The sequence below is a fragment of the Protomyctophum bolini genome (assembly GCF_963924005.1).
Source record: "Protomyctophum bolini genome assembly, chromosome: 2".
In the NCBI taxonomy this organism is placed as follows: domain Eukaryota; kingdom Metazoa; phylum Chordata; class Actinopteri; order Myctophiformes; family Myctophidae; genus Protomyctophum; species Protomyctophum bolini.
In genome coordinates, this window is record NC_137863.1 from 13896298 (window position 1) to 14040476 (window position 144179).

At 40.9% G+C, this 144179-nt stretch overlaps 2 protein-coding genes across 2 annotated transcripts; both read right to left on the minus strand.

Moving 5' to 3' along the window:
- Positions 1 to 50893: 50893 nt before the first annotated feature.
- Positions 50894 to 64314, minus strand: mfsd4aa (major facilitator superfamily domain containing 4Aa; the record flags this gene model as incomplete). Its single annotated transcript, XM_080777630.1, has 10 exons — positions 50894 to 51015; positions 52699 to 52819; positions 53083 to 53153; positions 53741 to 53888; positions 57269 to 57442; positions 58058 to 58173; positions 58581 to 58716; positions 60479 to 60724; positions 61092 to 61290; positions 64082 to 64314. 10 exons carry the CDS (start codon positions 64312 to 64314, stop codon positions 50975 to 50977), a joined length of 1485 nt encoding a protein of 494 aa, XP_080633756.1. The 3' UTR covers positions 50894 to 50974.
- Positions 64315 to 69486: 5172 nt separating this feature from the next.
- Positions 69487 to 111720, minus strand: cdk18 (cyclin dependent kinase 18). The gene is made up of 16 exons (XM_080786019.1): positions 111396 to 111720; positions 95712 to 95842; positions 88788 to 88921; positions 87968 to 88099; positions 87460 to 87516; positions 85454 to 85568; positions 84717 to 84811; positions 84544 to 84606; positions 82750 to 82873; positions 82082 to 82202; positions 74498 to 74595; positions 73440 to 73545; positions 72296 to 72338; positions 72123 to 72213; positions 71874 to 71951; positions 69487 to 71408 (listed from the first exon to the last, which is right to left on the minus strand). Exons 1-16 carry the CDS (start codon positions 111410 to 111412, stop codon positions 71374 to 71376), a joined length of 1440 nt encoding a protein of 479 aa, XP_080642145.1. The 5' UTR covers positions 111413 to 111720; the 3' UTR covers positions 69487 to 71373.
- Between the last annotated feature and the right edge of the window lie 32459 nt (positions 111721 to 144179).

Here is a 144179-nt window from a genome sequence, read left to right on the forward strand (position 1 = left end):
TATAACCCATCGTTTTTGTCATTTCGTCATTTTTTTCAAATCCTCAAAAATGATGAAAAACGGCGCGCTATAGTATGCCGTACGATATGGGCTATAGCCCATGGTCCAAAATGATGAGAAACGAGGATAACTTTTTCTTTCAAAATTTCAAAAAACATGGGCTATAACCCATCGTTTTTGTCATTTTGTCATTTTTTTGAAATCTTCAAAAATGATGAAAAACGGCGCGCTATAGTATGCCGTACGATATGGGCTATAGCCCACGGTCCAAAATGATGAGAAACGAGGCTAACTTTTTTTTTCAAAATTTCAAAAAACATGGGCTATAACCCATCGTTTTTGTCATTTCGTCATTTTTTTCAAATCCTCAAAAATGATGAAAAACGGCGCGCTATAGTATGCCGTACGATATGGGCTATAGCCCATGGTCCAAAATGATGAGACACGAGTATAACTTTTTTTTTCAAAATTTCAAAAAACATGGGCTATAACCCATCGTTTTTGTCATTTCGTAATTTTTTTCAAATCTTCAAAAATGATGAAAAACGGCGCGCTATAGTATGCCGTACGATATGGGCTATAGCCCACGGTCCAAAATGATGAGAAACGAGGCTAACTTTTTTTTTCAAAATTTCAAAAAACATGGGCTATAACCCATCGTTTTTGTCATTTCGTCATTTTTTTCAAATCCTCAAAAATGATGAAAAACGGCGCGCTATAGTATGCCGTACGATATGGGCTATAGCCCACGGTCCAAAATGATGAGAAACGAGGCTAACTTTTTTTTTCAAAATTTCAAAAAACATGGGCTATAACCCATCGTTTTTGTCATTTCGTCATTTTTTTCAAATCCTCAAAAATGATGAAAAACGGCGCGCTATAGTATGCCGTACGATATGGGCTATAGCCCATGGTCCAAAATGATGAGAAACGAGGATAACTTTTTTTTTCAAAATTTCAAAAAACATGGGCTATAACCCATCGTTTTTGTCATTTCGTAATTTTTTTCAAATCTTCAAAAATGATGAAAAACGGCGCGCTATAGTATGCCGTACGATATGGGCTATAGCCCACGGTCCAAAATGATGAGAAACGAGGCTAACTTTTTTTTTCAAAATTTCAAAAAACATGGGCTATAACCCATCGTTTTTGTCATTTCGTAATTTTTTTCAAATCTTCAAAAATGATGAAAAACGGCGCGCTATAGTATGCCGTACGATATGGGCTATAGCCCACGGTCCAAAATGATGAGAAACGAGGCTAACTTTTTTTTTCAAAATTTCAAAAAACATGGGCTATAACCCATCGTTTTTGTCATTTCGTCATTTTTTTCAAATCCTCAAAAATGATGAAAAACGGCGCGCTATAGTATGCCGTACGATATGGGCTATAGCCCATGGTCCAAAATGATGAGAAACGAGGATAACTTTTTCTTTCAAAATTTCAAAAAACATGGGCTATAACCCATCGTTTTTGTCATTTTGTCATTTTTTTGAAATCTTCAAAAATGATGAAAAACGGCGCGCTATAGTATGCCGTACGATATGGGCTATAGCCCACGGTCCAAAATGATGAGAAACGAGGCTAACTTTTTTTTTCAAAATTTCAAAAAACATGGGCTATAACCCATCGTTTTTGTCATTTCGTCATTTTTTTCAAATCCTCAAAAATGATGAAAAACGGCGCGCTATAGTATGCCGTACGATATGGGCTATAGCCCATGGTCCAAAATGATGAGACACGAGGATAACTTTTTTTTTCAAAATTTCAAAAAACATGGGCTATAACCCATCGTTTTTGTCATTTCGTAATTTTTTTTAAATCTTCAAAAATGATGAAAAACGGCGCGCTATAGTATGCCGTACGATATGGGCTATAGCCCACGGTCCAAAATGATGAGAAACGAGGCTAACCTTTTTTTTTCAAAATTTCAAAAAACATGGGCTATAACCCATCGTTTTTGTCATTTCGTCATTTTTTTCAAATCCTCAAAAATGATGAAAAACGGCGCGCTATAGTATGCCGTACGATATGGGCTATAGCCCATGGTCCAAAATGATGAGAAACGAGGATAACTTTTTCTTTCAAAATTTCAAAAATCTTGGGCTATAACCCATCGTTTTTGTCATTTTGTCATTTTTTTCAAATCTTCAAAAATGATGAAAAACGGCGCGCTATAGTATGCCGTACGATATGGGCTATAGCCCACGGTCCAAAATGATGAGAAACGAGGCTAACTTTTTTTCCCAAAATTTCAAAAAACATGGGATATAACCCATCGTTTTTGTCATTTCGTCATTTTTTTCAAATCCTCAAAAATGATGAAAAACGGCGCGCTATAGTATGCCGTACGATATGGGCTATAGCCCACGGTCCAAAATGATGAGAAACGAGGCTAACTTTTTTTTTCAAAATTTCAAAAAACATGGGCTATAACCCATCGTTTTTGTCATTTCGTAATTTTTTTCAAATCTTCAAAAATGATGAAAAACGGCGCGCTATAGTATGCCGTACGATATGGGCTATAGCCCACGGTCCAAAATGATAAGAAACGAGGCTAACTTTTTTTTTCAAAATTTCAAAGAACATGGGCTATAACCCATCGTTTTTGTCATTTCGTCATTTTTTTCAAATCCTCAAAAATGATGAAAAATGGCGCGCTATAGTATGCCGTACGATATGGGCTATAGCCCACGGTCCAAAATGATGAGAAACGAGGCTAACTTTTTTTTTCAAAATTTCAAAAAACATGGGCTATAACCCATCGTTTTTGTCATTTCGTCATTTTTTTCAAATCCTCAAAAATGATGAAAAACGGCGCGCTATAGTATGCCGTACGATATGGGCTATAGCCCATGGTCCAAAATGATGAGAAACGAGGATAACTTTTTCTTTCAAAATTTCAAAAAACATGGGCTATAACCCATCGTTTTTGTCATTTCGTAATTTTTTTCAAATCTTCAAAAATGATGAAAAACGGCGCGCTATAGTATGCCGTACGATATGGGCTATAGCCCACAGTCCAAAATGATGAGAAACGAGGCTAACTTCTTTTTTTCAAAATTTCAAAAAACATGGGCTATAACCCATCGTTTTTGTCATTTCGTCATTTTTTTCAAATCTTCAAAAATGATGAAAAACGGCGCGCTATAGTATGCCGTACGATATGGGCTATAGCCCATGGTCCAAAATGATGAGAAACGATGATAACTTTTTTTTTCAAAATTTCAAAAAACATGGGCTATAACCTATCGTTTTTGTCATTTCGTAATTTTTTTCAAATCCTCAAAAATGATGAAAAACGGCGCGCTATAGTATGCCGTACGATATGGGCTATAGCCCATGGTCCAAAATGATGAGAAACGAGGATAACTTTTTTTTTCAAAATTTCAAAAAACATGGGCTATAACCCATCGTTTTTGTCATTTCGTAATTTTTTTCAAATCTTCAAAAATGATGAAAAACGGCGCGCTATAGTATGCCGTACGATATGGGCTATAGCCCACGGTCCAAAATGATGAGAAACGAGGCTAACTTTTTTTTTCAAAATTTAAAAAAACATGGGCTATAACCCATCGTTTTTGTCATTTCGTCATTTTTTTCAAATCCTCAAAAATGATGAAAAACGGCGCGCTATAGTATGCCGTACGATATGGGCTATAGCCCATGGTCCAAAATGATGAGAAACGAGGATAACTTTTTTTTTCAAAATTTCAAAAAACATGGGCTATAACCCATCGTTTTTGTCATTTCGTCATTTTTTTCAAATCCTCAAAAATGATGAAAAACGGCGCGCTATAGTATGCCGTACGATATGGGCTATAGCCCATGGTCCAAAATGATGAGAAACGAGGATAACTTTTTCTTTCAAAATTTCAAAAAACATGGGCTATAACCCATCGTTTTTGTCATTTCGTAATTTTTTTCAAATCTTCAAAAATGATGAAAAACGGCGCGCTATAGTATGCCGTACGATATGGGCTATAGCCCACGGTCCAAAATGATGAGAAACGAGGCTAACTTTTTTTTTCAAAATTTCAAAAAACATGGGCTATAACCCATCGTTTTTGTCATTTCGTAATTTTTTTCAAATCTTCAAAAATGATGAAAAACGGCGCGCTATAGTATGCCGTACGATATGGGCTATAGCCCACGGTCCAAAATGATGAGAAACGAGGCTAACTTTTTTTTTCAAAATTTCAAAAAACATGGGCTATAACCCATCGTTTTTGTCATTTCGTCATTTTTTTCAAATCCTCAAAAATGATGAAAAACGGCGCGCTATAGTATGCCGTACGATATGGGCTATAGCCCATGGTCCAAAATGATGAGAAACGAGGATAACTTTTTTTTTCAAAATTTCAAAAAACATGGGCTATAACCCATCGTTTTTGTCATTTCGTCATTTTTTTCAAATCCTCAAAAATGATGAAAAACGGCGCGCTATAGTATGCCGTACGATATGGGCTATAGCCCATGGTCCAAAATGATGAGAAACGAGGATAACTTTTTCTTTCAAAATTTTAAAAAACATGGGCTATAACCCATCGTTTTTGTCATTTCGTAATTTTTTTCAAATCTTCAAAAATGATGAAAAACGGCGCGCTATAGTATGCCGTACGATATGGGCTAAAGCCCACGGTCCAAAATGATGAGAAACGAGGCTAACTTTTTTTTTCAAAATTTCAAAAAACATGGGCTATAACCCATCGTTTTTGTCATTTCGTCATTTTTTTCAAATCTTCAAAAATGATGAAAAACGGCGCGCTATAGTATGCCGTACGATATGGGCTATAGCCCATGGTCCAAAATGATGAGAAACGATGATAACTTTTTTTTTCAAAATTTCAAAAAACATGGGCTATAACCCATCGTTTTTGTCATTTCGTAATTTTTTTCAAATCCTCAAAAATGATGAAAAACGGCGCGCTATAGTATGCCGTACGATATGGGCTATAGCCCATGGTCCAAAATGATGAGAAACGAGGATAACTTTTTTTTTCAAAATTTCAAAAAACATGGGCTATAACCCATCGTTTTTGTCATTTCGTAATTTTTTTCAAATCTTCAAAAATGATGAAAAACGGCGCGCTATAGTATGCCGTACGATATGGGCTATAGCCCACGGTCCAAAATGATGAGAAACGAGGCTAACTTTTTTTTTCAAAATTTCAAAAAACATGGGCTATAACCCATCGTTTTTGTCATTTCGTCATTTTTTTCAAATCCTCAAAAATGATGAAAAACGGCGCGCTATAGTATGCCGTACGATATGGGCTATAGCCCATGGTCCAAAATGATGAGAAACGAGGATAACTTTTTTTTTCAAAATTTCAAAAAACATGGGCTATAACCCATCGTTTTTGTCATTTCGTCATTTTTTTCAAATCCTCAAAAATGATGAAAAACGGCGCGCTATAGTATGCCGTACGATATGGGCTATAGCCCATGGTCCAAAATGATGAGAAACGAGGATAACTTTTTCTTTCAAAATTTCAAAAAACATGGGCTATAACCCATCGTTTTTGTCATTTCGTAATTTTTTTCAAATCTTCAAAAATGATGAAAAACGGCGCGCTATAGTATGCCGTACGATATGGGCTATAGCCCACGGTCCAAAATGATGAGAAACGAGGCTAACTTCTTTTTTCAAAATTTCAAAAAACATGGGCTATAACCCATCGTTTTTGTCATTTCGTAATTTTTTTCAAATCTTCAAAAATGATGAAAAACGGCGCGCTATAGTATGCCGTACGATATGGGCTATAGCCCACGGTCCAAAATGATGAGAAACGAGGCTAACTTTTTTTTTCAAAATTTCAAAAAACATGGGATATAACCCATCGTTTTTGTCATTTCGTAATTTTTTTCAAATCCTCAAAAATGATGAAAAAACGGCGCGCTATAGTATGCCGTACGATATGGGCTATAGCCCATGGTCCAAAATGATGAGACACGAGGATAACTTTTTTTTTCAAAATTTCAAAAAACATGGGCTATAACCCATCGTTTTTGTCATTTCGTCATTTTTTTCAAATCCTCAAAAATGATGAAAAACGGCGCGCTATAGTATGCCGTACGATATGGGCTATAGCCCACGGTCCAAAATGATGAGAAACGAGGCTAACTTTTTTTTTCAAAATTTCAAAAAACATGGGCTATAACCCATCGTTTTTGTCATTTCGTCATTTTTTTCAAATCCTCAAAAATGATGAAAAACGGCGCGCTATAGTATGCCGTACGATATGGGCTATAGCCCATGGTCCAAAATGATGAGAAACGAGGATAACTTTTTTTTTCAAAATTTCAAAAAACATGGGCTATAACCCATCGTTTTTGTCATTTCGTCATTTTTTTCAAATCTTCAAAAATGATGAAAAACGGCGCGCTATAGTATGCCGTACGATATGGGCTATAGCCCACGGTCCAAAATGATGAGAAACGAGGCTAACTTTTTTTTCCAAAATTTCAAAAAACATGGGCTATAACCCATCGTTTTTGTCATTTCGTCATTTTTTTCAAATCCTCAAAAATGATGAAAAACGGCGCGCTATAGTATGCCGTACGATATGGGCTATAGCCCACGGTGCAAAATGATGAGAAACGAGGCTAACTTTTTTTTTCAAAATTTCAAAAAACATGGGCTATAACCCATCGTTTTTGTCATTTCGTCATTTTTTTCAAATCCTCAAAAATGATGAAAAACGGCGCGCTATAGTATGCCGTACGATATGGGCTATAGCCCATGGTCCAAAATGATGAGAAACGAGGATAACTTTTTTTTTCAAAATTTCAAAAAACATGGGCTATAACCCATCGTTTTTGTCATTTCGTAATTTTTTTCAAATCTTCAAAAATGATGAAAAACGGCGCGCTATAGTATGCCGTACGATATGGGCTATAGCCCACGGTCCAAAATGATGAGAAACGAGGCTAACTTTTTTTTTCAAAATTTCAAAAAACATGGGCTATAACCCATCGTTTTTGTCATTTCGTAATTTTTTTCAAATCTTCAAAAATGATGAAAAACGGCGCGCTATAGTATGCCGTACGATATGGGCTATAGCCCACGGTCCAAAATGATGAGAAACGAGGCTAACCTTTTTTTTCAAAATTTCAAAAAACATGGGCTATAACCCATCGTTTTTGTCATTTCGTCATTTTTTTCAAATCCTCAAAAATGATGAAAAACGGCGCGCTATAGTATGCCGTACGATATGGGCTATAGCCCATGGTCCAAAATGATGAGAAACGAGGATAACTTTTTCTTTCAAAATTTTAAAAAACATGGGCTATAACCCATCGTTTTTGTCATTTCGTAATTTTTTTCAAATCTTCAAAAATGATGAAAAACGGCGCGCTATAGTATGCCGTACGATATGGGCTAAAGCCCACGGTCCAAAATGATGAGAAACGAGGCTAACTTTTTTTTTCAAAATTTCAAAAAACATGGGCTATAACCCATCGTTTTTGTCATTTCGTCATTTTTTTCAAATCTTCAAAAATGATGAAAAACGGCGCGCTATAGTATGCCGTACGATATGGGCTATAGCCCATGGTCCAAAATGATGAGAAACGATGATAACTTTTTTTTTCAAAATTTCAAAAAACATGGGCTATAACCCATCGTTTTTGTCATTTCGTAATTTTTTTCAAATCCTCAAAAATGATGAAAAACGGCGCGCTATAGTATGCCGTACGATATGGGCTATAGCCCATGGTCCAAAATGATGAGAAACGAGGATAACTTTTTTTTTCAAAATTTCAAAAAACATGGGCTATAACCCATCGTTTTTGTCATTTCGTAATTTTTTTCAAATCTTCAAAAATGATGAAAAACGGCGCGCTATAGTATGCCGTACGATATGGGCTATAGCCCACGGTCCAAAATGATGAGAAACGAGGCTAACTTTTTTTTTCAAAATTTCAAAAAACATGGGCTATAACCCATCGTTTTTGTCATTTCGTCATTTTTTTCAAATCCTCAAAAATGATGAAAAACGGCGCGCTATAGTATGCCGTACGATATGGGCTATAGCCCATGGTCCAAAATGATGAGAAACGAGGATAACTTTTTTTTTCAAAATTTCAAAAAACATGGGCTATAACCCATCGTTTTTGTCATTTCGTCATTTTTTTCAAATCCTCAAAAATGATGAAAAACGGCGCGCTATAGTATGCCGTACGATATGGGCTATAGCCCATGGTCCAAAATGATGAGAAACGAGGATAACTTTTTCTTTCAAAATTTCAAAAAACATGGGCTATAACCCATCGTTTTTGTCATTTCGTAATTTTTTTCAAATCTTCAAAAATGATGAAAAACGGCGCGCTATAGTATGCCGTACGATATGGGCTATAGCCCACGGTCCAAAATGATGAGAAACGAGGCTAACTTCTTTTTTCAAAATTTCAAAAAACATGGGCTATAACCCATCGTTTTTGTCATTTCGTAATTTTTTTCAAATCTTCAAAAATGATGAAAAACGGCGCGCTATAGTATGCCGTACGATATGGGCTATAGCCCACGGTCCAAAATGATGAGAAACGAGGCTAACTTTTTTTTTCAAAATTTCAAAAAACATGGGATATAACCCATCGTTTTTGTCATTTCGTAATTTTTTTCAAATCCTCAAAAATGATGAAAAAACGGCGCGCTATAGTATGCCGTACGATATGGGCTATAGCCCATGGTCCAAAATGATGAGACACGAGGATAACTTTTTTTTTCAAAATTTCAAAAAACATGGGCTATAACCCATCGTTTTTGTCATTTCGTCATTTTTTTCAAATCCTCAAAAATGATGAAAAACGGCGCGCTATAGTATGCCGTACGATATGGGCTATAGCCCACGGTCCAAAATGATGAGAAACGAGGCTAACTTTTTTTTTCAAAATTTCAAAAAACATGGGCTATAACCCATCGTTTTTGTCATTTCGTCATTTTTTTCAAATCCTCAAAAATGATGAAAAACGGCGCGCTATAGTATGCCGTACGATATGGGCTATAGCCCATGGTCCAAAATGATGAGAAACGAGGATAACTTTTTTTTTCAAAATTTCAAAAAACATGGGCTATAACCCATCGTTTTTGTCATTTCGTCATTTTTTTCAAATCTTCAAAAATGATGAAAAACGGCGCGCTATAGTATGCCGTACGATATGGGCTATAGCCCACGGTCCAAAATGATGAGAAACGAGGCTAACTTTTTTTTCCAAAATTTCAAAAAACATGGGCTATAACCCATCGTTTTTGTCATTTCGTCATTTTTTTCAAATCCTCAAAAATGATGAAAAACGGCGCGCTATAGTATGCCGTACGATATGGGCTATAGCCCACGGTGCAAAATGATGAGAAACGAGGCTAACTTTTTTTTTCAAAATTTCAAAAAACATGGGCTATAACCCATCGTTTTTGTCATTTCGTCATTTTTTTCAAATCCTCAAAAATGATGAAAAACGGCGCGCTATAGTATGCCGTACGATATGGGCTATAGCCCATGGTCCAAAATGATGAGAAACGAGGATAACTTTTTTTTTCAAAATTTCAAAAAACATGGGCTATAACCCATCGTTTTTGTCATTTCGTAATTTTTTTCAAATCTTCAAAAATGATGAAAAACGGCGCGCTATAGTATGCCGTACGATATGGGCTATAGCCCACGGTCCAAAATGATGAGAAACGAGGCTAACTTTTTTTTTCAAAATTTCAAAAAACATGGGCTATAACCCATCGTTTTTGTCATTTCGTAATTTTTTTCAAATCTTCAAAAATGATGAAAAACGGCGCGCTATAGTATGCCGTACGATATGGGCTATAGCCCACGGTCCAAAATGATGAGAAACGAGGCTAACCTTTTTTTTCAAAATTTCAAAAAACATGGGCTATAACCCATCGTTTTTGTCATTTCGTCATTTTTTTCAAATCCTCAAAAATGATGAAAAACGGCGCGCTATAGTATGCCGTACGATATGGGCTATAGCCCATGGTCCAAAATGATGAGAAACGAGGATAACTTTTTCTTTCAAAATTTCAAAAAACATGGGCTATAACCCATCGTTTTTGTCATTTTGTCATTTTTTTTAAATCTTCAAAAATGATGAAAAACGGCGCGCTATAGTATGCCGTACGATATGGGCTATAGCCCACGGTCCAAAATGATGAGAAACGAGGCTAACTTTTTTTTTCAAAATTTCAAAAAACATGGGCTATAACCCATCGTTTTTGTCATTTCGTCATTTTTTTCAAATCCTCAAAAATGATGAAAAACGGCGCGCTATAGTATGCCGTACGATATGGGCTATAGCCCATGGTCCAAAATGATGAGAAACGAGGATAACTTTTTTTTTCAAAATTTCAAAAAACATGGGCTATAACCCATCGTTTTTGTCATTTCGTAATTTTTTTCAAATCTTCAAAAATGATGAAAAACGGCGCGCTATAGTATGCCGTACGATATGGGCTATAGCCCACGGTCCAAAATGATGAGAAACGAGGCTAACTTTTTTTTTCAAAATTTCAAAAAACATGGGCTATAACCCATCGTTTTTGTCATTTCGTCATTTTTTTCAAATCCTCAAAAATGATGAAAAACGGCGCGCTATAGTATGCCGTACGATATGGGCTATAGCCCATGGTCCAAAATGATGAGAAACGAGGATAACTTTTTCTTTCAAAATTTCAAAAAACATGGGCTATAACCCATCGTTTTTGTCATTTTGTCATTTTTTTTAAATCTTCAAAAATGATGAAAAACGGCGCGCTATAGTATGCCGTACGATATGGGCTATAGCCCACGGTCCAACATGATGAGAAACGAGGCTAACTTTTTTTTCCAAAATTTCAAAAAACATGGGCTATAACCCATCGTTTTTGTCATTTCGTCATTTTTTTCAAATCCTCAAAAATGATGAAAAACGGCGCGCTATAGTATGCCGTACGATATGGGCTATAGCCCATGGTCCAAAATGATGAGAAACGAGGATAACTTTTTTTTCCAAAATTTCAAAAAACATGGGCTATAACCCATCGTTTTTGTCATTTCGTCATTTTTTTCAAATCCTCAAAAATGATGAAAAACAGCGCTATAGTATGCCGTACGATATGGGCTATAGCCCATGGTCCAAAATGATGAGAAACGAGGATAACTTTTTTTTTCAAAATTTCAAAAAACATGGGATATAACCCATCGTTTTTGTCATTTCGTCATTTTTTTCAAATCCTCAAAAATGATGAAAAACGGCGCGCTATAGTATGCCGTACGATATGGGCTATAGCCCATGGTCCAAAATGATGAGAAACGAGGATAACTTTTTTTTTCAAAATTTCAAAAAACATGGGCTATAACCCATCGTTTTTGTCATTTCGTAAAAAAAATTAAATCTTCAAAAATGATGAAAAACGGCGCGCTATAGTATGCCGTACGATATGGGCTATAGCCCACGGTCCAAAATGATGAGAAACGAGGCTAACTTTTTTTTTCAAAATTTCAAAAAACATGGGCTATAACCCATCGTTTTTGTCATTTCGTCATTTTTTTCAAATCCTCAAAAATGATGAAAAACGGCGCGCTATAGTATGCCGTACGATATGGGCTATAGCCCATGGTCCAAAATGATGAGAAACGAGGATAACTTTTTCTTTCAAAATTTCAAAAAACATGGGCTATAACCCATCGTTTTTGTCATTTTGTCATTTTTTTCAAATCTTCAAAAATGATGAAAAACGGCGCGCTATAGTATGCCGTACGATATGGGCTATAGCCCACGGTCCAAAATGATGAGAAACGAGGCTAACTTTTTTTCCCAAAATTTCAAAAAACATGGGCTATAACCCATCGTTTTTGTCATTTCGTCATTTTTTTCAAATCCTCAAAAATGATGAAAAACGGCGCGCTATAGTATGCCGTACGATATGGGCTATAGCCCATGGTCCAAAATGATGAGAAACGAGGATAACTTTTTTTTTCAAAATTTCAAAAAACATGGGCTATAACCCATCGTTTTTGTCATTTCGTAATTTTTTTCAAATCTTCAAAAATGATGAAAAACGGCGCGCTATAGTATGCCGTACGATATGGGCTATAGCCCAAGGTCCAAAATGATGAGAAACGAGGATAACTTTTTTTTTCAAAATTTCAAAAAACATGGGCTATAACCCATCGTTTTTGTCATTTCGTCATTTTTTTCAAATCCTCAAAAATGATGAAAAACGGCGCGCTATAGTATGCCGTACGATATGGGCTATAGCCCATGGTCCAAAATGATGAGAAACGAGGATAACTTTTTTTTTCAAAATTTCAAAAAACATGGGCTATAACCCATCGTTTTTGTCATTTCGTCATTTTTTTCAAATCCTCAAAAATGATGAAAAACGGCGCGCTATAGTATGCCGTACGATATGGGCTATAGCCCATGGTCCAAAATGATGAGAAACGAGGATAACTTTTTCTTTCAAAATTTCAAAAAACATGGGCTATAACCCATCGTTTTTGTCATTTCGTAATTTTTTTCAAATCTTCAAAAATGATGAAAAACGGCGCGCTATAGTATGCCGTACGATATGGGCTATAGCCCACGGTCCAAAATGATGAGAAACGAGGCTAACTTTTTTTTTCAAAATTTCAAAAAACATGGGCTATAACCCATCGTTTTTGTCATTTCGTAATTTTTTTCAAATCCTCAAAAATGATGAAAAACGGCGCGCTATAGTATGCCGTACGATATGGGCTATAGCCCATGGTCCAAAATGATGAGAAACGAGGATAACTTTTTTTTTCAAAATTTCAAAAAACATGGGCTATAACCCATCGTTTTTGTCATTTCGTAATTTTTTTCAAATCTTCAAAAATGATGAAAAACGGCGCGCTATAGTATGCCGTACGATATGGGCTATAGCCCACAGTCCAAAATGATGAGAAACGAGGCTAACTTTTTTTTTCAAAATTTCAAAAAACATGGGCTATAACCCATCGTTTTTGTCATTTCGTAATTTTTTTCAAATCTTCAAAAATGATGAAAAACGGCGCGCTATAGTATGCCGTACGATATGGGCTATAGCCCACGGTCCAAAATGATGAGAAACGAGGCTAACTTTTTTTTTCAAAATTTCAAAAAACATGGGATATAACCCATCGTTTTTGTCATTTCGTAATTTTTTTCAAATCCTCAAAAATGATGAAAAAACGGCGCGCTATAGTATGCCGTACGATATGGGCTATAGCCCATGGTCCAAAATGATGAGAAACGAGGATAACATTTTTTTTCAAAATTTCAAAAAACATGGGCTATAACCCATCGTTTTTGTCATTTCGTCATTTTTTTCAAATCCTCAAAAATGATGAAAAACGGCGCGCTATAGTATGCCGTACGATATGGGCTATAGCCCACGGTCCAAAATGATGAGAAACGAGGCTAACTTTTTTTTTCAAAATTTCAAAAAACATGGGCTATAACCCATCGTTTTTGTCATTTCGTCATTTTTTTCAAATCCTCAAAAATGATGAAAAACGGCGCGCTATAGTATGCCGTACGATATGGGCTATAGCCCATGGTCCAAAATGATGAGAAACGAGGATAACTTTTTTTTTCAAAATTTCAAAAAACATGGGCTATAACCCATCGTTTTTGTCATTTCGTCATTTTTTTCAAATCTTCAAAAATGATGAAAAACGGCGCGCTATAGTATGCCGTACGATATGGGCTATAGCCCACGGTCCAAAATGATGAGAAACGAGGCTAACTTTTTTTTCAAAATTTTCAAAAAACATGGGCTATAACCCATCGTTTTTGTCATTTCGTCATTTTTTTCAAATCCTCAAAAATGATGAAAAACGGCGCGCTATAGTATGCCGTACGATATGGGCTATAGCCCACGGTCCAAAATGATGAGAAACGAGGCTAACTTTTTTTTTCAAAATTTCAAAAAACATGGGCTATAACCCATCGTTTTTGTCATTTCGTCATTTTTTTCAAATCCTCAAAAATGATGAAAAACGGCGCGCTATAGTATGCCGTACGATATGGGCTATAGCCCATGGTCCAAAATGATGAGAAACGAGGATAACTTTTTCTTTCAAAATTTCAAAAAACATGGGCTATAACCCATCGTTTTTGTCATTTTGTCATTTTTTTCAAATCTTCAAAAATGATGAAAAACGGCGCGCTATAGTATGCCGTACGATATGGGCTATAGCCCACGGTCCAAAATGATGAGAAACGAGGCTAACTTTTTTTTTCAAAATTTCAAAAAACATGGGCTATAACCCATCGTTTTTGTCATTTCGTCATTTTTTTCAAATCCTCAAAAATGATGAAAAACGGCGCGCTATAGTATGCCGTACGATATGGGCTATGGCCCATGGTCCAAAATGATGAGAAACGAGGATAACTTTTTTTTTCAAAATTTCAAAAAACATGGGCTATAACCCATCGTTTTTGTCATTTCGTAATTTTTTTCAAATCTTCAAAAATGATGAAAAACGGCGCGCTATAGTATGCCGTACGATATGGGCTATAGCCCACGGTCCAAAATGATGAGAAACGAGGCTAACTTTTTTTTTCAAAATTTCAAAAAACATGGGCTATAACCCATCGTTTTTGTCATTTCGTCATTTTTTTCAAATCCTCAAAAATGATGAAAAACGGCGCGCTATAGTATGCCGTACGATATGGGCTATAGCCCATGGTCCAAAATGATGAGAAACGAGGATAACTTTTTTTTTCAAAATTTCAAAAAACATGGGCTATAACCCATCGTTTTTGTCATTTCGTAAAAAAATTAAATCTTCAAAAATGATGAAAAACGGCGCGCTATAGTATGCCGTACGATATGGGCTATAGCCCACGGTCCAAAATGATGAGAAACGAGGCTAACTTTTTTTTTCAAAATTTCAAAAAACATGGGCTATAACCCATCGTTTTTGTCATTTCGTCATTTTTTTCAAATCCTCAAAAATGATGAAAAACGGCGCGCTATAGTATGCCGTACGATATGGGCTATAGCCCATGGTCCAAAATGATGAGAAACGAGGATAACTTTTTCTTTCAAAATTTCAAAAAACATGGGCTATAACCCATCGTTTTTGTCATTTTGTCATTTTTTTCAAATCTTCAAAAATGATGAAAAACGGCGCGCTATAGTATGCCGTACGATATGGGCTATAGCCCACGGTCCAAAATGATGAGAAACGAGGCTAACTTTTTTTCCCAAAATTTCAAAAAACATGGGCTATAACCCATCGTTTTTGTCATTTCGTAATTTTTTTCAAATCTTCAAAAATGATGAAAAACGGCGCGCTATAGTATGCCGTACGATATGGGCTATAGCCCACGGTCCAAAATGATGAGAAACGAGGCTAACTTTTTTTTTCAAAATTTCAAAAAACATGGGCTATAACCCATCGTTTTTGTCATTTCGTCATTTTTTCAAATCCTCAAAAATGATGAAAAACGGCGCGCTATAGTATGCCGTACGATATGGGCTATAGCCCACGGTCCAAAATGATGAGAAACGAGGATAACTTTTTTTTTCAAAATTTCAAAAAACATGGGCTATAACCCATCGTTTTTGTCATTTCGTCATTTTTTTCAAATCTTCAAAAATGATGAAAAACGGCGCGCTATAGTATGCCGTACGATATGGGCTATAGCCCACGGTCCAAAATGATGAGAAACGAGGCTAACTTTTTTTTTCAAAATTTCAAAAAACATGGGCTATAACCCATCGTTTTTGTCATTTCGTAATTTTTTTCAAATCTTCAAAAATGATGAAAAACGGCGCGCTATAGTATGCCGTACGATATGGGCTATAGCCCACTGTCCAAAATGATAAGAAACGAGGCTAACTTTTTTTTTCAAAATTTCAAAGAACATGGGCTATAACCCATCGTTTTTGTCATTTCGTCATTTTTTTCAAATCCTCAAAAGTGATGAAAAACGGCGCGCTATAGTATGCCGTACGATATGGGCTATAGCCCATGGTCCAAAATGATGAGAAACGAGGATAACTTTTTTTTTCAAAATTTCAAAAAACATGGGCTATAACCCATCGTTTTTGTCATTTCGTCATTTTTTTCAAATCTTCAAAAATGATGAAAAACGGCGCGCTATAGTATGCCGTACGATATGGGCTATAGCCCATGGTCCAAAATGATGAGAAACGATGATAACTTTTTTTTTTCAAAATTTCAAAAAACATGGGCTATAACCTATCGTTTTTGTCATTTCGTAATTTTTTTCAAATCCTCAAAAATGATGAAAAACGGCGCGCTATAGTATGCCGTACGATATGGGCTATAGCCCATGGTCCAAAATGATGAGAAACGAGGATAACTTTTTTTTTCAAAATTTCAAAAAACATGGGCTATAACCCATCGTTTTTGTCATTTCGTAATTTTTTTCAAATCTTCAAAAATGATGAAAAACGGCGCGCTATAGTATGCCGTACGATATGGGCTATAGCCCATGGTCCAAAACGATGAGAAACGAGGATAACTTTTTTTTTCAAAATTTCAAAAAACATGGGCTATAACCCATCGTTTTTGTCATTTCGTCATTTTTTTCAAATCCTCAAAAATGATGAAAAACGGCGCGCTATAGTATGCCGTACGATATGGGCTATAGCCCATGGTCCAAAATGATGAGAAACGAGGATAACTTTTTCTTTCAAAATTTCAAAAAACATGGGCTATAACCCATCGTTTTTGTCATTTCGTAATTTTTTTCAAATCTTCAAAAATGATGAAAAACGGCGCGCTATAGTATGCCTTACGATATGGGCTATAGCCCACGGTCCAAAATGATGAGAAACGAGGCTAACTTTTTTTTTCAAAATTTCAAAAAACATGGGCTATAACCCATCGTTTTTGTCATTTCGTAATTTTTTTCAAATCCTCAAAAATGATGAAAAACGGCGCGCTATAGTATGCCGTACGATATGGGCTATAGCCCATGGTCTAAAATGATGAGAAACGAGGATAACTTTTTTTTTCAAAATTTCAAAAAACATGGGCTATAACCCATCGTTTTTGTCATTTCGTAATTTTTTTCAAATCTTCAAAAATGATGATAAACGGCGCGCTATAGTATGCCGTACGATATGGGCTATAGCCCACGGTCCAAAATGATGAGAAACGAGGCTAACTTTTTTTTTCAAAATTTCAAAAAACATGGGCTATAACCCATCGTTTTTGTCATTTCGTAATTTTTTTCAAATCTTCAAAAATGATGAAAAACGGCGCGCTATAGTATGCCGTACGATATGGGCTATAGCCCACGGTCCAAAATGATGAGAAACGAGGCTAACTTTTTTTTTCAAAATTTCAAAAAACATGGGCTATAACCCATCGTTTTTGTCATTTCGTCATTTTTTTCAAATCCTCAAAAATGATGAAAAACGGCGCGCTATAGTATGCCGTACGATATGGGCTATAGCCCATGGTCCAAAATGATGAGAAACGAGGATAACTTTTTCTTTCAAAATTTCAAAAAACATGGGCTATAACCCATCGTTTTTGTCATTTTGTCATTTTTTTCAAATCTTCAAAAATGATGAAAAACGGCGCGCTATAGTATGCCGTACGATATGGGCTATAGCCCACGGTCCAAAATGATGAGAAACGAGGCTAACTTTTTTTCCCAAAATTTCAAAAAACATGGGCTATAACCCATCGTTTTTGTCATTTCGTCATTTTTTTCAAATCCTCAAAAATGATGAAAAACGGCGCGCTATAGTATGCCGTACGATATGGGCTATAGCCCATGGTCCAAAATGATGAGAAACGAGGATAACTTTTTTTTTCAAAATTTCAAAAAACATGGGCTATAACCCATCGTTTTTGTCATTTCGTAATTTTTTTCAAATCTTCAAAAATGATGAAAAACGGCGCGCTATAGTATGCCGTACGATATGGGCTATAGCCCAAGGTCCAAAATGATGAGAAACGAGGATAACTTTTTTTTTCAAAATTTCAAAAAACATGGGCTATAACCCATCGTTTTTGTCATTTCGTCATTTTTTTCAAATCCTCAAAAATGATGAAAAACGGCGCGCTATAGTATGCCGTACGATATGGGCTATAGCCCATGGTCCAAAATGATGAGAAACGAGGATAACTTTTTTTTTCAAAATTTCAAAAAACATGGGCTATAACCCATCGTTTTTGTCATTTCGTCATTTTTTTCAAATCCTCAAAAATGATGAAAAACGGCGCGCTATAGTATGCCGTACGATATGGGCTATAGCCCATGGTCCAAAATGATGAGAAACGAGGATAACTTTTTCTTTCAAAATTTCAAAAAACATGGGCTATAACCCATCGTTTTTGTCATTTCGTAATTTTTTTCAAATCTTCAAAAATGATGAAAAACGGCGCGCTATAGTATGCCGTACGATATGGGCTATAGCCCACGGTCCAAAATGATGAGAAACGAGGCTAACTTTTTTTTTCAAAATTTCAAAAAACATGGGCTATAACCCATCGTTTTTGTCATTTCGTAATTTTTTTCAAATCCTCAAAAATGATGAAAAACGGCGCGCTATAGTATGCCGTACGATATGGGCTATAGCCCATGGTCCAAAATGATGAGAAACGAGGATAACTTTTTTTTTCAAAATTTCAAAAAACATGGGCTATAACCCATCGTTTTTGTCATTTCGTAATTTTTTTCAAATCTTCAAAAATGATGAAAAACGGCGCGCTATAGTATGCCGTACGATATGGGCTATAGCCCACAGTCCAAAATGATGAGAAACGAGGCTAACTTTTTTTTTCAAAATTTCAAAAAACATGGGCTATAACCCATCGTTTTTGTCATTTCGTAATTTTTTTCAAATCTTCAAAAATGATGAAAAACGGCGCGCTATAGTATGCCGTACGATATGGGCTATAGCCCACGGTCCAAAATGATGAGAAACGAGGCTAACTTTTTTTTTCAAAATTTCAAAAAACATGGGATATAACCCATCGTTTTTGTCATTTCGTAATTTTTTTCAAATCCTCAAAAATGATGAAAAAACGGCGCGCTATAGTATGCCGTACGATATGGGCTATAGCCCATGGTCCAAAATGATGAGAAACGAGGATAACATTTTTTTTCAAAATTTCAAAAAACATGGGCTATAACCCATCGTTTTTGTCATTTCGTCATTTTTTTCAAATCCTCAAAAATGATGAAAAACGGCGCGCTATAGTATGCCGTACGATATGGGCTATAGCCCACGGTCCAAAATGATGAGAAACGAGGCTAACTTTTTTTTTCAAAATTTCAAAAAACATGGGCTATAACCCATCGTTTTTGTCATTTCGTCATTTTTTTCAAATCCTCAAAAATGATGAAAAACGGCGCGCTATAGTATGCCGTACGATATGGGCTATAGCCCATGGTCCAAAATGATGAGAAACGAGGATAACTTTTTTTTTCAAAATTTCAAAAAACATGGGCTATAACCCATCGTTTTTGTCATTTCGTCATTTTTTTCAAATCTTCAAAAATGATGAAAAACGGCGCGCTATAGTATGCCGTACGATATGGGCTATAGCCCACGGTCCAAAATGATGAGAAACGAGGCTAACTTTTTTTTCAAAATTTTCAAAAAACATGGGCTATAACCCATCGTTTTTGTCATTTCGTCATTTTTTTCAAATCCTCAAAAATGATGAAAAACGGCGCGCTATAGTATGCCGTACGATATGGGCTATAGCCCACGGTCCAAAATGATGAGAAACGAGGCTAACTTTTTTTTTCAAAATTTCAAAAAACATGGGCTATAACCCATCGTTTTTGTCATTTCGTCGTTTTTTCAAATCCTCAAAAATGATGAAAAACGGCGCGCTATAGTATGCCGTACGATATGGGCTATAGCCCATGGTCCAAAATGATGAGAAACGAGGATAACTTTTTTTTTCAAAATTTCAAAAAACATGGGCTATAACCCATCGTTTTTGTCATTTCGTAATTTTTTTCAAATCTTCAAAAATGATGAAAAACGGCGCGCTATAGTATGCCGTACGATATGGGCTATAGCCCACGGTCCAAAATGATGAGAAACGAGGCTAACTTTTTTTTTCAAAATTTCAAAAAACATGGGCTATAACCCATCGTTTTTGTCATTTCGTAATTTTTTTCAAATCTTCAAAAATGATGAAAAACGGCGCGCTATAGTATGCCGTACGATATGGGCTATAGCCCACGGTCCAAAATGATGAGAAACGAGGCTAACTTTTTTTTTCAAAATTTCAAAAAACATGGGCTATAACCCATCGTTTTTGTCATTTCGTCATTTTTTTCAAATCCTCAAAAATGATGAAAAACGGCGCGCTATAGTATGCCGTACGATATGGGCTATAGCCCATGGTCCAAAATGATGAGAAACGAGGATAACTTTTTCTTTCAAAATTTCAAAAAACATGGGCTATAACCCATCGTTTTTGTCATTTTGTCATTTTTTTTAAATCTTCAAAAATGATGAAAAACGGCGCGCTATAGTATGCCGTACGATATGGGCTATAGCCCACGGTCCAAAATGATGAGAAACGAGGCTAACTTTCTTTTTCAAAATTTCAAAAAACATGGGCTATAACCCATCGTTTTTGTCATTTCGTCATTTTTTTCAAATCCTCAAAAATGATGAAAAACGGCGCGCTATAGTATGCCGTACGATATGGGCTATAGCCCATGGTCCAAAATGATGAGAAACGAGGATAACTTTTTCTTTCAAAATTTCAAAAAACATGGGCTATAACCCATCGTTTTTGTCATTTTGTCATTTTTTTTAAATCTTCAAAAATGATGAAAAACGGCGCGCTATAGTATGCCGTACGATATGGGCTATAGCCCACGGTCCAAAATGATGAGAAACGAGGCTAACTGTTTTTTTTCAAAATTTCAAAAAACATGGGCTATAACCCATCGTTTTTGTCATTTCGTCATTTTTTTCAAATCCTCAAAAATGATGAAAAACGGCGCGCTATAGTATGCCGTACGATATGGGCTATAGCCCATGGTCCAAAATGATGAGAAACGAGGATAACTTTTTCTTTCAAAATTTCAAAAAACATGGGCTATAACCCATCGTTTTTGTCATTTTGTCATTTTTTTTAAATCTTCAAAAATGATGAAAAACGGCGCGCTATAGTATGCCGTACGATATGGGCTATAGCCCACGGTCCAAAATGATGAGAAACGAGGCTAACTGTTTTTTTTCAAAATTTCAAAAAACATGGGCTATAACCCATCGTTTTTGTCATTTCGTCATTTTTTTCAAATCCTCAAAAATGATGAAAAACGGCGCGCTATAGTATGCCGTACGATATGGGCTATAGCCCATGGTCCAAAATGATGAGAAACGAGGATAACTTTTTTTTTCAAAATTTCAAAAAACATGGGCTATAACCCATCGTTTTTGTCATTTCGTAATTTTTTTCAAATCTTCAAAAATTATGAAAAACGGCGCGCTATAGTATGCCGTACGATATGGGCTATAGCCCACGGTCCAAAATGATGAGAAACGAGGCTAACTTTTTTTTTCAAAATTTCAAAAAACATGGGCTATAACCCATCGTTTTTGTCATTTCGTCATTTTTTTCAAATCCTCAAAAATGATGAAAACGGCGCGCTATAGTATGCCGTACGATATGGGCTATAGCCCATGGTCCAAAATGATGAGAAACGAGGATAACTTTTTTTTTCAAAATTTCAAAAAACATGGGCTATAACCCATCGTTTTTGTCATTTCGTAATTTTTTTTAAATCTTCAAAAATGATGAAAAACGGCGCGCTATAGTATGCCGTACGATATGGGCTATAGCCCACGGTCCAAAATGATGAGAAACGAGGCTAACTTTTTTTTTCAAAATTTCAAAAAACATGGGCTATAACCCATCGTTTTTGTCATTTCGTCATTTTTTTCAAATCCTCAAAAATGATGAAAAACGGCGCGCTATAGTATGCCGTACGATATGGGCTATAGCCCATGGTCCAAAATGATGAGAAACGAGGATAACTTTTTCTTTCAAAATTTCAAAAAACATGGGCTATAACCCATCGTTTTTGTCATTTTGTCATTTTTTTCAAATCTTCAAAAATGATGAAAAACGGCGCGCTATAGTATGCCGTACGATATGGGCTATAGCCCACGGTCCAAAATGATGAGAAACGAGGCTAACTTTTTTTCCCAAAATTTCAAAAAACATGGGCTATAACCCATCGTTTTTGTCATTTCGTCATTTTTTTCAAATCCTCAAAAATGATGAAAAACGGCGCGCTATAGTATGCCGTACGATATGGGCTATAGCCCATGGTCCAAAATGATGAGAAACGAGGATAACTTTTTTTTTCAAAATTTCAAAAAACATGGGCTATAACCCATCGTTTTTGTCATTTCGTAATTTTTTTCAAATCTTCAAAAATGATGAAAAACGGCGCGCTATAGTATGCCGTACGATATGGGCTATAGCCCACGGTCCAAAATGATGAGAAACGAGGCTAACTTTTTTTTTCAAAATTTCAAAAAACATGGGCTATAACCCATCGTTTTTGTCATTTCGTCATTTTTTCAAATCCTCAAAAATGATGAAAAACGGCGCGCTATAGTATGCCGTACGATATGGGCTATAGCCCACGGTCCAAAATGATGAGAAACGAGGATAACTTTTTTTTTCAAAATTTCAAAAAACATGGGCTATAACCCATCGTTTTTGTCATTTCGTCATTTTTTTCAAATCTTCAAAAATGATGAAAAACGGCGCGCTATAGTATGCCGTACGATATGGGCTATAGCCCACGGTCCAAAATGATGAGAAACGAGGCTAACTTTTTTTTTCAAAATTTCAAAAAACATGGGCTATAACCCATCGTTTTTGTCATTTCGTAATTTTTTTCAAATCTTCAAAAATGATGAAAAACGGCGCGCTATAGTATGCCGTACGATATGGGCTATAGCCCACGGTCCAAAATGATGAGAAACGAGGCTAACTTTTTTTTTCAAAATTTCAAAGAACATGGGCTATAACCCATCGTTTTTGTCATTTCGTCATTTTTTTCAAATCCTCAAAAATGATGGAAAACGGCGCGCTATAGTATGCCGTACGATATGGGCTATAGCCCATGGTCCAAAATGATGAGAAACGAGGATAACTTTTTTTTTCAAAATTTCAAAAAACATGGGCTATAACCCATCGTTTTTGTCATTTCGTCATTTTTTTCAAATCTTCAAAAATGATGAAAAACGGCGCGCTATAGTATGCCGTACGATATGGGCTATAGCCCATGGTCCAAAATGATGAGAAACGATGATAACTTTTTTTTTCAAAATTTCAAAAAACATGGGCTATAACCTATCGTTTTTGTCATTTCGTCATTTTTTTCAAATCCTCAAAAATGATGAAAAACGGCGCGCTATAGTATGCCGTACGATATGGGCTATAGCCCATGGTCCAAAATGATGAGAAACGAGGATAACTTTTTCTTTCAAAATTTCAAAAAACATGGGCTATAACCCATCGTTTTTGTCATTTCGTAATTTTTTTCAAATCTTCAAAAATGATGAAAAACGGCGCGCTATAGTATGCCGTACGATATGGGCTATAGCCCACGGTCCAAAATGATGAGAAACGAGGCTAACTTTTTTTTTCAAAATTTCAAAAAACATGGGCTATAACCCATCGTTTTTGTCATTTCGTAATTTTTTTCAAATCCTCAAAAATGATGAAAAACGGCGCGCTATAGTATGCCGTACGATATGGGCTATAGCCCATGGTCCAAAATGATGAGAAACGAGGATAACTTTTTTTTTCAAAATTTCAAAAAACATGGGCTATAACCCATCGTTTTTGTCATTTCGTAATTTTTTTCAAATCTTCAAAAATGATGAAAAACGGCGCGCTATAGTATGCCGTACGATATGGGCTATAGCCCACGGTCCAAAATGATGAGAAACGAGGCTAACTTTTTTTTTCAAAATTTCAAAAAACATGGGCTATAACCCATCGTTTTTGTCATTTCGTAATTTTTTTCAAATCTTCAAAAATGATGAAAAACGGCGCGCTATAGTATGCCGTACGATATGGGCTATAGCCCACGGTCCAAAATGATGAGAAACGAGGCTAACTTTTTTTTTCAAAATTTCAAAAAACATGGGATATAACCCATCGTTTTTGTCATTTCGTAATTTTTTTCAAATCCTCAAAAATGATGAAAAAACGGCGCGCTATAGTATGCCGTACGATATGGGCTATAGCCCATGGTCCAAAATGATGAGAAACGTGGATAACTTTTTTTTTCAAAATTTCAAAAAACATGGGCTATAACCCATCGTTTTTGTCATTTCGTCATTTTTTTCAAATCCTCAAAAATGATGAAAAACGGCGCGCTATAGTATGCCGTACGATATGGGCTATAGCCCACGGTCCAAAATGATGAGAAACGAGGCTAACTTTTTTTTTCAAAATTTCAAAGAACATGGGCTATAACCCATCGTTTTTGTCATTTCGTCATTTTTTTCAAATCCTCAAAAATGATGAAAAACGGCGCGCTATAGTATGCCGTACGATATGGGCTATAGCCCATGGTCCAAAATGATGAGAAACGAGGATAACTTTTTTTTTCAAAATTTCAAAAAACATGGGCTATAACCCATCGTTTTTGTCATTTCGTAATTTTTTTCAAATCCTCAAAAATGATGAAAAAACGGCGCGCTATAGTATGCCGTACGATATGGGCTATAGCCCATGGTCCAAAATGATGAGAAACGAGGATAACTTTTTTTTTCAAAATTTCAAAAAACATGGGCTATAACCCATCGTTTTTGTCATTTCGTCATTTTTTTCAAATCCTCAAAAATGATGAAAAACGGCGCGCTATAGTATGCTGTACGATATGGGCTATAGCCCATGGTCCAAAATGATGAGAAACGATGATAACCTTTTTTTTCAAAATTTCAAAAAACATGGGCTATAACCTATCGTTTTTGTCATTTCGTAATTTTTTTCAAATCCTCAAAAATGATGAAAAACGGCGCGCTATAGTATGCCGTACGATATGGGCTATAGCCCATGGTCCAAAATGATGAGAAACGAGGATAACTTTTTTTTTCAAAATTTCAAAAAACATGGGCTATAACCCATCGTTTTTGTCATTTCGTAATTTTTTTCAAATCTTCAAAAATGATGAAAAACGGCGCGCTATAGTATGCCGTACGATATGGGCTATAGCCCACGGTCCAAAATGATGAGAAACGAGGCTAACTTTTTTTTTCAAAATTTCAAAAAACATGGGCTATAACCCATCGTTTTTGTCATTTCGTCATTTTTTTCAAATCCTCAAAAATGATGAAAAACGGCGCGCTATAGTATGCCGTACGATATGGGCTATAGCCCATGGTCCAAAATGATGAGAAACGAGGATAACATTTTTTTTCAAAATTTCAAAAAACATGGGCTATAACCCATCGTTTTTGTCATTTCGTCATTTTTTTCAAATCCTCAAAAATGATGAAAAACGGCGCGCTATAGTATGCCGTACGATATGGGCTATAGCCCATGGTCCAAAATGATGAGAAACGAGGATAACTTTTTCTTTCAAAATTTCAAAAAACATGGGCTATAACCCATCGTTTTTGTCATTTCGTAATTTTTTTCAAATCTTCAAAAATGATGAAAAACGGCGCGCTATAGTATGCCGTACGATATGGGCTATAGCCCACGGTCCAAAATGATGAGAAACGAGGCTAACTTTTTTTTTCAAAATTTCAAAAAACATGGGCTATAACCCATCGTTTTTGTCATTTCGTAATTTTTTTCAAATCCTCAAAAATGATGAAAAACGGCGCGCTATAGTATGCCGTACGATATGGGCTATAGCCCATGGTCCAAAATGATGAGAAACGAGGATAACTTTTTTTTTCAAAATTTCAAAAAACATGGGCTATAACCCATCGTTTTTGTCATTTCGTAATTTTTTTCAAATCTTCAAAAATGATGAAAAACGGCGCGCTATAGTATGCCGTACGATATGGGCTATAGCCCACGGTCCAAAATGATGAGAAACGAGGCTAACTTTTTTTTTCAAAATTTCAAAAAACATGGGCTATAACCCATCGTTTTTGTCATTTCGTAATTTTTTTCAAATCTTCAAAAATGATGAAAAACGGCGCGCTATAGTATGCCGTACGATATGGGCTATAGCCCACGGTCCAAAATGATGAGAAACGAGGCTAACTTTTTTTTTCAAAATTTCAAAAAACATGGGATATAACCCATCGTTTTTGTCATTTCGTAATTTTTTTCAAATCCTCAAAAATGATGAAAAAACGGCGCGCTATAGTATGCCGTACGATATGGGCTATAGCCCATGGTCCAAAATGATGAGAAACGAGGATAACTTTTTTTTTCAAAATTTCAAAAAACATGGGCTATAACCCATCGTTTTTGTCATTTCGTCATTTTTTTCAAATCCTCAAAAATGATGAAAAACGGCGCGCTATAGTATGCCGTACGATATGGGCTATAGCCCACGGTCCAAAATGATGAGAAACGAGGCTAACTTTTTTTTTCAAAATTTCAAAAAACATGGGCTATAACCCATCGTTTTTGTCATTTCGTCATTTTTTTCAAATCCTCAAAAATGATGAAAAACGGCGCGCTATAGTATGCCGTACGATATGGGCTATAGCCCATGGTCCAAAATGATGAGAAACGAGGATAACTTTTTTTTTCAAAATTTCAAAAAACATGGGCTATAACCCATCGTTTTTGTCATTTCGTAATTTTTTTCAAATCCTCAAAAATGATGAAAAAACGGCGCGCTATAGTATGCCGTACGATATGGGCTATAGCCCATGGTCCAAAATGATGAGAAACGAGGATAACTTTTTTTTTCAAAATTTCAAAAAACATGGGCTATAACCCATCGTTTTTGTCATTTCGTCATTTTTTTCAAATCCTCAAAAATGATGAAAAACGGCGCGCTATAGTATGCCGTACGATATGGGCTATAGCCCACGGTCCAAAATGATGAGAAACGAGGCTAACTTTTTTTTTCAAAATTTCAAAAAACATGGGCTATAACCCATCGTTTTTGTCATTTCGTCATTTTTTTCAAATCCTCAAAAATGATGAAAAACGGCGCGCTATAGTATGCCGTACGATATGGGCTATAGCCCATGGTCCAAAATGATGAGAAACGAGGATAACTTTTTTTTTCAAAATTTCAAAAAACATGGGCTATAACCCATCGTTTTTGTCATTTCGTAATTTTTTTCAAATCTTAAAAAATGATGAAAAACGGCGCGCTATAGTATGCCGTACGATATGGGCTATAGCCCACGGTCCAAAATGATGAGAAACGAGGCTAACTTTTTTTTTCAAAATTTCAAAAAACATGGGCTATAACCCATCGTTTTTGTCATTTCGTAATTTTTTTCAAATCTTCAAAAATGATGAAAAACGGCGCGCTATAGTATGCCGTACGATATGGGCTATAGCCCACGGTCCAAAATGATGAGAAACGAGGCTAACTTTTTTTTTCAAAATTTCAAAAAACATGGGCTATAACCCATCGTTTTTGTCATTTCGTCATTTTTTTCAAATCCTCAAAAATGATGAAAAACGGCGCGCTATAGTATGCCGTACGATATGGGCTATAGCCCATGGTCCAAAATGATGAGAAACGAGGATAACTTTTTCTTTCAAAATTTCAAAAAACATGGGCTATAACCCATCGTTTTTGTCATTTTGTCATTTTTTTAAAATCTTCAAAAATGATGAAAAACGGCGCGCTATAGTATGCCGTACGATATGGGCTATAGCCCACGGTCCAAAATGATGAGAAACGAGGCTAACTTTTTTTTTCAAAATTTCAAAAAACATGGGCTATAACCCATCGTTTTTGTCATTTCGTCATTTTTTTCAAATCCTCAAAAATGATGAAAAACGGCGCGCTATAGTATGCCGTACGATATGGGCTATAGCCCATGGTCCAAAATGATGAGAAACGAGGATAACTTTTTTTTTCAAAATTTCAAAAAACATGGGCTATAACCCATCGTTTTTGTCATTTCGTAATTTTTTTCAAATCTTCAAAAATGATGAAAAACGGCGCGCTATAGTATGCCGTACGATATGGGCTATAGCCCACGGTCCAAAATGATGAGAAACGAGGCTAACTTTTTTTTTCAATATTTCAAAAAACATGGGCTATAACCCATCGTTTTTGTCATTTCGTCATTTTTTTCAAATCCTCAAAAATGATGAAAAACGGCGCGCTATAGTATGCCGTACGATATGGGCTATAGCCCATGGTCCAAAATGATGAGAAACGAGGATAACATTTTTTTTCAAAATTTAAAAAAACATGGGCTATAACCCATCGTTTTTGTCATTTCGTCATTTTTTTCAAATCCTCAAAAATGATGAAAAACGGCGCGCTATAGTATGCCGTACGATATGGGCTATAGCCCATGGTCCAAAATGATGAGAAACGAGGATAACTTTTTCTTTCAAAATTTCAAAAAACATGGGCTATAACCCATCGTTTTTGTCATTTCGTAATTTTTTTCAAATCTTCAAAAATGATGAAAAACGGCGCGCTATAGTATGCCGTACGATATGGGCTATAGCCCACGGTCCAAAATGATGAGAAACGAGGCTAACTTTTTTTTTCAAAATTTCAAAAAACATGGGCTATAACCCATCGTTTTTGTCATTTCGTAATTTTTTTCAAATCCTCAAAAATGATGAAAAACGGCGCGCTATAGTATGCCGTACGATATGGGCTATAGCCCATGGTCCAAAATGATGAGAAACGAGGATAACTTTTTTTTTCAAAATTTCTAAAAACATGGGCTATAACCCATCGTTTTTGTCATTTCGTAATTTTTTTCAAATCTTCAAAAATGATGAAAAACGGCGCGCTATAGTATGCCGTACGATATGGGCTATAGCCCACGGTCCAAAATGATGAGAAACGAGGCTAACTTTTTTTTTCAAAATTTCAAAAAACATGGGCTATAACCCATCGTTTTTGTCATTTCGTAATTTTTTTCAAATCTTCAAAAATGATGAAAAACGGCGCGCTATAGTATGCCGTACGATATGGGCTATAGCCCACGGTCCAAAATGATGAGAAACGAGGCTAACTTTTTTTTTCAAAATTTCAAAAAACATGGGATATAACCCATCGTTTTTGTCATTTCGTAATTTTTTCAAATCCTCAAAAATGATGAAAAACGGCGCGCTATAGTATGCCGTACGATATGGGCTATAGCCCATGGTCCAAAATGATGAGAAACGAGGATAACTTTTTTTTTCAAAATTTCAAAAAACATGGGCTATAACCCATCGTTTTTGTCATTTCGTAATTTTTTTCAAATCCTCAAAAATGATGAAAAAACGGCGCGCTATAGTATGCCGTACGATATGGGCTATAGCCCATGGTCCAAAATGATGAGAAACGAGGATAACTTTTTTTTTCAAAATTTCAAAAAACATGGGCTATAACCCATCGTTTTTGTCATTTCGTCATTTTTTTCAAATCCTCAAAAATGATGAAAAACGGCGCGCTATAGTATGCCGTACGATATGGGCTATAGCCCACGGTCCAAAATGATGAGAAACGAGGCTAACTTTTTTTTTCAAAATTTCAAAAAACATGGGCTATAACCCATCGTTTTTGTCATTTCGTCATTTTTTTCAAATCCTCAAAAATGATGAAAAACGGCGCGCTATAGTATGCCGTACGATATGGGCTATAGCCCATGGTCCAAAATGATGAGAAACGAGGCTAACTTTTTTTTTCAAAATTTCAAAAAACATGGGCTATAACCCATCGTTTTTGTCATTTCGTAATTTTTTTCAAATCTTCAAAAATGATGAAAAACGGCGCGCTATAGTATGCCGTACGATATGGGCTATAGCCCACGGTCCAAAATGATGAGAAACGAGGCTAACTTTTTTTTTCAAAATTTCAAAAAACATGGGCTATAACCCATCGTTTTTGTCATTTCGTCATTTTTTTCAAATCCTCAAAAATGATGAAAAACGGCGCGCTATAGTATGCCGTACGATATGGGCTATAGCCCATGGTCCAAAATGATGAGAAACGAGGATAACTTTTTCTTTCAAAATTTCAAAAAACATGGGCTATAACCCATCGTTTTTGTCATTTTGTCATTTTTTTAAAATCTTCAAAAATGATGAAAAACGGCGCGCTATAGTATGCCGTACGATATGGGCTATAGCCCACGGTCCAAAATGATGAGAAACGAGGCTAACTTTTTTTTTCAAAATTTCAAAAAACATGGGCTATAACCCATCGTTTTTGTCATTTCGTCATTTTTTTCAAATCCTCAAAAATGATGAAAAACGGCGCGCTATAGTATGCCGTACGATATGGGCTATGGCCCATGGTCCAAAATGATGAGAAACGAGGATAACTTTTTTTTTCAAAATTTCAAAAAACATGGGCTATAACCCATCGTTTTTGTCATTTCGTCATTTTTTTCAAATCCTCAAAAATGATGAAAAACGGCGCGCTATAGTATGCCGTACGATATGGGCTATAGCCCATGGTCCAAAATGATGAGAAACGAGGATAACTTTTTCTTTCAAAATTTCAAAAAACATGGGCTATAACCCATCGTTTTTGTCATTTCGTAATTTTTTTCAAATCTTCAAAAATGATGAAAAACGGCGCGCTATAGTATGCCGTACGATATGGGCTATAGCCCACGGTCCAAAATGATGAGAAACGAGGCTAACTTTTTTTTTCAAAATTTCAAAAAACATGGGCTATAACCCATCGTTTTTGTCATTTCGTAATTTTTTTCAAATCCTCAAAAATGATGAAAAACGGCGCGCTATAGTATGCCGTACGATATGGGCTATAGCCCATGGTCCAAAATGATGAGAAACGAGGATAACTTTTTTTTTCAAAATTTCTAAAAACATGGGCTATAACCCATCGTTTTTGTCATTTCGTAATTTTTTTCAAATCTTCAAAAATGATGAAAAACGGCGCGCTATAGTATGCCGTACGATATGGGCTATAGCCCACGGTCCAAAATGATGAGAAACGAGGCTAACTTTTTTTTTCAAAATTTCAAAAAACATGGGCTATAACCCATCGTTTTTGTCATTTCGTAATTTTTTTCAAATCTTCAAAAATGATGAAAAACGGCGCGCTATAGTATGCCGTACGATATGGGCTATAGCCCACGGTCCAAAATGATGAGAAACGAGGCTAACTTTTTTTTTCAAAATTTCAAAAAACATGGGATATAACCCATCGTTTTTGTCATTTCGTAATTTTTTCAAATCCTCAAAAATGATGAAAAAACGGCGCGCTATAGTATGCCGTACGATATGGGCTATAGCCCATGGTCCAAAATGATGAGAAACGAGGATAACTTTTTTTTTCAAAATTTCAAAAAACATGGGCTATAACCCATCGTTTTTGTCATTTCGTCATTTTTTTCAAATCCTCAAAAATGATGAAAAACGGCGCGCTATAGTATGCCGTACGATATGGGCTATAGCCCACGGTCCAAAATGATGAGAAACGAGGCTAACTTTTTTTTTCAAAATTTCAAAAAACATGGGCTATAACCCATCGTTTTTGTCATTTCGTCATTTTTTTCAAATCCTCAAAAATGATGAAAAACGGCGCGCTATAGTATGCCGTACGATATGGGCTATAGCCCATGGTCCAAAATGATGAGAAACGAGGATAACTTTTTTTTTCAAAATTTCAAAAAACATGGGCTATAACCCATCGTTTTTGTCATTTCGTAATTTTTTTCAAATCCTCAAAAATGATGAAAAAACGGCGCGCTATAGTATGCCGTACGATATGGGCTATAGCCCATGGTCCAAAATGATGAGAAACGAGGATAACTTTTTTTTTCAAAATTTCAAAAAACATGGGCTATAACCCATCGTTTTTGTCATTTCGTCATTTTTTTCAAATCCTCAAAAATGATGAAAAACGGCGCGCTATAGTATGCCGTACGATATGGGCTATAGCCCACGGTCCAAAATGATGAGAAACGAGGCTAACTTTTTTTTTCAAAATTTCAAAAAACATGGGCTATAACCCATCGTTTTTGTCATTTCGTCATTTTTTTCAAATCCTCAAAAATGATGAAAAACGGCGCGCTATAGTATGCCGTACGATATGGGCTATAGCCCATGGTCCAAAATGATGAGAAACGAGGCTAACTTTTTTTTTCAAAATTTCAAAAAACATGGGCTATAACCCATCGTTTTTGTCATTTCGTAATTTTTTTCAAATCTTCAAAAATGATGAAAAACGGCGCGCTATAGTATGCCGTACGATATGGGCTATAGCCCACGGTCCAAAATGATGAGAAACGAGGCTAACTTTTTTTTTCAAAATTTCAAAAAACATGGGCTATAACCCATCGTTTTTGTCATTTCGTCATTTTTTTCAAATCCTCAAAAATGATGAAAAACGGCGCGCTATAGTATGCCGTACGATATGGGCTATAGCCCATGGTCCAAAATGATGAGAAACGAGGATAACTTTTTCTTTCAAAATTTCAAAAAACATGGGCTATAACCCATCGTTTTTGTCATTTTGTCATTTTTTTAAAATCTTCAAAAATGATGAAAAACGGCGCGCTATAGTATGCCGTACGATATGGGCTATAGCCCACGGTCCAAAATGATGAGAAACGAGGCTAACTTTTTTTTTCAAAATTTCAAAAAACATGGGCTATAACCCATCGTTTTTGTCATTTCGTCATTTTTTTCAAATCCTCAAAAATGATGAAAAACGGCGCGCTATAGTATGCCGTACGATATGGGCTATGGCCCATGGTCCAAAATGATGAGAAACGAGGATAACTTTTTTTTTCAAAATTTCAAAAAACATGGGCTATAACCCATCGTTTTTGTCATTTCGTAATTTTTTTCAAATCTTCAAAAATGATGAAAAACGGCGCGCTATAGTATGCCGTACGATATGGGCTATAGCCCACGGTCCAAAATGATGAGAAACGAGGCTAACTTTTTTTTTCAAAATTTCAAAAAACATGGGCTATAACCCATCGTTTTTGTCATTTCGTCATTTTTTTCAAATCCTCAAAAATGATGAAAAACGGCGCGCTATAGTATGCCGTACGATATGGGCTATAGCCCATGGTCCAAAATGATGAGAAACGAGGATAACTTTTTTTTTCAAAATTTCAAAAAACATGGGCTATAACCCATCGTTTTTGTCATTTCGTAAAAAAATTTAAATCTTCAAAAATGATGAAAAACGGCGCGCTATAGTATGCCGTACGATATGGGCTATAGCCCACGGTCCAAAATGATGAGAAACGAGGCTAACTTTTTTTTTCAAAATTTCAAAAAACATGGGCTATAACCCATCGTTTTTGTCATTTCGTCATTTTTTTCAAATCCTCAAAAATGATGAAAAACGGCGCGCTATAGTATGCCGTACGATATGGGCTATAGCCCATGGTCCAAAATGATGAGAAACGAGGATAACTTTTTCTTTCAAAATTTCAAAAAACATGGGCTATAACCCATCGTTTTTGTCATTTTGTCATTTTTTTCAAATCTTCAAAAATGATGAAAAACGGCGCGCTATAGTATGCCGTACGATATGGGCTATAGCCCACGGTCCAAAATGATGAGAAACGAGGCTAACTTTTCTTTTCAAAATTTCAAAAAACATGGGCTATAACCCATCGTTTTTGTCATTTCGTCATTTTTTTCAAATCCTCAAAAATGATGAAAAACGGCGCGCTATAGTATGCCGTACGATATGGGCTATGGCCCATGGTCCAAAATGATGAGAAACGAGGATAACTTTTTTTTTCAAAATTTCAAAAAACATGGGCTATAACCCATCGTTTTTGTCATTTCGTAATTTTTTTCAAATCTTCAAAAATGATGAAAAACGGCGCGCTATAGTATGCCGTACGATATGGGCTATAGCCCACGGTCCAAAATGATGAGAAACGAGGCTAACTTTTTTTTTCAAAATTTCAAAAAACATGGGCTATAACCCATCGTTTTTGTCATTTCGTCATTTTTTTCAAATCCTCAAAAATGATGAAAAACGGCGCGCTATAGTATGCCGTACGATATGGGCTATAGCCCATGGTCCAAAATGATGAGAAACGAGGATAACTTTTTTTTTCAAAATTTCAAAAAACATGGGCTATAACCCATCGTTTTTGTCATTTCGTAAAAAAAATTAAATCTTCAAAAATGATGAAAAACGGCGCGCTATAGTATGCCGTACGATATGGGCTATAGCCCACGGTCCAAAATGATGAGAAACGAGGCTAACTTTTTTTTTCAAAATTTCAAAAAACATGGGCTATAACCCATCGTTTTTGTCATTTCGTCATTTTTTTCAAATCCTCAAAAATGATGAAAAACGGCGCGCTATAGTATGCCGTACGATATGGGCTATAGCCCATGGTCCAAAATGATGAGAAACGAGGATAACTTTTTCTTTCAAAATTTCAAAAAACATGGGCTATAACCCATCGTTTTTGTCATTTTGTCATTTTTTTCAAATCTTCAAAAATGATGAAAAACGGCGCGCTATAGTATGCCGTACGATATGGGCTATAGCCCACGGTCCAAAATGATGAGAAACGAGGCTAACTTTTTTTCCCAAAATTTCAAAAAACATGGGCTATAACCCATCGTTTTTGTCATTTCGTAATTTTTTTCAAATCTTCAAAAATGATGAAAAACGGCGCGCTATAGTATGCCGTACGATATGGGCTATAGCCCACGGTCCAAAATGATGAGAAACGAGGCTAACTTTTTTTTTCAAAATTTCAAAAAACATGGGCTATAACCCATCGTTTTTGTCATTTCGTCATTTTTTCAAATCCTCAAAAATGATGAAAAACGGCGCGCTATAGTATGCCGTACGATATGGGCTATAGCCCACGGTCCAAAATGATGAGAAACGAGGATAACTTTTTTTTTCAAAATTTCAAAAAACATGGGCTATAACCCATCGTTTTTGTCATTTCGTCATTTTTTTCAAATCTTCAAAAATGATGAAAAACGGCGCGCTATAGTATGCCGTACGATATGGGCTATAGCCCACGGTCCAAAATGATGAGAAACGAGGCTAACTTTTTTTTTCAAAATTTCAAAAAACATGGGCTATAACCCATCGTTTTTGTCATTTCGTAATTTTTTTCAAATCTTCAAAAATGATGAAAAACGGCGCGCTATAGTATGCCGTACGATATGGGCTATAGCCCACTGTCCAAAATGATAAGAAACGAGGCTAACTTTTTTTTTCAAAATTTCAAAGAACATGGGCTATAACCCATCGTTTTTGTCATTTCGTCATTTTTTTCAAATCCTCAAAAGTGATGAAAAACGGCGCGCTATAGTATGCCGTACGATATGGGCTATAGCCCATGGTCCAAAATGATGAGAAACGAGGATAACTTTTTTTTTCAAAATTTCAAAAAACATGGGCTATAACCCATCGTTTTTGTCATTTCGTCATTTTTTTCAAATCTTCAAAAATGATGAAAAACGGCGCGCTATAGTATGCCGTACGATATGGGCTATAGCCCATGGTCCAAAATGATGAGAAACGATGATAACTTTTTTTTTTCAAAATTTCAAAAAACATGGGCTATAACCTATCGTTTTTGTCATTTCGTAATTTTTTTCAAATCCTCAAAAATGATGAAAAACGGCGCGCTATAGTATGCCGTACGATATGGGCTATAGCCCATGGTCCAAAATGATGAGAAACGAGGATAACTTTTTTTTTCAAAATTTCAAAAAACATGGGCTATAACCCATCGTTTTTGTCATTTCGTAATTTTTTTCAAATCTTCAAAAATGATGAAAAACGGCGCGCTATAGTATGCCGTACGATATGGGCTATAGCCCATGGTCCAAAACGATGAGAAACGAGGATAACTTTTTTTTTCAAAATTTCAAAAAACATGGGCTATAACCCATCGTTTTTGTCATTTCGTCATTTTTTTCAAATCCTCAAAAATGATGAAAAACGGCGCGCTATAGTATGCCGTACGATATGGGCTATAGCCCATGGTCCAAAATGATGAGAAACGAGGATAACTTTTTCTTTCAAAATTTCAAAAAACATGGGCTATAACCCATCGTTTTTGTCATTTCGTAATTTTTTTCAAATCTTCAAAAATGATGAAAAACGGCGCGCTATAGTATGCCTTACGATATGGGCTATAGCCCACGGTCCAAAATGATGAGAAACGAGGCTAACTTTTTTTTTCAAAATTTCAAAAAACATGGGCTATAACCCATCGTTTTTGTCATTTCGTAATTTTTTTCAAATCCTCAAAAATGATGAAAAACGGCGCGCTATAGTATGCCGTACGATATGGGCTATAGCCCATGGTCTAAAATGATGAGAAACGAGGATAACTTTTTTTTTCAAAATTTCAAAAAACATGGGCTATAACCCATCGTTTTTGTCATTTCGTAATTTTTTTCAAATCTTCAAAAATGATGATAAACGGCGCGCTATAGTATGCCGTACGATATGGGCTATAGCCCACGGTCCAAAATGATGAGAAACGAGGCTAACTTTTTTTTTCAAAATTTCAAAAAACATGGGCTATAACCCATCGTTTTTGTCATTTCGTAATTTTTTTCAAATCTTCAAAAATGATGAAAAACGGCGCGCTATAGTATGCCGTACGATATGGGCTATAGCCCACGGTCCAAAATGATGAGAAACGAGGCTAACTTTTTTTTTCAAAATTTCAAAAAACATGGGATATAACCCATCGTTTTTGTCATTTCGTAATTTTTTTCAAATCCTCAAAAATGATGAAAAAACGGCGCGCTATAGTATGCCGTACGATATGGGCTATAGCCCATGGTCCAAAATGATGAGAAACGAGGATAACTTTTTTTTTCAAAATTTCAAAAAACATGGGCTATAACCCATCGTTTTTGTCATTTCGTAATTTTTTTCAAATCTTCAAAAATGATGAAAAACGGCGAGCTATAGTATGCCGTACGATATGGGCTATAGCCCACGGTCCAAAATGATGAGAAACGAGGCTAACTTTTTTTTTCAAATTTTCAAAAAACATGGGCTATAACCCATCGTTTTTGTCATCAGAATCAGAATATCTTTATTGTCATTGTACGAGACAACGAAATTGAATTGCAAACCAGATCAGTGCATTTAAAACAAAAGACATAATACTCTATATAAAAACACAAAATACAAACATTTAACGCATATTGCACATGAAGTCCTTTTAGTTCATAAAGTGTCGAGTGTCAGAGTTCAAGTGTCAGTGTTAAGAGCTATGACTGCTCTGGGGTAGAAACTGTCCTTCAGTCTGTTAGTCCTGGTCTTGATGACCCTATAGCGCCTCCCTGAGGGCATGAGCTGCAGCAGGTGGTGACCTGGGTGGGATGGGTCCTTGAGGATACTGTTGGCTCTCCTGCTACAATGTCTCTTGTAGAGGTCCTCCAGAGATGGAAGGGGACATGCCATGATCCTCTGGGCAGTATTTATGACCCCCTGAAGGGACTTTCTTTCTGCCGCCGTGCAGCTGCAGAACCACAGGGAGATGCCGTAGATCAGTACCGACTCGATGGCACATCGGTAAAAGGACAGGAGCACACTCTCCATTAGGTCCATTTTCCTCAGTACTCTGAGAAAGTACAGTCGCTGTTGACCTTTCTTCTGGAGCGCAGTGGTGTTAATTTTCCAGGTCATGTTGTCCGAGATGTTCATGCCCAGGAACTTGAAGTCTGAGACCCTTTCCACCTCCTCTCCATTGATGTGGATAGGCTGGATAGGCTGGATATTCTTCCTCCTGAAGTCTACTATCAGCTCCTTGGTCTTGGAGGTGTTGAGAATGAGGTTGTTTTTCTCACACCATTTCTGACAGCCCTTTCACCTCTTCCCTGTACGCTGTCTCGTCCCCTTCTGTAATGAGTCCCACCACAGTGGTGTCATCCGCAAATTTGATGATGGCATTACTAGGATGGATGGGAGTACAGTCGTGGGTGTAGAGAGTGTAGAGTAGGGGGCTCAGCACACAGCCCTGTGGAGCACCAGTGCTGACGCTGAGTGCTGAGGATAGATGGGGTCCTACTCTCACTCTTTGAGGGCGGTCTGTCAGAAAGTTTTTAATCCAGAGGCAGATGTGCTGAGAGAGTCCCAACTCCAGTAGCTTGGGGATTAGTCTGCCCGGCACGATGGTGTTAAACGCAGAGCTGAAGTCTATGAAGAGTAGCCTGGTGTAGCTCCTTGGCTTTTCCAGGTGTGTGAGTGTGGAATGGAGAGCTGTCGCTATGGCGTCTTCTGTAGACCTGTTGGCTCTGTATGCAAACTGGTGGGGGTCAAGTGTGGATGGTAGACTAGCTGTAATATGTCTCCGGACCAGTTTCTCAAAGCACTTCATGATGATAGGTGTAAGTGCCACTGGCCGGTAGTCATTTAGGCTGCTGACATTTGCCTTTTTTGGGAGGGGAATTATTGTGGAGGACTTCAGACAGGGTGGAATCAAGCCCTGTTGTAGGGACTGGTTGAATATCTTGGTAAAGACACCCGCCAGTTGGTCTGCGCAGTCCTTCAAAACCCTTCCTGTCACACCATCTGGTCCTGCAGCTTTCCTTGGGTTGACCGCTTGCAGTGTGTGCTTGACCTCCTGCACCTGCACTGTAAGGATGTTGCTGCTGTGCACTGGTAGATGTGATGAGGCCTCCGGTGTGTCAACCTCAAAACGAGCAAAGAAATGGTTTAACTCCTCCGCTGATGAGGCGTCACCGCTGGCTGCAGCGCGGTTGCTTGACTTGTAGTTGGTGATGTGTTGGACACCTTGCCACATCTGCCTTGTGTCGTTGCTGCTGAGGTTGTCCTCAATCTTTTTCTTGTATGCTGCCTTAGCCCTCCTGATGCCTTTGTTCAGCTGGATTCTCGCTGCCTTATAAAGTGCCTCGTCTCCAGCCCTGAAGGCACTGTCCCTCTGCTTCAGCAGGACTCTGACTTCTCTGTTCATCCAGGGCTTCTGGTTAGGGTACACACAAATACGCCTGTCCACTGTGACTGTCTCCACACAGTGTTTTATATAACAGAGGACAGATGAGGTGTATACTTCCAGGTCCTGATGTTCAAAAATGTCCCAATCGGTGCTTTCAAAACAGTCCTGCAGCTGCTCTGTAGCATCATCAGGCCACGTTTGAACAGTCCTCGTTGTGAGGGGGGCTTTTTTCCTGAGAGGAGTGTATGCTGGTATGAGGAGCAGTGACATATGGTCAGAGGAGGCTAGGTGTGGCATCTGTATAGCCTTGTAACCATGTTTAATATTAGAGTAGACTTTATCTAGAGTATTTGCACCTCTAGTGGCACATTTTATGTGCTGATGTAACTTGGGGAGCACTACTTTCAAATTAACATGGTTAAAATCACCTGCTATGATATGTACACCCTCAGGGTGGCTATTTTGTTGAAGACTAATAGAATCATACAAGTGACTAAGGGCTACGTTAGCATTTGCATCTGGTGGTATGTACACAGCAGTTACCATGACAACAGTAAATTCACGTGGGAGGTATGTCGGTCTGCACTTAACTGTCACATACTCTAAGTCTGGAGAGCAGTGGCTGTCAATGGTAGTAGTGTTTGTGCACCAGCTGTTGTTTACATAAATGCAAACTCCTCCTCCTTTGCCCTTACCGGAGTCGCGGTTTCTGTCCATTCGGTGTACTGTGCGATCTGCTAGCTCAATAGCCGTATCTGGAATGGAAGGGTGAAGCCAGGTCTCGGTTATCACCGTGACACAACAATCCTGGATGCGCCTATTTCCTGCAGTCCATAGTCTCAGGTCGTCGATTTTGTTTGCAATGGATCTGACGTTTGAGAGGAAGATGCTGGGAAGCGGTGGTTTGTGTGGCCGTCTTTTTAGCTGCGTGAGGACACCAGCTCGGCAGCCCCGCTTCTGCTTCCTCTCCCTGCGTCGCCTCCTCCTGCTTGCCGGTACGATGATCCACGGAGAGCCCGGTCGGCGGGCTATGTCCCGCGGTATGTCGTGCGAGTGAATATAGTCTTTGTTTACAGACTGATCACCTTGATCAGTCCGCAGTCCAATGCCTAAAAGGTCCTGTCGACTATAAACAGGATTTGCACGGCTAACAGTGACTGACAAACATAACAACACTAACAAAAAGCACTGAAAAGAAGAGCTCAAAGCCGCAGCGTCTGTGCGCGCCGCCATGTCACCTGCCGCCACCGTTTATTGTGTGCTGACGAGGTCAGAGAGAGAAGCACAATCTGTGCAGCCTCAAAGTTACGTCATTTTTTTCAAATCCTCAAAAATGATGAAAAACGGCGCGCTATAGTATGCCGTACGATATGGGCTATAGCCCATGGTCCAAAATGATGAGAAACGAGGATAACTTTTTTTTTCAAAATTTCAAAAAACATGGGCTATAACCCATCGTTTTTGTCATTTCGTAATTTTTTTCAAATCTTCAAAAATGATGAAAAACTGCGCGCTATACTATGCCGTACGATATGGGCTATAGCCCACGGTCCAAAATGACGAGAAACGAGGCTAACTTTTTTTTTCAAAATTTCAAAAAACATGGGCTATAACCCATCGTTTTTGTCATTTCGTCATTTTTTTCAAATCCTCAAAAATGATGAAAAACGGCGCGCTATAGTATGCCGTACGATATGGGCTATAGCCCACGGTCCAAAATGATGAGAAACGAGGATAACTTTTTTTTTCAAAATTTCAAAAAACATGGGCTATAACCCATCGTTTTTGTCATTTCGTCATTTTTTTCAAATCCTCAAAAATGATGAAAAACGGCGCGCTATAGTATGCCGTACGATATGGGCTATAGCCCATGGTCCAAAATGATGAGAAACGAGGATAACTTTTTCTTTCAAAATTTCAAAAAACATGGGCTATAACCCATCGTTTTTGTCATTTCGTAATTTTTTTCAAATCTTCAAAAATTATGAAAAACGGCGCACTATAGTATGCCGTACGATATGGGCTATAGCCCACGGTCCAAAATGATGAGAAACGAGGCTAACTTTTTTTTTCAAAATTTCAAAAAACATGGGCTATAACCCATCGTTTTTGTCATTTCGTAATTTTTTTCAAATCCTCAAAAATGATGAAAAACGGCGCGCTATAGTATGCCGTACGATATGGGCTATAGCCCATGGTCCAAAATGATGAGAAACGAGGATAACGTTTTTTTTCAAAATTTCAAAAAACATGGGATATAACCCATCGTTTTTGTCATTTCGTAATTTTTTTCAAATCTTCAAAAATGATGAAAAACGGCGCGCTATAGTATGCCGTACGATATGGGCTATAGCCCATGGTCCAAAATGATGAGAAACGAGGATAACTTTTTTTTTCAAAATTTCAAAAAACATGGGCTATAACCCATCGTTTTTGTCATTTCGTAATTTTTTTCAAATCTTCAAAAATGATGAAAAACGGCGCGCTATAGTATGCCGTACGATATGGGCTATAGCCCACGGTCCAAAATGATGAGAAACGAGGCTAACTTTTTTTTTCAAAATTTCAAAAAACATGGGCTATAACCCATCGTTTTTGTCATTTCGTAATTTTTTTCAAATCCTCAAAAATGATGAAAAACGGCGCGCTATAGTATGCCGTACGATATGGGCTATAGCCCATGGTCCAAAATGATGAGAAACGAGGATAACGTTTTTTTTCAAAATTTCAAAAAACATGGGCTATAACCCATCGTTTTTGTCATTTCGTAATTTTTTTCAAATCTTCAAAAATGATGAAAAACGGCGCGCTATAGTATGCCGTACGATATGGGCTATAGCCCATGGTCCAAAATGATGAGAAACGAGGATAACTTTTTTTTTCAAAATTTCAAAAAACATGGGCTATAACCCATCGTTTTTGTCATTTCGTAATTTTTTTCAAATCTTCAAAAATGATGAAAAACGGCGCGCTATAGTATGCCGTACGATATGGGCTATAGCCCACGGTCCAAAATGATGAGAAACGAGGCTAACTTTTTTTTTCAAAATTTCAAAAAACATGGGCTATAACCCATCGTTTTTGTCATTTCGTAATTTTTTTCAAATCCTCAAAAATGATGAAAAACGGCGCGCTATAGTATGCCGTACGATATGGGCTATAGCCCATGGTCCAAAATGATGAGAAACGAGGATAACTTTTTTTTTCAAAATTTCAAAAAACATGGGCTATAACCCATCGTTTTTGTCATTTCGTAATTTTTTTCAAATCTTCAAAAATGATGAAAAACGGCGCGCTATAGTATGCCGTACGATATGGGCTATAGCCCACGGTCCAAAATGATGAGAAACGACGCTAACTTTTTTTTTCAAAATTTCAAAAAACATGGGCTATAACCCATCGTTTTTGTCATTTCGTCATTTTTTTCAAATCCTCAAAAATGATGAAAAACGGCGCGCTATAGTATGCCGTACGATATGGGCTATAGCCCATGGTCCAAAATGATGAGAAACGAGGATAACTTTTTTTTTCAAAATTTCAAAAAACATGGGCTATAACCCATCGTTTTTGTCATTTCGTAATTTTTTTCAAATCTTCAAAAATGATGAAAAACGGCGCGCTATAGTATGCCGTACGATATGGGCTATAGCCCACGGTCCAAAATGATGAGAAACGAGGCTAACTTTTTTTTTCAAAATTTCAAAAAACATGGGCTATAACCCATCGTTTTTGTCATTTCGTCATTTTTTTCAAATCCTCAAAAATGATGAAAAACGGCGCGCTATAGTATGCCGTACGATATGGGCTATAGCCCATGGTCCAAAATGATGAGAAACGAGGATAACCTTTTTTTTCAAAATTTCAAAAAACATGGGCTATAACCCATCGTTTTTGTCATTTTTTTCAAATCTTCAAAAATGATGAAAAACGGCGCGCTATAGTATGCCGTACGATATGGGCTATAGCCCACGGTCCAAAATGATGAGAAACGAGGCTAACTTTTTTTTTCAAAATTTCAAAAAACATGGGCTATAACCCATCGTTTTTGTCATTTCGTCATTTTTTTCAAATCCTCAAAAATGATGAAAAACGGCGCGCTATAGTATGCCGTACGATATGGGCTATAGCCCATGGTCCAAAATGATGAGAAACGAGGATAACTTTTTTTTTCAAAATTTCAAAAAACATGGGCTATAACCCATCGTTTTTGTCATTTCGTAATTTTTTTCAAATCTTCAAAAATGATGAAAAACGGCGCGCTATAGTATGCCGTACGATATGGGCTATAGCCCACGGTCCAAAATGATGAGAAACGAGGCTAACTTTTTTTTTCAAAATTTCAAAAAACATGGGCTATAACCCATCGTTTTTGTCATTTCGTCATTTTTTTCAAATCCTCAAAAATGATGAAAAACGGCGCGCTATAGTATGCCGTACGATATGGGCTATAGCCCATGGTCCAAAATGATGAGAAACGAGGATAACCTTTTTTTTCAAAATTTCAAAAAACATGGGCTATAACCCATCGTTTTTGTCATTTTTTTCAAATCTTCAAAAATGATGAAAAACGGCGCGCTATAGTATGCCGTACGATATGGGCTATAGCCCACGGTCCAAAATGATGAGAAACGAGGCTAACTTTTTTTTTCAAAATTTCAAAAAACATGGGCTATAACCCATCGTTTTGGTCATTTCGTAATTTTTTTCTAATCCTCAAAAATGATGAAAAACGGCGCGCTATAGTATGCCGTACGATATGGGCTATAGCCCATGGTCCAAAATGATGAGAAACGAGGATAACTTTTTTTTTCAAAATTTCAAAAAACATGGGCTATAACCCATCGTTTTTGTCATTTCGTAATTTTTTTCAAATCTTCAAAAATGATGAAAAACGGCGCGCTATAGTATGCCGTACGATATGGGCTATAGCCCACGGTCCAAAATGATGAGAAACGAGGCTAACTTTTTTTTTCAAAATTTCAAAAAACATGGGCTATAACCCATCGTTTTTGTCATTTCGTCATTTTTTTCAAATCCTCAAAAATGATGAAAAACGGCGCGCTATAGTATGCCGTACGATATGGGCTATAGCCCATGGTCCAAAATGATGAGAAACGAGGATAACTTTTTTTTTCAAAATTTCAAAAAACATGGGCTATAACCCATCGTTTTTGTCATTTCGTAATTTTTTTCAAATCTTCAAAAATGATGAAAAACGGCGCGCTATAGTATGCCGTACGATATGGGCTATAGCCCACGGTCCAAAATGATGAGAAACGAGGCTAACTTTTTTTTTCAAAATTTCAAAAAACATGGGCTATAACCCATCGTTTTTGTCATTTCGTCATTTTTTTCAAATCCTCAAAAATGATGAAAAACGGCGCGCTATAGTATGCCGTACGATACGGGCTATAGCCCATGGTCCAAAATGATGAGAAACGAGGATAACCTTTTTTTTCAAAATTTCAAAAAACATGGGCTATAACCCATCGTTTTTGTCATTTTTTTCAAATCTTCAAAAATGATGAAAAACGGCGCGCTATAGTATGCCGTACGATATGGGCTATAGCCCACGGTCCAAAATGATGAGAAACGAGGCTAACTTTTTTTTTCAAAATTTCAAAAAACATGGGCTATAACCCATCGTTTTGGTCATTTCGTAATTTTTTTCTAATCCTCAAAAATGATGAAAAACGGCGCGCTATAGTATGCCGTACGATATGGGCTATAGCCCATGGTCCAAAATGATGAGAAACGAGGATAACTTTTTTTTTCAAAATTTCAAAAAACATGGGCTATAACCCATCGTTTTTGTCATTTCGTAATTTTTTTCAAATCTTCAAAAATGATGAAAAACGGCGCGCTATAGTATGCCGTACGATATGGGCTATAGCCCACGGTCCAAAATGATGAGAAACGAGGCTAACTTTTTTTTTCAAAATTTCAAAAAACATGGGCTATAACCCATCGTTTTTGTCATTTCGTAATTTTTTTCAAATCCTCAAAAATGATGAAAAACGGCGCGCTATAGTATGCCGTACGATATGGGCTATAGCCCATGGTCCAAAATGATGAGAAACGAGGATAACGTTTTTTTTCAAAATTTCAAAAAACATGGGATATAACCCATCGTTTTTGTCATTTCGTAATTTTTTTCAAATCTTCAAAAATGATGAAAAACGGCGCGCTATAGTATGCCGTACGATATGGGCTATAGCCCATGGTCCAAAATGATGAGAAACGAGGATAACTTTTTTTTTCAAAATTTCAAAAAACATGGGCTATAACCCATCGTTTTTGTCATTTCGTAATTTTTTTCAAATCTTCAAAAATGATGAAAAACGGCGCGCTATAGTATGCCGTACGATATGGGCTATAGCCCACGGTCCAAAATGATGAGAAACGAGGCTAACTTTTTTTTTCAAAATTTCAAAAAACATGGGCTATAACCCATCGTTTTTGTCATTTCGTAATTTTTTTCAAATCCTCAAAAATGATGAAAAACGGCGCGCTATAGTATGCCGTACGATATGGGCTATAGCCCATGGTCCAAAATGATGAGAAACGAGGATAACGTTTTTTTTCAAAATTTCAAAAAACATGGGCTATAACCCATCGTTTTTGTCATTTCGTAATTTTTTTCAAATCTTCAAAAATGATGAAAAACGGCGCGCTATAGTATGCCGTACGATATGGGCTATAGCCCATGGTCCAAAATGATGAGAAACGAGGATAACTTTTTTTTTCAAAATTTCAAAAAACATGGGCTATAACCCATCGTTTTTGTCATTTCGTAATTTTTTTCAAATCTTCAAAAATGATGAAAAACGGCGCGCTATAGTATGCCGTACGATATGGGCTATAGCCCACGGTCCAAAATGATGAGAAACGAGGCTAACTTTTTTTTTCAAAATTTCAAAAAACATGGGCTATAACCCATCGTTTTTGTCATTTCGTAATTTTTTTCAAATCCTCAAAAATGATGAAAAACGGCGCGCTATAGTATGCCGTACGATATGGGCTATAGCCCATGGTCCAAAATGATGAGAAACGAGGATAACTTTTTTTTTCAAAATTTCAAAAAACATGGGCTATAACCCATCGTTTTTGTCATTTCGTAATTTTTTTCAAATCTTCAAAAATGATGAAAAACGGCGCGCTATAGTATGCCGTACGATATGGGCTATAGCCCACGGTCCAAAATGATGAGAAACGACGCTAACTTTTTTTTTCAAAATTTCAAAAAACATGGGCTATAACCCATCGTTTTTGTCATTTCGTCATTTTTTTCAAATCCTCAAAAATGATGAAAAACGGCGCGCTATAGTATGCCGTACGATATGGGCTATAGCCCATGGTCCAAAATGATGAGAAACGAGGATAACTTTTTTTTTCAAAATTTCAAAAAACATGGGCTATAACCCATCGTTTTTGTCATTTCGTAATTTTTTTCAAATCTTCAAAAATGATGAAAAACGGCGCGCTATAGTATGCCGTACGATATGGGCTATAGCCCACGGTCCAAAATGATGAGAAACGAGGCTAACTTTTTTTTTCAAAATTTCAAAAAACATGGGCTATAACCCATCGTTTTTGTCATTTCGTCATTTTTTTCAAATCCTCAAAAATGATGAAAAACGGCGCGCTATAGTATGCCGTACGATATGGGCTATAGCCCATGGTCCAAAATGATGAGAAACGAGGATAACCTTTTTTTTCAAAATTTCAAAAAACATGGGCTATAACCCATCGTTTTTGTCATTTTTTTCAAATCTTCAAAAATGATGAAAAACGGCGCGCTATAGTATGCCGTACGATATGGGCTATAGCCCACGGTCCAAAATGATGAGAAACGAGGCTAACTTTTTTTTTCAAAATTTCAAAAAACATGGGCTATAACCCATCGTTTTTGTCATTTCGTCATTTTTTTCAAATCCTCAAAAATGATGAAAAACGGCGCGCTATAGTATGCCGTACGATATGGGCTATAGCCCATGGTCCAAAATGATGAGAAACGAGGATAACTTTTTTTTTCAAAATTTCAAAAAACATGGGCTATAACCCATCGTTTTTGTCATTTCGTAATTTTTTTCAAATCTTCAAAAATGATGAAAAACGGCGCGCTATAGTATGCCGTACGATATGGGCTATAGCCCACGGTCCAAAATGATGAGAAACGAGGCTAACTTTTTTTTTCAAAATTTCAAAAAACATGGGCTATAACCCATCGTTTTTGTCATTTCGTCATTTTTTTCAAATCCTCAAAAATGATGAAAAACGGCGCGCTATAGTATGCCGTACGATATGGGCTATAGCCCATGGTCCAAAATGATGAGAAACGAGGATAACCTTTTTTTTCAAAATTTCAAAAAACATGGGCTATAACCCATCGTTTTTGTCATTTTTTTCAAATCTTCAAAAATGATGAAAAACGGCGCGCTATAGTATGCCGTACGATATGGGCTATAGCCCACGGTCCAAAATGATGAGAAACGAGGCTAACTTTTTTTTTCAAAATTTCAAAAAACATGGGCTATAACCCATCGTTTTGGTCATTTCGTAATTTTTTTCTAATCCTCAAAAATGATGAAAAACGGCGCGCTATAGTATGCCGTACGATATGGGCTATAGCCCATGGTCCAAAATGATGAGAAACGAGGATAACTTTTTTTTTCAAAATTTCAAAAAACATGGGCTATAACCCATCGTTTTTGTCATTTCGTAATTTTTTTCAAATCTTCAAAAATGATGAAAAACGGCGCGCTATAGTATGCCGTACGATATGGGCTATAGCCCACGGTCCAAAATGATGAGAAACGAGGCTAACTTTTTTTTTCAAAATTTCAAAAAACATGGGCTATAACCCATCGTTTTTGTCATTTCGTCATTTTTTTCAAATCCTCAAAAATGATGAAAAACGGCGCGCTATAGTATGCCGTACGATATGGGCTATAGCCCATGGTCCAAAATGATGAGAAACGAGGATAACTTTTTTTTTCAAAATTTCAAAAAACATGGGCTATAACCCATCGTTTTTGTCATTTCGTAATTTTTTTCAAATCTTCAAAAATGATGAAAAACGGCGCGCTATAGTATGCCGTACGATATGGGCTATAGCCCACGGTCCAAAATGATGAGAAACGAGGCTAACTTTTTTTTTCAAAATTTCAAAAAACATGGGCTATAACCCATCGTTTTTGTCATTTCGTCATTTTTTTCAAATCCTCAAAAATGATGAAAAACGGCGCGCTATAGTATGCCGTACGATACGGGCTATAGCCCATGGTCCAAAATGATGAGAAACGAGGATAACCTTTTTTTTCAAAATTTCAAAAAACATGGGCTATAACCCATCGTTTTTGTCATTTTTTTCAAATCTTCAAAAATGATGAAAAACGGCGCGCTATAGTATGCCGTACGATATGGGCTATAGCCCACGGTCCAAAATGATGAGAAACGAGGCTAACTTTTTTTTTCAAAATTTCAAAAAACATGGGCTATAACCCATCGTTTTGGTCATTTCGTAATTTTTTTCTAATCCTCAAAAATGATGAAAAACGGCGCGCTATAGTATGCCGTACGATATGGGCTATAGCCCATGGTCCAAAATGATGAGAAACGAGGATAACTTTTTTTTTCAAAATTTCAAAAAACATGGGCTATAACCCATCGTTTTTGTCATTTCGTAATTTTTTTCAAATCTTCAAAAATGATGAAAAACGGCGCGCTATAGTATGCCGTACGATATGGGCTATAGCCCACGGTCCAAAATGATGAGAAACGAGGCTAACTTTTTTTTTCAAAATTTCAAAAAACATGGGCTATAACCCATCGTTTTTGTCATTTCGTAATTTTTTTCAAATCTTCAAAAATGATGAAAAACTGCGCGCTATAGTATGCCGTACGATATGGGCTATAGCCCACGGTCCAAAATGATGAGAAACGAGGCTAACTTTTTTTTTCAAAATTTCAAAAAACATGGGCTATAACCCATCGTTTTTGTCATTTCGTAATTTTTTTCAAATCCTCAAAAATGATGAAAAACGGCGCGCTATAGTATGCCGTACGATATGGGCTATAGCCCATGGTCCAAAGTGATGAGAAACGAGGATAACTTTTTTTTTCAAAATTTCAAAAAACATGGGCTATAACCCATCGTTTTTGTCATTTCGTAATTTTTTTCAAATCTTCAAAAATGATGAAAAACGGCGCGCTATAGTATGCCGTACGATATGGGCTATAGCCCACGGTCCAAAATGATGAGAAACGAGGCTAACTTTTTTTTCCAAAATTTCAAAAAACATGGGCTGTAACCCATCGTTTTTGTCATTTCGTCATTTTTTTCAAATCCTCAAAAATGCTGAAAAACGGCGCGCTATAGTATGCCGTACGATATGGGCTATAGCCCATGGTCCAAAATGATGAGAAACGAGGCTAACTTTTTTTTTCAAAATTTCAAAAAACATGGGCTATAACCCATCGTTTTGGTCATTTCGTAATTTTTTTCTAATCCTCAAAAATGATGAAAAACGGCGCGCTATAGTATGCCGTACGATATGGGCTATAGCCCATGGTCCAAAATGATGAGAAACGAGGATAACTTTTTTTTTCAAAATTTCAAAAAACATGGGCTATAACCCATCGTTTTTGTCATTTCGTAATTTTTTTCAAATCTTCAAAAATGATGAAAAACGGCGCGCTATAGTATGCCGTACGATATGGGCTATAGCCCACGGTCCAAAATGATGAGAAACGAGGCTAACTTTTTTTTTCAAAATTTCAAAAAACATGGGCTATAACCCATCGTTTTTGTCATTTCGTAATTTTTTTCAAATCTTCAAAAATGATGAAAAACTGCGCGCTATAGTATGCCGTACGATATGGGCTATAGCCCACGGTCCAAAATGATGAGAAACGAGGCTAACTTTTTTTTTCAAAATTTCAAAAAACATGGGCTATAACCCATCGTTTTTGTCAAATTGCGGAATTGCGGAAATTGCGGAAATTGCGGATTTTTTTTTTCATTTTTTCATTGTGGTTCATAAACATTCGAATGTCTAGAGATAAACAACAGCAAAAGAAACAATAGACAAATCTCCTGTTATTTTATTTTTTGTATTTTATTTTTGTATCAATGTTGTTACTCAAAGGGAACAGCAGACTGCATTGTGGCAGGTAGCAAGTAGATCAGTGACTTAGCACACTGGCTGCATGATCTGGAGGTTGTGGGTTCAAACCCCTCTCAAATCTTTACTTGCCAAAATCTGCCATTGACCCCCATTCTGAATTTCTCAAATTTAAAAGCACTATATTTCTAAAACTATGAAACATTTCAAAGATTCCTTTTCAGGCAAATGTCCACCGTAAGATGAACCTAAATAGGTTTGAATGGGGTTTCTAGGTGCAAGTATGTAGGAATAGTAGCATGCCAAAGTGTGTGCTATTACCATTGAGAATGCATTGGGCGTTTAAGTTAAATAACTCAGAAACTACAAAACATTTCAAAGTAAAAGGTTCCAGCTTGTGTCTCCACTCCCCACAGTAAGCTGAATTATAAAAAGTGTGAATGGAGTTTCTAGGTGAAAGTGCTTTTTTGACTTGCCAGTGTCTGCCATTGAGACCCATTGTAAATTTCTCAAATTTGAAAGCACTATATTTCTAAAACTATGATATATTTCCTTTTCAAGCCAACATGTCCACCATAAGATGCACCTAAATAGGTTTGAATGGGGTTTCTAGGTGTAAGTATGTAGGACTAGTAGCATGCCAAAGTTTGCGCTATTGCCATGAAGGTTTCCCGCTGTAATCCATTACTAGAAACTCACTCTGACCATGATTTGTGACAGTGGCGAAAGAGCATTAGAGAGTTCTCTTTCCATCTTCCTTTTGCACCGTCCTCTGTAGAAATACACAGAAATCATCTCTGTCCACTGGCCTGCCTTTAAGTCTTTTGCAGTCCGTGTGTCATGGCTGTCCTGGCTTTGGCGTCTCTGTCATGGCAATGCCTTTAGAGGAAGTTGTGAGGTAAAAATAAATAAATAAAGGATTATCAGTCATATTTTGTATGCAGAATTATACTAGTGTTGCTTAAAATCTTATGCAATCTGTGCTGTATTGTATACCCACATTTCTTTGTTTCACTTCTATTATTAGACATTAGTTATTGCGAACGCAGTGATTGCGAACGCAGTGATTGCGAACCCAGTGAGCACTTACTATGAGACCTAGCAGATCATGTCTGTCTGTCTGTCTGTCTGTCTGTCTGTGTGTGTGTGTGTGTGTGTGTGTGTGTCTCTGTGTGTGTGTCTGTCTGTCTGTCTGTCTGTCTGTCTGTCCCGCTTTTGTGCCCATATATGGAGCTGAGTGATTTGTGTCACCATGACTCAGCCATAACCATATAAGGAGTCCCCAAAGCAGCTATACGACCAAAACCCAAATATGTACGAGCTGCGTTCGCTTCCCGCGTTTGCGCGTCTTACTGGTATAGTTCTCTAGGTGTGCAGCAGTTCATCAAACTAATACAAGAAGAACAATCAAGTTTAAATAAAATTGATTTAAAAAAGCAACCCACTGTGAGCTTCTAGATCTGCTATATGCAACACAGTATATACTATATATCATATCACTCATTCTTGAGATGAGGGACAAAAGTGGAAAAAACATGTCCCACACATAAGAGCCTTATTTATGTTCAAAATAAATTAATTCATAAAGATGAAAGCACTTGCAAAGTTAAATGTAATACAGTTGTGTATTATTATGCCATTGATTTCATTATAATTGTTTTCATATGCCATCTGAATTAGTTAAAAGCAGGCACTGTACCCAAAAGGCCTGTATTTAGCCTGTCCCCAGCAAATGGTCACAATTTCAAACTGCCAAAAAAGTGTCTAATACTGTCACAATCACATAAATATACATACTAAATGAAAGTAGATGGTCAACAACATAGCAAACAATATACACAGTTACTTTTAAATTAATCAGAAAATATTGTCAACAGATTTAGCCTGAAGACTCCTTTTCCAAGTCCTGTTTATATTTGTTGCAACAGTGGAGCACCTGGTCTGACAAGTGTGTCATTATAGCCATTATAAGATAACTGAGGACTTTATATTATTGTTGAAATTATCAAATTAAAATAAAAGGGATTTTAGTGTGTCTGACGGAGTTGACATGAATCAGTTATGAAGTGCATAAATGTCCCATTTTAGAAAGAAATGTTATGCGAAAAACCTGTTCCTTCTCAAGATTGGTAGTTGAGACCTGTGTCTACAAATACATCCATTTGATTTGAATGTATCTTTAAAAAATATATAATCTGATTTGAAATAAGTTTTGTCCCTTATCTCAAGAATGGGTGATATATATATATATATACAACAGTCATATATACAACAGTCATATATATATATATATATATATATATATATATATATATATATATATATATATATACAGTATATATATATATATATATATATATATATATCCATATCCGCAACATAGACAATCTTGTCTGGTGGAAATTGGCGTGGCCTATTTGGGGAGTTGTATAATGATCCAGGCTTCTTCGCCTGGAAGGGAGCCAGCTTTGGTGGTTCGGGCATTTGGTTAGTATGCCACTCCTGCGAACTTTGAAAGCCAATCTTAGCTGATCAGGAGTATGTGCTGCACATAGAGTGTACCTGACTGGCAGGGGCTGTGTACGTGCTGCACATAGAGGAGGAGCAGGAACAGGCCGCAACAGATGAACGATGCGATCAAGCCACACAGCAAGAAGGCATAACTACCCCGACTGTGGATCACCTGGACAGAGACAGAAAACACACGCGTGCACACGTCATACACGCAAACAATCCAGTTGCATATGCATCACACAATCAGTTCATATTTATGCATGCACACGCGCACCTGCACACACAATTCGCACCCGCATGCACCCACATGCACACGCGCACGCACGCACGCACGCACACACACACGCACACGCACACACACACACACACACACACACACACACACACACACACGCACACGCTTCAGTACACACACCTTGGTCGTCATCTTACCGATCCAACGATCATCTGCAGTACCATCTCTCCTGTGCTGGCGCTGGTCACTAGGACAGTTGTGGCACAACCTTCAGACAAAAACACAAGAGTTTGTGGTGTTTTCTCAACATTAGTTGCACTTCTATGTGAATAGGTTCATGCATACATGTTAATGTGTCTATACTCTATAAACTCATGTACCTATGAATGCATTTACACATCGATGTGTGTGTGTGTGTGTGTGTGTGTGTGTGTGTGTGTGTGTGTGTGTGTGCGTGCGCGCGTGCGTGCGTGCGTGCGTGCGTGCGTGCTGTATGTGGTCTGTGTACTGTATGTGTGTGTGTGTGTGTGTGTGTGTGTGTGTGTGTGTGTGTGTGTGTGTGTGTGTGTGTGTGTGTGTGTGTGTGTGTGTGTGTGAGACAGTTATTGTACTCTTTTGACATGTCTTAAAGTGTCATGATTCTAAGGAAGCCCAGCCCAGTTCATTTGACATGAATCAACATGACAATTCACAAACAATGATCAGATAATAACCTACTAAAACACCCAAGCTCCACACATGGCAGATTACAATACATAATTATAATATTAAACAGAACATAAAATACAACACCCTTGTAATTGGGCCTGTTACCTCAAATCTTAACATAAAAAGCAACAGCAAAGTGTGTGTTACCTTTATAGTTTAGTATGTCTTCTGTAAAGGCCAGCATGCAGGGAAACACACTACTGATGCAGATTCCCAACACACATGTTCCAATGAAGAGAAAAACACTGCTGTAGTAGAGAAGCAACATCATACACTGCACTAGTATCACCCCCACCTGAAGAAGAGAAAAACACTGCTGCAGTATAGAGAAGCAACATCATACACTGCACTAGTATCACCCCCACCTGAAGAAGAGAAAAACACTGCTGCAGTATAGAGAAGCAACATCATACACTGCACTAGTATCACCCCCACCTGAAGAAGAGAAAAACACTGCTGTAGTATAGAGAAGCAACATCATACACTGCACTAGTATCACCCCCACCTGAAGAAGAGAAAAACACTGCTGTAGGATAGAGAAGCAACATCATACACTGCACTAGTATCACCCCCACCTGAAGAAGAAAGAAAAGAGATAGAAAGGGGCATGATTTTATGTATTGTTCAGTCAGACAAGACAACTCAAGAAGGATGTAATATATATGTATTGAATATAAGATGAGCAATACAATATATATTATTATGGTTTGGCGATGTATTGGATCTGCTTTTTAGGTACTCAGATCAAGTGCATCAGTCCCGACCATAGGGACTCCGAATCCCCCGTACCTAAACAGTAGATCCAAAACGACAGGTGGTAGCTGGGGTGGAGGTGGGTGCGCAGCAGGTTTGTATACAGCGGCACGCTGATACAGCAGCAGCAAGCAAGCAGGCAGAGGAATGCAAACCTCCGGTAAAAGTAGCCGGTATGAAGATGAAGTGAGTGTGTGATTGGCTGAGTGAATCATGTGAATGAGAGCGTGATGCTGAGGCGGCCCAATTAACGGCCGGCAGCAACTGCACTGAGGTTCCCTGACTGAACTTGCTCTGCGCATGTCTACGACTGGCACAAATTTGTTTTTATAAGCCGGGTCTTAAAGGAGAATTCCGGGGTAGCCGTTTTCTTACCGTAATATGACGATAATATATCCGTTAACCAAAGGGCAAAACAATAAAAAATAAAACTCCATGCCGAGCACTCACCAGCTATCTCTAAATCATTATCGCTATAATTATTATCTGTCACCCATGATGATGATATATAAGTCCACAGAGTTTTATTTCAAATGGGCTTCCATCTAAGGCTAGCAAATGTTATAGAACCCGCTAAAGAAGGACCTTTTTTTTTACCACTACCAGTGGTTAATGGATATAATCGGTAAGAAAACAGCTTCTTAAGCTTAATGTTGTGCAAAGTGCAAACCATATAAAGTAAACCCAAATTCTATTCAGATTCTGTTATGTCAAAGTTATATAAATAACATTGAAAGTCGCATGTAACTAGATTGGCAGTAAGAACAGTAAACCACTCTCATCCTAACCTGGCTTTAGCCAGACTGATAACGTGGATTCACTCTCACTTCCTCCACGGTATCAGTCTGAATTTCTTGAAAAGTGGGCGTAAGTACGGTAGTTGCCTTGACAGACAGACTCATCTAGCCAATCAGCGTAACAAGAAGCTGACACCATCACAGTGCTAGCGCTAGTGCTGGGAAATGACAAAATAAAAAAACAACAAGGTCGGTTTAGTTTCTACTTTCTACGTGAGCGAGCTATGTCGGATATATGTCAGAGTCTATATCCGAAATTACTGCACTTAGAGCTGTTTTTACCGTCTTGTGGAGGGCAGCCATTGTTGTTTTTTGTTGCATGTATGTTACGACGTTAACTGTTACATCACCATATACACATGGAGTCATGGCCCAAGAGGCTGCTTTACACTGTTGTACAGACAGCAGTTGAAACACAGTCACTTATTGGCCCCGAGCATTTTCTGATTTCTCCAGCTAACGCATACTCTCAGCCTATGGCTGAAGTCCAGACTCATACCGGGGACGAGGCGCCAGTGAATCCACGTTATGTGTCTGGTAGTCTCGCGTAGCCAGACAACTATTCCACAATCTCCTAATGTATGATGGAAGCATTTGAAAATTGTGAGAGGCAACAGTCTGGCAACACGAGACTATGTGCCTGGCCAAAGTCAGGCAGCTACTCTCATCCTTATCTATTTGATTATAAAATGATTCCACTAGAGCCACAGCCCTCGTCTATTTGAGCATAGTTCCCATGTTTTGGGTGTCAAATAGAATGGCAGTTCAATAAGGAACTGCTATTTGACACCCACAAAATATGAGAAGCACAAAGCATGAATAGACATTGTTAAACATTGAATGCTCATGCTTTAATCATAACTCTATATGACTTATATCAGTCATTTTTCAGGTCGAGACACAGAAGAGAGATTAGACTCAAACTAGTAGCAGATCTACAAGCTCACAATGCAGCGCAAATTATTTTTATTGTATTGAAAAATAAATAAATTAACATCTGCGTTGTGTTTAGTGATATATCTGCTGGTCTTATGCTGATCTTTGAATGATCTCATGATATTTCTATGTTCTCTTTGACATGCTTAATTCATGTTTGTTTCAGTGACGTTTGCTTCCTTTGAATCTGCATTTTGTTCATGCTCACCTACCATGCAACAAGTCCATGGGGGTGGAAAATATAGGTTAAACTGTAAACTGTACTGTACTTAATTACAACTTTGAGGTATTTGTACTTTACTTGAGTACAAGCTCACAAGCTCACAAGCCCACAATGTGTCGCATGTGGGCTTGTATTTTCAAAAGAAAGAAAACTTAAAATGGGACATTCTGCATTGTGAGTACTTTTTACTTTTGGAGTTTTGGTACCAACTTTAAGTAGATTTTAAATGCCAATACTTTTGTACTTTTACTCAAATAAACTTGGAATTCCTGACTGAGTATTTCTACATTGCAGTATTGATACTAACAAAGTAAGTACAATAATTGAGTATGTTTTCTGTGTGCGTGCGTGCACAACTGCACATACCAGACTCGGGGGGGTAGGACCAAGGGATTTGGGATTTGTTTATAAACATTTTGGTATTTGTTTATAAACATTTGTGATTTGTTTATAAACATTTGTGATTTATTTATAAACATTTTGGGATTTGTTTATAAACATTTGGGTTTTGTTTACAAACATTTGGGATTTGTTTATAAACATTTGGGATTTGTAAGTCTCATGGGGGGGGTAGGACCACTACCAGTTTACCTGTAGTAAGTCTCATGGTCGGGGGGGTAGGACCAAGGGATTTGGTATTTGTTTATAAACATTTTGGTATTTGTTTATAAACATTTGTGATTTGTTTATAAACATTTGTGATTTGTTTATAAACATTTGTGATTTGTTTATAAACATTTTGGGCTCTGTATAATATGTTGCCTAGGGCCTCAAAAGGCCTAGAACCGGCACTGCCAGACTGAAGGTGAGCAGCCTGACAGCAGTGTATCTGTAGGACAGGTAGATACATACCAGACTGAAGGTGAGCAGCCTGACAGCAGTGTATCTGTAGGACAGGTAGATACATACCAGACTGAAGGTGAGCAGCCTGACAGCAGTGTATCTGTAGGACAGGTAGATACATACCAGACTGAAGGTGAGCAGCCTGACAGCAGTGTATCTGTAGGACAGGTAGATACATGCCAGCCTGCCAGCTGTGATAGAGGCCCAGAACACACTGTCCAGGTAGCCAGCTGCCTTGTGGCCCATCAACAGTGGAGGGGACACGGCGTAGGTGTAGACGAAGCCAGCATAGTAACCCTGGGTTCAAAAACACTAGCATGTTAGCTTGAACAGCAGTGTTGATTTCGTCAACTAAAACTATGACGAACAGTGTTCGTCAACTACCTATTGTCACTGACGAAAACTAAATATAAACTAAGCTATGATGACTAAAACTGAGACTAATTATATTGACAATTTCGTCAACAAATACAAAGTAGACAAAAAATGTTAGGGATGGACTGAAGGTTGTGACGCACTTTGAAAATAGCAGATCTACAAGCTTACAACTCGTTGCGATGCGACACATTGTGAGCATGTAGATCAGCTACTGTATACAGCATGTAACCAAGTGTAAAATCTGACGTTACGTCACCATAAAGGCCGGTCAAAATACATTTTAGTCGACAAAATCAACTGTAGATTTAGTCAACAAAAACCATGATATTTAGTAAAGAAAAACTACTCAAACTAAAACATTTCAGATGACTAAAAAAACAAAATGAAAATGTATTCAAAAGACGTTGAATAAAACGAAATAAAAATATATAAATCAACACAGTTGAACAGTCTACTCTACACTGTAAATTACAGTTTATTTATGTATGTAGCATGTTGTGTTCTCTGAGGCTGAGTGGTAATAGGATGTCTCACTATAATGCCATCAGTGATGAAGAGAATGGCTCCACCCAAAATATGGAAGAAGAAAAAGGAGGGCGGACGACCCTGCAGGTTGCCAAGGCGACAGCAACTAAACACACTGCTGTGACCTGAGAAGACAGTAAGGCAGCATTTTATAGTAACTTACACTAATCATTAGTAAATACTGAATTCAACAGTAAACACAGTTATAAACGTGTAAACGATACACTATTTAGCGTTAGTTAAGTTATACTTAATTCATCATGAATTCATAATTTGTATAGCATTATTCATTCAGTATTAAGCATTAATAAACACAGTTATAAACATTGTATTCCCAATTAATAACATAATCTTTAATGTGCTTAATGATTGTACTGACATTTTCTATGTCACTGCTTCTTTCTCTTTTCTAAATATTTTACAACACATAATCCTGCCATGGCTTTAGATGGGCTCACAAAAGAATGTGTACAGTGTGATGGATCATGTACTGTATCCTTGATGGTTCACATGAGCCTTAATTCATACACACATTGAGCTCCTCTCTTACCCTGCTCTGTGTTGGCTGACCCTGCAGAGTCTCTGTCTAGCAGACGAGGACTGGAGTTGGAACAGGGCAGCAGTCTCTCATTGTACATCAACGCAAGCACTACGACTGGAACAGGCAGCTGTGTGCACACACACACACACACACACACACACACACACACACACACACACACACACCCACACACACACACACACACACGGTTGTGGCCGTACTTATGCTTGGCAGCCCGCCCCCATGTGATAACAAGATTGGAACAGAATGAACCGTAAAAGAAAGATACAGTATATAAGACTGGCCGTGAAATGATTATAAATGATGGTATATTGAGGTCAATGGCAGATTTTGGCACGTCAAAAAATCACTTTCACCTAAACTCCATTCACACCTTTTATAATTCCGTGTACTGTGGACACACATGCTGTAACTTTTTACTTTGAAATGTGTAGTTTGAGTTATTTAACTTAAGGCCCAATGCATTCTCTATGGCAATAGCACAAACTTTGGCATGCTACTAGTCCTACATACACCTAGAAACCCCATTCAAAATGTAATAGGTTCATCTTATGGTGGACATTGTCTGAAAATGAATCTTTGAAATGTTTCATAGTTTTAGAAATATAGTGCTTTCAAATTTGAGAAATTTACAATGGGGCTCAATGGCAGACACTGGCACGTCAAAAAAGCACTTTCACCTAGAAACTACATTCACACTTTTTATAATTCAGCTTACTGTGGAGACACATGCTGGAACTTTTTACTTTGAAATGTTTTGTATAGTTTCTGAGTTATTTAACTTAAATGCCCAATGCATTCTCAATGGCAATAGCACAATAGCCCTGCTCTAATGGATAAACTTGGACCTAAGTATAAATATCGTCACACATAATATGCAATTTAGCTACTGATGCCATGACAATGTATTTGGCGCCGATCCTCATCTGATTTTTTTTGTACCTGCAGGGACCTCCCAGAAGCAAAGATTTCAGTTAAAGAATATATTCAAAGATTTGCGCCATATTTTCATGGTTCAAATTGTAAGGCAGTTTTTTACTACTGTCTTTTTTTAAGCTTCTGACGAATGTTCCGGGCCAGTGGTTATAACGGTGGGGCCAGTGAACTTGAAAATACACTAGTGCCAAATGTCCCTTAATGTCTACCCCTGGGAGGAACCAGGTTTGAATATCATGTCAGAATTGGATATAACAGTTAATCAGTTAGTGAGCTTGCAGATTGCGGTGTGCACCTTCACCATGAATTCAAGGTATAGAACACCGCCACCTGACCACGAAGTCCGCAATGCAAAAAGTTCAGATTTAACTCGTGCCATACTCGTGCAATCCTCAACCGATTGTTATAATTCCAAGTGTTCTGTACTCCATGAAGTGTATATTTTAAATTTCCATTGGTTGTATAAGTCATGTTTTTTATTAGTATAGTATGTACACAGTGAAAGGGGGTGTTGTTGAGAATAACCACACGCCAACTCCCTACGCAGATGTCGTTTGGGAAACCGTGCCATTGTCTATACACATATTGAGCATGTAGTCCTGGCACTGGTCTTACTGTATGTAAAGCAGCCAGGTTTGTCAGAATATGCAGTTGGTTATCTTAGCTCCTATTCAAATAGCCCTATACACATGACTAATACCTGGATAGCTGGACTTCTAGCAAGGCCTGTAAACACGTGCAGACGTGCGCACACTCCCGCGCTCACTCCCGCGCTCACGCACGCACACGCACGCACACACACACACGCACACGCACACGCACACGCGCACACACACACACACACACACACACACACACACACACACACACACACACACACACACACACACACACACACACACACACACACACACACACACACACACACTCACATTGATGAGAGCCATGATCCAGAAGGCGTAGCCCACCTCAGTGGTCGCGACTCCCTCCGTGTGGAGCGGGTAGTGGGACATGTTGTGCAACACCACCCCTGGCCCTGCCAGACCTCTGCGCAGATGGTGGAGCTCTGGAGAGGACGAGTTTGTGGTCCAGTTTGAGATGCAGTTTTCCTCAGACAGAAAAGGGTCAGCTACCAGGGGGCTGACCAGAGCTCCCAGGCCTATGAAGAAATGCAGGGCCTGGGGCAGAGCACAGTGTTCTGGAGATTACTTTCCAAATGCTGTCCCTTGCAGATTATGCATTAACAGTATCTATTAGGGCTGGGCAATATGTCATCATATTGCATTGTGGCACGTAGATTGTCTGTTTTAGCAATTTAGACATTTTTGAATTTTTATTTGTATTATCGTCACAATATTGAGGTATTGGTCCAAAACATTATTTGATTTTGTCCATATTGCCCAACCCTGTAATATATTATTTCATTATTCAGGCTCAGACATTTATATTAAGAGTGTTTTTTTATAATACAAATAACAAAGTTCAAGGTTGTGATAAGCTGCTCAAATGTTATTTGGATTCAAACTGAATTCAAGTACATCTGACCTGCAGGAAAACAGCCGAGTCTTTCTGGTACAGCTGCACCAGCCGCAGGTTAGCGATGGTGTCAATCACCCCCATTGCAAGGCCAGCAATTGCCATGGCAACAGACAACATAATCACATGGTGACACAGTGGGATGATGGCAAACACCAGTGATATGGCGAGAGTGGAAGAGAAGAGTGTCCACAGGGAGGACTGGAGTCTGTTAATGATAGTGTAAATGTTTTTATTATTATATTGTATTTAACATCATTCAAAAGTGTGCCCAACAATGGAACAGTGATTATATTCATCCTGGCATAGGATCCAATCTCTCTGTCATCTTTCTCACAAACTAAAATAATAAAATACTAATAATGAGAAGTCGACTCTCATATTTATTATTTTATTATGCTGCATTTACAGCGAGAGAAAAGTTAAATTAAATATGTTTTCTCTGATACTCATTCCAATTCTATTTTATTTTTATTTGTCAACACAGCATGTCACAACACATAAAGATAAAATGCATTTTATGCATTTCAAATTACTACAGCCCTACACAAGTGTGCATTAATACACTTTTTAGGGATAGGGATATTTATTACCTATTGTATCTGTAGTGAAACCTTAACTGTTGATTCAATTTTCAATTTAGTAAAAGCGCTAACCCAGAGCATCTTACGAAATTACATTAGATTACATTAAACATGTCACAACGCATAAAGATAAAATGCGTTATGTAATGCCATGCAAAAGCCTTAATGAAATTCTTCAATTACATAAGTCTGCAGTTGGGATATATTTTTTGCAAAGGGATATTGATTGCTTAATTGTATCCGTAGTAAACCCTTTTCTATTGATTACATTTCCAATTTAGACATTTAGCAGATGCCATTATCCAGAGTAGCTTACAGAATGGCATTAAACATTGTCAGCAAATGACATAGTAAATGGTCAAGTAAATAGAGTGCAAGGAAAAGCAAGTAAGTGCTACAAAGTAACTAGCACGGATAGCATTAGCAGGTAGACATCAAACCTACCATCTGTCTGGGTCATACAAACACAAACATCATGCCTACAAGTATCTAAATAGCAAGTAACCAACTTATGTGCATACTAGTATAACTAGCATGGCAACTATCAAAAAAAAAAGGTAAAAACAAATGAGAAGTCCTAGAGGGTGAGATAAACTCTAAAGAGGTTAATAGTTTTCGGAAAATGGAGTGAGTCTGGGGGAGGGGGGTAGGTGGACCATTCCATTCCACAGCTTGGGAACCAGGAGGGAGAACTGTCCAGGACATTTGCAGAGATGGCCAGGGGTGTCATAGGGATGGGAGGGACAGACAGACGTCCAGTGTGTGGGAACTGGGAAGGGGTGGATCATATGCCCTGAAGGAGGAGCCATGCTTTTGTAGGTCATCACTAGTGTTTTCTGTTTTGAATTGGAAGCCAAGTGAAGGTAATACAGAAGGTTGGAGACGTGGAAATGTAGGAAGGTTGACCAGGCCTGCAGTGACATTTTAAATCAGCTGTAGTGTAGGCATTTGAGCGAGCATGCGGATAGACCAATATTCACCAGTGTCTTACATGTTCCTATTAATGAGTGGTGCACCGTGCAGCACACTATTTGTCAGTAATGAAAGCAGTGATTTCCAAATTCCAGGCTGGTTTAACAATAAACATAACAATAAAGTCACCTTGATGGGGTTCAGGTACACTATTCCACTATTTATCCAGTTAGCTTATCAGGGCCCTCAAGCACAAAATAACACACTCCTTATCTTGACCCTGGGCTTTCCATCTTTCTTGCCAACTTTCCACAATGCCCCAGCTGTATAATACCCATTTCCTATACCTCCATTTCACAAGGTGAAAGGGACATTTCACACAATGCACATCATCAGTTAGAGCACACCGTGGCTCCACATATGGAGCTGACTATCATCACTTATTATGGCCGTGTTTTTAGTGTACAGGGTTTGATGAGGTCAGATCAACATATGAAATGAATTCTGTACTGGCCATACTGTATATGGAGCATGTCACGAGGCATGACAGACGGACGCAGGATGACGGACGCAATAAAATAAAATAATTTGAATGTGCCATTGAGTGAAGGTGAAGCCATCAGAAAGGACCAAAAAGCACGAAGCCTGATTTATACAAGTATTACAGAGCAAGACAGAGCAAATTAAGCATGACGCACCATCAATCCACAATGACGGTTCATAATTTTAAAAATGAATCCTCCCACTGGAAATGTGGTGCTTGCGTGCGTGTGTGTGTGTGTGTGTGTGCGTGTGTGTGTGTGTGTGTGTGCGTGTGTGTGCGTGCGTGTGCTGATGCCTATTATGTCCTGGATGCTGATGTTTAGCTGATCAATAGCATCTCACAGAACAGTGAATGGTGTCCTGTGACAAGGGCGGGATTGTCCACTTGTTTGAATGATATGAATGTTGTTGTTTTTTGTTTGGTTGGTTTTTTTGCCCATTTTAAAATATTATATGAATGCACCACACAAAAACATTTTAAACCATATATGGTTTAAAATGTTTTTGCACTTCAGGATATAATAATACAAAGGCGTGTGGTGTTTTATGACTGACATAAATGGTGCATGTCTTTATACAGTACATAGAGGCGCTTTACATACATAGATGGTGCATTACATTTACCCATTCACATTTGCCATGCAAGGCACCAACCTAACAATTAGGGGTTCAGCGTCTTGCTCAAGGACACTTCTTCACTAACTCTGGGGGAGCCCCGAGCCCGGGATCCAACTGGGAACCTCGAGGTTTTCCCATCTGGCCGTTCTATACCTGCCACTCTGACTCTACCCCTGAGCCACTGACACTGCATGCCGTTGTGTGTTTTGTATAACATGTTGGAAAATGATGTAGGAATAATAATAAAAATAATAATAATAATAATAATAATAATAATACTCGTACGTTTAATTGTTAATTCTGAAACATGGCAAAAAAAATTATAGGTTTGGTCAAACTTACGTTTTCTTAAAAAGTCCTCCAAAGGTGCTGCCCACCAACAGTAAAGACTGCTGGGCGAAGAACACCCAGGTTATCTGCTGCAGAGTGGAGTGAGTCTGGCACCTCAGGTCCAGGATGGTTGGCCCGAGGAGTGCGATGCACAGGCCGAAACTGAAGAACACGCTCCAGTATGTCAGCGTGTGCTGCCAGTGCCGCTTGAACAGTGTCCATAGCCGATCGTCAAACAGCTTCATCCCGGACTAGGTCTCTCAGAACAACAAACCCACATTAGATGGATTGATATTTCCGAAGCCACAGGTTGTTCATTGAGTGCCCGGTGGGGTGTTATGACTGCTATATATCTGGCAGTGGCACGTCAAAAACTAAACAAACACAAAAGTAGCCTACAAGTGGCTCTCGGGAGGCTCGCATTGCCAAGTATAGCTTCCTCTCTTTGCCAGTTTGTTGACTGTGGAGATACGGTAATTACATTGAACTTTTTAGACGGACGTCACGCTGATAGGTTGCAGGCAGATCCCGGTGCCCGCCTCCTTTCGTGGAAGCACGATAGCCTATACTAATTAGAAACCTTGTATGTCCAAATTACCGGACGGCACGGCTACAATTCGAAACTGCCCCCCGTAAAATCTGAATCCCCCCACCCCCCACCACCCACCCCTTTTCCCCCTCAGGGCCCTCACTGTAAGCTACATGTTTCCTTTCCCTTTTTTAAAATCTCCTTTATGATGAATTCCTGTTATGTTCGTTGGCTATATATAGAAGTGTCTATTCGTCTCTAAATGTTTTGATGATTTGAACATGGTCAGGTGGACCCTCTTGTAAACAAGTGTAATGCTTTATTGGGTCGTCCACTCACAGTTAACAGTCTTTGTTGAGTTTGTGCTGAAATGTACTGTAATTCTGCAAACTGAATGAATATTTCAATCAATCAATCAATCAATCAATCACACTTTGACACTTAACCATCACTGCATCACATTCACATTCCGGTCTTTATATTAAAGTGACTTTAAGGCAATGGGTAGCCAGATACGCGCTATTTGTTGTGAGGTATTTTAGCTACTTTTGCATGCTGACTGTATACTGTACATGACACAGACCATTTATGAATTGTGAAAAAGAAAACAAACAGATTACGATAGCCTACGAGGTTTTCTGCGGCTACAGGATGGTCTCTTTCGTCTGTTGGGAGGATCAAACAGTAGAATACTGTTTGTTTCTGTGCAACAAACACGAGACACCCATGAAAATAAATAAATAGGCCTAAATAAGGACAAAAAAGAGCTGAAACACGAGACATTTTGGAGGCATGCCATGTGTCATTAAACGTGACTCTGCCAGATTGCTGCAATTGTCCAGCAGGGCGAGTGGTTTTACCAGGCTAATGTGTCATGTGACCATCAAGTGTCTTGGTCGCTTTTAAGTCACCCGTGGCCCATAGCGTAATTAAAATAATGGTCAAAGGTGGGCACAAAAACATTCTGGGCACTATAGGGGAAACTGGGCACCTTGGAAGAGTGGGCACTATGGCAATGTGGGCATCAGAAGAGAGAAGAGTGGGCACTATGGCAATGTGGGCATCAGAAGAGAGAAGAGTGGGCACTATGGCAATGTGGGCATCAGAAGAGAGAAGAGTGGGCACTATGGCAATGTGGGCATCAGAAGAGGTGGCACTTGCGGGGGAGAAGAGTGGGCACTTCTAGGGAAATGTGGACACCAGGATGAGTCTGACTGGGAAAACTGGCCACTAGGAAGAGTGCATGGGCACTTTGGAGGTTAAAAACAAAATAAAAACTAGAAAGTGTCCCTCTGGGCACAGTCTCCACTCTCCACCAGGAAAGTGTGTACGTTTGGGAATGGTTAGGTTTAGGCATATAGTTTTACTGAGGTTACGTTTAGGAAAACCTGGTGCACATGGCAACCGTTCCAAGGTCTCCATATTTGACCCGGGGCGAGCATGTATTCCATTCATCCTCCTTTTATTGATTGTTTGTTTGTTTATTTATAAATTAGTTAAAATCAATGATCTGTATACCAGATTTAACCTAATCACCTAATCAGTGAAGCACTCCATTTTTAACGAAACCCAATAGACTGCACAACTTGACAGCAGGCCCTAGAGACAATTCTCCAAGCAGTTTGAAGAATCAAAAAACCTATCTACAGTATGAAGACTATACCCTAAAACCATAAGATAGGACAGCTAGCTATTCCCACCAAGCCAAATCGCATCATGATGATGACGTCTTTGGTATTTCAGTGACTCCCAAGACTAGAGCAAAACAAACATAGCCAAGATGGAGATGATTTCAACTTCATTTCCAGGATGACTCAGTAGCTCTGCCCCCAATAGCTCAAGAGAGCTCTTTTTGAAGTGCAGACAGACCTACACATATGGTAATTTTGTCAATCTTTGATAGATTTGTAATGACAAGACAGAGAATGAAATGAGTTATCTTAGATTTCCCCAGGCCTATAAACATAGGTAAATGGTATACTATGCTTTGTCCAATGTCGCCATCTTCTGTTAATTTGTATTAGTACTCTTTAGTCACTCCCATACAGTCTTGCATCTCAGGGTCTCATTGATGGTGGTCTGTTAAGGATGTGATAAATAACTGATGGGTATTTGGCTTCTATTTTGCAAAAGCCCATCAATTATGGGCATTGCAGAACATGGTTCTTCCCCATGCCTTTAGGGACTGACTAACACCCTTAAGAAGACACTGCAGAGGTACATGGGTTCCAGAACTTCTAGTTTATTTATTCATTAGTTCATTATTTAATCAATTTTGGCTTTGTGGCAGTCACAATACATTCAGTTTCTCAGTTTTCATACAGTATATCACACAAAATATTGAATATCACATCTTATACAAAATCTAAACATTAATCTTTTATAAAACATTTAGATATCATCTAATCTAATTCCTCCTCTTAACATGGTCTTGTTTCTTGTGGCATAAAATTCACTGAGGAAGATGAAAACATCTGTTAAAATACAATATATATATATATTATTTATTTTTCATGACAGTATTTAAAATAGCTTCATTTACCACAACAAATACACAAACAGTAACACCAGTGACTGCGGTGAGGTGGGGTTGGGGTGGGGGTGGTGTTTGGAAGTGTAAAGTACACCGCTACATCTCTCCCAAGTCCCAACAGCTTTGCCCTGAACTTCCTCGCCCTCAGCCCCTCACTCTTCGCCATCATCCAACTGAAAGGAGGCTAAGACAGGTCACATGGCAACGCTTATATCAAAGCTTTCAACCAGCTTTTAGTGGTCCTTTTGCGTAAATGGGAAAGTGAAATTCAGTGAATTGAAAAATAAACAAAGGCCAGTGGAATTAATCTTTTAACTCCTACAGTACACTGTATGCAGACTAATAGCTAGACTACTTAATACTTGGCATCCTGTCTTGTGTGGGCCACCGTGCTGCTTTCCTTGGGCTGAATAGGTTAGTCGGCTCGATATTCATATGGGCACTTGAGGCAATCTCTGGAATACAGCCTCCTAGCAGCATCGAGGAGCGAGCTGACATTTGAGTTAGTGTGGTGATTTCTCTATCAAAGTGGTGTCTTAAAGCCAAGAGTAAGAAAATGTCCATTCCAACCAAATACAGGTACTACACTAAATGGTCCTCCCAAACTGGTTGAATTTTGTTAAATAGTGAAATCCTCTGCATGTTTAATTGGAATGGAAACTGTAGTCTTGGCTCTCTTCGTGACACATGACCAGACAGCATTACTCTACTACGAGGCCAATATGCCAATCTGCTTTTCAATGGCTCAGGTGCAATAGTGCTCTATCCAACATTACTCAGAACGTATTGGACCCAGATCAATGAGTTCCTAGTCGGCATCGCCGTTGGTCCGACAACATCACTAATGAGCAATTGGAAGTAGGATCAGATAAGGAAGCCAATGTGAATCTCTCTCGTGCACGCGCACGCGCACGCACACGCACACACACACACACACACACACACACACACACACACACACACACACACACACACACACACACACACACACATGCACACGCAGTGTCTCTATCATTGTGCAAATTGTATGGAACCTGTCAGCCTACATTGTGCCATATAGACAAGCTATTGTACAGCCCCATACAGAATAAAATCCTGTATGTTGATTTAACACTGAAAGTGTGAAAGTACATTTTTAGTTTTTCAGTGTAGAACGATCTGGATTTGACTGGGTAGCCTCACAACATCCTACATTTCCTTCTGTTGGTCTCAGAAGCACTGGACTCACGGGTCGTCAGTGCGGTGGTGCGTAGGTATGACCACATCACTAGCAATCACATGTCTGCCAAAATGTATGACCATGTCCCTACCCATCACATGTCTGCAAAAATGAAAAAGGTTTCTTCATCTAGGACCTAGGTAATGAGCATGACTAGTGGGCTAGTGTATGTACTTGCAACATATTTGTATAAGAATTTAACACAGCCAACTCCCTGCCATGAGCTGGTTTGGCAAAAAGGTTTAGCAGTGCAAGATGAAGGTGTATTATGTGAAATTACTGAATATATTTGACACTATAGAAAGTTATTGTCTGACATTATTTCAATAACTTTATCGTCTATTATTATCGTTGCCGTCGTGCAAAAATCTTGTATTTCCATATTTACACGTTTTATGTTTCTTCATCAACATATACCCTATTTTATACTATAATATTTTTGAAAGATATTTTGAGTTTCATGACCTGCCCCTATATTGACATTTTGGCTGATATCTGATTACCGGTTAATTGTTGGGTCAAATTAACCAATACCAATACTAATTTCCAGTGGGGTTTACCTGCGATGCAGTAACTGTGATTCTGGGTGCAGAATCTGTTTCAGACTTCAAAAAAGTATTACTGATGTATTAGTTTAAACAGCTTGTGGTGTTTTTAGTTTTTCCAGCTTGTTGACCAACAGCCTTCATCACCACAAAAGCTTGTTCAGCTTCACATTCAAAGGGCTACAATTATATATACTAGCCCTTACCCGTTGTGAGATATTTGCCCCCCTCTTGTGGCCGTGGGGGGGGTACTGCGCCCGGAGCGTTTTTAATTCAGTAATAAATCTTGCATCCTTTGGTATTCTTCTCCTGATAAACTACACTGTTTGCACACATCTCACCATGCACAACGGCGACAGGTAGCCTGTCCACACATGGACCGCTACTTTTCATTCATATTCATGTCATATTGACAGTACAATACCCATTTTTGCATTTTTTAATCCACTAATAAATTCATTATAAATCATTAATGTGTCAAATTGGAAAAAGGGCTCCATTAAGACCTCCATATAATTATGGTCCATGCCTGTGTGAAAAGTGGGAGTGATTGAGCCAGCCAATGTTGAGATAAAGCGCTGTCAGGGACATTCAGAAAGACAGACAGACAGACATTCGCTGAATTTTAGTATGATATTATTATTAATAGCAATATTTATTTTTGAGGGGCTCTAGCCCATCCTATATACAGGTTTAATGTTTAATGTCTTTCCTAGACAAACATTAAAAACGCCATTGACAATGGACAGAGTTTAATGTTTGTTTTGTCTGTCACTGAGCAAATCGGCACACAGTATGATGTTATGCAGTGACGAGTCTGTGGGGGCCGGGGGGCCAGGGCTCCCATGAGGATTATGAAAACTATTCGTCCCTGATGTTATGTTAGGATATTGCGATGATGTAAGATGATAAGGGTTGGTAAAGCACCACTCACTTCACACAGGTGTGATATTTTAACTTGATATTGCCTATACCGATATGATGGCCATTTAAATGTAAAAGTAATGGTTTTGGAAGTGAACAGTTTTGGCCCGACAGCAACGATATGTAAAGATTAGAGGGGAGAAGGTCTTTGGTAAGATACAGTATTAGGGTACGTTTCATAATCAAGCTAAAGTAAGGAGCGAGGCGAAGGAAAAGGAAGCAGGCTTCAGAGGACACTTCTGGTTTGTGCAAATAGGAAACTGAGAAATACAAACACTTACAAATGAACCCCTAACACAAAGGCTACCACTAGATCTCGACTCTAGATATCAAAGATTCTTAGCAAGCCAACATACTGTATCATGCACATTTCACTAAGGCAACTTGAAAAACTCAGTGGACAATGTCGTTAAAAGTTAACGACAGTTAACGAAGACCCCAAGTCAAGTTGAAACACTGGGTCACTGTAGCAAGGCAGGTTTTTCTTACACACCGAGGGCTTTGATTCAATTTGGAGTTTGATTTTCTCGTCTTCTGTTTTTGGTAAGCTCATTGTTTCTCATTGGGGTGGCGTAGCAGAGGTATGGGAGTCTGCTGCTTAGGGTTGGGCAATATATCAATATTATATAGATATTGTGAATAGATTAACGCCTGGCATGGATATTGTAACATTATCATTTGTGGTTTTAATCACTTAAGCCTAATTCGATACTTTCCAGAGTAGTGGAAATAGCAGATCTACATGCAAGCTCAAGCTTGTAAATCTGCTGTATTAGGCTATTATGATATCTCTTTTAAATATTATTATTAAAAAGACAATTCAAATTATTATCACAATACAATATTATATGTATGTAGTCAAATTGCCTAGCCCAGCCCAGCCCTAGTGCTGCTACTATTTATTGTAGTACGTCTGTAACAGTACAGTGCAGTTAAGGAAAGTCAGCTCAGAATGGTTGTTGTGGGTGTGATAGGTAGAATTAGGTGTATTGCAGAGAGTGGGTGTATACAGTGTGAAAGTAGCAGAACAGTTCTTACATCAGTAGTTGTGGGAAAGCAATGCACTGTCCCTTTAGGCCTGTCTATATAGTAACGAGGTACTAGAGTTGTACCAATTCACTGTCTAACTGAGGCAGGAAGATAATAATTGTGACTGTGACTACTAGCTTGGCACTATGTGTCTTTTTATTGTACTGTACAGTAGCTTGTGTGTGTGTGTGTGTGTGTGTGTGTGTGTGTGTGTGTGTGTGTGTGTGTGTGTGTGTGTGTGTGTGTGTGCGTGTGTGCGTGCGTGTGTTTGTTTGTGCGTGTGTGCGTGCTCAGCTGAGAAATATCTGAAGTGCAGTGCAAGTTCTTCCTCAGAAACACCCTACATGTCACCATGTTCTGTTACCATGGAAACGTATGTATGTGGGTTCATGCATGCACATTTTGTGCATGCACAGACACACGAGTGTGCGAGTGCAAGGATAAAATTGTCTGTTGAGCGAGTCTCATTGGCCACGCTCTGCGCTCCACCGGGAGTTCTCTTCATCAACCTCTCTCTCCACTCCTCTAGAAGATACTTTGTCTTCTGTTTTTTCCTCGACCTGAGACAGAGAAGGGTGAATGCTTTCATAAAATATACCATAATAAGATATAATACAATATGTCTGTCATAATAATAGCTGTGTTTTCTACCTAGGGACCTATCTTGCCTTATCCCTTATGCCTAATCTTGTTTGATAAACATTTTAAAATTGTGAAAATAGCCAATCTACAAACTCTCAACATGTTGATGTAGGCTAGATATTTTTCAAGTGTAAAATGATCTCTCAAAAGATATTCCTCATTGTTCTGCCATATGAACCACTGTTTTACCATAATGACCACCAATTTCACACCTTTTACGTTTAACACTGATAATATTTTAAGACTTTTAACACTAATACTTTAACATGTTTAACACGTTGAACACTAATACTTTATCACTATCAACACTTTTAACACTAACAATAACATTTTAAACAATTTTGACCACTTTCTGTTATGTTTGGAGAATGCGTGCTTTGTACCTGGTGGATGGAACAAAGAGCTGCGGTGTCCCGGGTCTTTCTGGAGTTGAATCTCTCGAAGAGAGAACACAGAGGCAGCTGTAGAAGGAGAATACAGATCATTATGACTTTACTGCTTATTACTGCTTCAGCTTGCATTGTCTTGTGTGTGTGTGTGTGTGTGTGTGTGTGTGTGTGTGTGTGTGTGTGTGTGTGTGTGTGTGTGTGTGTGTGTGTGTGTGTTTGTGTGCGTGCGTGCGTGTCACTTACTGTCTGCCAGACTATGAATGCTCTCTCCGAGGTTCAGGAAGTAGGAGTGTCGGAGAGCTGTTTCAGCAGTGCTTCTACACCTGCTGTCATACTGCAATCACAACACAACAGCTTATAGCATTTATAAAACAGCAGTGATTCACATGCTGCTGTGCTGATTCCTTGTCTCTTACCCTAAGCAGGGCTGACAATAGTTCGATTCCCTCTGTGTCCAACCTGTTGGTGACAAAATTGGTGGATTTAGGTTGTATTATGAGGTCGCACAAGACATATCTTAGAATGAGCTAAATTATTCAGCTGATAAATATGTTAAAAATAAATCACACTGCCATTCTAGTGCCCTGAGCAGGGGATATTTAATGCTTTAAAGTGAAACAAAACAAAGGGCTGTATTTTGCGTGTCTTAAGTACCAGGTCTTATTCCCTAACTTGAGTAAACTAAAGACCTGGAGGCGTGGTCAATGCCATTTGGCTATTCTGAGTGGCCAAAGAGCATTGACCACGCCTCCAGGTCTTTAGTTTACTCAAGTTAGGGAATAAGACCTGGTACTTAAGACACGCAAAATACAGCCCAAAGTCTCATAAAACAAAAAATGTATAATAATATAGTTCAATTGTTTTCTATCTAGTGCTAGTAGAAAATACATCGGATCACCAAAGTCAGTAGGTTTAATTCTCCAGGGTGCATGAATGAAGTTTTGTTTTATGGTTATTTAGCTTTTTTGATATTTTGTGCACAAGTGAAATGGCCAAAGGGAGGCGCTAGGGAACAGGCCTCTGGGTCTCCAAAATCAGTAGGAGCCAGAAACTGGCGAGTGGCGAGCATGAAGCTACACAGCTAATTCTATGCTAATTCTAGCCTGGAAACCAGCCGAATTTGGCAGTGAAAATAGAAGCAAAAACAGCTCTCAGTGATATTATTCTACTCATGCCAGGATATGGTAACTAGTACTACAGCCAGCAGTTTAAGAATATGTTGTTGGAGACAAAAACGGCAGACAGACAGACAGACAGACAGACAGACAGACAGACAGACAGACAGATGGACGGATGGACGGGAAGGGTGGCAGACTGGCAGACAGATGAACATTATGAACTAAAGTGACTGGATAATCTGCACAACGTTATATTTTTAATGCTCCAGATGATTATATCTAAATCATTTTAACTGGACACTGGGCTTTTCTTACTGTTACTGGCAAATGAAAGAAAAGAGGCCAATTTTAGAATATAAATATTGTTAATATGAGCTTGTAGATCTGCTATTTTCTGTGCGTGACACTACACGTAACAAAGTATAAATCAGGGGTCGGTTACCTGGGCACATGATTGATGAGTGCTTGAGATCTGTACAGTGGGAACAGATAAGACTTGAACTCTTCATTATTGCTGATGCCTGACCAAGTGTCCTCTGTCGGAGTCCCTGAAACACAGAGAAGGAAGAATGAAATATAACATATGCTGTTCTAATATGACTAACTCAGCTATGATACGAAGCCAATACAATTAGATAAAATAGTCGATCTGATCTATAAGCTACAAGCTGCGAGCTGTGAGGATTGCACAACATTTGTGTGATTATCTCAAATAATTGCCATTAGGCGATTATGAAATTATGACTAGGTTTGTCCCGATACGATCACATGGTCGGAAATCATGTCATTTTCAAATGATCGGAATCGGATCGGGAGCAAATAAACATGATCGGGACATCCCTAGAATCAATATTATATCCATATCATGATATTAGACTGGATATTGTCTGTGATTTAGGATATTGTACTATTGTGATATGGCATAAATGTTCTATAAAAATATAAATATCTGGGAAAATCGGTATCGGCAGATACACAAAATCAAATTATCGGATCGGGAGCAAAAAAAAATGTGATCGGGACATCCCTAATTGTGACTTAATACCCATGAGTCTAAAGGACTCACCCTTACCCATGAGTCTAAAGGACTCACCCTTACCCATGAGTCTAAAGGACTCACCCTTACCCATGAGTCTAAAGGACTCACCCTTAATACCCATGAGTCTAAAGGACTCACCCTTAATACCCATGAGTCTAAAGGACTCACCCTTACCCATGAGTCTAAAGGACTCACCCTTACCCATGAGTCTAAAGGACAGGCCTACAGTATGTCCTGGATGGTGGACCCTTACCCATGAGTCTAAAGGACAGGCCTACAGTATGTCCTGGATGGTGGACCCTTACCCATGAGTCTAAAGGACAGGCCTACAGTATGTCCTGGATGGTGGACCCTTACCCATGAGTCTAAAGGACAGGCCTACAGTATGTCCTGGATGGTGGACCCTTACCCATGAGTCTAAAGGACAGGCCTACAGTATGTCCTGGATGGTGGACCCTTACCCATGAGTCTAAAGACCAGGTGTAGCTCTTCCTTCACAGTGGCGCCAGGGAACATGGGACGTCCTGTTGCCATCTCAAACAGTATACACCCAACACCCCTGGAAGAAGGTTTATGCTAAGATCATTTCAATGATAAACAGCATAGAGGCCCTACATAAATCCTATTCAGCACACACACACACACACACACACACACACACACACACACACACACACACACACACACACACACACACACACACACACACACACACACACACACACACACACACACACACACACACACACACACACACACACACACACACACCTTCTAAGTGCTCATAAAAAGCAGAACTGGGCGTTTTGTTCCCTGTATCACATCTACATATGAAAGAGATGATCAGATAGAAAAAAAGGTTGCCACTGTGTTACCGGAGCAGCCACATTAAATGGTGCTAATTAGAGAGTTCCAAGTTTTCTCACCAAGGCACAATTGCTAATGAGCAAAATACGTACAGTACAGTATGTGCATACAGCCTTCTGCTGCATAATAATTGACAAGCTCGCTCACTGCGAATAACCTGACGCATTATAAATAGATACTGTATGTTCCTGTGTATCTGTGCGTGTTTTCTATGAAAATCTGCATCACCCTCAAGCATCTTCATTATATTTTACACTCGTACACGTTTTTCATGTCATCTCTCGACAGAGCGAGCTATATTTGCAATTGTAATACCCAAGTTTCATACATGGGTGTCCTTTGTAGGCAACCAAATGTCTGCCGCACATCCAGCAGTGCCCTAAAGTCGTTAACGTGCCCCAAGACCGAAACGTTCCCGCTTCGATCCCCCAGATCTCAGGAAAAATCGTAGTGAATGGAAACCACTCCACTTACCCATCCCCCAACATAACGGAAGTGCCAATGGCCAACAGTATAAAGGTCCGTGCAGATGAGCAGCCTAGTAATGTTACGGCTCACTCCTCCTCACCTCCACATGCAAGCACTGCTTAGCCACTCCCCCCTCACTGACTACTCCATGGCTCTACTCAGCACACCTGCTCTCCTGCACCAATCCTCTGCACCTGTCTTCCATCCTGCAATCAAGCACTGCCTCTACAAGAACCCAGTCTGCCCTTCATTCCATGCCAGAGCTTCACATGTCTACATGTATGGTAAAGTACAGCTCAAGCCTTTAGGTGTTGTTAAACTGAGTTAGAGCTATAGTTACTGTTTTAGCCTTACTTAGCTATTTCCCAGCCGTGCAACTTTACACGGTTTCAACTCCTGCCTTGTTGTTGTTTATCTGAAGACTGACGCCTCCTCTCCTTCTCCTCCTCAGTGTTTGGAATCCCACGCTGAGTTTGGCCAACCTGGAGAGCCACCGTTCTACTACTACCCCCACTCCCTTCCATACAAACCTTTTGTGAATAAACCTGAACTAAACCTGAACAACGCCTCCTCTCTTGCTGTGCACTTGGGTCACACTTACTAAATATAACAGTAAGCTCTGGCCATCGGGACCCAGCCAGCATGGAGAAATCATTTCAGGTCCAGGGACAAGTTTTGAATGAACATTCTCGCCTATTAACGGAGGCTTCTAATGCTGTCATAAGTATCAAAGAGGATCTCCAAGGGGTTACAGCTCTTCAACAGTCCCAGGCCAACCAACAGCAAGCCCAGGTGGACCAGCTCTCTGCCGTGGTCCAGAATCTCGCTGACCAGGTTGCTGCACTCAGTGCTCGACTCCTTCCACCCACGGCTCCCCCCGTGCCCGCTTCTGCCCAGTCTGGGCCTGCTCCAGACCCGGCCCTCGTGCCACCCACTCGAGAGCCCCATCTGGTGGCACCGGCTCTCTATGACGGGTCTTTCGCCCACTGCCGTGAATTCCTCATGCAGTGTGAGTATGTTTTTGCACTTCAACCGAGCATGTATTCTACTGCCGCCGCCCGCATAGCCTACATAGCAAATCTCACCACCGGTCAGGCTCGCCGGTGGGTTATGGCTAGTCGTGAAGGCTCGGCACATTACATGCATGACTATGCTGCATTTTCTGAGGAGTTCAGGACCGTTTTCGATCATGATGTCCATGGGCAGGATGCAGACTCAGTCCTTTCCACCCTCCAGCAGGGTTCTAGCTCTGTGGCGGAGTATGCCACAGAGTTTCGTATCCTTGCAGCTCGTTGCCAGTGGAACGAGCCTGCTTTGTTCAGTACTTTCCGGCGGGGCTTGTCAGAGCCCGTGAAGGATGCCTTGTCTGGGAGAGAGAAGCCCTGCACGTTGAACCAACTCATCTCCCTCTCTATTTCCCTTGATGAGCGTCACCGGGAACGCAAACGTGAGAAGGCTCACCAGTCTCGTCCTGCTGCTGGGCCGTCTTCCTCGCCATCAGCCAGCCTTAGCCGGCCTGCTCTCCTTCCTGATCTCGCTACCTCCGCCGGTGAGGAGCCTATGCAGTTGGGCCGAGCCCGCTTAACCTCTGCTGAACGTGACCACCGAAGATTACGGGGGCTCTGCATGTATTGTGCAGGTTCAGCACACTCTGTGGACTCTTGCCCCATCCTGCATTCCAGAGCCTCCTCAGGCCGACTGCCAAAAGACAGGGCTCACCCGCTCGGGGGTTCCGAGTGAGCCGCTTGTCCGACCCCCTGTCCCGCTCCAGCAAGTCCAGGTTCATTGTCACTCTTGCCTGGTCGGGGCACACACTCACCGTTCCTGCCCTGATAGACTCTGGTGCTGATGAGAGCTTCGTGGACCAACGTTACGCCCAGGAGGTAGGACTCCCCATTGTGCCTCTGGAGAAGTCCCTCTCTGCTTTCGCTTTGGATGGCCACCCCATGGGTCCTGTCACACACCAATGCGGGGCTTTCACCCTCACTGTCTCAGGAAATCACGTAGAGAGCATCCGCCCCTACGTCATCGACTCTCCTGACACACCTTTCATCCTAGGCAGACCTTGGCTGGAGCTCCACAACCCTCACGTCTGTTGGAGTTCGGGCCGCATTCTCAGCTGGAGCATTCCCTGCCACGCCCGCTGCCTTCGGTCTGCCCAGAAGCCTTCTCTGCCTGAACGACCCAGTCTTGCCCCTCCTGATCTTTCCAAGGTCCCTCCTGAGTACCACGACCTGGGTGAGGCATTCAGTAAGGAGCGAGCGTGCACTCTTCCTCCTCACCGACCCTACGACTGTGCCATCGAGCTCCATCCTGACGCTCCGCTTCCAGCCAGTCGCCTCTACAACCTCTCACTACCTGAGAAGGCAGCTATGGACAGTTACATTAATGGCTGTCTGGCTGAGGGTCTTATACGTCCATCCACATCCCCGGTGGCAGCGGGCTTTTTCTTCGTCAAGAAGAAGGGTGGGGATCTGAGGCCGTGCATAGACTACAGGCAGCTCAACAACATCACCATCAAGAACAAATATCCTCTCCCCCTCATGAGCTCCAACTTTGAACCCCTTGTCGGTGCTACCATCTTCACCAAGTTGGATCTCAGGAACGCATACCACCTTGTGCGTATCCGTAAAGGGGATGAATGGAAGACCGCTTTCAAGACACCCCGTGGACACTACGAATACCTGGTCATGCCCTTCGGTCTCACAAATGCCCCCTCAGTCTTTCAGGCTCTCATGAACGACATGCTCCGGGACATGCTAGAGGTATTTGTGGTCCTTTACCTTGATGACATCCTGATATTCTCCCGGGGCATTGAGGAACATATCCAGCATGTCCGTATGGTCATCCAGCGTCTCTTGGAGAATCGTCTGTACGTTAAGGCTGAGAAATGTGTCTTTCACTCGCCTTCGGTGGAGTTCCTTGGACTCATTGTGGAGGATGGCTGTATCCGTCCTGACCCCCACAAGGTCCAAGCCGTCGTCGACTGGCCGCAACCCACGACCCGCAGACAGCTCCAAGGTTTCCTAGGGTTTGCTAATTTCTACCGCCGTTTCATTCGGAACTACAGCCGCATAGCTGCCCCTCTTACTCGACTCACCTCCACTCTGCGTCCTTACGTCTGGACGCCTGCTGCCGGTGCCGCTTTTGCTACCCTCAAGGAGCACTTCACCACAGCCCCTGTCCTTCTCCATCCAGACCCCTCCAGGCCATTCATAGTGGAGGTAGATGCTTCTGACATCGGTCTAGGGGCTGTCTTATCCCAGCGGTCTGTAAAGGACCAGAAGCTACACCCCTGTGCCTTTCTCTCCCGCCGGTTTGGCCCAGCCGAGGAGAACTACGATATTGGGAATAGGGAGCTGCTAGCTGTGGTGGCAGCCTTTGAGGAGTGGCGCCACTGGCTGGAGGGTGCTGAAGAGCCCACGGTGGTCTGGTCCGACCATAAGAACCTGACCTTCATCCGGGAGGCCAAGCGTCTCAACTCTCGCCAGGCACGGTGGGCACAGTTCCTGGATAGGTTCAGCTACACCATCACCTACAGGCCTGGCTCCAGTAACACCAAGGCGGATTCCTTGTCCCGACAACATGCCCCGGAGAAATCCTCAGCCGAGCCTGAACCCATTGTTCCGGCTGCTTGTATCGTAGGAGCGGTCACCATGAACATTGAGGCTGAGGTCAAACAGGCCCAACAAGCTGAGCCGGGCCCAGACGATGGTCCTCGTCACCGGCTCTTCGTGCCTGATTCGGTGCGTTCCCGAGTGCTGCAGTGGGGCCATTCCAGCCAGTTTGCTTGCCATCCCGGGTATCAGCGCACCCTCTCCTTCCTGAGCCGGAGGTTTTGGTGGCCGTCAATGAGGACTGACGTCCGGGAGTTTGTCGCTGCCTGCGCCACCTGTTCCCGTGCCAAGGCGTCACACCGGCCACCGGCTGGCCTTCTTCGCCCACTCCCTGTGCCCACCCGCCCTTGGTCTCACATTGGCTTGGACTTTGTGACCGGTTTTCCCCCTTCTAATGGGAACACCGTCATCCTCACTGTGGTGGACCGGTTTTCCAAGGCGGTGCACCTAGTGGCGCTCCCTAAGCTCCCATCCTCTGCGGAGACGGCCGCACTCCTCACCCAGCATGTCTACCGTCTTCATGGGCTTCCCAGTGACATTGTCTCTGACAGGGGCCCGCAGTTCACGTCCCAGGTCTGGCGGGCCTTCTGTAAGGAGATCGGCGCCACCGTTAGTCTCTCCTCGGGATACCACCCACAATCCAATGGCCAGGCTGAGAGGACCAACCAGAGCTTGGAGTCGGCCCTCCGCTGTATCTCTGCTCTCCACCCCACCTCCTGGAGCACGGATCTACCCTGGGTGGAATACTCACTCAATGCCCTTACCTGCGCCGCCACTGGCAGGTCCCCTTTCGAAGCCTCTCTGGGTTACCAACCCCCGTTGTTCTCTCTCCAGGAGTCGGAGGCCTCTGTCCCCTCTGTCCAGGCCCACTTCCGTCGGTGTCGGCGCGTGTGGAAGAAAGTCCGCGCCGCCCTGCTTCGCTCCAACGAGCGTTCCTGCCGTGGGGCCAACCGTCGCCGCACTCCTGCTCCGGTGTACCAGGCTGGGCAACGTGTGTACCTATCCTCTGCCGATCTACCGCTCCAGGTGCCTTCCAAGAAGTTGGCTCCCCGGTTTGTCGGTCCCTTCGAGATTGACCACGTCCTGAGTCCGGCGGCTGTGCGTCTCAAGCTCCCGGCCTCTCTGCGTGTACATCCCGTGTTTCACGTGTCCAAGATCAAGCCTGTGTCCTCGAGCCCTCTCATGCCCTCTGCCCCTGCCCCTCCGCCGCCTCAGATGGTCGACGGGCATCCCCAGTGGACAGTTCGGCGGCTACTGAAGGTTCGGCGCAGAGGTCGAGGTTTCCAGTTTCTGGCGGACTGGGAGGGTTACGGCCCCGAGGAACGCAGTTGGATCTCCAGAAAGCTCATCATGGATCCCTCTCTCCTTCGGGACTTCTACAGGGCCAACCCCGACGCCCCCGGGAGGTCGCCAGGAGGCGCCCCTCGGAGGGGGGGTACTGTTACGGCTCACTCCTCCTCACCTCCACATGCAAGCACTGCTTAGCCACTCCCCCCTCACTGACTACTCCATGGCTCTACTCAGCACACCTGCTCTCCTGCACCAATCCTCTGCACCTGTCTTCCATCCTGCAATCAAGCACTGCCTCTACAAGAACCCAGTCTGCCCTTCATTCCATGCCAGAGCTTCACATGTCTACATGTATGGTAAAGTACAGCTCAAGCCTTTAGGTGTTGTTAAACTGAGTTAGAGCTATAGTTACTGTTTTAGCCTTACTTAGCTATTTCCCAGCCGTGCAACTTTACACGGTTTCAACTCCTGCCTTGTTGTTGTTTATCTGAAGACTGACGCCTCCTCTCCTTCTCCTCCTCAGTGTTTGGAATCCCACGCTGAGTTTGGCCAACCTGGAGAGCCACCGTTCTACTACTACCCCCACTCCCTTCCATACAAACCTTTTGTGAATAAACCTGAACTAAACCTGAACAACGCCTCCTCTCTTGCTGTGCACTTGGGTCACACTTACTAAATATAACAAGTAATTCATTTTCAATGAGACCTGCGATTGTTTTCTGTACGAGTGGAGAAGTTGAGGGGCGACAACGCAAGCGTATTTATTTATGTGAGCACGGTCCCGTGAAATTGTACTGGGCGACTCCTATAGGTTTTAAATGTTGTGTGTGTGAATATGAAGCATGGCGCTGCTGAAAAGGAGCGCTCAACCAACCTCTCCTGGGCAAATAATGGTTAAAGAAATCCAAGAGGGAATACCTCCCCACGGAGACAGTGTGCTTATGAGCTTCAGGCAGGGCTACTTGTCATCCAGTATGTGTCCTACCCAACAGCATGGTCATGTCTGAAATGGAAGACCACCTCCAACCATAGTTATACTGTTATCTCTGCTAGGCCGAAGGCAGGGCCAGAGATCATGTTTTCACCCCTGGTTTGCCTGCAGGGTGTTTGTGGGATTGCCTCTCTCCAGCTAATCAGATTGAACAGATCAGATATATTGTGCATGAATATTTGCTTTGTTTGTATGTTTGTGTATATGAGCACGGAATGTGCTCAGCCAATCAGCTGATGTACATGTACAGTGTGATGTACATGTACATGTGATATATGATGATGTATGATGATAAGAGCGCCCCTGAGTCTCTTCACATGAGTGTGATTTTTGAGGGGCCCCAGCCCCTCCTATACAAAGGTTTAATGTTTGTCTTTAGTTCAATGTTTGTTTTGTAAACGCCATTGACAATGAAGGGAAAGTTTACGCCATAATGTGCCTCATTATGTCACATATTGTCTCTTTATTGTTAATGGCGTTTAATGTTTGTGTTGGCAACGTTTGTTTCACATCACCATTACATCACCTAATCAACATGAGTTAGACTTTTATATATTAGCGCCTCTCACTTCACACGGGTGTGATCAGCCTCATTTCTCTCTAGGTCGTCCTCAGACGAGCCCTCGATCCTGACACAAGATCCTGCTCTCGTCCACTGATGGCCCTCTTCATCATAGTCCAGGACTATGATGAAGAGGAAGGTGGGACTATAAACGTCCACTTTATATTTTGGCCTATCATTCTTGAACTGTCCATAGGTCATAGACTACATTGTAGTCTACTGTAGTCACTACAGTACAGTATACACTCACCACATGTCAATGGGTGTGGAGTATTCTGTAGAGCCGAGCAGCACATCAGGTGGGCGGTACCACAGAGTCACCACCTCGTTGGAGTAGGTCTTAGTGGGGACTGACTTGGCCCGTGCCAGACCTGGACGACACAAAACATCACTACTGAAATAACATACTCTGATATGCCTCTGTGATGCTTAAAGACTAGCCTTTACAAAAAATGAATGAACAAATAAAAAAGTCACTAGTATAATTTTCTTCTTTAAAACTTGTGATAAATAGGAACGTATTAGTTTACATTGAACAAGTACTACTGTTGGGACAAATTAATTAATCCACTAATACATTTATATAAAGTAAACTACGGTATTTGATATGACCTTATATAAGCACACATTCCAATGAGGCCAGTCTATTTGACATATATACTCATGTGTATGATGCCAAAACTGTGGGAGGAGTAGTGGCTGCGACCAGCGAATCTCCGGTGTGGTCGATGTGAAACTGTGCACACACACTCCCTGGATGCCAGAGCAGAACCTCTGCCCTTTTGGACACCTGAAAATCAGACATCATCCGACGTAGGACCCGACTGCCTGTCTGTAGTAGTCTGAAGTAATCTGTTTGGTGGAGAGCTACCCGAGTGTATGATGCGAGCATGCACATGTGTGTGCATAGTTCCCTACCAAAGTCGGCCAATTTGAGCTCTCCCTTCTCGTTGATGAGGAGATTTTGTGGCTTGAGGTCTCTGTGCAGAATCTTTCTCTTGTGACAGTAGGACAGACCTCGCAGCAGCTGGAACATAAAGATCTACAGAGAAAAGCAGTGGTGTAAAAGTAACCAAATCAAATCAAACTTTATTTCTAGAGCACATTTACAGAGACCAGAAGGTCAACCAAAGTGCTGTACACAATCATGAGGCAAACACAAGTAGCATAGTAAAACAAAATCAAAGCAACACAAATAGTACACAGGTTAATTAGGTCAAACATTGAAAGCCAGGGAGAAGAGATGGGTTTTAAGTAAAGACTTAAAGGCCTCTAAGGAGTGGGCAGACTTGATATGTAGGGGCAGACAGTTCCAGAGTTTGGGGCCGGCCACTGAAAAGGCACGGTCACCTCTGGACCTGTAATTGGAATTGGGCACAGTCAGGAGCCGCTGGTCAGCTGACCTCAGGGCCCTGGCTGGGGTGTAAGGGTCCATGAGTACCGATAGAGGGAACCAAGGACGGGAGTGATACGCTTCCTCGTACCAGTTTTGAACAAGTTGCAGACGTCTGAGGGTGGACTGGTCCATGTCTACATATAGCGCATTGCAATAATCGAGCCGCGATGAGATAAAGGCGTGGATGACTCTCTGAAGGTCAGGTTGGGAAAGGTAGCCCTTGATCCTGGCCACGAACCTAAGTTGATAAAAACTAGTTTTGACCACGGAGCTGATCTGTTTATTAAATTTAAGGTTGTTGTCAAGGAATTGTTGGATGCAACAAGGAGGATTTGAACCCCAGTATCCACGCTGATGGGCAGGAATGAACCTTAGCAGACTTCCATTTGCGCTGCTCATTTCATAAATAAAATGTACTGGGTGTTTGTGATAAAGACAGAATGCTTTCTCACTTTTCCTCTTGAGCCACACATGTTTGTTTGGTTTTCATTTTCTGTTTGGCATAACCTCATTTCATACTCAGTATTCCCACCTGTCGGTATTCAGTCATTATCCAACAGTTTGCTGTTTAACTATGCCGGCTAAGTTAGCAATCAGTTGACCTTGACTTCTACCGTTTTATATGCATATATTCATTTCATTTCATCATTTGGACAGAGACAGTTGGTTGGTTAAACATACTTTTATTCCTTTCAAAGTCCAACAGTTTGACAACATAGTAATGATAACTCAAACACCCACTACTCACACCATCCTCATTTCCTGGTCAAAATTTCACAAAAGAGTCACTACTGAATCCACTGCTCCTTTTATAGGTGGAGGATTCAATTGGGTTGCACCATGTTGCAGGGGTGCATGGGTCTGGTAATACATACTATTTAGTATGGTTACAACGGGACGGGTTGCTTAAAACCTGGTTTGTTAATTATTTTAGGATTGACAAGTATACTGTAAATGTTTGAAATGTTTTCTGGGTTACATGTTCACTAGTTGTGTATGTGAATGTTTGGGGGAAACCTGTCTCTAGACAGATGGTATGGGCCACTAGTGAGAGGCCTGAGTTGGACTTCATGTAGTCAGTCCATGGTGAGACATGAGAGGAAGAGGGGCACAATGCGGGAAGCTCTGCCCTAGGACAGTGTATAGGGACTGGTAATGTCCACACTGGATGCTTGAATTTAAGCATTTAATTTTTGGAAACCTTTGATGAAATAAACTTTTGGCAACGATGGAGATCTTTTGGTATGTCATTTTTCTGTGCACCTAGCCCTCATCAAACGGACTCATTTACAGTGTTTAAAAAATGTTATGCTCACCTTGACGTTGTTCATGCTCATGAGATTTCCACAGTTGTCCAAGTACTGTTTGAGGTCACTGTCCTAAAGAGACACATATAAATAGTGTAACTGTCAGGTATTCCACTGAAGCAAATCCACTGAAGTAACACAATAAATGTATGTTCTACCTGTCAGTGTGTGGACTTACTCACCAGATACTCAAAGACCAGAGTGAGGGAACGCTCTGTGTGAATGATGTCGTGGAGAGTGACAATGTTTGCATGCTTCAGGTTCTTCAGTAGAGACACTACAGACATACAGAGGACACATTGGCAAGGACACAGTGAAGAAGAGGAGACACGGGAGGAAGTCACTGTTGGGACAGGACTCCATCCTAGACCAGCTAAGGGCGTGTATACTGTATATAGGTCTTACCTACTCTAACTCATCCTACAGCTCCTTCTCAAAAATCTGAATATTGTGCAAATGTTTATTTTCTTCCGTAATATAATGTGAAACTTTCATATATTATTCTCAATTCATCGTGCATACAATGTTTAATTATATATTTAAAAAGCTTGTACTGCATACATTAACATACTTTCTGGATTTTTATTATGGCCTATTTTGAGCTGTATGCCATAATCATCAAGATGAAAAAACAAAAACAGGTTTTAAATACTTCACTTTATGCGCAATGACTATAAGAAAGTTTCACTTTTTGAATTATACTACGGAAGAAATATTAAAAAACATTTTAAAAAACTGCAAAAAATGGCAAAGAAGTTTAGGGATAAGGGTTAAGGCGGCGAGCAAGATAGGGCCCAATGACTACAAGTATTGAAGTATTGAGAAGAAGAAATGATCTACAACACTTATGGACTACAACCACTGGAGGTCATCACTCTCATACACTCCAGACCGGAGGATAGCGTGTGTGGTTTTGTACCCTCTCTGATAGCGGTGCAGGGTGCCCCCTCGTCGTGTTCTAGACGAATCTCCTTCAATGCCACCAGGTTCTCCGTCAGTTTGCTCCGCCCTTTGAACACTGTGGCATACGTCCCCTACAACATACACACACCAACACACAGACATGCACGTCGCACGAACATATTATGCAATGCGTGCGTAGTGTACACAATACATAATTATGCATGGGCATGTACACAAAACCATGCAGGGTCACGTTGACACGTTCTGATGATCTTTGACTGCATGTTGTGAAAGGAGTTGACATGGCTTCTTGTTAAACCATTCATATGCCACAAGGCATGTCTGCTTCAATAAATGTATGACATCATAACCAGCAAGCACTTTGTCCTCTGGTAGAAACAGGAAATAGTTCCTATTGTCTAATTTATACTCCAACTCCATAGTATAACAGTGCTGCTGTTGCCAATTTTAATCATTTTCCCCCCGATAATTAGCTGTGTACTGTTAGGTGTTACCGTGTTCATAGCAGGCCTTTTTACAAGCCTGTTTACTTAGGGGCAAAATTAATGCACGTCTTGCTCTCTTTTACCCTAGGAAACCTCAAGAAGTCTCAGGTTATCTGGGACAGTCTACAAAGTAAATAAACAAGATTTGAGGCTTGCAGCAACTCTGAATACTTTTACATCCAGGCTAAAAACTAGTTTCTCTACTGCCTTTTATTTAACGTGCCTTGCCTTATGAGGTACAGGTGTTAGAAAGGTAACAATAATTTGAGTTATAAATCAGTACAGTACAGACTCTGAATGACCTTATAACTAGCAGCACATTTCACTGGAATGCTGAAACTAATTTGATTAAATGATATATCTTTTTTCATCTTGCTGTACGTGCCACCAGAATCCAAACACTAAAGAGGCAGATCATTTCATTCACGATCAATATTAATTCTTTAACCTACCAGCAGCATCACAATAAGATTCATACATATTTTAACTCATCTTGGGGAGCTGTTTAGAAAATGCAAAAATAGATCAACAAGAACACAGTGTGTCCTTCTACACACTGGTTCCATCTACAATGTGTAATCAGATTAACATTATCTCCTCCCATGTAATGCTTTACTGCGTAACACAGGGAGAAGTAGAGCTTCTAAAACCACAAGCCGCAAGCTATGTTGGTAGAATATAAAATTAGCTCATTCATAGTCACCATTCCACCACCATGCCCAATAGCTGATGCTGTGCCTTGTGACTGTGGCCAATGCAGAGAGCGTCTGTTACTAATCGCTAAGACTCTTAAGTCATGAAAAACCCCCACTGCATTAATTCTCTCTGGAGAGATCTATGATCATTTAGCTGGCGTCTAGCTGTGTGATGAGATTTGAGAAGACGTCTGCATCCAATCTTCTCACAGCAGCAGGACTGAGCAGAGTTAGAGTACCGCCCAGTTAAGGTGGACTGTTTCAACAATCTTACCAACCTAAGTGACCAGAACTGATTCAAGGAGAATAACGTCAATACTAAATATACTATATTCTATTGACATTACTCTCCTTGTACAGTATACTCTCCTTGTATACTATATATTCAATATACAGTATGGCCATAAAAAACAGAACAGAACAGAGCCTTAAGCCATGATGCTGTCTGCGTTGTTATTTGATCAGGTGTTTAGCATCTCAGACAGGCTAGACTCACACTGCTCCTGCTAAGTCAAAGTTAAATGGACAGACGAGCGTAGAAATGGTCAATTCAATCACTACACTGCTCCTTTCTGGCCCCAAGTTACTGCTGGCCTGCTGTTGTGACATGGACACTCATCACTGGATTGCCATTGCTTACAACGGTTAATGCTTACAGTAGATACTGTACAGCACCGTGCTTGGGCCACTTGATGCAATCATTGTACAAAGACCACTCTCAACAGCAAGGACATTTTACAATGTGTAATTCAGTTTCTGTCATTCCAGATGGCTGACAGCCTGGATCTGTGTATTGTATACTCAATGTGAGAGACACGTACCTCACCCAGTTTGCCCAGCTTTACATACGTCTCCAATTTCCCAAAGCCTATGTCAGACTGAGGAGAAAATAAATAGAACAATCAGCTTCCTGCCATATCCAGCCTTATGGTTCTCTTGTCTGTCACAGTCATGCATTCACACAAAATGAAATATGTCTATAGCAATATCAGCATATGTATTTCCATAGCAATATTGTTAAACTACAAATGTGTTGTAAATAAAAGGCAGGAAATAGGCTTGTAAAGTTTATATTTGTGAGAAGGTCTCAAGAAAAGTCAAATGCAGGTTTAGAGAACTACATTCAAGATCCATTCATCTTTTTTCCAAGCCAGTGTTTGTAAATTATATTTCTACATTGTTCCAAAGTTTAAGGGCACCAGTCAGCAACCAACCATTTATATTTAGCCTCTGCTTTGTAACAGTCAAAAAGTGTAAACCTAGTGTATGACTACACCTCTGTATGTGGACAATTACGGTACATATATTGACTGTATAATTGCCACTGACCAGTGAGGCACGTCGAGACATGCGGCTGAGAGGTTTGCAGGGGGGAGAGTCCTCACTCTCTAGCTGTAGTTTCTTGAGGAACTCTGGAGGCAGACCAAGAGGCATCTCCAAGGGCATGTGCTTACTGACATCCTACAGCATGTGCAACAAACAAAACAACACAACGTTAGCCAGGTTACAATTAAGCGTGGGCTGCGTGGTCGAGGTATACCTTATGGGAGGCCGTGACACCATATGCACTTTATGTTGTGGCATCTGCAGTCTTTTAAAGTACCACATTTTTCCAGAGTGACTAAATAACATTTCCAACAAGATACACTCAACTGTCTGGACTTTGGGCCTTGTGAAGTATGAGAAAGACAGAGAAGTGATTCATGATCTTTCCACAGGGACACTTATAGAAAAGGCGGAACAGTGAATTAACTCTCGGTGTGTCTGGTACTGTAGGATGGTGATTCATGGCTCCTACAAAGGCCATCCTAGTTAGTTGGGAGGAGGAGGACTTGTTGTTTTAATGCATGTGGATGTGACCTGGCAATGTATTTGCCTTTCTTTGTGTTGGTTTTCAAGATCAAATCTAACTCGCTTCAATATTATTATTTCTTAATTTCCCTTTTGTCTTTTGCAGAGTGTTGTCTTTGCTCATTAACATGTAGATCTTCAATTCACATCAACGTATGCTAAAGATGGAGCATGCACAATACAAGTGAATTTGCGCGCACGCACCCGCGCACCCCCCACACACACACACACACACACACACACACACACACACACACACACACACACACACACACACACACACACACACACACACAACCTGCATGGAGAAGCGCCGATGCTGGGCCTTGCTGCGGAAGTGTAGAGAGGGGGAGTGGGACCCTGGGGCAGCTGGTTCAGGGCTCACTGGACTAGCATCCTGAGACGGAGGGCACAGTGTGTCTGGAGTCAGGCCTGCATGGGGGACACATACAGTACGCAGAGGAACCACAGTTAGAGACAAGTAAAAGAAAGGGAGCTTTAAACTGTAGAATCTGAATCAGTTATATTTGCAATGTCACAGCTTAAAGAAGCTGGGTCGAAATTGTTACATGAGAAGAAAGAGGATAGAGGTACAGTAGAATGAGAGTAGAAGGGAAATAAAAAGTTAATTGAGACAAATAGTACACAGATAATGTGTGCGATAGGAGGTATACATGACGTTTTTCTTTTTTTAGAGATGTAGTTGCTGTATAAATTGGCTATGTTTTAATTGATTCCATCCATATCCATGGATGGCATATTTGTCTAGGCTAAAGGTCAATAAAGTTATTTTAACAGTTTTGTTGTTGCTATTTAGTGCTATTTATTGGTGTAAAAATGTGGTAATTGTGTACATGTAGTGAACACGGTGTTGTGAGTAGTGGGTATATATGATTCATGCGAGTTGATGAGAATAGAGAGTGGTATATATGCAGTAATAACTAATTACTAAATTAGATATCATTTATTAGATTAGTTATTAGTTATTAGATCACATATGTTATTAGATTAGTAATGTAATGTAATTTGGAAAAATAAATCAAGATTGTATATTATTGTCATGCTGTAGGCCAGGGGTGCCCAAAAGGTAGATTGTGATCTACCAGTAGATCACAAAGGGTGTGCAGGTACGGTAGATCACATGACATGACCCTAAACAATATATGCCACTTGAATTAAGGTGACTTCAAATCATCCTGTCAGCTCAAACCCACAATGAAATGCTTTGTTTTCAAGAGTGTTGCGCACAAACAAAACAAAACGGTACCAATTCCAATTTCCCCCTCTATATCTCATTCTGAGTGTGTTGGTCTTATATGTAACGCCAGCACCGCTATTCAGAAGCCCCTTCAGGTACATTTTTTAACTTTTCAGATATGGGATAATATTTTGGTGGGTAGATCTTGTTTTGTTGGTCATTTTTAAAGTAGCTCTCAAGTCAAAAAAGTGTGGGCACCCCTGCTGTAGGCTCATAAAAAGGTTCCCTTGGCAGCAATCTGTTACACGTAGCAGTGGTGGTAAAAAGCATAATGTTAGTGGCAACATTATAATATATGACCAGCTCAGTGGCCTTGTGGTAAAGAGTGTCCACCCTGAGGGTTTGATCCCCGGCCGGGTCATACGACTCTGAAATATGGGACCCAGTGCATCCCTGCTTGTCACTTAGCACCAAAAATATCACAGGTGTGCATTAATGACGATAAAGAAGTGTAATATTGCAATTATACAACAGTTACCCTTAAAACTAAGATAATCGCCGACAAATATTATTTTTTCAATGGCAGATACGACCACAAATGTCCCAAGAAACTAGCTAGCCTAGCCAACGAGTCTGCTGCGCTCTGAAAGAAAAGCACGGCTGAATTCTTTGTTCTGATTAGCCGTGCCATTATCGTGGTTTAAGCACAGCTAGAAAGCTCTTTCAACCAATCAGATTGCTTCCTCGAAACGACCTGTTGTATAATTGTACATCATGTCCAGGGGGTGTACATCTTGTGCAGTATAGACATTTTGATTTCAGGGGGACACAAAATTCAAAGGCAATGACAAAGATATGCCTATGTTGATGAATGAACGTAATTTGTCGCTATGCATCCAGGTAGTAGCAGCAAAAGCAACGTGTGTGAGGTAGCTAAAATACTGGCATTGCTCAATAAAAAAAGAGAAGAAGCCTCAAGAGTTTCACATTTGTTTATTGCGCTGTGCCTGTGGGCATTTGAAATGCATTGGCGAGCAGACATCCCGCTGTGGGCAGGTTTGGTGAGACACAAATGCTTATGTGGTGGGTTCAATGCGAGACACGCGTGGTAGCATACACACACACACACACACACACACACACACACACACTGTTAGTACTGGCTGGCACAACAGAGACATGGGGGTTGGGGAGGAGCAGTCACTTTGAAAGTCATACACACACACGCTCCTGCTAAAGTAATCAAATAAGCAGCGCAACTTTAGTAAAGTTGAAAGTACTAGAAAGTAAGGCAAGCAAATTAAATAATTAGCTGTTGCTGCTGCTCAAACCAAGCGTTGATTCTCGTATGTGTGTCAAATTGTGCGTCTGAAAGGACTGTGATGTTTTTGTGCAGCAGACAGTGATGTGTTTATATAACATACAGCCTACAGTGTGTTTGGACAACAGAGCGGGTTAAAAAGGTGAAATTGTGTCCGTGATTGATCTGTTCGTTATTGTTCCTTGAACAGAGCGGCGAGAGCGCATAGCCAATTGTCCATGTCCACCATTATTTGTTTTTTACAAAGTACCAATTGATTTCAAAGTGATGTCCTGTCCGGCTGCGTTGTGTTGTTTTCGTCGTTGGAACAGCGTGACTGTCCGTGTCCTCCACGTATGTGCTATGTACTGTAACTGGAAGTGTGACGCATAGCCTATCACATAAGAGCATTCCCGGGGGGGCGCATGGCAAAGGTGTTAAGCAATATTGTAGATGCATACAAATACAATACAAAGCACAGAAAATATGATAGTTGCAAGCATGAAATGTTTATTGTATTTCCCATGGCATGCATTATATTTGTGCAAAGTTTGGAGGCAATTGCACAACCGGTGTGCCAATAAGAGACGAACCAAACGGATAAACGACATACGCCTGGTCTAAGTTAGCCTCTGAACTAGAATGGCTTACAGCAGAAGAATCACCAGTGAAAGTGTCTCTCATTGTCTTACATCCAACTAGAGTAATTTCCCCCTCAGTAGAAGACGCCCTATAGTTCTAAAGAACGAATGGTTTACACGGCTAGTGCAAATGCACTAGACAAATTCTACATTTGTGCAAATAATGCCCCAACAACAAAAAAGAGGAAACCATAGCAAACCCATCTGTAATGACAGCTATCAGGAGCATGGCTTTCAGCTGCTTGGTCTCCTTAGCCTGGCCTCACAAAACTCTGTACATGAGGATTAGTTATGGATGCTGTGATCAATTAATTTACTAACATAACAGCATGGCAGTGTTTCAATGTGGGCCAGGGCTTCCCTTTAGGCTGGGAGGCAGCAAGTGGGAGAGCACAGGGAGAGGATAACAGGGATGGCCTTTGTACATGCCTCGTGTAGTGTTCATGTTTGATGTCCTTCTGAGCACTGTGTGGTGGTTTAGTGTGTGGCTTCAGTTATGGTTTGATCCTCAATAGAGTGCACCATTCTGGTCAGGTATGGTGATTGTGAGTTTGAAGTGTCACGGGTGCTGTCAGCGTTACCAACAAGCAACGTACCTATCAGTACTTGCATGTGTGTAGTGTGCATGTATGTGCATATGTGTATGTGTGTGTGTGTGTGTGTGTGTGTGTGTGTGTGTGTGTGTGTGTGTGTGTGTGTGTGTGTGTGTGTGTGTGGTCATTCATTCCCCCTGAGGTGTTTGATGTAGAAAGCTAAGAGCTCGTTAATGCCTGGTTTCCATGGTGACTAACCCTCCCCAGTCGGTCCCTATATCTTTACTCTAGAATACCCCCAAACGCACACACGCACGTACGTACGCATGCACGCACGCACACACGCACGCACGCACGCACGCACACACGCACGCACGCTATAAAAATCCACAGGTGTCAGAGACAATAAAGAAATTGCTGGGAGAACACAGGCAGAGGGAGACCGGTGTAGACATCTCCAGTTGTAAACTGGCTGAATGCATTTAGTACAGTAGGTCACTCTCAGAGAGAGAAGCAGAATAAAAGGATTTGTTGGATTCATCATTTGAATATCACAGCCGTCAGCTGTGGCACATTCTTTGATCTCCTGATGGTAATTATGGTGAGAAAGCAGATTTGAGTTGCATGTGCTCACATGCACAGGCACATGACCGTGTGTGTGTGTGTGTGTGTGTGTGTGTGTGTGTGTGTGTGTGTGTGTGTGTGTGTGTGTGTGTGTGTTGTGGACAGGACTCTTTAGCCACCTAAGAACCGTTATCGTGTGTATGTCATATTACTATTAGGGTTGTCCCCATCCGATCACGTCATCGGGGCCGATCAATCGGGGCCGATCAAGTCATTTACAAATGATTGGAATCGGATCTTGAGAAAAACAATGTGATTGGATCATAGTATCAATATTATATCCATATCATGATATTAGTCTGGAGATTGTCTGTGATTTTGGATATTGTACTATTGTGATATGGCATAAAGTGTTCTATAAAAATATATATCGGGAATAATCGCTATCGGCAGATACTCAAAATCGAATTATCGGAATCGGATCGCGAGCAAAGAAAATTGATCGCGACATCCCTAATTACTATACTTAGTTGATTTAAAATTACCATACTTCATAACACTTAACCTAAACCCATTTGCTAAATTCCTAGCCTACTAACCAGTGCCATGAACCTCACCTAATCCTAAAATATCCCCATTATGTTCTTCACAGAGGCATGCACGACACGTGCACAGAGAGAGAGAGAGAGAGAGAGAGAGAGAGAGAGAGAGAGAGAGAGAGAGAGAGAGAGAGAGACTCTACTGGCAACGTCTACTGGGTGTGAGATCTATTTCCAGATACCAAGTGATAAGGTCTGTGCTGCTAGTCTCGTCTGTTTTCCATACAGTATGTTTCGCAGCTAGCTGCCTACAATTCTCTCCTCCCCACTATCAACATCCATCCATCTTGTTCTCAACAAGAGGAGACGATGGATGAATATGAAGCTAATGACAATGAGACTAGATGGAGGATAAGAGGATTACTGCAGGTGTTAGAGACAAGACTACCCCCCCCCCCCACCCCCCCTAAAACATGATCATCAGTTACTATACTATAGGAGGAAGATTTTTTTTCAAAACAATGTGTACAGGAAGTGTTAAATGATGTTTTTATGTGGCCACAACCACCAGTTCATTAAGTATACCTGGTTTTCACATTAGCACCACCCACCTCGCCCATAGCTGTTGTTGTATGATAATGGAGGGGATGATTTCACGATGACACTAAAGTGGTGTATTTCGATTGAGCACACATATACAGTACACAGGGAAGACATATTTATAGATATAGAAGATATATTTATAACCACACCTGGGGGTCTATGAGAGTAATGTTAACTCCACAGACGCATACAAAACAGAAAAATCATTCCTGCACAACCTCACCCTCTTGTAAGGTCACTTGTAAAAATGAAGGAAATAAAATCTGTAAAATTTGTTTCAGCCTATATGACCTTCATCAATCAACAGTGGTGGTGGGCTCCCAGGACACACGCATGCACGGACGGACGCATACACAGATTTGTTGTGCTTGGCATTTGTGGGTTATAACTTATACACTGGAATCCTGAAGCGCGCTATTCCGACGCATTACTAACCTTGTACCTAACCTAACCCTAACGCTAGCCGCAGTGCACACAGAAGCCACATAGTCGAAATGGTGGTGTGTCGGAATGCCACTCTGTTCCCACATTTGTGATACCTTATCTGATTTACCGTAAGTTGTTAGTTGATTGATTAATATCCAAGAAGTACAGTAGCTTGTTTATCTGTGTGTGTGTGTGTGTGTGTGTGTGTGTGTGTGTGTGTGTGTGTGTGTGTGTGTGGTAAATGGTGCATTTATATAGCGCCTTTATCCAAGGCGGTTTACAGAGATTGTGCATTACATTCACCCATACACACACACATTCATTCACACACTGATGCCAGCGGAAATGCCATGCAAGGCACCAACCTGCACATCGGGAGCAATTAGGGGTTCAGACTCTTTCGTGCGTGCGTGCATGCGTGCACACTCTTCTCCTACATGTGCCTACCATGTGTGTGTTTTGTATTGTAAGCCGAGGTATGTGTGCGCAGTCCTGAGGGAACGCTAGTGACTTCATTGTGTTCAGTGAACTGAGGCTGATTGACATTTATTTTCTTTGAGAGTTTGATGCAGCTGCTCACGGACTGAAATAGACACAAAACCACCAGCAGAATCCAGGCTGATACAAAGTCTGCTGTTACAAGGAGCTAATCTCACCTGAGGATCACACAGCGATACCCCTGTCTGTCTGACTCATTTCCTCGCCTTGTTAATGAGCTGCAGAAATGTACCGCCGCTGCTCTGAACCAGTAATAGGAGTGTACTGGGAGATAAAGTGTGTGACTACACGTAGTTAGAGATGACATATCTTGACATCAGGCTTAATTATGTAAGTACATGAAGACAACGAGGCTATTCAAATTACACGGTGTGATTTGGAATAAACTTTCTTCATTACCACTTGGTTGTCATTTGTGCTGGTGGAGTAATCCCTCAAGCATTGCAATATAATTGGATGCCACTGCCAGTGCCAGGCTGCATTGCTAAAGCTGGGTCACTGGTTGAAGGCCAGTGGACAGTAATTGCGACTGCAGGTCGCAATTACTATTAAAACGTCAATTTCCTGTCAGTCAGTCACTTATTATCCCCATAGATAGGTCTCGTGACATCACGTGACATCATCAGGGATAGAGATCCCTGATGTCATAGTAAATGTGACGTGCTGTCGCAAATAAGACCTCATCAAACGCTGAACACTAAAGACATTCTTCTTATATGGCCAGTACAGAATTCATTTCATGTTGATCTGACCACCCATGCCAAAGCGCCAGCACTCGCCCAGCAGCCTGCCGTCAATGAGGTGGATCCGTGCTCAGACACAACTCTTAGTGCATTTGAACGTTTGACAAACCCCGCCCATTGTCATCTGGTGATTTTAGAGCAAGGGGCGACCAAGCTGAGTCAGGGACTGGTTCTTACCTTGAGTATGTCGGATGTTAAGCTGGTTTATCTGCTCTGTGAACTCATTCTCCTCAATGGTTTCAGTGCGGGGAACAGATAGAGAGAAACGCCGCTTAAAGTTCTTCATCTTGTTCATTGTGTTGAGAAGCCTGGTGTGAGGGAGGAGAGAGAGAGAGAGAGAGAGAGAGAGAGAGAGAGAAAGAGAGAGAGAGAGAGAGGATAACATTGTCAGAAATCAATCTACAATTTGTGTAAGGCTAGTAGTCAACGCCATGATCCGCCCACCTATAAACCCACCCGCAAGTCCTACTACAAGTCCTACTACCATTCTCAAGTCCTACTACAAGTCCTACTACAAGTCCTACTACAGTACACTACCATCCTCAAGTCCTACTACAAGTCCTACTACAGTACACACCAGGCTTTAAAAATGAACTTTTACTGTAGAACATGATAAAAAAAGAGGCATTGAATAAGGAGTCATAAGGCTGAGCATGCTACATCCCCAGGGACACAGCAGCAGCCTCATCACGTAGCCGAGCGCATGCCTTCAGTGGAACAACAAACAGCGTGCATGGTGGGTGTGCTGGTGCTGCTCTGCTCTGCATGGCCATCCCTGCCATCTGATAATGAGGCAGAGAACAGCGGGGCATCACCTGATGAAAGAGTTCAACTGCTCAAATACATGACATAAACATCACTGATACTGCCGTTTATTACTTCTATCACTCTCCTGCACTGTGCCAATTGCTATTTGTGTGTGTATGCGTGGGTCTGTGCGTGGGTGCATGTGTGCACGTGTGTGGGGTACCTCTCTCTCTCTCTCTCTCTCTCCTCAATGCCGTTACTGCTATTACGGAAGCAAACAGTGGCTTTCTTAATCTCAAATGAAACCTTAATCTCCATTTAATTTCAAAGCTCCTAAACTTGCCGCATCTGTTTCTAAGTTCTTGATCTCTCTCACAGAACAGACAGCTGAATAATAAACAGTTTGTCTTCAAAAAAGAACACGCTGTTCTGTGCCTGTTCTTTAATGTCACCGAAACTCGTTCTGTGCTGTCAGAAAATCTTTTCTCTTTTCAGCCCACATCCTCCTACTGCACATAATACTTGTGAAATGCTGTGGATAAGTGCTTCAATCCTAAAATGGAAACGAAAGATGATGATGATGATGATGATGCTCGTCTACTAAACCCTATATACAGAATCCTATTGAAATGTACTTCTTTTCAGGCAATCCTGAAATCAGGGTTTTTTTTGTATGCTTCTCTGTACACCGTAAAGTACAGCGGTGGTTCAACATAAAACAGACATAATTGAGAGTCGAACGTGTTCATCACATGCACCGGTCGATTTCCATTGGTAGTTAGCAATCATTTTGCACTCACCACTCCATCTCCCCTCCACCCCTCCTGTCCTTCGCTCTAGAGTCTAGGACATTGTTGGGCAATGGGCATTGAACAATCCTCCGTTTACTGTAAATAGGACAGGGACTAATGAGATAGCTCCACCTGGCCTTTGATTGGACCCTCTCGCTATTCACCCTGGCCCCTCAGCTGCCCTCTAGTACGACTTAATTGCACGTGTCGCCAGGGAGATCTAGTCCCTGCCTGGGACTGCATGTGTGCCCTTGTGTGTTGTGTGTCGTGTTTGTGTGTGTGTGTGTGTGTGTGTGTGTGTGTGTGTGTGTGTGTGTGTGTGTGTGTGTGTGTGTGTGTGTGTGTGTGTGTGTTTCTAACGGCGGTGCACCTCATTCATCTTGTTTACAGAAAACAGACTTCTCTCTGTGGATTAGGCTGCCGTCCTGCTGCCTTGATGCTCCCAGACAATTAGAAGCCCTTGGTTGGCCTCAAAGTGTGAGACTATTGACTGGCGCACACACACACACACACACACACACACACACACACGCACACAATGCCTTTGCTCTGGATGTTTCAGTGGATCTCGAAGGGTCTGTCACTTATCTCTTTACACAAAGATACTTTGTCGCTGTAGTGTTCATGTTCTCTTTTCTCTCTCCCTTTCTTCACTGCACTCCTCTCACCCATTCACCTCTAGCAGGGAGGGATGGTACAGTTAGCATTCCTCTATCTATCCCACCATCAACTTTTGCATGTGTAATTACATAAGCCCTATTGTACTGTATACTTTGGCTATTTCTTTAGCCAGTCTACGATCTTAGATATTATAAACTTGTGAGCTCATGGATGAAGGTTACATGCAGTTATGGGAGAGTATGCTGTGTTGTTTTGACTGACCAAATTAATCAAGTGGAAAACTGTATTTTTATTATGGCCAGTCATCCAGAGATTACATGAATAAGCCAGTGCGTACTCATTCAGAATGGGGCCAGCTGATGGGAAAAGATGCAACGCCTTTTTAAATGGGCTTCATGGCTTTTTACAGGTCAGTGGGCGATGGCATCACAAATATGACATGCATATTCAACCACACTTCCTATGTCTAAGGAACTACAGATGACAATTAATTAGCCTATGGCTAACTCTGCACTTCATCTTTAATATTAAAGTGCGTGCGTGCAACACACACTGGATACAGATCACAGGGGAACATATTTTGTCTCCCCCTTTCTTTCTCTCCTTTCATACTGCATTGTCCATTGAAATTAAACGTATGAATGCCACTGAGAGGACATCAAGTGCCTCTAGGGATGGGCATTGGGCAACAACACACAGTAAAATCATCTGTGTTCATTTAAACCCTTTGAGCAAGGGTGGGCAACTGGTGGCCCGGGGGTCAAATGCGGCCCCCACCTTCACTTAATGAGGCATGTTAATAATAATCAGAATACTGATATAGTATTGATTTCAGCTGTTGCAATTCCAAACCCGCTTTAATTACTTCATGACTAGTATTAAATGACTAGTACTTAATGACTAGTATTAAAATGTTATTGTCTTTTTGTGTCCAATGTAGTTATGTTAACAGTTCATAAAGTTAACATAACTAAATGCATTTGAAAATGTCAGAATTCCAATAAAAAAATAGCAAAAAATGATTCAGGTTTTCAATTCAAATAAAGCAAAAATAGCTGATCTACAATCTCGTGTCGCATTGTGATGCGTTTTGAGCTTGTAGACCGGCTATTTTTGCTACGACAGTAATATGCGCTGTGGCCCTCTGGAGTTAGCCTGGCTAATAACCCAGACTCAAATCACACTGTCGCACCGGCAGGCAATTTTTTTGCCAACGGCTACTCTGGAGTGAGTGTGGAAATATATTGGCCCTCGCCATCGTCAAAGTTGCTTGATGGGGAATTGAGTGACGTCTTTGAGTGACGTGACATCCCCGTCTGTGACTGACAGACAGACCAGGCTACAAGCTGTGATCTCCAGCAAGGTCACCAACACATTATCTGTTGCACAGCACTTTATATGCTCTGCTGCACCTGTCTGATGATCAGTGATCAGAGTACTGGGATTCAGTTTGATGGGACAATAAAAATGGCAGGGCGTAGTAGTGCCATGTATGGTGTGCGAACCCATTCTAACCTGAGATCAGATTCTAAAAATGTCTTCTACATCCTGACAATGTTCAGAAAAAGCTATGTTTCTATGTCAGTGGTTCTTCGATTTTTCAAAAATAGCAGACCTACAAGCTCGTAGCGTGCCACTGCTAACACCAAAAGAATGGGTTAAAATGTTTTAAACTGTACGGTGTCCAACCCAAAATTTCTAAATGGAGACCACCTCCAACAACTCCAAATGTGCTAGTTATGAACTACCATGGCTGCTAGTATTCACTGCAATAATCAACTTTCATCTATAACATAGAGCTCAGTCATTAACTTTATATTAAACTATGTAGCTCAATTTAACTTGCTATTTGTTACATGAACCTCAACAACAACAATTGTTACAGTATCTTATCTGTGTGGGCTAGCTTGTTTTGAGTGTGTGTGTCATGTGGTTTTGCAGAAAGACAACTCTGGCCCTGTGGTCACATTACCTTTTGCACCAGCAGTTCACATCCACTAATGTTCATTCAAGTACTGCCTGCACTCGCACACGCACACACACGCACACGCACACACACAGTGATAGGATGAAAAACGGATGTGTTTGCCAATAGGCCGTTAATCCTGATGTAGTAGTTGCCCAGATTCAAATTGTAGAACAGAGGTTGTAGTCTCTTAATTAATCGTGTTTTAAGAACCAGATTAAGATTAGGAGCCATCCGGACCAATCCGTCCTTGGTGGTAAAGCTCATTGAGAGTTTGTAGACCCTCCTTGGTAGGGAGAGAGTCAAATCAGCAACAAGTAGAAAAAGTGCTCCTCAGAGCACAGGTCTTCACCAGGTCACGTCCATGGTCTTCACCAGGTCCACAGGTCTTCACCAGGTCCACAGGTCTTCACCAGGTCCACAGGTCTTCACCAGGTCACGTCCATGGTCTTCACCATGGACGTGACCATAAACACGAAATGGAATGCTGCCCAGGCTAGGTGCACTGTGCACCTAGCCTGGGCAGCATTCCATTTCGTGTTTATGATCCGGTTGGGCGCAGATGGTAACTTTCGTCAATGATTTGTAGTCACCTGGCAGGAAACCACAACCACAACCACCATCCGCTCCAGACCGGTTCACACGGCGATTTTGGAACACAGACCAGGCTTTCCTCCTACTGTAGGTGGTTAGCTGATCACAGACGGACACGCGCATGGACGGACACTCGGACAGTGTGCAAAACAGTCTCTCCCCATGGCTTTGGCGTTCTGCCTGGTGAAGACAATAATTCCAGCTCCAGTTAAATGGTCTAAACTGTGTGGCGAGTCTCCCTCATATGAACATAATGATGCAAGACAAAGATCTGATGAATAGCAGGTTGCCCACCAATTCACCTGTCAGTAAAACAGATCCACAGACGAAACCATAACCACAACACGACTACACACTGCCCTCTTCCACCTATAGGGACGAGGAACTCCAATGGAAGAATTTAGAAATTACAGCTCATACATTTACACCATAGTCCAGTCCAGACTGGACACACAGGACTCAACCCCAGCCTGTGCAGATGTATCTTGTATTATCTCCTCCTCTACTCCATGTACCAAAACTACAAATACTGCAATTTGCCATGCACAGGTCAAGTCCGCTGATGACGACCTCATCGATTATAACGATAGGACAGCCACAGGTAGGGTTGCCAACTCCCAACAATTCAAATAAGGGACACATTATGGAACCAAATGGACACTTACGGGTCCATTTCGTTCCATTTCTATACTCCCAGAGTTAAGGGGGCTATAGCGCCCCTCAAATACAAACATGAAAGTCTATACACTTGGCTGGGAAATGATTTTCGTGCTCTAAAAAAACAAACATATCTCATAGACATGAGCATCGCGCCTGTCACAGACATGCCCAGAGCAAGTTCAGCCAGGAAACCTCAGTGCAGTCACTGCCGGCTCTTAAGCCCCAATCCCCCGCCAGCTCTCAGCGGGTTAATGGGGCTGGTCAAGGTCTCAGGTTCCAACTGGTTAATTGGGCCGCCTCAGCAACACGCTCTCATTCACATGATTCACTCAGCCAATCACATACTCACTCCATCTTCATACCGGCTATTTAAACTGGAAGGGTTTGCACTCCTCCTCCCGCTTGCTTGCTTGCTGCTGCTGATTCTGCTGCGCTGCTGTATGCTAAACTTTGCTGCTCACCCTCCTCCACCCCAGCTACCACGTGTCGTTTTGAATCTACTGTTCAGGTACGGGGGATTCGGAGTCCCTATGGTCAGGACTGATGCGCTTGATCTGAGTACCTAAAAAGCAGATCCAATACATCGCCAAACCATAATAAATATATTGCTAATTTTATATTCAATAAATAACTGGGAACTGGGATGCATACGGGCTGGCTCAGAGTTACCCAAATCCCTAGCCTCAGAATACCATCTGGAGCTCCTACGAGTAGGAGGCAGGCTCCGCAGATGCCGTGATTTGGACTATCAGGTGATCCACCCAATCTTGTTACCACCGTCCCATCCCTATACGAAACTGCTCATTCAACAGTACGACGAAGACCTAGGACACCCGGGAACAGAACGAGTGTAACTCACTGAAATACAAAGGAAGTATTGGATACCGAGAGGCAGAGAGGCAGAGAAAAGGCACCAAGTCAACTGCTTCCGGTGCCAAAGGTGGAGGGGCAAGACCTCCCTGAATCCAACCTAATATTGGTGGAACCGCCCTTCTACTCGGCTGGCATGGATTGCTTCGGACCGCTTACCGTGAAGAGTGGCAGGAGGATTGAAAAGCGGTGGGGCATCATATTCAAGTGCCTCACGACTCGAGCTATCCACATAGAGCTCCTGACCAATATGACTGCGGACTCATTCCTGATGTCACTCCGTCGTTTCGTGGCACGCAGAGGCAAGCCTTTCGAATCCGGTGTGAACGAGGCACGAACTTCGTCGGAGGAAGTAGAGAGCTGAAAGAAGCCTTTGAACATCTGAGGCCTGAACTCAGGACAAAGATGCCCCCCCCTGCAAATCGATTTTGGTGGGGCCTGGGAAAGAAAGATGAGAACTGTTAAAACGATTCTTCGGGTGATAGGGACACAAACCGTCCCTGAAGAAATACTAGTGACAATGCTGATCGAGATGGAAGATATCTTGAATTCCAGGCCTCTGGGCTACGTCTCTTCAGACGCGGCAGACCCGACCCAGTGACACCAAATCACCTTCTCATGGGCCGGCCCGATGCCTCGATGCCACAAGTCATCTACCCTGAAGTCGAACTGCTCAGCCACAGAAGATGGCGACATTCTCAGGTCCTAGCCGACCAATTCAGGAAACGCTACGTGCGTTACTTCCTGTCGTCCCTACAAACACGCAGGTGGATCGCAGAACGAGAGAATATCGCCATCGGAACCTATGTCCTGGTCATGGATCCCCAGCTCCCCAGAGAATTCTGGCAAATAGGCAAAAGGAGGTTCTGCCAGCCCAGGGAAAGACGGCCGCGTGAGAACAGCCATGGTGCAAAATAGACAATCGCACCTCGAGGACAAATCGCACCTCGAGGACAAACCACACCGCAGAACTCGTTGCCGTGAGTAGCATAGTTGGTGAACCCAAGTACTTCGTTCACTGGGGGGAGTACGTTCCCACGACAACGGGTAACAGCATGATGTCATGGCAGTGACATTGTTTGTTTATGACTATAAATAGAGCCTAGGTATGAAGATTAGGGGCAGATAGAATTGGAAAGTAATTCATAGCGAGTAATATCAATAACATCAAACTACTTCTACCCTCAAGACACGTACTAGCCCATTGCGTCTCGGCTCCATATAGTCAGACTTTTAAAATCTTGGTTAAAAAACTCATCTTTTCACCATGATCATAACGGGACGAAAAGCTGTATAGCGCCCCTCATAAAAGGTTTTAGAACCATTGGCCTACTGACTGTGAATACTAGTATATGTAGTGGGATGGGACCATTACTTTACTTCCACTGTTTTTTTTTACTGCACACTCTGTGGTGAGAGGCACATGATGACCCGTTTCACCCTGTTCTCGTCCTCTGTTCACTGAGGTCTTAATAGAAATGACCTTTTGTTTCTCCCTGACTCCCTCTCTTCTCACCAGCGGTGGAGATGCATCGCGACTCTTCGCGAGACAACAGACACTGCTTTCTCTGCACTGACCTATAACTTATACATTAACTTCCCTCTCTCTCTCTCTCTCTCCGTCATCACTCTGTCTTTTTACACCTCCAATGGTGATAGCCATGGTGTTGTTTTATGTCCATCCATCCGTTTAGCTTTTATTTTCATATTTCCAGACTGAAATTGCAAAAAAAAAAAAGATGTATCAAAAACGTCCTTTCCCTCCATCTCTTTATCTCTCATTCTACCCCTATGCGTGTGAACAGTAGGGCTACTGTACAGCATGGGCCACCCCGCACAGTGGGGTCAACAGTAGACTGGCCAATTGTATCCCAGGCCATGCTGGATTATGTAATGGGGAAGGGAATGTCATGGTTGTTTTGTTAGGAGATGAGACATTTTCTTTTCGAAAGTATTTCTTTCATCAGATGCATTTGTGTGACCTTTGATTTCATGTTCATGCAACCCAAATCCAAGCGTATTAAGGTGGTTGCACACCGGTGCGTTTTTTCGCTGCGCTTTGCGGATTCGAAGGTAGTAGGCTATCAGTAGCTGACAGCCTGTCACAACACCCCACTAGACCCCACTATAGACAGCTGCGGTAAACGCATAAAATCGACCGCGGTCTGAAACATCTTTACAGGCGAAGCATTCTGCGGCACTGTGCAAGCGTGATTGACATAAAGTGGGGCTGATACAATTGTTGTTCTACAAGTTCCACGTTCAATAAACATATGTAAGTCTGACTTACAGTGTGTGTGTGTGTGTGTGTGTGTGTGTGTGTGTGTGTGTGTGTGCGACTGTGCGTGCGCGCGTGCTGTCCGTGCGTGTGCCGTGTGCGTTACTGCGTGCATGCGTGCGTGTGTGTCTTTCTCTTTCCTAGTTTCCAAGACGTGTATCACTCTTGATACAGTAAATGTCTATCATTATTCCAGAGCAGCAGACTGGAAGCCTAGCCATGTTTTTATTTTCAACCTGCCCACAGCAATATGAGGCAAAGTGCTGCAATCACTCACTGTCTGTGTATTGAGGAACAAAATAACTCCACAAATGACATCTCATGAAGCCTATTAGGAAGGATCAGGCTGTCCTGAAGAGATTATTCGTTTTTGGGCCGACGCGGTCAAACGTCAAAGACACCAACACAACCACGGTCAAGGTCAGAATCAAGATCCTTTCCATGTGACCCGTTACATCAGAAATGTACCGTCGGTATGCTTCCATTATCCGTTCCACTGAAAGGCAACAGTGTGACGTCTGCGGTCAGTCCACAAGACTCATCCATCCATCCATGCAAATAAGAAAGGTTTGGTTGATGTCCGGCGATGAGCCAAATTATATGTAATTATAGTTGTCCAAATAGTAATCCTTATATTGTAATTATTATTAGTATTCTACATTCTCTGGGATTTCTGTCCAGCTTGACAGATTCATACCAAAGTGTGACGGACAAGCACAACTTATATGAAGTGGGTTTCTTTGTGATTTTTGAAACATTTACTGTATATATCTTGGTCCACCTCTGCGAATTAAATGGACTAAAATGGCAATGGATGGATGAGGGTGCCTTGCTATATGCCTGTTGTTGATCTGGTCTAAGCAGGTGGGTGGTGGGTGGCACGAATCATGGTTCTTGTTGACACCCAAATTGCAGTGCACTGCCGATTTGAAATAAACCTCTACCTTCTGCTTGTAGGTTTCTGTCCTAGCAATGTGCACAGCCCAAATCCTTGAGCTGATGCCTAGACATGCATTTTATAAAGTATTTGCACACACTTTGACTTCATCACCCAGCCCAGCAACAGTGTTAGACTAGGGTCTTGGGAGAATCAGTCTGTAACCATTTTTGTATAATCTTGTTTTTCCACCCTTTTCTTAAAGTTTTTTTTTGGGGGGGGGTTTCTGCCTTTTATTGATAGGACATAGTTTTTTCCAAAAATGATGTTTTAGCAAATTCAACATAAACTAGGCGGAACCAGGGCGGAACAAGGCAGAAGAGCCTGCTGGTTAGTCAGGGACCAATCAGAAGGCTGACAAAGGGTGAATTGCATAGTCGGAGTGCTCCTGACGTTCTCAGCTGGCTGTCCAGACACAGCGGGCACGTTTGATGGGAAAAACTCTGCAGACGCCATTATTGCTACAAAGCCGTCTTCTTAACCCCAAAACACAAGGTCAAGAGAATTGTAAAAGATTTCTTTACAAAGAAGAACCAGCATGTGTTTGTCTTGTGCATGTAAGAAGGGGGGGCTCAGAGGACAAAAGGTTGTGAACCACTGCTCCTAACAACCTAAAAAAGATCACACCTGTGTGAACTGAGCAGTGCAACTACTGTATACGTACTGTATTACCCGTACTACTCGTACTGTACTAGTCATACTGTACTTCTCGTACTGTACTACTGCTGCTGCTCATGCCAATGCACCTACTGTACTGTACTGTACTGTACTGTACCCCAAATTATGTTAGATTAGTTCACCGTGTGTTTTCTCTGTGGACAGAGAGGAGACCTGAGTTCCTCCTGCTGCTGGGCTGATGGCTGCACAACATACTAACACATTAACATACTAACACATTAACAGGACAGTCATGTGTCTAATCCACTTACTGAGACCGTTCACCTCATCTGTTTGTCTATCCATACTTAACAGTAACACTGTATCTCTTCGCGCACACACACACACACACACACACACACACACACACACACACACACAAAGTGGTAGATGTCTTGCCGTATGGAACTCAGTTAATTTCAAACATGTTATTGACTTAATTGTAATGGTTGGTCCGATGCCCTTCAATCACTGACTATTGGTTGTAGTTAAGTCTGATGTGACGATGTGATGCTGGGAATAGATTGCCAACATTCAAAGCTTGTGTGTGTGTGACTGTGTGTGTGTGTGTGTGTGTGTGTGTGTGTGTGTGTGTGTACTCATACACAAACGACATAGACAAATACCTGCATGCAAAGACACCCAAACCCACATGCATAAACCTACAGCACGCAGTCACGTGCGCACACATGAACACACTCTAATAACCCAGCCCAGCAACAGTGTTGAATCAGCCTGCAATATCACAGCGGCCTCTACGAACGAACCACAAATACACCAATACTCTTCCTCTTCAACCCAAAGCAGCTGACCCCAGCAGACCTGCCAGAGTGTTGACGCACTGTGAAATAAATACACTCTTATAACAGAAAAGCAATTAGCTGCGTTTGACACGCCGCTTTGTTCAGATTAGCTGGAAAGATTAGCCCTGATTGCACAGTTGAGGGGGTTAAAAGGACACAGGTGGTGGAAATCCTTCCATAATAAATAATGCACTTAAAAGTAATACCTGACATAACACAGTATGTCAAGTAGTAAAAAATGATAAAGAACTATCATATAATGCATACAATCTAATGCCAGAATATGATAAGACCCACTTTAGTGCTCAACGATACATAACTTGAAGTCTCACAAATCAAGATGCATAAGAGTGTTGCCAAATCAACCCAGGTTGCTAGGAATTATAGCCTCAGTGTGCTCAGGAACAAACAAAGGACAGAACATTGGGTACACACACTAGCTACTGTAAGCCTTGCACAAAACTCATTATTATGTTGGCTAAAATAAACAAATCAGTCAGACAAAGGCTTCCCTCTCTGTGCTGAGCATTACAAAAGGGCATAAAAGTGACAAGTGCCCAGAATTATATGGGCCCACAGTAGCTAAACACATAGTGAATAGAGTAATGGCTGGAGCATATAAGCAACACCGTATGCTGGTACATACTGTAACATTTACCATTACTTAACATGCTCTTACGTCATTGTTGTAAAAACGTGGCACCATAGGGTAGATGCCCTTTATTAGACAAACAAAGAAAGGAATTATTGAGAGGTAGGGGAGGTGGCATACCACATACAGGTAATTGTAATGTCACTGGTTCGATACAGGATGGAAACCTGTGGTGTATGTCTTGCTCAAAAAAACATAACACACCAGTAAGTAACAGGACAGATACAGGTCAAAGTAGATACATCTAATCCTCAACTTTTATAACTCTTGCTGATCTAGATAAAGTAATCCACTGATTTATCTCCTCTCATACTCCATATAGAGCGCCGAAGTCCTGACGTCACTCTCTCATCCCCTCGATTCCCTTGGTTCACGGAAGTCATTTCTCTATGGAGAATAACATGGGGTCATCTTAATATCCTCTATTATAAGCATTGTGGTCCGAAAATAAACAAGCTGTCTCTGCGTTATTGTCAGGGAGGTGTCTCTGTATCGTTTATGACAGTCAGTCACTCATATATACAGTCCGTTTCTAGCGAAAATGTAACTAATTCAGTAGCAGTAACAATAGCGTTTTCTCACAGTCAGTTGATTGAAGTGACTGAGTGAAGCGGCCTGGATGATTTGTTTATTTTTCAAACACAGTTCTTATATGAGGCAATCTAAAATCCCCCTATGGGGATTACAATGCAAATAAAAAGTACATGAACTTGTGGATTTGCGCCCTCTGATATTGACATCAGACTTCGGTGCTCTATACTCAGCCCGACCAAAAAATCAGCTAGCACAATAGCAACAATTTGAGGTTCCCTTCATTGGTTACCCGTTCAATCGTTCATTTTAGAATTCATTTTCAAGATTGTATTGATTACTTTTAGGGCATGCGCCGCATGACTCAGTCTAGCCTTGTCCTACATCACAGACATTTTAACCCGAATATGAGCAGGATGTGTACAGTAGCCTGAGATCCTCAGTTATAGAGCCCCTTTGTATTGTATTGTCTTTGTATTGAGTCTGTGCTTGAAATGTACTGTAATTCTGCAAACTGTTAATAAATATTTCAATCAATCAATCAATTTGCTCATTCCATCTAAAACTCTAGACTGAAGTCAAAAGGCTTGGCCCACAGGGCCCCTTTGGTAGGGTCCCTTTGGTAGGGTCCCTTTGGTAGGGTCCCTTTGGTACGACCAAACTGAGGAGATCAGGCTAGCAAGATCTGTGCTCTTTTAAATCACTTCTCAAAATACACTTTTAACTTCGACTTGCTTTTTCTACCCGATTAGTCTGTTTTGAGTTATTTTCTTTTTATTTATTTTGGTACACAATTTTTATGTTGTTTTAATATTGTTTAATAATGTAACTACTTTTAAAAAGAGGTATACACATACTGTAACAGCAATAACAATAGGATTAAACCAAAGTTTTTCATTATCCAAGTCCATGAAGAGGGACACCAACTACTGTATGTCACCGTGACCAACTACTGGCACGATTACTCATTTAAGTTGACGATTAAATAGTGTTTTTTGGATTGAACATTGAATGTACAATTAGATTTTCTCTATTTAAGGCTTCATAATCACAAATTGCACAGGGCAGATATGACAAATAACTTTTGTAATAATGTTCCCTTTCCAAAGAATTTACAAAAAAGTGGAAATAGTTGATCTGCAAGCTTAAACACGTCACAAAGTGATATGTTAAGTTTGTAGATCTGCTATTTTTGAAAAATGTATGGACATTTTTCAACATGGAAATGATTGATGCTTATGCAAAAATAATTATCTCCAATAATTGCGATTAGGCGATGATGTAATAATGGTGACAGGGCTAACACCAACATGCCCGGTGGAGATGGCTACAAAGTCACATTTGATGAAGAGAACGTGTGTCGCTGTGCGGAATCTAGTATGACTGTTTCTTCAAACACTTACACTTATGTAATATGAAATCCTTATGGTGTGTGCACTGCACAGCATATTGTATGGCTTCAGGGTAGATATGTCACTTGAGTAATGTAACGGGGCAGATGCAAAGACTCACAGCATATTTGTCACTTGTACTGTATTGTACTGTATATCTGAAATTGAAGCCAGCTACAAACGTTGGATTTCACAGCTTCACATATTAAAGTATCTTTGACTGTATCTTTGCCTGTGTGAACGCAGCATAAATCCATTCAAATTTACATCCGCTAGATTACCGGTAGTAAAGATTATATCAGTCAGGCACACACACACACACACACACACACACACACACACACACACACACACACACACCTTAACACTCACTCACACACACACACACACACACACACACACACACACACACACACACACACACACACGGTTCAATGCAGTGTGTGAATTTGAAATAATGGTCCATTACATCCAATTCGGAGTCCGTGACCAAATATGGCTGTGCATAATTATGTGTCTGTGTGTTTGATGCTGTTGCCAAGGGTATTGTTGTTGAATATGGCAGCTATCTTCACATTGCCATGGCTGAGTGGGTGTGGGCCCCCTTTGATGAATGGAGGACCCAATAATAAAGCTGCTCATGTAAACAGTGCTTTGGTGCCAGGTAGGGGGATAGTTGTGCCTGGGCTTTGCCCGGCTCCCTCTACATGTAGCCGGACCAAAGATTAAGAACCACTGCACAGTGTTAGTTTCAGTACACAATGGCTTACTGTAATTACCAGCATCAGTGCCATTCAGAAATCTCTATGGTGAGAGCTATGAACGTGCAATAATGTTCATACTAGCATTTCCTTTCCACGCTGTGTTGTTTTTAATCGGTGAGATTGCTCATCATCATTGAAGTGAGTGAGACTTCACCAGCCGGCTGCTGTAGAAAATATTTCATGTGTTGAAAACGTGAAATGATAAGCTGAATTCAGAATAACACACACACACACACACACACACACACACACACACACACACACACACACACACACTATGGAGAAGTGTACTGTATGATGGTGAGTGAGTGCTATACAGAACACACAAGCATGGTCAGCAGCACATACAGTACACAGACATACACGCTCATGCACGCACGCACGCACTCGTGCCCGATCGATGCATGCACCGATTGCAGGTGCACGCACACATACACTTCATTACACACAGTTCCAGATATGTAAACAATGCTGTGGCCAGTTGAGTGGGTTGAGTGGTAGTGGACAGCCCAGTGTGTATAATATGAGAGCCCTTACTACCCTTCTGCTCTGCCAGGGTCAGCTTACACCACCTGAGCACTGATGCATTACACTAATCAGAGAGAGAGAGAGAGAGAGAGAGAGAGAGAGAGAGAGAGAGGAAAGCAGGGGTTCATCCATGGATGTAAAAAATGTTTTTGTTTTTTGTCAAGCGAAAGAGAATAAAACACTTGGCATGGTTCAACTCATGATGCTCATCATCGGCCTAGGCCGGCCTAGTGGTCCGAGCACATAGGCTGCTAATCCAGCCTGACAGCATGTCGTGGTTTCGACTCCCGATCCCGACGACCTTTGCTGCGTGTCACTCCCCATCTCTCTCCCCCCATTTCCTGTCAAACTACTTGACCTGGGATCCCCCAGGGCTCTATAATAGGTTTGCTCCTTTCCTCCCGCAGCAACAAATGTTCGCCCCAGAATAGGGACGCAAGGGTTCAATTTAATGAACTGCCTTTCGCTCTCCCTCCATAGTCCATGCCATACAGTAAGACTGCGGCTATTTGTTTCAAGAAAGCTTTATATCGATGCAATGTGATCACATAGCTCTGTTTACGTAATGCTGTACCCCCTCCAACTGTATATACTTTCCCCATTCAACAGTTTTCATTGTATTTTGACACTTGCTTTGGCAATGTAAACGTATGTTTTCTCATTCCAATAAAGCTCCTTTGAATTGAATTGAAAGACACCCGAGGTGGAAGGAGCTCACACCTGTCTCTGACTCCCACGACCCACCCTGGTTGGCGACAGCTCTGGATCCTTTCGTGGAGAACCCGGGAGAGACCAGTGGTACTCAAAGTGGGGTCTGGGGACCCTGGACCCTTGGCCTACAGTACAAGCTCACAACAAGTCACAATGTTGCAACGCGTTGTGAGCTTGCAGATGTGCTATATTTAACAACAACAACAATCACAACATGACTCTCATATGGGGAGTCCCTGGTGGATAATCATTTTCAGACGAGGGTCAAAATACATATCAATGCGTGGGTCCTTGACATGAAAAAAGTTTGAGAAGCACTGCGTCAGTCAAACAAGGCACAAGGACATTACTGATACTTACAGGACTGAAGAGGTCATCCACGCACACACCCACTGTGGGTGTGTGTGTGCGCAGGGCTCCTGGCACGGTCAGTCTCTCCCCGCTCCAACCAACACTGCACTGCTCTGCTTTTCCCCTGGGCTCTCCCCAGGTGTCAGTCAAAGGGAGATGATAATCCACAGCTGTCTGCGATCCTTCTGAGAGGACGCCGGCAGGAGGACAGGCGTAGTGACCAAAGTGACAACCTTCCCACACTAGCCACCCTCTTGACAGCTCAGCCTCTCTCTGTCTTCCGTCCTGTGCAGTCGCTCTGCTGCTGCCTGGAATGAGTGAGGGGGGGAAGAGACAGAACAAATACAGGAGAGACAGAGAGACAGATTAGAGAAGGAGAGGAGAAAGTGCTGCACAGAGGGGTTTTATAATCGGCCTGCATCTCCTCCCCCTCTCTGCCTTCCCTCCCGCCCACATTGTTATGGCAACGGCCAATCGCAGCTCTGCCCCCACCTTCCTTTCCCTCTGCCTTCCTCCTCACTCAGCTGGCCTGCAGTGTTGACATTATTCTCACAAATTGGCATGAACTGTGTTCATGTGTTTGTTTGTGTCTTTTTTCCCCTGTGGATTGGAAGGTCTCCCTTATTAGTATGTCTTTATCATTCTGCTGCATAAAGTGTGTACAATGTACTACTAGAAAGACTGTCTTAGAAATTAAGCCTAAATGGAATGACTCACATGAGAAGCAAACAGTAGCCAGTAGCTGTAATGTTGTTGGAGCTCAGGCTAAGGGCCGATTCATACTCCTATTTTAGAGCCGAATAAAAGTCGGTTCGGCGGTGTAGAGCCTACAATTTGACGTCATTTGAGGTTCGGGGGGGGCGGGTACCGTCCTAAAGTCAGCTCTTCGGTGCTGCTGAAAATTTCTGACGAGCCGAAATCATTTCGGCACTACAGCGCCGAAACAGCGGTAAAATAGGAGTATAAATCGGCCCTAAGTTGGAGCACAATATTACCAAGTAATATTCTGATTCCGTCTGTCTGCACGCATGCACGCGCGTCCGCACGCACACATCAGCACGCGCACACACACACACACACACACACACACACACACACACACACACACACACACACACACACACACACACACACACACTTATAGAGGCACACATGTACTCTATACTATGACTTGCACGACATGTCCCTCCTTCCTGTTGCTCTGTAACCAGGCTGTTGAAATAGAGAGCAGAATACCAGCTGAGCACTCATCAGAAGATCTGCTCACAATCATAACTAGAAATGCACTCTGTCACTTAACTCTTGTCAACTTACTATGTAAACATACATAGTTACGTCATCAGCCAATCTCTGATTGGCCAAGCGACGCCACGCCACCAACATACAGAGCCAATACAATCAGTCGAGGGACCACCGACATACGCAGCAAGCTACCAACCAACCTCTGATTGGCCGAGCGACGCCACCAAAAATACACAATCCCTGATTGGATTGGCCAAGCGACGACAATACACAATCCCTGATTGGCCAGGGATGCCACCAAAAATACACTGATTGGCTGAAGGAGTCACCGACATACGCAGCCGAAAACAGTACTTGCGCTCTGCTTGCGCAAGCATGGTGCTGTTGATCCCTGTCATATTTATTGTCCTGGGAAACCTCAGAGAAACCCCCAATCTTTTACAGTCAGCATACTGGGTTGCATTTTAACACTAGAAACTGCTTTGCTTCTCTCCCACGATCACGGCCAGTGGACACCCGGTAATTTGGAACTTTGCATGGACACCTGAGTGTCCACAAATGGTATTTTACCAAGTTAAATGACATTTATTTCCACATAAAAAACTATAAAGTATGTGCTGTGTTAGAAGTATAAGCCTAGTAGCTAGCTACTGAATATGAAAACAATTTGTTTTGCAACCAATTTCTCCAGCAGCCATAAAGATATGTTAGCTATAGGCCAACTCCATGACATCCATCAAGTTAATGATCTTGTTTCATTGCTTTCACAACCCAAGCATAACATGGCCAGTCTGGAAACCACTATGAGCTCACTGTCATCCCGGGGTTATGAGTCTTATGACCCTGTCCAAACAAGCACTTCAGATCAGCAGATAATTGCACAAATGGTTTAAATGATTATGGTGACATTTGCCAGGTGTCAAAGATCAGCAGCAAGGGGAAGAGGAATTGTCTTGTGATTGTTTTTATAAGATGAATTGGCTTGGGTCAGCATTTAGGAAAATCTCTCTTAAGACTTTATTTGCTGCCTGTACAGTGTTTTGTGTTAGTGTCACGATTTGTAAAAACTGGCAGACCCAAGGCAACGAAGCTGGTCAGAATATCACTGAGAAAAAAGGAGAAGAGCAAGGATCAAAAATCACGAGAAGCAAAAAATCAAGGTTCCAAAAATACTAACACTAAGGATTCACAAGGAAAAATACTAGAGAGGTTGACTAGAAGCGTTACCACACACTGAGGTTGTGAAACGATCTGGCATCGGCGCGGGGAGAAGACCAAACATTTATAGACTGGAGGATGATTAGCTGATGCCAGGCAGGTGAGGGAGATTAACTGGAACCAAGTGTGCCGAGCTGGAGGCAAGTCTACGCCCAAAACACACACCCACTCACAAAGACACACACACACACACACACACACACACACACACACGGACACGGACAAACACAGACACTGACAGAGATTGTGACAGTTAGTTATTTATTTATTATGGGGTGCTAGCCCCTCCAGTGCATGGCTTTACGAAATGATGTCAATGTGGCAGCCAGGTCTATGGACTTTGAATGTTTGTTTAAGCCTAATTATAAAATCCCAGTCACCGGTAAAAGTCTATCATGACTTTATTGTTTGTTTAGGGTAGTTATGATGTAATTCTTTTCCGGCCAAGTTTATGGACTGATGTTTGTTCATTGCAGTAAATGACGACGTAAAATATTGCTGTTGCAATTCACGGAACATGACCAGATAAACATGCCCCAAAAGTCTGGGTGCCCCTCACTTCACACGAGTGTGATTCTTTTGTTGATATCTTCCTTTGTGCTTCTCTTCACTCCAAAAATAATGCCCAGCCAGTTCTTCAAGAGATATCTTTATCAGTGCTTATGGTTGGTTAATTATAGTGAATGTACAGATCTGACTAATAACCGTCTTGGGCATCAGATACTGTATGATCAATCATTTCTCAGTCATAATAATCCATGGCCAACAACACTCTCCCTCATCTCCACACATCTCGTTAGCGATGAAAGAGTGTGGATTCTGTGGAACATCTTTTCCCCACATTGTAAAAAAATTGATTATAGTAGTTGTTTCTTGAGCTCCCTTACTAAGTTGCAAATCAGAGGCACATACACATACAACATTCAACATCTTAAAACTAAAATGTTGAATTGTGGGTTTGAGCTCACATGCCCTTTTGATGTAAATAAATCAAGCCACCTTAATTTAAGTGGCATATGCCAAAAATATATATTTCTTATTTTTAATTAAATATTCTTTAAGGGCATGTCATGTGGCTGCACAGCCTTTGTGATCTTTTGGGCAGCCCTGCTAGTGTTCCCCATTAATTTTCCATGGGATCACACTGACCAAAGTCTCTCTAGATCAGGGGTTCTCAACCCGTGGGTCGCGACCCCTCTGGGGGGGGGTACTTTTTTTGCAACTGAATGGCTAGAAAGTTTAAATTAAGAGTTTACATAGTACGTGGTGCATGCATAAACTTTCCTTAATGATTATATCTGGTTTCAGTATTCATTTATGATATATTTTCTCTATAATTAAGTTATTTTTGCAGTCAGTTTGTATTGGTGGTGGGGAGGGGGGCGGGGGTCGCGAGACATGGCCAAAGCATTTCCGGGGGTCCCTAGCCAAAAACGTTGAGAACCCCTGCTCTAGATGCAGGAGTGGAGAACAACTGCTATGATGGCAGCCAGGAGGCAAACCTGGAACATTCTGCCCAGTGATTATATTGTGCTTGTCCTTCAGTGTACCGTAAATATGTATTCACACTCACCACACACACGTGCTCTCTCTCTCTCTCTCTCTCTCTCTCTCTCGCACGCACACACGCACACACACACGCACACATTTCAGTGAATTAACATTATCCCAGGGACCTGCTGGCACCAGAGACTGTTTCATATTTGATTAACAAACACAGAGCTGAGTCTCTCTCTTTCTCTGGTCTCCACTAGTCAATCTCTATTTATCTAGCACAATGCATTCACAAAGAAAATGCAGTGTGTGTGTGTGTGTACTGTACTTAAGTAACATTTTCAGGTTTCAGTATTTCCAATTTCCAATACTTAACTTTTACTTCTACTCCACTACATCTCAAATATTGTACAGTAAAAATTGAAACCCTTAGTTACTTACTTTTTTATTATTTCCACACAACAACTATAGGTATATTTATGACATAGTAAAATGTTGAAAATTAGTGTTATATTCCCCTTTAAGTAAATGTTGAATTCCAATGTTGATTGTAACAGTATTTATTTTCTGCAGTAGGCCTATTGATACTTACTTGAGTACTTTTTCCACCACTGGTGGACAGAGTAATATAACAACATTTGTTTTGATTGTATTGTTCCACTTTGGCAATGTAACATATGTTTTCTGCCAATAAAGCCCCTTGAATTGAATTGAATGGATCCTATGGTAAAGGGTGAGGGAGGTTGGGTTTGGATTAACCATGCTGGATCCAAACCATTATTCAACGGGGGGCTTCAAAAAAAAAAGAAAAAAAATATATATATATATATATATATATATATATATACACACTCCAGACATGCCAAAGGAACAATAACAATAGAGAAACTCCACTGAACTTGTGGCGTACCCAAATGCCATTGTCTAATGCAGTCCATAGAAATGCACAAGGCAAAACTGTGATAAGAATAAAGTAACTGCGACAAGCACATGCTAGTTAATTTTTATATATATATATAATATATTATTACATGCCTAGGAGCAGGACCGACATATCCTGCAAATGGCAGCCCAAACAGAAGCCAGGGTGAAGATCACAGACTATGCTGAGAGGGTCGTTCCTCAGTACAGGGATGATGCTTTCAAGGAACATTTCAGGATGACACGCACAACCTTTGCAGTCCTAGCAGGTCCTTAACATGCCATTTATGTGTTTTAACTCTCTTGGTGCTCTTGCACCTTCCTGCGGTGTTTACTCGTCATGATACTGACTAGCCCTGAAACATGACTCTCGTATTCATACGAGAGTCATGACGAATCTTCACCCTATTTTTGGCACTTGCTGCATTTACAAACTAAACGTATATATAAACATTCAGATTTCAAATATAAAGTACTCACATTTTGTCTCACGGGTGTTAGCTAGTAGCAGCCCAATCGCTAGCACTGCTGCATTCCGCGTTCTTTAATAAAAAGCATTTTTGTCCGGTCATTTCTGTGTTTTGCCCGTTTTTGCCTTCAACTTCCGCCTTTCGGAACTGCACCTCAGCGCCCCTGTCGGTTGTCACTTGCAATGATTTTCAATGCCCAAAGGAAGAAGATAAATCTGGCCGTCTGCCACATTTATGTTTTACATTTCTGCATATGTTTTAGGTTATATGATCCGTTTGTTGGTTTGTCTAATGTTTCAGTAGTTTTTACTTTCCTTAGTTTTTTTGTTTATAGATCTATTATAGATTGTTTGATTTATTATTCTTTCAGTTAGTGTGTTTTTTCAGCTTATTAGCCTACAGTTATTGAAAAGTTATTATTGATTACCGTATTGTTGTAGGTTATAGGCTTAAGTAATGATAGGTTAGTAGGCCTACTCTTTATTTTCTTTAATAGTTTGATCCATTTAATACTTTTGGCTATTTATTTATTTTTTTGGAAAGTCTATGTATGACACTGTAGTTGCTGTTATTTATTTTTTGTATAAGACCTTATACCCGAGGGTTATATTAATGTTATTGTCATTTTATTTGTTTGTATTGCAGGCTGGATATCACAGCAATTAAACCCCACACACACAAAGATGGCACAGGCACTTCAGTTGAAATGTGTTGGCTGTAATACAGCCTTTACAAAGGGTTCTGGCGGAGGCTATAGAAAAGTGAAGATCTTGACTGTAACAACCCCTAAAACAGCCAAAGCTGTATTTCCTGAGGTGACCAGACGGTTGAGGCCCCCTTTTGGTGTTTTAAGCATTTTGTTAAACTTTAGCTATTGAAAAATTGCAGATCTACAAGCTCATAGTATGGCACAGAGTAGATCTGCTTTTTTAGAAAAATCATGAAAATATTTGGGTAAGTACAATGTTGATGTTGTACTTGTTGACCTGATGAAGGTCGCATAGGCTGAAACGTTGCTGTATCGTATGTATGTACATGTATGAAATAAAAGTTGGTCACTGCATTTGAAGACAGTGTGTGGTGTTTGTTCCTTTTTCATTTCCAAATCCTCCAAATATTTTCATGATTTTTCTAAAAAAGCAGATCTACTCTGTGCCATACTATGAGCTTGTAGATCTGCAATTTTTCAATAGCTAAAGTTTAACAAAATGCTTAAAACACCAAAAGGGGGCCTCAACCGTCTGGTCACCTCAGGAAATACAGCTTTGGCTGTTTTAGGGGTTGTTACAGTCAAGATCTTCACTTTTCTATAGCCTCCGCCAGAACCCTTTGTAAAGGCTGTATTACAGCCAACACATTTCAACTGAAGTGCCTGTGCCATCTTTGTGTGTGTGGGGTTTAATTGCTGTGATATCCAGCCTGCAATACAAACAAATAAAATGACAATAACATTAATATAACCCTCGGGTATAAGGTCTTATACAAAAAATAAATAACAGCAACTACAGTGTCATACATAGACTTTCCAAAAAAATAAATAAATAGCCAAAAGTATTAAATGGATCAAACTATTAAAGAAAATAAAGAGTAGGCCTACTAACCTATCATTACTTAAGCCTATAACCTACAACAATACGGTAATCAATAATAACTTTTCAATAACTGTAGGCTAATAAGCTGAAAAAACACACTAACTGAAAGAATAATAAATCAAACAATCTATAATAGATCTATAAACAAAAAAACTAAGGAAAGTAAAAACTACTGAAACATTAGACAAACCAACAAACGGATCATATAACCTAAAACATATGCAGAAATGTAAAACATAAATGTGGCAGACGGCCAGATTTATCTTCTTCCTTTGGGCATTGAAAATCATTGCAAGTGACAACCGACAGGGGCGCTGAGGTGCAGTTCCGAAAGGCGGAAGTTGAAGGCAAAAACGGGCAAAACACAGAAATGACCGGACAAAAATGCTTTTTATTAAAGAACGCGGAATGCAGCAGTGCTAGCGATTGGGCTGCTACTAGCTAACACCCGTGAGACAAAATGTGAGTACTTTATATTTGAAATCTGAATGTTTATATATACGTTTAGTTTGTAAATGCAGCAAGTGCCAAAAATAGGGTGAAGATTCGTCATGACTGTCATGATAATCATCATGGCAGTCATGTTTCAGGGCTAGATACTGACCAAAAATATGTTAGTCTTCCTGGGGTCTACTACTCTACTCCTGACATGATTTTAACCAATATATTGACCATGCAGAACTGACCTGCAAGAGGTCAGAGGTACTGTTGTGTAACGCACTTTGATTGACCTGTGCTTTACCTTATTGAAATGTGCTCTACAAATACCGTAAGTTACATTTGTCTTGCTTTGCTTAACAGAGCATTGTGACTCAGTTACAGGTATGCAGGGACAGTATGTTATGGGGGGGTCCATGACCTAATGCATAACAAACTGGGGGTCCAGTTTCAACTGGGGTTGAAATTAAAAGGTTTTAGAATCACTATGATTAACATTGCTTTTCAGTAGCCTACCTGCATCGCTTTGAATGCCGTTTTCCTATGGGTTGCGTCCGATCTCCTCAGATACCTGCTGTGTAACTTCACCTGGACCTGGGCCGTACAGCGCGGAGGACCTGGGCCGAGCCCTGCAGGTAATCGAAAATAAATTGCATTATTATTAGCTGCCAGGTTCACAGGCTCTGCTGCTGTAGTATGGTACATAATCAAACATAGCGCCCATGGCTGCCTAGTTGCCTGAACTACGGTGGCCAGTGAGGGACAAAAAGGTGAGTTGCTGAACCCACAGGTGAAAACCCTTGACAGTCAACAGTGACACCTGCTGACCAAACTACCTTATTATGCAATACACTTAACACCAAATTGAAAACTGAATTTATCCCATGGGATCCAACAGGTTGAATTATTATTGAAGGTGCATGGTCCGGAGGTTGCATCTGTAGCTCAGTATTGGCAAAATCATACATGTTTGTTGACAAGTGCCCGGAATGGTAACAGGTCATCTCGCCCCTTTGCCAACTCACCCCCGCGAAAAGTGAAGACGGCTCGCCCCGGAATTTCAAAAAGTGGATAGCTCGCCGTGGATAGCTCGCCCCCAAAGCGTGGATATCTCGCCCCACAGTGTGGATATCTCGCCCCAAAGCACAGATATCTCGCCCCATGTTTATTTTACCTTATTTCTCATATTAGAACATTTAGAACCAGTTTGTTGTTGGTCAAATGAAAATTATGCATGGATAATGAATGGCACACCCCCATCCATTGTTCTGGAAATTCCATTCTGGAAAGGTGTTCCATTCCTCCATTACTGAAATTAATTGTTGTTGTACCCATGTGGTTTCAATGCGGGATACATGGGTACCAAGTCGGAATGGGCTTGAACTGGGCAAATTATGAGGGTCCCACATGGTCTACACGTTGGGGCCCACTTAGGGCCCATGTAGAACCCACTGACAACCCACATGGGCAAGCCCAAATGGGAACCATCTGGTGCCTGCTGACAAGCCCACATAGTTCAGCCCACCTTGAAACCATAAGGGACCCATGTCAGCCCCACATAAATTGCCAAGGTGGGGCCCATCTAGGACCCAGGTAGAACCCACTTAAAGCCCACACGGGCAACCCAGGTGAGAACCATCTGGTGCCCGCTGACATTTCCATGTGGGTCCCATATAGTTATCCCACCTGGCTCCCACATAGGCAGCCCACCTCTAAACCATGGGACCCACGTCGGTGTGCTGGCTGGGTGCCTAAAAGTACAGTACTTGTTAGACAGGCCAGCTTCTATAGTTAGTGCTCACTGCATTCGCAATCACATCCCCCATTTATCCCAGTCAGCAAATGATTCAGGAAGAAAAAAAAAAACATAGAAAGTTTACCCCACTCTGTGTGTGTGTGTGTGTGTGTGTGACACATTTTTTTAATCTGATCTCGGTACAAATGGCCAATGGGTCAGGGGGCTATTGTATTAGTTTACAACATTTTACAGCAATTTCTTTCTTATTATTTACTATAACCCTATGAAATTATATCTGACCAATATCTGGATTCTGTATACTAAATACATATTAAGATTAGTCATCTTTATAGATGCAGTCATAGGTTAAAATTCTATTGTGCTAAAGGATGCTTGTTTAACAGATTAAATGTAAGCAGGGCGCAGCAGGGAATCGAACCCCATCCCAGTAAACCAGGAGCTCCATGCCTGTGCCAAAGTGCTTAGTTTGCGACGCAACGCAAAAACCTACACTAGTAGGTTACTAGCCCTACCCTACCAGCCCTACCCTACCAGCAGCAAAGAATACAAAAACAGATACTTACCGTGAACCATTCTTACCGTTCTTCTGCAGAAGACAGGCAGTGTCCACAAGTTAGGGGAAATGGTGAAATGACGGAAATGGTGAAATGACGGAACCGGACGAAAAGCAAACGAGCGCAACAGCAAGCAGCCCGACGTGACGCAACCGCAGGAAGCCGGAACGCAAACGCAAACGAGAGAAACACCATCAGTACCCTGCAGAACCACACCAGCGACAGCAAAGGACAATAAAAAGAGATTTGTACTCACTGCGCAGCTCTTCCCAGCAGCAGCTACAGTTCCTACCTCAATGTCTTGTGCAGGGGGGCATCGAACTGGGAAACTTTACATGGGCTCCAGCCTCCAGGGTAGGGGTCCTCGGAAGGCTAAATTGGTGGGGCTGCGGGGTCCACGGAGATGGCTCATCTCAGGGCCCAGGACTTGGTGCTGCCTACACCACTGGTCTCGTGACTCTGAAGAGAAAAGATGAAGTGTCATTAGTGTTATGTAGGCCTACATCACATTAGAAACACATGTGGCTGTATAGCCTTGTCAACCCCCACTTAACAACTTAACATCCCTCCCCCAAGGTTATACTTTAATATACATTTTCCCCCAACTTTTGAAATAAGTTTCCTTCAGCTTTGAATTAACTTTAAGCCCAACATTATAGTGTGAGTTTGTGACAATACCAATTTTACCCTGACAGGTCTGTAACATGTTTAACCAAATTAACCCATACAGCTCTGAGAGTGTACAAATGGAACCAAATGGACCCTGTCCATTTGTACACTGTCTCAAGAGTTAAGAGGAGATCTTGAAATGCAAGATTTTGAAAGCCATTGTGAAAAAGACACTATAGCCATATTGGAACAGTTACCTTGACCCTTGTTATAAAACACAACTCCTCAGTGGCAGTAATTCACAGATCAAGTTCCCCAAACAGAATTTTGACCAAAAGGTCAAACATAATTCATAAATCAAATACTTTCAATATAAACAAACAGTTAACCAGTTGATCCAAGTTAAGACACCAAGCCTATATAACTCACCGAAGCGTAATCCAGGATTGTCACAGTTTTCTGCTGCCATGCCAAACATTTCAGCCATCTTGCATGAGGTGGGGGTGGGAGTGAGGAGTGTAGGAACTGATGTCACCTTTATACTGCCTTGATTGACAGTTGACATGGGTTGCCATTTGCGGGTTGCCATGTTGGCTGGGTTACATAAAGGTTTAAGTTTTGTTTTTTTAATATATTTTTTATCCCACGATTTTGTAACCCATTTTTCACCCCTGTGCCAATCATCTACTGTGATCCTGGGCTCTACACACCCGCCAACCTGGGGAGAGCAACGGACTTAACTCATGCTCTGAGTGTCCAAGTTGCTCCTTTACACCTGACAGTGGGGAGTTTCCCTGGTTGGACATAGCACGTGGAAGGAAGTAAGGAACACGTTATTCCAACCAGTTCCTTTCCCCTCCATCAGGCGCCCCGGCTGGCCAGGGGGAGGCAGACGGTGTGTGACTTCTTGCTACAGACAGACTGTCTGTCTGTAGCAAGAAGTCACACACCGTCTGTCTGTAGCAAGAAGGTAACTAAATGTTAAACTTAAACCTTTATGTAACCCAGCCAACATGGCAACCCGCAAATGGCAACCCATGTCAACTGTCAATCAAGGCAGTATAAAGATGACATCAGTTCCTACACTCTTCACTCCCACCCCCACCTCATGAAAGATGGCAGAAATGTTTGGCATGGCAGCAGTAGCAGGTTCCTGTTCACTGTGACAATCCTTGGTTACGCTTCGGTGAGTTATATAGGCTTGGTGTCTTAACTTGGATCAACTGGTTAACTGTTTGTTTATATTGAAAGTATTTGATTTATGAATTATGTTTGACCTTTTGGTTTAATAATTAATATTGGTGTATTATATTATAATATATATATAATATATATTTTAATATAACTTGAATTTTATTTTCTTAAAGCATGCATGTAATGATATAAACTGTTAATAGAAAATTATTAAAGATTTGATACTGATCACATTGAACTCTTTACTCATTTAATAGTTTATTTATTTGTATTTGTTTGAAATTATTCTGTTTGGGGAACTTGATCTGTGAATGAATGCCACTGAGGAGTTGTGTTTTATAACAAGGGTCAAGGTAACTGTTCCAATATGGCTATAGTGTCTTTTTCACAATGGCTTTCAAAATCTTGCATTTCAAGATCTCCTCTTAACTCTTGAGACAGTGTACAAATGGACCCTGTCCATTTGTACACTCTCAGAGCTGTAAGGGTTCATTTGGTTAAACATGTTACAGTCAGAGTTACAGACCTGTCAGGGTAAAATTGGTATTGTCACAAACTCACAATACAATGTTGGGCTTAGCCCCGCAAGCAGAACCCGAATGTAGTAAAGTTTCTGACACTTTTATGACTTTACTGCATTGGGTCCTGCTTCACGTGGGGCTGTCGCCAGTTACGCACAAACAAATACAATGTAAACACGCCATGAGACGGACTTCTGCGCGCTTTTACCATGGTTATTCATGTATTGACTTACGAATGTGCGAATTTTAAGTACCTTACATACCATACCGACACATCTCCTGTGTCGCGGAAGCCGTTAAGTATTTTTAATCCATGATTGATTAAAAATGTCGCTTCTTCCTACCTTGTTTATTGACACCTCATTGTACCGCCTATCTGGCTAGCTAGTGGTGCTACAGCTATGACGGAGCAGATCAGAGGAAGGGACATAGCCCGCAAAGCCAACCGCACATCGAGAGGCGGTACAATAAACGGTAAATAAACAAGAAGAAATCAAAGCGACATTTTTAATCAAACATGGATTAAAAATACTTAACGGCTTCCGCGACACAGGAGATTTTATCAGAGGTATGTAAGGTACTTATAGTTCGCACATCCGCAAACAAACACAATAAAAAGCGTCCTAATTCCGCGCCGATGGACTAAACGATGAGTTTGTGTATATCCGCGTCCCAACAATCGCATTGAAAAATCTTAGCTTGACCAGGAACCCTACGGGTCAGCCCGGTTCGGTTCGGATTGGGCTGACCCAGGGGGTTCCGAGAGGGGCTATGTTGGGCTTAAAGTTAATTCAAAGCTGAAGGAAACTTATTTCAAAAGTTGGGGGAAATGTATATTAAAGTATAACCTTGGGGGAGGGATGTTAAGTTGTAAAATGGGGGTTGACAAGGCTATACAGCCACATGTGTTTCTAATGTGATGTAGGCCTACATAACACTAATGACACTTCATCTTTTCTCTTCAGAGTCACGAGACCAGTGGTGTAGGCAGCACCAAGCCCTGGGCCCTGAGATGAGCCATCTCCGTGGGCCCCGCAGCCCCACCAATTTAGCCTTCTGAGGACCCCTACCCTGGAGGCTGGAGCCCATGTAAAGTTTCCCAGTTCGATGCCCCCCTGCACAAGACATTGAGGTAGGAACTGTAGCTGCTGCTGGGAAGAGCTGCGCAGTGAGTACAAATCTTGTTTATTGTCCTTTGCTGTCGCTGGTGTGGTTCTGCAGGGTACTGATGGTGTTTCTCTCGTTTGCGTTTGCGTTCCGGCTTCCTGCGGTTGCGTCACGTCGGGCTGCTTGCTGTTGCGCTCGTTTGCTTTGCGTCGACTGCCACAATTTCGTCCGGTTCCACCATTTCCCCTAACTTGTGGACACTGCCTGACATTTGCAGAAGAATGTGATGGTTCACGGTAAGGATCTGTTTTTGTATTCTTTGCTGCTGGTAGGGTAGGGCTGGTAGGGTAGGGCTCCTACTAGTGTAGGTTTTTGCGTTGCGTCGCAAACTAAGCACTTTGGCACAGGCATGGAGCTCCTGGTTTACTGGGATGGGGTTCGATTCCCTGCTGCGCCCTGCTTACATTTAATCTGTTAAACGAGCATCCTTTAGCACAATAGAGCTTTAACCTATGACCGTATCTATAAAGATGACTAATCTTAATATGTATACAGAATCCAGATGTTGGTCAGATATAATTTCATAGGGTTATAGTAAATGAGAAAGAAATCGCCATAAAATGTTGTTAACTAATACATATTTAGCCCCCTGTTTGAATGCCCCCGCCCCCCTTTCCAAAAATCGCGGAAATCGTTGAGAGCAGTACATGAAGAAAACAACACCCAACTTTTACTTTATCTAATTTGGTTGAAAAAAACTAAAGTTGTCCTTTAACCCATTTTGACCTGAGATCAGATTCTAAAAATGTCTTCTACATCCTGACGGTTTTCTGAAAAAGCTGTTTCTATGTCAGTTGTTAAAAATAGCAGAACTACAAGAGTGGTGCGCTATGATGAGCTTGTAGATCTGCTCTTTTTCAATAGCTAAAGCATAACATGATGACACCAAAAGGGGTTCCCGCCCAAAATGGGTTGTATAGCACCTGGCCTTACATGCGAGTGTTAAATAGCTGATCTACAAGCTCACAACACATCCCACAGCGGCATGTTTGCTACTGCCATACTGAGAAAGTAAAACATAGATGGAAATATTATGGAGATACTTTGGTTTATATGCCTGACAGTGACTGATGGTTTGTGCCAAAAACATAATCCAACACATCAACTCCCAAGTTGTGTTTTGTTTGCTGCAGTGATATATTTCACCCGGTTGAACAACCGTTGACGTTATGCCGTTATTTAGTAGCAGGGAGGGTTAATTGTAAACTATGTGCGCACCCACGGGAAAAGTAATTTATAAAAATTGCCCCAAACGTTCGGGTACCTGATGAAGCACTGTTGCAGGACGCCCAACAGCAACGTTTCACCATGGCGTTATTATAGTATGGATGTTGTTGATATACTTCTATTCCTCTTCGGAAAAACGCCGACATAACAGTCCTCAGTGGAGGATCGCTGATAGTAGGGGTTGTTTGTCCTGCTTAGCAACGGTATCGGGGCAGGTGCGCGAGCGGGTGGGGCTTACCGCAAGGTTTATTGGCTAATTTGGGCCCTGTCCAGACCCTGAGCAGAGGCTTTTGTTCTGGCAAACAGTTCTAGAGTTACTTGGATTACACATGTACAGGTATGCAGTACACATGTACGTACACGTGCAGAGACGTTCATGGTGCATTTATAATAGGATGCATATGTAATGACTAAAGGCGAACACATGGTCATTTCCAATGTTATTCCAAGTACTAATTTTTACAAATATTATTTCTGTACATCTGACCTGTGTGTGTGGGTGTGTGTACTGCTTTCTGCACACACTGTTATGACACAGGTCTTACCAAGTGAACTTTAGAGCATGCATGGTGTAGCTATACAGGAAATGGAAACATGTTAATTATTTAAAGGATGGACAAAGTAGAGCTGTGTCGTGTGTGTCACGCTGTGCTCGCACAACTTGATCGTGCAAGTTGAGCTTCATGCAGAACATGTATACTGTAGGCTATATAAATTAGGGGGCTAGTGGTGCTGAGCTTCTCGTGGCGGCCCTGTTTTCACTAATTTTACAGTACCATACACTTCTCAATAATTCGTCATTTATTCTAATTGTTGTTATTGCAATTTACGAGCTGCGTCCGCTTCCCGCGTTCGCGTGTCTAACTTGTAGGATAGTGTAAACCTCTGCATGCTTTTACACACTTTGCTCGCAGGTGAAAACAAGGGCCTTGTGACTTCATGTGTACCAGAGGAGGCATGTGGTAGTATACACCCTTCATGTGTACCAGAGGAGGCATGTGGTAGTATACACCCTTCCCAGGGGTGATGATAAGATTATAATCGTCCAGAGGGAAATTCAGGCGTCATAGCAGCAATGGTACAGGCGGTAAATGTATTTCAGTTTAGATACAGGCAATAGATATCTTCAATGGGTCTCTCAGTGTCTGCCCAAACATGACGGACTTTGAGATCACACACACCACCCTGAAGCAGGGCCTAACTAGAAAAAGTGACCCTTATGAATGTTTTACACAGATCGGTGCAGTTATAGGTTAAAAAGGTGAAAAGCTGCCCCATGGTGGCGCTATAACAGGCCGTTCTGGAAACTTTTGGGCAGAGGTTTATCGTTGGAATCTAGGGAGTGTGTGTGCAAAGTTTGACATCGAGAGGGTTAACAGTGCCGGAGATTAGGTGTTAACGGACGGACGGACGGACACACACACATGGATGGACGGACTGATGGAGTGCAAAACATACTCTCCCCATGCCTTTGGCTGGTGGAAACAAAGATACAGTTATTACATGGATATAACAACATTTGAACCCTACACAACTTAAGTTAAAATCCTATACTACAGGAGGAGGCTGAGGAGGTTTTCAATGACAACTGCAAAAGTATTCCCTTCTGATTCAAATACAAATGTGATGCATATAGCCAGACCCCATACCTCTGACAGTTTTCAGTGTGACAGCAGTGAGAAATCTTAGCCCATTCGTCATGTGGCCGTCAGTCTCCTGACTTCAAACCCATAGAAAATCTCTGGTGGCATTTAACAAAGTCGTTTGCAAAACGCAAACCCAAGAATATTTGTGATATGGGTACGAAGAAGTGCATGTGTGCGTGGGTGTATGCATGGGTGCCCATGTGTGAGTGAGAGACAGGCAGACTTATCCACTCTGATAATAATTCAATTCTCATTGAGCGGGCCTGATGAATAATGCAATCCAGTGAGGCTTTAGACACCCAAAAGATGAAAGGAGGATGATGAGTGCATGAAGACAAGCCTCAGACAGGGGGTGTAAAGGACAAAGGCACAACAAAGGACTGCTAATGAATAGCACAAAGAAAGCACCGCTGTTTGGCATAGACAGTTTTGATATGGTAACAGTTCCATTCAATGGCTGCATGAGACAGTCATATTGAGAGAGAGAGCATTGCACACGGCGCTGGGAGTTTCAAGGCTGTGACTGACTTGACAGACAGGCATCATTGCCAAGCAGCCAGCCAGATTGTGATTGCGGTTGGATGAATGCTGTGGAGCTGAGAAAAAAGGTGGCAGGGGGAATTTATTACAGTAGGCCTACATGCTTTCTTTGGTTTGACATGATCAAGCTCCACAGGTGCCTTTCTTGAGAAGTCATCCCTCATGATATTTTTGTATCCTACTGTACATGCAGGTTAACAATTATCTAAATCATTTGGGGATAGGGGCTAAGATCACCGTAAACTGGCCTGGAGTGGAATCAGTTTGCTTTGCCAGTTTCTATATCCGGTCTATAGCGAATCAGGGGAGATAAAATAAATGGTAAAGGGTGCCTTTATCCAAGGTGCTTTACATAGATTACATTACATTCACCCATTCACACACACATTCATACACCGATGGCGGCGGAAACCATGCAAGGCACCAACCAGCACATCGGGAGCAATTAGGGGTTCAGTGTCTTGCTCAAGGACACTTCGACACCAACTCTGGGGGAGCCCGGGTTCGTTACCATCCAGCCCCTATGGTAATGTCTTTGTGTGCGCACTGCATGTGGGTGTGGAATTACCAGATACAGCTTTGAAGTAGGCAGACTTTAAACCGGATGGCACTGGTTAAAAATGGAATTGAAAGCAGACAGCTATATTGACACAAGGTTATACTGGACACATGTACTTTCTTGGGCAAAAACCTATTGGTCAATCAATCTGTGTGTCTCCAAGAACCTGATGTGCTAATATTATCATATTAACATATACCATGCAGAGTGGTTTAAATTATTTTAAATAAGTCCCGGATGGTAACAAGGGATATCGCCTTTTCTATTCAAACACATATCCATGTCAAAGCAATGTGATTGGTTAAAAAAAGCTACATGTAGCTATGTCTCAACCCAGACCTCTGGTCCACTAGGGGGCTAGTGGTGAGGGTAATGGCTGATATGAGAAGTCAAGGGTTGACTAAAGGCTCATTCATAGTCTGGAGTTTTGGTGGTTAGTAAAAACAGAGAGAAGGGCTGGGGCGGTGGCGGTGGTTTGCTCTTCACCGTGGCTTGTGACGTCATGTTGTAGTTCGGTGGTCACCTCACCACCGAAAATCCAGACTATGTATGAGCCTTAAGGGTTGCCGACTGGCTGGGCAAGTCAATCAAACGTTCGGGCAATTGAAATTTGCTTTCAGGTTGCCCGACGGGCAAGTCTGTTTGAGTGGGGAAGAAACTGTTCACTAAAAACAGATGGAATTTACAATCAGTTATATTGTACAGCTATTGAGATATATGACACAAATTTTGAGGTATATCCATACAGCCCCCAAAATATGTGTTAAAATGAACAGTAATTAAAATTTTACCTATCGGGAGCAAATCAGCAAGTCACTTGAAATGACTTCATTGAGCTTCAAGCTGACAAGAGAAGTCATAGAAAATCAGTGGGCTAGAAAAATGCAGACGGGCCTCATGGTGGACACTGGACAGCCATCCAGGATGTGTAACAGATGGGTATGGAAAGACAAGCAGGTGGGTACTGGCAGCTGGTCAGACAAAGTGAGCGACAAGCCAGTCAATCGGATGAGTGAACTGGAACAGGATCAGTTGGGCTGTGTTATAGAACTTTCTCTTCATCTCTCGGCCTAACTTGTATGATTACTGCTGGGCCTGGGGGTATATTACAGAACTACTCCAGAGTCCCATATACTGGCATCCAGTAGAGATAATTATTAGGCTACTAACTCTGCAATGCATTCCTGATTTGTTAAAGGAAAATATCAATGCAATCACCCTGCACGGAAAAAACAATACCAAATACCCACATTGTGAAATTTTGCACTTTGGTCCTATGGATATGGAATCCTGACATTTGACATTAAGGCGTTACCATAGGCTGTTAAATGAAGATTACATACAGTAATAGGTGTAGATATAATTGTCATAGTAGAGAACGAGGAGAGATGTTCAGGTAGGAAACAAAGTTGACATAGCCTACAGTAACTGCATTGTAAGAAGTAAGAACTTGACTAGCTATATGCCTAAGCCACTGGCTGGATGTCAAGTAGCAAGATCACTAAATAGAAGAACAGTTATGTACAGTAAATGTAAAGTCACAGGTTAAATCTCTGCCACAGCCATGAAATCTGTAACAATGTTTCGCTTAAGTTGTGAGATGCACAACTATTATTGAGCAGTGGGAACACAGTCCATCCTGTAGCTTTGTGTGTCCGTATCCCCCTCCTTGAAGGGGGATCTCCCTTCTGGCTCCAAAACTATGGAATGCACTTCCCATTACAATCAGATCAGCAGACTCACTCCCTATCTTCCGCCGTAGTCTGAAAACCCACCTTTTCAGACTCCATCATGGCTCGCAGCACTTGCCCTAGCCCCTTAGATAACCACTTTATGTAGACTTAGATAGCATTTTATACAGACTTATAGCATGTTACGTAGACAGCACTAGAATGCATTTTATGTAGTCATAGCACTTTATAGTATATATGTATAGTATAGTATGTACAGTTTATATGTATAGTTTCATTATGTAGATAGTCCACGGTTACGTTCTTAGCTTACGCATGTTCATGATAACTACTTTTATGTATGTGATGTATTGCCATGCTTTTTGTTCTTTCTTAATGTAAATCGCTCTGGATTAAGAGCGTCTGCTAAATGCCTAAATTGTAAACTAACTCGCCACTTGCCCTACACACTTCCACTCGGTTTGAGCATAGATACTGTATATAAATGAATAATAGAGACGGCACCGGAATTCCCCTCCTATCCACTTGCATTCCGGTGCCGTCTCTCTATATATACTGTATGTGTGCACGCACATGTGCACACATCGCAATCACAGTTAAAGTTCTTTCCACCAGACTCAATATTTCCATCTGGTTCCCCAGCACTCAGGTTCCTCATTGCTTGCACCACACCACACCACACCACAGAACAGATCACTGAAACACTGTCGCACATCTAAGGATGTACATAGCACGTCACCATAGAATAGTGGATCTCAATGGACATATCAAAATATCTACAGTGAACATGTACAAACATTCCAGTGTCTTTTCAGATTCTGTCCAAAAACCATGCAAATCAGTACACACTCTATAGTCATTTGATCAAGACGGATCCGTCCGATATTTCATATTCCATCCTAATTGGCTATTGGCTTCCACAGTTTGCAGGATTTGTCAGTTTTGAACAAAAATGCCTCAAATCATGAAACAGCGTGCAATTTATGTGAAATCTTGCACACACATTCCCACTAGATCGAGCAATAAATCCCACCCTTTTCACATTGGAAGTCATTTCACGCACACGATGGATGTTTGTCTGCAGCCCTGAAGTCACAACAACTGAACATTTGTTCAAAGATTGTTGGACAACCACTTCGGAGGCTATATACATCCATATATGATAGCAGCATTCAAAGGTTGGCAAGGAATATCACCCCAAACACTAGCCATGTATGGAGAATATAGGACCTTCAGGAAGGAGATATGGTGTCCTTTGTCCACCAATCGACTTTGAGGCTTAATCAGGAGTTGTAGCAAAGGGGTAAGCTGAGTGGTGAACATTGCTCTTGTCTTCATGTCTTTATGTATTTAGTGTACCTGCAGTAAGACGCCCTGAGGGTGAGAATCTCACCACCTCGTCCATGCACAGTTCTGACATGGAATGCCAGAACTATGAACCAACCAACTATATAGGTTATATACTCTAAGTGTGCAACCTACAGTCGCAAAAATATTGTTTTGTTCTTGTGCTATGTCAAATGTGTGTATATTTGTTTCTGCATACAGTACATGGCTGCTGGGTCGCAAGACAGATTTCAGTGTGAACTGACAATAAAGTACTATATTATATCATATCATATCACTCTACAGAGCAATCGCTATTGACGATTACAGACGACAAGGATCTCAAAATAGAAATGATTGCCCCAGCCCAACCCTATACTTGGATAGGCTTAAGCCTCCCACATATCTCCGTCTATACGGTACCTTCACCCACGTTCTTCTTTCCTTTCACTGTCTGCCAAAGTTATACTCATCGTCTCATTTGCACTGTGGTTTGTTGGGCAGAGTGAGTCAAAATCTAAGTGAGAACTTACAGTAGGTTGGGTATTTAAATACCATCAAATGCATCAAATAAAGTCAAGTAACCAACACACTGAAACAAAATAAGGTTGCTTTGAGGTCAAAATAAACATTGTGCTGTAAAGCACTTGAATTGAACTTACCTCCTAAAATGACAATGCTGTACTAGACTAGAACTCTTCTTCAGAAAACTATTAGGCCTATGTTGCCAGTTGGGTGGGCAATGTACTGGCATGAATATCGGTATTAGCCAATGAGTTGGATTTTGCCATGTGTACATTATGATATAAGTGAATTGACAGCTGACTTTAATCACTTACCATCAGTGACTCAGTGGTATAGAGACATCTACAGAGTACTTCCAATGGAAAGGCTCAGTGCCAAATTAAAAAATAGAAAATAATAACTTTATGAATATATGACAGCCGCTGATAGATTACTTGCCCAGGGATCTATGTACTCTGATTTATAAAGGAAGTGATTCATTGGATTGGCCCCAGCTGTACTCTTGCAATTTGCCTTAAATTCTGATGTGCCCATGTGTGTTGTGTGAATAACGGACTGTATTGTGTATCTATAGTTCCATTCATGATTACTGTGTTATGCTGCTTGCCCTTTCCTCTTTTTGTTTTTGTTTAGTTTAGTTTTTCTTGTATTGTGCTTTTAATTTATACCTTTCTAATTAATAATTATTTGTATACATGCAGAAACGTAAAAGTTCAATAAAAAATCACACATACTCGTGCTCACTTATACAGGTAAATAAAAGATATTTAAAAAAATGCAATTGAGACTATAGTGTCAGGTCAGCAAAATCGAAGGAAGTGCATAAAATACTTTGATCTGATGCAGAGGTACCGGTATATATGCAGAGGCACTGAAAAACATCATAAAATCTCATAAAACAAAAAAGACAAGACTAAAACTACAGTAGCTATGGCTAATTCCATATTTATTTGCAGATTTACTTCCTTAGCCTACTTACTTACGTAATTACAGATCAGAATGGCTTTGCTAGAGCAGCTTGGACCCACATTTATTTCCTGTCTGCAACTGATATTCACTAAAATCTACAACAGGGCATAAAAAAACAGACACTAGTGGCAGTCTCATCTCCTAAACCTCTTCTTCATTAATGTATGGATCTATTTCCGGTCAGTGAGCTAGGAATATAAGGGTCAGTGTTGTCACACAGGAATGAAATGGCTTTCTACCAACGTTACAACTTGGTTGCCCGGTTCCGAGTCAATGCCAAACAAAATAATTTCAAAGACTTGGTTACAAATGCAATGTGACCCATTTGTGAGCTTATCTGCTTTTTTCACTGTTATTGATATATTGAAAATGTCTATACTTCATTTCAGCAATTCACCCTAACCAGCAGGCTCTTTCTGCCTTGTTCCACCCTGGTTCTGCCTTGTTTATATTGAATTTGCTAAAACATCATTTTTGGAATAAACTAAAAACAAACACGATATGCCCAGTCACCATGCTGATGTTCCTTTTTACTGACACCAAGTATGAAATAAGAATTGAGTGCACAGAATATCAATATGAAGCAACTGAAAAACATGTTATTTCAATGGTAGTGGATGGAGAGAGAGGATTTTTGACAAAGGGTGAATTGCATTGATATTCAAAATATGTTTTACTTTGTAATTTCTACGTTTGAATACTTTACAGTACATATTTGACTACTTTCACTTGTGGTTGAGTAATATTTGACCAGGAGTATCTATACTTTAACTCAACGATCTAAAGTAGGCCTACTTTGTCCACCACTGGTTAGGATTGACATGGGCTATAATATACTATTTCTCCAATGTATGCTCACCTACATAAAGTGGTCTGTTCTGTTCTATTAAAATGTATTCACTTCTAGTGTGGGGAAATAATAATGTGCCTGCCTTGTTGTCATAACACTAAGTGTACCTCTTAGCTAGTGGAAAAGCCCCCATTCAGCCTATCCAAAGCTAGCCCATGGCCATTTTCAAATTAGTATTAAAGATCATTGTTCAAATCACACCTGTGTGAAGTGAGGGGCGCTCTTAACGAAGATATATGAAATGTAAGCCGACAACTGAAATGTATGTGATATATAAGCCCCGAGCTGAATTAAAACAGTTGCACTGTGTTTAGAAGATCTCGGACACATATGACATAAATTATCCTTTCATTGTCAATGGCATAATGTTTGTGTTGACACAAAAAGCTGATCTGTTCAGACACGTACATTCTTTCATTGTCAATGACAAATTGAAAGCTGTATAGACTGTAGGAGGGGCTAGCGCCCCTCAAAAATGTACTGTAAAAAACTTTTTTTTTTTCTATAAATACAATTGTAGCACTGTTATTCATCATGGAAGGCTGTTTTTCCATCTCCAACTTTTGCCAAATAAAGCACATTTATGTGTTTGTTTGTTTTCTTCAGTAAAACATTTCAAGTTATGATCCAACTATCCTTTTTAAGTTTGCATTTCCAAGCTGTATGGTGTGCCAATGTAGCCTATCTCTGACGAATGGAGTCCATGATATCCTCAGAACATCTTGGGTGCAAATACATCTGGAATCTATTTATGTTTATTTCGATTCCAATACAATCAGATCAACTTATGAGATATGAGATATGATAAACGTTATGGTAAATTGTCTGTTTGTATATATCCAAGATATACAGCAGAGGGCAGTGTCTACCATGGTAACCACACAGCTTTCAGGCTTATGGCTTAGAGACTCACATGGTCAGAAATGAATAATGTCTCTACCTTCCAGGATTATAGGGCTTGCCAATCAAATAGGTAGCCTTTACTATCAGGATGAGCTGCTATGACACGAAAAGCATCTGTACGGACCATAGAAACAATGTCTACAGCAGTATACTACTGTGTGTGTGTGTGTGTGTGTGTGTGTGTGTGTGTGTGTGTGTGTGTGTGTGTGTGTGTGTGTGTGTGTGTGTGTGTGTGTGCAGGCGTGCGTGCATGCACACACATTCAGACTCGCTGCATTACTAACCCTGTCCCTAACCCTAACCACACGTGGAAGCAACGTAGTCGGAATGCCACTCTGTCCCCACACAGCATGTTTAGTACTCGGCAGTGATGCATCCAGATGACAAACCAACTGCATACAATATATCAGATTCCGTGCAGAACCTCTTCAAACTGTGGAGGAAGAAGCATTGTGTGTAGAGTGTAGAGGGAGGGAGTCGTTGATGACTGTATGTGGTCAGGCCAGCCCAGGTGTTCTCTGATGTGGACCCAGAGGAGCCCGGAGCTTCTCACTCTCTCCACTGCAGTGCCATTAATGTGAAGGGGAGCTTGTACTCCCTGCAGCTTCCTGTAGTCCACAATCATCAACTCCTTTAGTTAGCTGACATTGACATGGCGGTTTATCCTGACAGCACATTGTCGGGGTTCTCACTTGCTCTCTGCGGGCCTTCTTGTCATCGTTTGTGATCAGGGGTGTTGTTGCCAGCGAACTTTATAATGGTGCTTGAGCTGTCTTGTGGCCACAGCCAGTGAGTGAAGGAGGGAGTACAGAACTCACGGCCCTGGGGGGCCACCGGAGCTAATAGACAGCATGGAGGGAGGAGGTGCCAATCCTCAGCACCTGGGATCTATAGCCTCGGTACCCAGGCTCAGATTGGTGAACCAATAGGATCTATTGGCTGTTTTCGATGTTATTTCTGGTATAGGGGCCGGCACCCTCCCCTCTATACCAGAAAGCAGGCTACCTGGTATAGGGGCCGGCACCCTCCCCTCTATACCAGAAAGCAGGCTACCTGGGATCAGTCAGTCAGAAAGTCCAGGATCAAGATGCAGAGCCGGGCACAATGTTGTTGAATGCCTAACTCTCAGTGAACAACATGTGTCCGGCGAGAGAGGGCATTGTTGAGGGTGAGGGCAATGACCTTTTTGTCTGTACAGGCCATCTGTGGAAGTAGTGGTTAGGAGTGTGCATCTGCCCTGAGAGACTTTATTTTCTTAGGGACAGGGACAAAGGTGGTCTTTTTGAAATATGCAGGACTGCATGTTGACTGTCAAAGTCTGCCTTGTGTAGATTCTTTAGCTTTAACATAATTCTTCCCCTGTTCCAGTGGGCAGTAACGTGTGCACTGATGCCCGAAATATTCTAAAAATGTAAATAACCGGTAAATGTAGTGTAGCCTTCCGTGTTTGTGAGCCCGATGCTGTGCAGTGGTTCTGTATGTGTTGTCGTTGATTCGAATTGTCACTGCTTGAGTTGCTGCAAGCGCCACAGTCAAACAGACGGGCGGGCATGGTTAGGTGCTTGTTGTTTTTGTTAAGCTCTCTGATCTTAGTAGAACCATAACGGAATAATTAAAATAATGAAGTATGCTCACTCCAATGGTTGCGGTAGCATTCATTTCAGAACGCTGGTGGTGATGATGACCTGTGAAGGGCAGGGCTCCACTCTATCGGCAGGCTGTGACCCAGCCAGACACTATACTCGCACACTTCAATCAACAAGCAGCGGTTATCTGTCCCTCCCATCCCTATGACACCCTGGGAGACACTCCAAGGGACCTGCATGCTGGCTTCCAGGCTGATGACCCCCAATCAGGGGGCTGCAGACTCACCCCCCATCTTCTGCTAGTCTAACAACTCAGCTCTTCAGACTCCACCTCACCCCATAACACTCTTGTATCAGTACTAGTTTGGGTACGGGTGGAAATTGTAACTAAACCCTGAATAACTGAGTGGAGACACATAAGGAATATATCTGCTTTTATTCAGGTTATGCGTGACTGGTGGTGACTCCATGTGCATCAGAGGAGACATGTGGTTGTCTACTCTACACTACAGTGACTACAGCCTCCCCAGACCAAGCACTATGGATTGGCAGTGATAGGGATAACACAAAGAATATTGTGCCACAGATTGAAGGAGCTTCAATCACAAAGACTGCTCAACTGGCTTGTATTTCAATCATGGCGCTTTGTGACTAAAGTGACGTGCATCTGCATTTGGATCTATACAGTATGTAAAATACTTCAGTAAATAGGGTTGGAAATTGTGGTCAAAAGTGCACTGTGATGCTAGAGAAAATTCCTATTTTTGAGGGATGAATAGAAATACAAACATTAAAATTCAAAGAGACAGCCTTTGTGGTAGGCTACTGATCAGACATTGTTATACACAAGTAACATGGAGCCAGTGAATCAATCCCAAGCATTAAAAACAACATAGCCTATAAGGCTACTGATTATTACTATTATTTATTGAAATATTATAATAACATACTCTCCACCCTACTCTATGGTTGTGAGAGCTGGACACTCACAGCGGACACTGAGCGCAGGATACAGTCCTTCAAAAACAAGTGCTACGGAAGGATGCTGTATACATATATCATAAAGAACACCGGACAAATGATTACGTTAGACAGATAGTCACCTCACCCATGCTGGAGAACAGGAGCCTCTACTCTCAACAGTAACGCGTCGCAAACTGACCTGGTATATGGTCATGTTACAAGGCATAAGTCGCTGTCAAAGACCGCATCCTACAGGCGACAGTGGAGTCCTGGATGGACAACATCAAGGAATGGACTGGCCACAGCTTCCAGACCCCGCTGGACTGGACTGGAATGGACTGGCCACAGCTTCCAAACCCCGCTGCGCACAGCTGAAGAGCGAGAACACTGGAGATCCCTGACTGCCCAAGCATCCACCATGACACCCCTACGGCCCCCTAGGCCATGGGATGACACCCCTACGGCCCCCTAGGCCATGGGATGACACCCCTACGGCCCCCTAGGCCATGGGATGAGTAAGAGTAAGTAAGAGTGAAATATTCCACTGCACTAATAATACGGAACTAACATATGTGTCGAGGCCGGGTGTTGCCATCTTTCTTTCCACCTGGCCCAAAATGCACCTGACAGAAGCGCTGAAATGGGTGCAATAATATAGTTGTGCCACCAGGGGGCAGGCAAGAAACATAGTGAATGGGTGTGTGTGTGTGTGTGTGTGTGTGTGTGTGTGTGTGTGTGTGTGTGTGTGTGTGTGTGTGTATGCTCATGCATCAGAGAAAGAGAGAGTGTGGGGGGGGGGGGGGGGGGGGTTAACTTCTTATGTATTTTGAATGGCTCTAGTCTACAGAGCCATTCGATACCAGGCGATCCTGGTATACAATGCACTTTCTCTTCGCCAATGTGGTTTAGATGTAGTTAGAACTTTGACCGAAGGAGTGTGAGAAACAAACTGATTAGGAAAACTAACCCCGCGCTGACGATGCCTCATTGATGCTCATCAGCGGAGACCAAAGGGGAGGTCTGACTCATGATTTCACAGTCTTTCTGCATCTCCCCAGAGCCCAATTAATCTCTTTAGATCAGAGGCATTAGTCAGGATGAGCCAGAGGGAGGCTGGCACACACTGATGATAGCATCCTGGAAGTGAAGAGACACATACGCAGAGAGAGAGAGAGAGAGAGAGAGAGAGAGAGAGAGAGAGAGAGAGAGAGAGGGAGAGATGACCAGTGATTGTAGTTACCAGTACCTTTATCGAGAGAGAGGCCAACAGTACATACTACTGGTTCACTTTCTCCCTCACAGACAGAACCGAGCGTGTATCCTTGGGAGGTGGGGCCCCGTCCTCGGCCGGCCCCACCCCCTTCACATGAAAGATATCATAGAAATCTCAAACTGTGTTTGAGCATGACATGCAGATGTCGTAAAAGTTTTTGGGATGTCACTGCCTGTCAGTCTGGCAGCATTTATTTTTCTCACAGTCTCCATGAGCAGCTCACCTCAGTACTGGGAGACAAGTGTAAGTGAATCTTCTTATAGACACAGGAAGTCTGCATGCGTCTTCAGCAGTCCTATCCCACATTTTTGACGGGTCCAGATCAGAACAGCTGCTGTTCTTAAATTGCAGTGGGTTATGTGTTTCCCCCGCAATACAGTAAGTACAGTCTATGGTCTTTTAAAGGCTGCAGAAGAAACTTGTTGGTGAATCTCAATCATGTATCGTAAGGGCACGTAGTCTATTCCAGGAAGGTCATGTGCAATGGAGCTGATAAAAGCCTTTTCTTCTCAAAAAAACAATTCAACGTAAACATTGCACAGCCAGGGTTGTAACAGGTCACCCAGGACCAGCTAATAAATAAGTCAGCTCTCTTCCTGGTGTCTGGTTTTCCACTAGGACCTACAGTATAGTATACAGTACAGGGAAACAGGTGAAGGTGAACCTTATTATCAAGACATGGCTGTCAGCAGTGCACCATTTGTCATGTACTACGGGCATCATGAGCGAATATGATGCTTCTACTATACAGTGCTATACATTTGACTGCATCTGGTATTCAAGTACAGTATACTCACTTCCCCACATCGTCACACTGTGTAAAAGATACATTGTACAGCTGCCTACAGTATGGTATTACCAGTAAGACACCTGAGGGCAAGAAGCTAAGGGCGGCAGCGGGGGCAGTGTCTTGAGTGTACAGGGTTTGATGAGGGCCCAGGTAGGGTTGCCAGGTTGGGCCTTCATTTTTGGGCCCGTCTAGAGTTTAAATGGACAGGTATCAGTCAAAAGGGAGACATCGGAGAGGAAGGATGGATGGGGAAGGATGTCAGAACAGGTCAGCTCCATATATGGAAATCTAAGGGTTCGAGGCATGACCTATGTGGTCATGCCTGGGGGTGACTGACTGACTGACGAGGAATGCACCATTTCATAGTAAATGCGACCTGCAGTCGCAATTACGGTATTATACCATGTTCTGAACAGGGTGACGGTGAGAGGATACAAACATCTGCTCACTGTTTTATAGATCCAAGGAACTTACTTTGTATTAATTAAGTATTTTTGTATTAAAGTAAGGGCCTTGGAGCTATGAAACAGTGTGCAGATGTTTTTATCCTCTCCTTGATCCTCGCCTTGATGTCCAGCACCTGGCCTAAATATAGGCATAAGATGTGCACACACACACAGTCTTCTACAGTATGTGCCTGGTCACAGTGCCACCTAGCAAACCAACTGCATGTTCCTTGCGAGTAAAGGGACTTGAGTTTTGAATCTGGCTCATGTCATGTCTCACATTATGTTTCCCATATCTCTCTGCTCTCCTGTCTCTCTCTACACTGGCCAAACACAAAGTGTCTTGTTTTGTTTCGTGTGTGTGTGTGTGTGTGTGTGTGTGTGTGTGTGTGTGTGTGTGTGGCCTACATTGTTGATTAAGATATTTATCTGATGTCATTTTTTTTCCTTCTACACCAAATCTCTTGGCCAATATACAAACTCGTAGTACGGCTTGTAGACATGCAAAATACGCTAAACAATTAACAGTGTGCAGACTGTCTACTAGACAGCTAGGCTACATACTGTTCTACATTAATTATGAAGATTGGAATCTTTGAGAGAGAAAACTAAATCGGTTGATATCAGCCTATGGGCTTTCCTGTTCTCGAAAATATTGAAATCAGTATCAGCCTTGAAAAATCCAAGTAAGACCTATAATTGTCTGTGGGACAGGTTCTGATATAAAAGCACCCGACAGGTTTTCCTGGCAACGATGTCGTTAACAGCTTAGCAAACTAAATACAGACGTACCTGACCTTTTCCACATCCAAGATCTCTGTAGTTGGAAGTAACTAATGAAAAACAACTCCTTTGGGGGATTTAGAGTGACATTAGTATCCCTACAAGTCATATACCGGTAGGCCTTAAACCTTATGTAACAGTTGGCTGACAGTTCGGGCTCCAAAGTATATAATATAGATATATAGTGGGTCTATACTTGGTCCCCTTCTATGTTCCCTCTACTTTAAACCAAATCTCTTTGCTGAAAATATCCGATCAACAACCTCACAATGCATCATATTAAATGTGACTCATTGTGATCAAATTTTTTGAAAGACACTGTGAGCTTAATTGTAGATTGGTTATTTTTGCCGAATGTTCATCTATTTTTGCATTTATGTTTGTCTGTTCCCATAATAGGGACACTAGGTCCATTGGATAACTTTCTGTCTCGGCTTCATAGTGAGGAATGCTTAACACTGATTCAAATATCAGATCTTGAAGCGTTGATGATAAGAATCTCCCCGGGTGGGGTTTGAACATTGCATTTGAAGCGTTCATGATAAGAATCTCCCCGGGTGGGGTTTGAACATTGCATTTGCAGCTGGAGCAGTCACTATTCGCTCCGACATGATTTTCTCCAAATCCCTTCAATTGAATTTCCTCACCCCACAGAGGAGGAAGAAGCCACTCTCTTTCCAGCAGCACAATATCCCTGTGCAAACACTTGTGTCAGCTGTATTTGCCAATACATTATGTCTATGAATATTTTAAGCGCAAAGCAGAGTTTACTCAGGTAACACTGCCGGCGTTGACTCATGATATTGATGTTGTTAACAACCTCAAAAAACGCCTGTTTCAGATTCACATAATTATATTGAAGACGGACAGTTCAATATCACCGGACAGATCGAACGCTAAGTGTTGATTTTAGTTTGTTGCCACTCCGTTAGAAATGGTCTCTCCCTCTCGTTTCATTTTCTATGGTTATGACAGGGAAGCTGTGAGACTTGACAACACTATGTCTTACACCGTCGTACACCATACCACTGTTGCAGCCATATACAGTATGTTACACCATAACTGTTGCAGCCATATACAGTATGTTACACCATATCACTGTTGCAGCCATATACAGTATGTTACACCGTCCTATACACCATACCACTGTTGCAGCCATATACAGTACATGGATCTCCTTTACAGGCTCAAGCCCCATTTATACTTTAACGTTACAATGGTGCCACAAATAGACGATATATACATTATACAAGATCACATCATTTTGCTTTACACAGTCTGAGCTTGTAGTTCGGCCAATGTTCGGTACAATAAATTATCTTCTAAATTATTAGATTCTATCATTCTAGAATCTATTTTGACAACAACATCCATACTATAATAAGGCCATGGTGAAACGTTGCTGTTGGGCGTCCTGCAACAGTGCTTCATAGGTACCGGAACGTTTGGGGCATTTTTTTTAATTACTTTTCCCGTGGGTGCGCACATCGTTTACAATTAACCCTCCCTGCTACTAAATAACGGCATAACGTCAACCGGGTGAAATATATCACTGCAGCGTTTATACACGCTTGGATTTATTTCAAACAAACCACAACTTGGGAGTTGATGTGTTTGATGGTTTGTGCCAAAAACATAATCTGTCACTGCAGGCATATAAACCAAAGTATCTCCATAATATTTCCATCTATGTTTTACTTTCTCAGTATGGCAGTAACAGCAGTGAAAACACGCCGCTGTGGGATGTGTTGTGAGCTTGTAGATCAGCTATTTAACACTCGCATGTAAGGCCAGGTGCTATACAACCCATTTTGAGCGGGAACCCCTTTTGGTGTTATCATGTTATGCTTTAGCTATTGAAGAAGAGCAGAAAACTGTAGAAGACATTTTTAGAATCTGATCTCAGGTCAAAATGGGTTAAAGGACAACTTTAGTTTTTTTCAACCAAATTAGATAAAGTAAAAGTTGCGTGTTGTTTTTTCTTCATGTACTGCTCTCTTTAACGATTTCTGGACAGGGGCAATCGAACAGGGGGCTAAATATGTATTAGTTTACAACATTTTATGGCGATTTCTTATTTACTATAACCCTCCTACACCCTATGAAATTATATCTGACCAATATCTGGATTCTGTATACTAAATACATATTAAGATTAGTCATCTTTACAGATACGGTCATAGGTTAAAGCTCTATTGTGCTAAAGGATGCTCGTTTAACAGATTAAATGTAAGCAGGGCACAGCAGGGAATCGAACCCCATCCCAGTAAACCAGGAGCTCCATGCCTGTGCCAAAGTGCTTTGTTTGCGACGCAACGCAAAAGCCTACGCTAGTAGGAGACCTACCCTACCAGCCCTACCCTACCAGCAGCAAAGAATACAAAAACAGATCCTTACCGTGAACCATCACGTTCTTCTGCAAATGAGAGGCGATGTCCACAAGTTAGGGGAAATGGTGAAATGACGGAACCGGACGAAATTGTGGTAGTCGACGCAAAAGACGCAACAGCAAGCAGCCCGACGTGACGCAACCGCAGGAACACAAACGAGAGAAACACCATCAGTACCCTGCAGAACCACACCAGCGACAGCAAAGGACAATAAACAAGATTTGTACTCACTGCGCAGCTCTTCCCAGCAGCAGCTACAGTTCCTACCTCAATGTCTTGTGCAGGGGGGCATCGAACTGGGAAACTTTACATGGGCTCCAGCCTCCAGGGTAGGGGTCCTCGGAAGGCTAAATTGGTGGGGCTGCGGGGCGCACGGAGATGCCTCGTCTCAGGGCCCAGGGCTTGGTGCTGCCTACACCACTGGTCTCGTGACTCTGAAGAGAAAAGATAAGTGTCATTAGTATCATGTAGGCCTACATCACATTAGAAACACATGTGGCTGTATAGCCTTGTCAACCCCCATTTTACAACTTAACATCCCTCCCCCAAGGTTATAATTTAATATACATTTTTCCCCAAATTCTGAAATATGTTTTTCCTTCAGCTTTGAATTAACTTTAAGCCCAACATTGTATTGTGAGTTTGTGACAATACCAATTTTACCCTGACAGGTCTGTAACTCTGACTGTAACATGTTTAACCAAATGAACCCTTAGAGCTCTGAGAGTGTACAAATGGAACAAGTCCATTTGTACATCTCAAAAGTTAAGAGGAGATCTTGAAATGCAAGAGTTTGAAAGCCATTGTGAAAAAGACACTATAGCCATATTGGAACAGTTACCTTAACCCTTGTTATACTGTAAAACACAACTCCTCAGTGGCATTCATTCACAGATAAAGTTCCCCAAACAGAATCATTTCAAACAAATAAAAACAAATAAACTATTAAATGAGTAAAGAGTTCGATGTGATCAGTATCGAATCTTTAATCATTTTCTATTAACAGTTTATATCATTACATGCATGCTTTTAGAAAATAAAATTAAAGTTATTTTATATATATATATATATAACATGATAGATAATACACCAATTTTAATTATTAAACCAAAAGGTCAAACATAATTCATAAATCAAATACTTTCAA

What these genes read in the sequence shown, in the direction of transcription:
- cdk18 (XM_080786019.1), bottom strand. An exon ending in AGCTGGGCAAACTGGGTGAG is followed by an intron (nt 85,569 to 87,459) that starts GTACGTGTCTCT and finishes TGTATGTTGTAG; the next exon opens with GGGACGTATGCCACAGTGTT. An exon ending in CTCATCAATCATGTGCCCAG is followed by an intron (nt 72,339 to 73,439) that starts GTAACCGACCCC and finishes TGTCACCAACAG; the next exon opens with GTTGGACACAGAGGGAATCG.